Source organism: Schistocerca cancellata, chromosome 5 (assembly GCF_023864275.1).
Source record: "Schistocerca cancellata isolate TAMUIC-IGC-003103 chromosome 5, iqSchCanc2.1, whole genome shotgun sequence".
NCBI classification, from domain to species: Eukaryota; Metazoa; Arthropoda; class Insecta; order Orthoptera; family Acrididae; genus Schistocerca; species Schistocerca cancellata.
This window is the reverse complement of record NC_064630.1, coordinates 518,430,248-518,574,426: the sequence shown is the minus strand read 5'-3', so window position 1 is coordinate 518,574,426 and position 144,179 is coordinate 518,430,248.

The following is a 144,179-nucleotide window of genomic DNA, read 5'->3' as shown; positions in this document are numbered from 1 at the left end:
CTGTCTATAATTTTCTAGTAACACGGTGAACGAGGGTAATTTTGTTCAAATTGCAATCTAATTGCAAGCTTAATGTAATCGTTATCCGAAAGTGTTATAAGTCTATTTATGATGATGCTTTAAGCAAACATGATTATCCTCTGTTGATATCACAATTAATGAAAGGCTCAAAGCATACGTACAGTTCATACTTAATTCGAATGACGATAGTCAGTGATAGTCCACTATACACACAGCAAAAAATGTTTTGTATCACCTCGGTTCCGAGACTTCCGCAACCTGTACAGAAAATTGGAATAGAGATCAACATAAACATCATTTCCGCCCTTTTTATTGCTCATGAAAACCACACATTGCATGCTTTACCACCGTACAGCGAAAGCTTCAGAGGTGTTGGTCCAGATTACTGTACACACCGGTACCTCTAATATAGAGTACCACGTCCTCTTGCATTGATGCATGCCTGTATTCGTCGTGGCATAATATCCACAAATTCATCAAGGCACTGATGGTCCAGATTTTCCCATTCCTCAACGGCGATTCGTCGTAGATCCCTGTGTTGTTGGTGGGTCACGTCGTCCATAAACAGCCCTTTTCAATACATCCCAGGTATGTTCGATAGGGTTCATGTATGGAGAACATGCTGGCCACTCCAGTCGAGCAATGTCGTTATCCTGAAGATCAACATAAACATCATTTCCGCCCTTTTTATTGCTCATGAAAACCACACATTGCATGCTTTACCACCGTACAGCGAAAGCTTCAGAGGTGTTGGTCCAGATTACTGTACACACCGGTACCTCTAAGATCGAGTACCACGTCCTCTTGCATTGATGCATGCCTGTATTCGTCGTGGCATAATATCCACAAATTCATCAAGGCACTGATGGTCCAGATTTTCCCATTCCTCAACGGCGATTCGTCGTAGATCCCTGAGTTGTTGGTGGGTCACGTCGTCCATAAACAGCCCTTTTCAATACATCCCAGGTATGTTCGATAGGGTTCATGTATGGAGAACATGCTGGCCACTCCAGTCGAGCAATGTCGTTATCCTGAAGGAAGTCATTCACAAGATGTGCACGATGGGGGCGCGAATTGTTGTCCATGGAGACGAATGCCTCGTCAATATGATGCCGATATGGTTGCACTGTCGATCAGAGGATGGCAATTACTTATCGTACAGACGTTACGGCGCCTTCCATGACCACCAGCGGCGTACGTCGGCCCCACCTAATGCCAACCCAAAACATCAGGGAACCCCCACCTTGCTGCACTCGCTGGGCAGTGTGTCTAAGGCGTTCAGCCTCACTGGGTTGCCTCGAAACACGTCTCCGACGATTGTTTGGTTGAAGACATATGCGACACTCATCGGTGAAGAGAACGTGGTGCCAATCCTGAGCGGTCCATTCGGCATGTTCTTGGGCCCATCTGTACCGCGCTGCATGGTGTCGTGGTTGCAAAGATGGACCTCCCCATGGACGTCGAGAGTGAAGTTGCGCATCATGCACAGTTTGAGTCGTAACACGACGTCCTGTGGCTGCACGAAATTCATTATTCAACCTGGTGGCGTTGTGTCACGGTTTCTCCGAGCCATAATCCGTAGGCAGCGGTCATCCACTACAATAACAGCCCTTGGGCGGCCTGAGCGAGGCATGTAATCGATAGTTCCTGTCTCTCTGTATCTCTGCCATGTACTAACAACATCGCTTTGGTTCACTCCGAGACGCTTAGACACTTCCCTTGTTGAGAGCCCTTCCTGGCACAAAGTGACAATGCGGACGCGGTCGCACCGCGATATTGACCGTCTAGGCATGGTTGAACTACAGACATCACGAGCCGTGTACCTCCTTCCTGGTAGAATGACTGGAACTGATCGGCTGTCGGACACTCTCCGTCTAATAGGCGCTGCTCATGCATGGTTGTTTACATCTTTGGGCGGGTTTAGTGACATCTCTGAATAGGCAAAGGGCCGTGTCTGTGATACAATATCCACAGTCAACGTCTATCTTCAGGAGTTCTGGGAACTGGGGTGATGCAAAACCTTTTTTGATGTGTGTAGATTATGTCGAGCGTGTGTTTGGACACTGAAAAGTCTCAGTTAGAAATAGGGCATAGTCAGTTATCGAAAATTCTAGACAAAATTTTTCCAGCAGTGTTACACAATACTAAAACAAAGACTGAAATCAGCTTCCTTGAATATGCTGTCAATAGTACAATTTTTAGCATCATCAAATACTTTTTGAATTACTCGAATCAAGACGAAAAATTCGAACAATCTTTTCCTGTGAAGAAGCAGGCGCTTTGAAATAAGTGTAGAGGAATTTTACGTGTGCCAGATACGTTTTTTAGATGCAGTCTTCTTTCTTGTAGCGTAGTTTCGGATTTTTAACCTATATAGGAATGAAAGTTCCTTGCTTCTGATATTCCTTTAAGTGCTTCAAGGTTTTTGAGGCTATTTGTATCGATGGCAATACGTCAGCTATCGACTAAGTTTGAAAGTCAAATTGGATTGCAGAACGAAATACGTACTAGCAGAATATTTAATTTACAATCAGTGAACGAGTAGCATCAGTAAAGAAAGTAACTCATAGATTGATTCAAAGCCATTTTTCCATTGGCTGTTATATTTGATAAAAGATCTACAGAGGTTGGACAAAAACACGGAAACACCGCGAGAAATGCATGCTTGGACATAAATACAGATGCTAGCCAAGCCTGCAGGTTTAGGTGTTTTATTTGACGACAAACGACACGTGTGCAACGTCGTCCGCAAGTTGCTAGCGTCAGTCGTGGTCAGAACAGCGTTCTGCGTAGTTGTGAGTGCGCTATGTTGGAGCTAAGTGAACTCGATCGTGGGCGAATTGTTGATGTTCGTATTGTGGTTGCTTCCGTAACCACGAAAGCCGAAGTTGCTGGTATTTCAAAAGGCACCGTGTCGAAGATTTATACTGTCCGCAGGTGAACCTGAAAACATCACCCGCTAGGTCACAGCGGCGACAAAACTTTGTGTCGAGTGATCGCGACGGACAGTCATTGAAGAGGATTGTGATGAAAAGTAAGAGGACGACAGCTGCAAGAATCATTTCAAAACTGAATGTCTCACTCGCTAGCTCTGCTGTCGGCAGGAAAACAAGGCGAAAGGGGCTCCATAAGTTGGAAACTGTAGTACGAGCTGGAGTTCGAAAGCCCATAACAGGAAAAAGTGGCGCCGAAGCCATAAGACGTGGACTGTGGAGCAGTAGAATTAAATCGTTTGGATGTATGAGTGTTGTTTCACACTATTTTCAACTTCTGTCCACGTTTACGTCCCGAAAGTGAAAGTTGGGGGGGGGGGGGGGGGGAGGGGTTCGGTTGTAATTTCAACAGACGTACAGTGGTATCCGACGGGCCCCATGGGTCCGCGGCAAAGTCGCATTATTATGTGACCATTTTAGACGGTAGGTCCATCCTATAGTACAATATTTGTTTCCTAAAGTGATGCTGTGTTCCAAGACGACCCGACCCCTGTTCACGCAGCTCGCATCGTCCAGGACTGGTTTTATGAGCACGAGAACGAATTTTTGCATCTCCCGTGGCCACCACGATAACCAAATCTCTGTATTATTGATCTTTTTTGGTCTGTTTTGGAGATTGCGTGGTCGCTGTTCCCTTCCAGCGTAGTTACCTAAACTTTCCACTATTTTGCGAGAAAAATGGCATAATATTCCCTCGTAACCCATACAGGACCTGTATTTATCCATTCAGAGATGACTGGAAGCTGTTATGAATGCCAACGTGTTTCCTACACCGCATTAGACTTGGTAATGTGTTTGTGGTTGTTTCTAAAAGGTGCAGATCAAACCACCGTAAACAGGCACCCTAGCGAAGATGAGATCTAGTGACACAGAGAAGATTAGATTAGATTAGATTAGTACTTGTTCTATAGATCATGAATACGACACTTCGTAATCATGTGGAACGTGTCAGGTTAATAAACGGTGTCTATACAAGATATTACATTACACAAAATGTTACATGACACTCAATATTTTTAATTTTTTTCTTTTTTTTGTGGGGGTCGGGGAAATTACCCACTTAATATATCCAAAAATTCATCTAATGAGTAGAAGGAGTTGCCATTAAGAAATTCTTTTAATTTCCTTTTAAATGCTATATGGTACCCCTGGTCTTGCACGCTAAGCCTATTCACATGCAACACATAAGATCTAATGCATTTCCTCTGAACATAAATTGTGTGACCATCTTGCTGGCGTTGGAAGTTCCCGTTCACGGTTCTTTCCGTGACTGCGAATTCAAATTTGTATTTTTGAACTCCGCCTTTTGCAAAACAAATTGTATTTCTTTGTCTGTTTACCCAAACATGTTTCAGCATTTGTGTGTCATCTTCTGTGGGTCCCGGTTTGTTTCTGAAACTGCATTATTTCTGAAAAGTAGATTCTAAAGGTTGTCTTCTTTTTATGCCTTTTATCGTTTGGCAGCATGTCGCCCAACAAAGGTGTACAAATAGACGATAAAGGTCATAAAAACAAGGCAGCATGTAGAAGACAGCTTTTCACAAGTAATGTAGTTTCAGAAATAAATCGAGACCCACAGAAGGTCACGTATACGTGTTGAAACATATTTAGGTAAACAGTAGAAGAAATACGTTTTGTTTTGCGGAAGCCGGAGTTTAAAAACCCAAATATAAATTGTGTAGTTTTCTGTGGTTCTTATACCGTATACCAGAGGGATGTCACCTAGATTTTATTTTACTATTATAACCAAAGATCCTTACTTTACTTTACTTAACATGTGGCAAGGGCCTTATCGACCATACACCTGCTGTATGAGCCTCTTCCACTTCTGCCTGTCCAATGCGCTGTTTGTCCAGTTGCTGCTGCTGTTCATCCTCATTGTGTCCTCCCGAATGTTATCCCGCCATCTGATTCTGGGCCTCTCTCTTCTTCTCGTTCCGTCTATTGTTCTGCTGAATGCCATTCTAGGTAGTCTATTCTCTGTCATTCTTGCTATATGGCCTGGCCAATTCAACCTTCTCCTCTTGAGCACTTCGACGATGTTACGGTGTTTGTACAGCCCTCTTAATCATTCATTTCTTCTTATTCTCCATTCCATGTTATTTTCGTCGTATACAGGTCCAATAATTTTTCTTAGTACTTTTCTTTCAAATATTAACAGTTTTTCTTCATCTTTATTTCTAAATATTAATGTTTCACATCCATATAACATCACAGGTATAATGGTCGATTGATATAAGCTGATTTTAGAGTTACTGCTAAGTGATCTTTTTCTTAGAATTTTGATGAAACAAAAACGTGTCTTGTTTGCTGTTGATAAACGGGCATCTATTTCTATATCTGTTCTTTTGTTATTACTAAAAGTACTTCCTAGGTACTTGAAGTGGTCAACAGTCTTGAAATTGAATCCATCTACAGTCAGAGATGCATCTTTTCTGGTTTTCTTACTTATGGGCAGGTATTCTGTCTTTTCTTCATTAACATCTAATCCTGTTTTCTCAGTAATTTTGTAGTAATTTTGCATCATTCTGATTAATTCTCTTTTGGAACTACCTATTAGTGCTACATCATCTGCATAGGGAAGTCTTGTAATTTTCACATCCTCTAGCTGGATCCCTTGTGGACTGGTTTTAGAAAATTCTCTATCAGTCTTCTCTGGGACAAGGTTAAATAAAATAGGTGAAATGGCATCCCCTTGTCTCAGTCCAGTGTACACCTTAAAATCTTCAGTTTCTCCTACCGGTGTCTTTATGCGACATAAAGTTTCATCGATACACATTTTAACTAATCTGATTAATTTTGATGGTGTTTTAAATTCCTTCATTATATTTAGGAGTGTCTGTCGGTGTATGCTATCATAGGCCTTTTTAAAATCTACGAATAATATGTGGACATCTACAGTGAATTCCTACGCCTTCTCAGTTACTTGTCTTAGGGTGAATAAATGATTCAATGTGGATCTGTTTCTGCGGAAACCGCATTGGTAGTCCCCAATCAGTTCTTCTGTTATTGGTATCAGCTTGTTTAATAGGCAGCTTGATAAGATTTTATAGGTGACATCCAGTAAGGCAATTCCTCTGTAGTTATCACAAACTAGTGGATCATTCTTCTTAAATATGGGGCATACAATTGCCGTTTTCCAATCTGCAGGAATGGTTTCCATCTCCCAAATTGTTTCTATTAACGCGTGTATTTCTAATTCTAGTTGTGGGCCTCCATTCTTTAAGAACTCAGCGTATATCTTGTCCTCGCCACAAGCCTTGTTATTCTTTGATTTCTTTATTGCTTGCTGTATTTCATTTACTGATGGGGTAGTAACTGTATCAGCTGTATTAGTTGTATCAGGTTCTTCCAATTTAAAGTAAGAGTGTGGGTCATTGCAGTTGAGAAATTGTGAAAAGTATGTCTTCCACCTGTTTTGTATGTCACTTTTGTTGGTCAATATTTTCCCATACTGTTCCCTTTTATTGAATTTACCAAAGGATTTTTTTATATTTTGATACATCTGCCTTGTTCTGTGATGTTGGAAATCATCCTCTGCTTCTCTGATCATATTGTTATTGTATTCCCTTTTCTTTTAAGTCTATTTCTTTATAGAATTGCCAAATAGAATTTAATGTACTTAAAACCAATTCGTATACAACATACGTCTGGTCTGAATGATGAAATAACATACACTAGTCTTTGAAAGTTAGTACAAATTAATAAATACGAATTAAATGAAGAAAATAAAACTTGGCCGAATTTTATTATACTTAGTAATTTTATTATACTTAGTAATACAGAATAAATGATACACGAAAACATGTTTTAAAACCTAGAATTTATTTCGAGCTTAAAACAAGTTTGTAACGCATAAAATGGAAGTACCAGTTTGGTTTGTTATAGATAAGGTCAATAAAAATGTAATATTAGGAATATTATAGAGTATAAAGCGTTTTATAATCATCCCTCCTTGTTGTCTGGCCGTCGGTAAGGTTGGAATCCCACCGCTGTCCAGGGAGTCATGAGGGCTCAATTCGAAGCGAGACTTGTCACTGGAGACAGTTCTACTCCATTCAATGGGATTCCAGGCCGAAGAAATGTCTGGAGACGCTCCGGACAGCTGCGGGATACCAGGCTGCTGTCGCCCACCATACGGCCCTACAACAAAGAGTGACGGTCTGGGACTCCATTTCATTTCAAAGCAGGACCCCTTTGGTTGTCAGCCGCAGCACCCTTACAGCACAGCGGTACGTCAACGATATTTTGCGACCCCTTGCCCTTCATGGAAAGCAATCCTGGGCTTACAGCCGGCCGCGGTGGCCGAGCTGTTCTAGGCGCTTCAGTCCGGAACCGCGCGACTGCTACGGTCGCAGGTTCGAATCCTGCCTCGTGCATGGATGTGGGTAATGTCCTTAGGTTCATTAGGTTTAACTAGTTCTAAGTTCTCGGGGACTGATGACCTCGGATATTAAGTCCTATAGTGCTGCCGCGCGGGATTAGCCGAGAGGTCTCTTGCGCTGCAGTCATAGACTGTGCGGCTGGTCCCGGCGGAGATTCGAGTCCTCCCTCGGGCATTGGTGTGTGTGTTTGTCCTTAGGATAATTTAGGTTAAGTAGTGTGTAAGCTTAGGGACTGAAGACCTTAGCAGTGAAGTCCCACAAGATTTCACACAAATTTGAACATTTTTTTCCCCTGTAGTGCTCACAGCTTACATTTCAGCAAGAGATGTCCACCCACACACGACGAGAGTTTCTGCAGCTTGTCCTCGTGCTAACCAAAACCTACCTTGGCCACCAAGGTCGCTCGATCTACTTCGGACACAGGTTCTCTAAATTTATACAGAATGTTGTTTCGCGAGAACTATGTCGTGTTTTTTTATATTTTTTTAATTTTTTTTTCAAGGAATCCAATAGAACTGGCATCAGACAGCCTATGAATTTGTCCCGAGAACTTTCGCGAGGCATGTCGTATAATACTAAGGCTGGAAGAGACAAGAACAACAAGCTAAGGATTGTAGCCTGTCAGTACAGCTTTGAATGGCAGTAAAGAGAGTTTCTCTTATGGCTCATTTTCAGTGAAAGGGCTGATCAGGTACAACATTAACGCACGAATCAACGCTTCTGACGACCGCATTTGGGCGTAGTATGGCTGTCTGATATCAAGCACACAGGAGATCAATTAAAAAGAAATGCGAAGCAGTAGTGAGGTGGCATATGAAACCGCCACGAAAAGGAGAGACTTATACTTAGCTGAGTCACTTTGCGACGCTATTCAGATAAACAGATTTCTAAAATCGACCTTGATTAGTTTTACTTTCTCTCAAATCATATGCGCTGTTTAATAGCTCCCGAGTTGTGTAGGCCCTCCGTTCGTTTGTAGGCATGACTGGAAACGCGGTCAAGGCACGGTCCGCTGTGCGAGTTGGGAATGTGAACAGAGCGTTTCTTTTTTGCTGTGCGACAAAAGAAGGCCACTCTGTGGCCGCGAGAAACGCCCCACGGCGGCAGCGGCAGCCGCGGCGGTAGAGGCGTGAGTCAGCGCCTGGAGGCGCACTGGCTGGACGAAATGGTTCAAATGGCTCTGAGCCTTACGGGACTCAACTTCTGAGGTCATTAGTCCCCTAGAACTTAGAACTAGTTAAACCTAACTAACCTAAGGACATCACATACATCCATGCCCGAGGCAGGATTCCAACCTGCGACCGTAGCGGTCACGCGGTTCCAGACTGAAGCACCTCGAACCGCACGGCCACACAGGCCGGCGCATAAATGCTACATAAGATACAACTGTCGTGGTTGCACTTACTCTGTCTTAACCACAAACATTTATTTTGAAGCAGTTCTCCTTATGGCTTCCAGCCACTCGCTATTTTCAGAGAACAAAGTACCTCGTCACATTTTCTTATACGATTATAAGACTAAGTTCCCGATTCATCACATCCCGTACGTGCTCAGATGGCGACAGATCTAGTGATCTTTGTGGCTAGGACAGCTGGAAACCGCGAAGAGCCACCTGCATCTTAGCAGCCGTATGTGGAAGTGCATTGTGCGGTTGAAAAAGCACATCACCTTCCTACATCTACATCTACATACATACTCCGCAATCCACCAGACGGTGCGTGGCGGAGGGTACCTGGTACCACAACTAGCATCTTCTCTCCCTGTTCCACTCCCAAACAGAACGAGGGAAAAATGACTGCCTATATGACTCTGTACGAGCCCTAATCTCTCTTATCTTATCTTTGTGGTCTTTCCGCGAAATGTAAGTTGGCGGCAGTAAAATTATACTGCAGTCAGCCTCAAATGCTGGTTCTCTAAATTTCCCCAGTAGCGATTCACGAAAAGAACGCCTCCTTTCCTCTAGAGACTCCCACCCAAGTTCCTGAAGCATTTCCGTAACACTCGCGTGATGATCAAATCTACCAGTAACAAATCTAGTAGCCCGCCTCTGCATTGCTTCTATGTCCTCACGCAATCCGACCTGATAGGGATCCCAAACGCTCGAGCAGTACTCAAGAGTAGGTCGTATTAGTGTTTTATAAGCGGCCTCCTTTACAGATGAACCACATCTTCCCAAAATTCTACCAATGAACCGAAGACGACTATCCGCCTTCCCCACAACTGCCATTACATTCTTGTCCCACTTCACATCGCTCTGCAATCTTACGCCCAAATATTTAATCGACGTGACTGTGTCAAGCGCTACACTACTAATGGAGTATTCAAACATTACGGAATTCTTTTTCCTATTCATCTGCATTAATTTACATTTTTCTATATTTAGAGTTAGCTGCCATTCTTTACACCAATTACAAATCCTGTCCAAGTCATCTTGTATCCTATCGAAGCAATGGCAGTAGCACGGGGAAAACAACCCATGCAATGTATCGGGCGCGGGTTACTTTAACCTGCAGAAACACCAAATGTGACCACGAGTCGTAACTGGGGCCCCATCCATCGTGATGCCTCTGATGGTATCTGCGTGTCGTGGGTGAATACACTCTAAAATAGGCAGCTCACCAGGTCTACACCAACGGTGAAGTCACTGATGACAGTGCCACTAAAGCAGAGTTATTAAACACGGTTTCCCAAAACGTCTTCACCAAAGAAGACGAAGTAAATATTCCTGAATTCCAATCAAGAACAACTGCCAAGATGAGAAACACAGAAGTAGATATCCTCGGTGTAACAAAGCAGCTTAATAAAGGCAAGGCCTCCGGTCAAGATTGTACACCAGTCAGATTCCTATCAGAGTATGCTGATGAAATAGCTCCATAATTAGTAATTATATACAATCACTCGCTCAGAGAAAGATCCGTACCTAAAGACTGAAAAAATGCTCAAGTCACACCAATACCAAAAAAGGGATGTAGGAGTAATCCGCTGAATTACAGGCCTATATCACTAACGTCGATTTGCAGTAGGGTTTTGGAACATATACTGTATTCGAACATTATGAAGTACCTCGAAGAAAACGATTTATTGACGTATAGTTAGCACGGATTCAGAAAATATCGTTCATGTGAAACACAACTAGCTCTTTGTACTCATGAAGTAATGAGTGCTATCGACAGGGGATGTCAAACTGATTCCGTATTTTTAGATTTCCAGAAGGCTTTCGACTCCGTTCCTCACTAGCGTCTTCTAACCAAACTGCGTGACTGCGGAGTATCGCCTCAGTTGTGCGAATGGATTCGTGATTTCCTGTCAGAAAGGTCACAGTTCGTAGTAATAGACAGAAAGTCATCGAGTAAAACAGAAGTAATATCCGGCGTTCCCCAAGGAAGTGTTACAGGTTCAAATGGCTCTGAGCACTATGAGACTCAACTGCTGAGGTCATTAGTCCCCTAGAACTTAGAACTAGTTAAACCTAACTAACCTAAGGACACCACACACATCCATGCCCGAGGCAGGATTCGAACCTGCGACCGTAGCGGTCTCGCGGTTCCAGACTGCAGCGCCAGAACCGCGCGGCCACTTCGGCCGGCTGAAGTGTTACAGGCCCTCTATTGTTCCGGATTTATATTAACGACATAGGAGACAATCAGAGTAGCCGTCTTAGATTGTTTGCAGATGATGCTGTCATCTACTGTCTTGTAAAGTCATCAGATGATCAAAACGACTTGCAAACTGATTTAGATAAGACATCTGTATAGTGCGAAAAGTGGCAAGTGACCCTGGATAAAGAAAAGTGTGAAGTTATTCACATGAGTACTAAAGGAAATCCGCTAAATTTCGATTACGCGATAAGTCACACAAATTGAAGGCTATAAATTCAGCTAAATACCTTGGGATTACAATTACAAAGAACTTAAATTGGAACGGTCACATAGATAATGTTGTGGGTAGAGCAAACCAAAGACTGCGATTTATTGGCAGAACACTTAGAACGTGCAACAGGTCTACTAAAGGGATTGCTTACACCACGCTTGTCCGCCCTATTCTGGAGTATTGCTGTGTGGTGTGGGATCCATATCAGGTGGGACTGACAGATGATATGGAAAAAGTTGAAAGAAGGGCAGCTCGTTTTGTATTATCGCGAAATAGGGGAGACAGTGTCACAGACATGATACGTGAATTGGACTGGCAATCATTAAAACAAAGGCGTTTTCACTAACACTCCAACCTCTCAGTGTGGATATTTATACACTGGTGCCACCGAACACAAACCTTCAGAGTGTTTTATTTTTTCGGCAGTATAATAAAGGGGATGTGAGGGGGACCTAATGAAGAACCCGTCAAAAAAAATAGTAATAATCTGCTTAAGAGTATTAGCAGCATAAATATTGCTTAAGTGATTTGTATGGCTTTGTGCTTTATGATGAGAACTAGTGGCTCGAAGAGCGTCTCTAATGAATTAATGCCATAATATTAATAATCGTAACATTACGATAGTTTGCGGTATGTACACACACTATGTGATCAAAAGTATTCGGATAACTGACTGAAAAATGACTTACAAGTTCGTGGCGCTCTCCCTCGGTAATGCTGAATTAAATATGGTGTTGGCCCACCCTTAGCCTTGATGACAGCTTCCAGTCTCGCAGGCATACGTTAAATGAGGTGCTGGAAGGTTTCTTGGGGAATGGTAGCTCATTCTTCACGGAGTGCTGCACGGAGGAGAGGTATCGATGTTGGTCGGTGAGGCCTGGCACGAAGTCGGCGTTCCAAAACATCCCAAAGGTGTTTTGTAGGATTGAGGTCAGGACTCTGTGCAGGCCAATACGGGGATGTTAATGTCGTGTAACCATACCGCCACAGGCTGTGCGTTATGAACAGATGCTAGATCGTGTTGAAAGATGCAACCGCCAGCCCCGAATGCTCTTCAACAGTGGGAAGCAACAAGGTGTGATAGTGCCACGCGAAACAACAAGGGATGCAAGCCTCCTCCGTGAAAAACACGACCACTCCATAATATCACCGCCTCCGAATTTTACTGTTGGCGCTACACACACTGGCAGATGACGTTCACCGGGCATTCGCCATACCCACACCTTGTCATCGGATCGCCACATTGTGTACCGTGATTCGTCACTCCACACAACGTTTTTCCATTGTTCAATCGTCCAATGTTTACGCTCCTTACTCCAAGCGAGGCGTCGTTTGGCATTTACCGGTGTGATGTGTGACATACTTGCAGCCGCCCGACCATGAAATCCAAGTTTTCTAACATCCCGCCTAACTGTCATAGTACGTGCAGTAGATCCTGATGCAGTCTGGAATTCCTGTGTGATGGTCTGGATAGATGTCTGCCTATTACACATCACGAACCTCTTCAGCTGTCAGTGGTCTCTGTCAGTCAACTTACGAGGTCGGCCTGTACACTTTTGTGGTGTACGTGTCCCTTCAAGTTTCCACTTCACTATCACATCGGAAACAATGGACCTAGGGATGTTCGGGAGTGTGCAAATTTTGCATACAGATGTATGACACAAGTGACATCCAATCGCCTGACCACGTTCAAAGCGCCCCATTCTCCTCCCTCACAATGTCTAATGACTACTGAGGTCGCTGATATAGAGTACTTGGCATATCACAATGCACCTAATACGAAAAAGTATGTTTCTAGTGGTGTCCGGACACTTTTGGTAACGTAATATGTATCCTTTGGGACGACACAGCCTGATCTATTTTGATTTATTTTTGCCATGCATAATACGTTTTTAACATTTATATCACAGAGGGACTACGATGATACTCGTATTTCCGAAAACTAGGGCAGGTATTATTCTGTCTTTCAGCATGATAACTGTCTCCGTAAGGCCCTTGTACGCTGGTTTATTTCAGCACCGTTCTACTGTTACATAATAATCGAACACATTGATTTCCTCTGTGAAAGTGAAACTGAAACAATTTCGCTTCTGCGTCTATATCTGTACTTAGAAAAGCACTGCGAAGTGCGTGGGAGAAGGCGCTGCCCATTGTACCGAACGGGGTGGCGGAGTGGTTAGCACACTGGACTCGCATTCGGGAGGACGACTGTTGAAACCCTCGTCCGGTCATCCCGATTAAGGTTTTCCGTGATTTCCCAGAATCGCTAAGGTAAATGCCGAGATGGTTCCTATGAAAGGGCACGACCGCTTTCCTTCTCCATCCTTCCCTAATCCTAACTTATGCTCCGTCTCTAATGACCTCGTTGTCGACGAGGCGTTAAACATTAATCTCCTGCACTGCCCATTGTACCACTTACTAGGGATCCTTTCGGTTGCATTCGGATATGGAACGTGCGTGCGCTACAATTAGTCTAATCTTGCTTTCACGATCCCTGGGCGAGCGTTGCTTGCGGGGCTGTGGAACGTTCCTAAGTGCCTCATGTAATACCAGTTCTCGAAACTTCTGAGGCGAGCTTTTGTGGGATTGTTGGCATCTGTCTTCAAGTAACGGCCAGTTTCCGTTTTTCAGTACTCCGTTGACACTCTCCCATTAGTCAAACAAACCTGTGCCATTCATGCTGGTCTTCTATGTACACAGTCAGTATCTCCTGACAGTCCTATATGGTAAGGGCCCCACACACTTACCCAGTGTTGCTCTAGGATGGCTTTGTAAGCAATCTCCTTTGTAGAATGATTGCATTGTCTCAGTTTCCTACTAATGAACCGAAAGTCTGCTACCAGCTTTTATCTACGACTGACTCTATGTGATCATTCCATTTCATATCGACACAAATTTTTACACCATCAATTGGTAACGGCCTCGAATCGAGCCTGATAGCACAATGATAAAATGTTTAGTCTATGAAGCCATATCGAATTCATGCTGCTATTCGCATCTGGATCATATATCCTGTTCCTATTGAATCTACTTGCATGAAACGGCGAACTATGGCAGCAAAACAAAATAAAAATTAAGGCTTAACTTCCCGTCTGTAACGAAGTCCTTAGGGACGGAGCTTAAGCTCTGACCGGAAAAACACTGGTAAAAAGCCAATAGAACACTTTTCAAAGAAACCATATCGGCATTGACACAAATCAGTTTATGCATAACAAGTGACATATGCATCTCGATGGTTGGACAGAGTTGGACCATGTTCCACCTGATTGCAAAGCGCAGTGCCTTATTTGTAACACCACTTGACTCTCCGTATAAGACGAGATAGAACTTCTTGAAACTCGCACAGTCATAGCACCCATATGACATATAACTTACTATTTGAAGAAAGGTACTCCTAGCAGTCCTACGTGTGTGTGGAGTGTGTGTGTGTGTGTGTGTGTGTGTGTGTGTGTGGAAGGGGGTGGTCAGAAGTAGGTGACTTTTATTAGTAGTCGATAAACATCCAGCTGTTGCCTATAACCCAGAGTCTTTTAACAGTACCGATGACAAGAATGTCTAAGTTTAGCCGAATATATTTATAATACCTTGTGATGATTTTTAAACGCAAATCGATTTCTGTCGATCGTTCTATGAGGAAGTTACCTCCAACCTCCAAGAAATCATATTTCAGTTACTTTATATTATGCTAAATCAGTCATACTCCATACAAACACCCACATTTATATTGGAACAAGAATCAAAGCCAGTTGCCGGCCGTGGTGGCCGAGCGGTTCTAGGCGCTTCAGTCCCGAACCACGAGACCGCTACGGTCGCAGGTTCGAATCCTGTCTCGGGCATGGATGTGTGTGAAGTCCTTAGGTTAGTTAGGTTTAAGTAGTTCTAAGTTCTAGGGGACTGATGACCTTAGATGTTAAGTCCCATAGTGCTCAGAGCCATTTGAACCATTTGAACCAAAGCCAGTTGCATAAGAAAGTTACATCTTTCTTTCATTTGAAGCCTACCTCAAACCTCTCTCTTCTCGTTAATAGAACACGATATCGGAGATAACGACTAGGAACTTATGCACCAAAATCACAGAGAGCATTGATTTTGATAAGGATTTTATCCACAATTAATTAATCCGCCACAATTAACTGAAGAATAGTTATTACGTTTTTTAAAATAAATTTTGTTTAGAATCATACGCAACTACAGTTTCGTGTCCAGTTCGGCCGTATGGAGCAGTAAGTGAGTGACAATAATAAAAAATAACCGTTTATAATCACCACAAAGTTGCGCACTGAGCAAGGAACAGACAATAAACAGTACAAACGAACGTCATATTTCGTTCTTTTACTTCGAAACCAATACAAAAAAAGTAAAAATTAAAAAAAAATACTGGGTCGTTACCGTGATAAGGATGTTTAGGCAGACTGGTAAAAAAATTTAGGTATTTCTACTAGTAAAGAAAGAAATCTTCTGGGGAAGGGAAAGACGTTAGCATTAATGAAACTTTGAGCTAGGGTGATATGAGGCAAACACACTCGCATGAGAAGGAATGATGATTTTCGTGAAGCCTGTCCGTTTGTCTTCATAGGACTCTCATCGTGGCCTTGCCCGCTGTATAGCTTCTTTATGTAAGGAACCGGTCTATGCACAGCTTCCTAATATAGCGTCGCGTTTTGGGAGTCTTATTGTCTCAAACCAGAACGCGTGGCTGCGGAGGAATCCGTTGCGAAAGCGATCTGTTATTCAGGACGCCGGTTAGTTGTCATGTCGAGCAACTACTTCTTAATTGTAGGATACTCTCGAAAATCTACATGTCACGATTATTCCTCTGCCAACTTTCCAACATTTTACGTAGCAAGCCAATGTTCGAGCACAGTATTTTCCAGATCTCGAACACATTTTACGTTGCTAAAACCCCATCATGCGGTCAGGAGTGCCAAGTAGCGCATCAAACTTCCGTGCTACTCGTATTTCCTTTTCAAAACATTTTCTTATGACTTCATGACAATATCTTTGATTTCTAAAGCACGTTCGTTCGAAGAGTCTATTTACTCACAGTAATAAGGCTTAACTTGCATGCTGAAAGATCTCAAGAGTTGTGAATGCATGAAGTTTTACAGTTAGTAGATAACTGTAAAACGTAACAGCTATAGAAATGTAGCTGTGCCCGCCAAAGCTAATAACAAATTTAGTAATTACTTAGTGCAGACAGTAAATACAGGGTGTTTCAAAAATGACCGGTATATTTGAAACGGCAATAAAAACTAAACGAGCAGCGATAAAAATACACCGTTTGTTGCAATATGTTTGGGACAACAGTACATTTTCAGGCGGACAAACTTTCGAAATTACAGTAGTTACAATTTTCAACAACAGATGGCGCTGCGGTCTGGGAAACTCTATAGTACGATATTTTCCACATATCCACCATGCGTAGCAATAATATGGCGTAGTCTCTGAATGAAATTACCCGAAACCTTTGACAACGTGTCTGGCGGAATGGCTTCACATGCAGATGAGATGTACTGCTTCAGCTGTTCAATTGTTTCTGGATTCTGGCGGTACACCTGGTCTTTCAAGTGTCCCCACAGAAAGAAGTCACAGGGGTTCATGTCTGGCGAATAGGAAGGCCAATCCACGCCGCCTCCTGTATGTTTCGGATAGCCCAAGGCAATCACACGATCATCGAAATATTCATTCAGGAAATTAAAGACGTCGGCCGTGCGATGTGGCCGGCACCATCTTGGATAAACTACGAGGTGTTCGCAGTGTCGTCTAAGGCAGTTTGTACCGCCACAAATTCACGAAGAATGTCCAGATAGCGTGATGCAGTAATCGTTTCGGATCTGAAAAATGGGCCAATGATTCCTTTGGAAGAAATGGCGGCCCAGACCAGTACTTTTTGAGGATGCAGGGACGATGGGACTGCAACATGGGGCTTTTCGGTTCCCCATATGCGCCAGTTCTGTTTATTGACGAAGCCGTCCAGGTAAAAATAAGCTTCGTCAGTAAACCAAATGCTGCCCACATGCATATCGCCGTCATGAATCCTGTGCACTATATCGTTAGCGAATGTCTCTCGTGCAGCAATGGTAGCGGCGCTGAGGGGTTGCCGCGTTTGAATTTTGTATGGATAGAGGTGTAAACTCTGGCGCATGAGACGATACGTGGACGTTGGCGTCATTTGGACCGCAGCTGCAACACGGCGAACGGAAACCCGAGGCCGCTGTTGGATCACCTGCTGCACTAGCTGCGCGTTGCCCTCTGTGGTTGCCGTATGCGGTCGCCCTACCTTTCCAGCACGTTCATCCGTCACGTTCCCAGTCCATTGAAATTTTTCAAACAGATCCTTTATTGTATCGCTTTTCGGTCCTTTGGTTACATTAAACCTCCGTTGAAAACTTCGTCTCGTTGCAAGAACACTGTGTTCTAGGCGGTGGAATTCCAACACCAGAAAAATCCTCTGTTCTAAGGAATAAACCATGTTGTCCACAGCACACTTGCACGTTGTGAACAGCACACGCTTACAGCAGAAAGACGACGTACAGAATGGCGCACCCACAGACTGCGTTGTCTTCTATATCTTTCACATCACTTGCAGCGCCATCTGTTGTTGAAAATTGTAACTACTGTAATTTCGAAATTTTGTCCGCCTGAAAATGTACTGTTGTCCCAAGCATATTGCAACAAACGGTGTATTTCTATCGCTGCTCGTTTAGTTTTTATTGCCGTTTCAAATATACCGGTCATTTTTGAAACACCATGTACATTACTAATTGCAAAGGTAGTACTGTTATGTACGAGGTTATTCGGAAACTAAAGTCAGTGAAAATCCTATGAATATTTGCACAGAAGTGTCGGGCAGTGTCTCTAGCCTGCCTGTCGATCGCGTCACGTCTCTCCTTTCAGTTCTGAGCACGTAAAGTTGGCTAGAACAATAGTGTCGCCCACCAAGTATGGATGCCCGCTGTGATGTTGCGTTGATTTCATGCAATCCCACTTAATGCACCTGTCATGTATTTCCTTTTTTATGACGATTCTCGGTCTCCCACCGCAGGGACTATGAGAACGCTGCTGTAGCATTTCCGATGAGAAGCGTGACCACACACTGTACAGTCTGGACATGGCTCCCTCTGATGTTTATCCCTGCTGCTCGCATGATACAAGGACGTAGCCAGGTTTTTGTCACAGGGGGAGGGGTGTTCGATTTGTTAAAGAGGACTTTAAAAGGGCTCATGTTTTTATTTATTCTGAAAACACGTTTATTTATTTTTTTAATTTTATATACATAATTTGCTTTTGGTAGGCCTTCATAAAAATAGGATTTAGCCCATAAAATTAAGCAACTAAAGCTTTTCTTTAGAAGTACAACAGTACTGTCAATAGTACGTAAAAATACACTAATGCGCAATTTAACATTCTTCATTTGGCAATATGATAGCTTAATTGCCAAACGAATTGTAATTCGAATGTAATGTACTATGTCTTTGCTATCAAATCACAGCTCAATATGTTCCACATAAGGTTCACTATCACCACTCCGAATCCAGGAAGCGGCGTGCTAACTGTTGCGGCTATCCACGCGGGGGGCGGGGGCAAAACTTCAGTCATTTTAAACAGATCGTTACCATTCGTGCCATATCATAACAAGAGGCAACCTCAGGATTTTCTCATGGATGTTTGCGTATTTAAATCTCATGGGAAGTATATTCATGTATACGGCATACTTTGACTTAATATAACATATTTTATATTTTAGTCCTGCATATTAACCACCTTTTCCCGAATTTAGTGTATAATATTACACTATTGTGCGTAATAGTGCTTTTTTCAGTTATGCTTAATGAAGTATGGAATTTCCATAAAAAACGATAAACCATTTTCTTCGACAATGACCTCTGAGTTTTCAGCAAGCAGAGACATAATCTCGTTCCTTACGAATGCTGTATTTTGGCAAACAACTGAGAAGCAGTCCTGCTCTCAGTCCTTCAGCCTAAAAGGTTATTTTAGACTCTCTTCTTATATCAAGCTCTATACTAGTTGAGGAAATCAACAGGATTCAACAAACGTGATTTTTTTCAGACACCGTGATTTTTACCGACAGGGTTGCTGGAACAAATGATCTGATATTGTTGTGTTCGACAGAGAAGCTAGAACAATTTCTGGTGGCGATTTTGGAAAGGATCTGGAATTATTCAACCTTACACTTCTTCATGTAGGTATTCATCTGTCACTTCTTGCAACGGAGAAGAATCATTTCTGCAGATAAACACTTTAGCCTAAATGAGGAGAATTCGGATTATTATTTACAAGTGTAAAACTGTCCCAATCGGAACACACAAAAGGCAAATATGCTTTTGTTTAAAAGAGCCTGACTGAAAAGTGGTCTACCAGCTGCCCTCATTCTACCTTCCACAGCACCTTTAAAAATTTTCACAAAAATTTTGGCATGCAAACAACTTGCGCTCATTTGAACGTGCAGCTCACCTCTCACACCCACAAGCTCCCCTAACCCTAACTTTAACTCGCTCACATCCACTAGTCCATTGCTGTAAGTCGCTCGTACCCATCCACTCCCAATTGCCCATTTTTACTCACTCATTCAGCCCAACTCATTGTCAATATCTCTTTTTGTCTCACTGTCTCCCATCTCACAGGCACAGTCTCCCTCGTTCTGCCTTATTACTCTTGTTCCCTCTCATTGTTCCTCTTGTTCTCTCTTACCTCAACTCTCTCATTTATTCCTTCTGTTGTCTCTCCTCACTGTCATCATGTCTCTCTTCCTCACTGTCACTGTCATAGACTCTGTTTCTCATCATCACTGTCTCCCACCCAATTCAACTTTCTGGGTCTCTCTATTCCTCTCCCACTGGCACTGCCTCCTTCGAGCCCGTCGTAGCACTGTCCTGTCAGTGTGAACTATGTTCCATTGCTACTGTGTCCCTCTCTTTCTCCCACACTACCATCGTCTCCTTCGCTCTTCTACACTACAACCACTGTCTACTATCGTCCAGTAATTATCGCTTTTCCGTCTCTCTGTTGTCACTGCCCCTGTCTCCTTCCCTCTCAGCGAAAAAAGACGCGAATTTGTTCGCATAAAACTTTGTGGGGAAAATTTTGAAGGTGCTTAGGAAGGTAGAATGAGGAGTCTGGTAACCCAACGTTACAGTCAGTATCTTTGAAACATGAGCATATTCGCCTTTCCGCTGGCTCCCTTTTTTCCCTGCTTCAGCAGGGCATGTCACTCATAGGAAAAGAACTGTTTGGATCAGTAAAATTTTGATAGTTTACTTATGTGACATTGAAACGCACAATTCATTTTACACCTCATATCGGATTTTACGTGCACAAAAATTTTTGTTGTGCTGAAGTACTACAATACGGTGCTCCCAGCACCGTTCTAATGATAACAGAGACACTTTACAGCGTATTTCTCTGTGATACGCTACTTCATAAAACACGATTTCGCCTCACACGTTTACAAGTACGGTATCTTTGTATCTCAAAAACGGATAAAGATATCAATAAAATTTTCAAAGTTGTTTGAAACCGGCATCTTAGAAATGTGTAGTAAAAATTACACTCATTTTCTGTGCATAACGTCTTTTATCTGTGGCTCTGTTTTGGTATCGAAAAAAAATGTTTTTGAGGCGTTACTAAAAAAATGGTTCAAATGGCTCTGAGCACTCTGGGACTTAACTGCTGAGGTCATCAGTCCCCTAGAACTTAGAACTACTTAAACATAACTAACCTAAGGACATCACACACATCCATGCCCGAGGGAGGGTTCGAACCTGCGACCGTAGGACCGTTTCACGTTAACGGTTAAAGATTTATGAAAACAGGAAGATGGCAATTCTAGAAAAATACCTGTACAATATAATCTTAAAATTGAGAAATTTGCTGCAGTTATTTATTATTTAGATGTCACCTTACACCGGATTTTACGTGCATATTTTACATAAACAGGAAAGGAAATTTTGAACCTCTGTATCTCGAAAACGGATAAAGATATCAACAAAATGTTAAAGATTCTTGGAGATCGGAATCTTAGAAATATATCATAATAATTTCAGCCATTTTCCGTGAGTAGCTGTCTTCGAATCCGCGATTCGGTTTCGGTGCGAAAAAATGGTAAAAAGCTGATTTCTAAGGAACCTACATCTGCATCATCTGCAAATCACACTAAAGTGCCTAGCAGAGGGTTCATCGAACCATCTTCAAAGTGTTTCTCTATTATTTCACTCTCGAACTGTGCGCAGAGAAAACGAACACCTATATCTTCCCGTGCGAGCTCTGGTTTCTCTTATTTTATTATGATGATCGTTTCTCCCTACGGTGGTCGACGTCAACAAATATTTTCGCAATCGGAGGAGAAATTTGGTGAGAAGATCCCGCCGCAACGAGAAACGCCTTTGTTTATTGGTGTCCACCCCAAATCCTGTATCATGTCCGTGACACTCTCTTCCCTTGCTTCTCGATAATATGCATGTATGTTACCTCTTGTAATAAGTAAATATCTGCGTCAGCATATTATAAAAAATCTTTCAAGTTCTTTAGCTGGATTGGTGATTATTGCTATTTTATAGAGGCTTAAAATTTTTTCATGTCTTCATTTACAAAACGAATTTAATATTCGTATTGATAGAAGCTGCCAAAAATTTCACCTCTTATTAGCATCGACTTTTGGGAGGCAGTGTCTATTCTGTTCCTTTCGCCTTGTTGTAACGTCGTTACTGTTACATTTCAGTCATTTCTACTTTTTCATCTGTTCCGTCGATTTCGTCATCCCACTCTCTTGACAGACTCAGCTTGGAAATTTCCGCTGTGTCGTCACTATTACCAGCTCATTCCTGTGTTTCAAGTGAAGCTGCGAATCGTTTTATCGAGAGATTCTCTATAGGCTTTCCTCGAGAAAATCGCACTTTTCACGAGCTAGTTAATATTTAGTGAATTCCTTTCTGTTTCGAATTTCCCGTTGTTGATTTAAATCCCATTCGATTTCTCATGCAGAAGTTCCGCTATCTGCTCTACACAATGGCTGACTGACTTTCACTTTTTTGTTTCTCTTGGAGAAGTGCTGTCTGTCATGTTTTTAAACCTATTGTTGTGGTGTTCAATCCGTGTGCGTGGTTCTGTTCGTCGTCCGATATAACTTCGTCAAGGTTTTTGCCTTTACATCTTTTTCAAGAGACGTGGTGGCTTCTGTGGCATTTTTTCTATCCTTTTGTGCGTTGGAAGAACACAGTTCATGATCACTCCCAATAGCTGTGACGCAGAGACTGGTGGAACAAGCAGGAGGATCCTGTGGTGATGACGGTGGAATTCACAAAGTGAATGGCTGGCCAGAAGCAAACCCAGAGTGTAACGAAAGCCATCATTAGCGTGCCCAGGGATTCTAAGGAGGGATCCAAAGAGAAAAACGTTAACAGAGGCAACGTCAAAGTTGTAAAACTACCGCAGGCTACCGGAGATAATCATAAATGTGTGAAGACCGCGGTAGTTATATTAGTAGCTTTGGTCAGTTAAGTCTGTAACCGCGTTACCAGTACACTGGGTCTGTTGCATACCTGTCAGGCATTCCCTCATTTCGATCGCTTTGTTTGCGTTATGATCAGTGTCTTACTAGATTCCACTAGAAGTGAGAACCGTCTAGTAACTGAATGAGGGCGACGTAACACATGGAAAATTTTTGTTCTACATGGTTATCTTCCAATCAGTTACTTAGAATTAATTGTATTTATACAAAAGTTGAAACTGCCAATATTTGATTTGGGTTTTATTCGAAAAATATTGACTTGTAACGTGAAATAGACGGATTTTGTCGTGAAAATAAAAAGGAGTATAGATTCATCTTATAGCACCAGAAAGCGAAATTTCCTCAAAAAAGAAAAAAAAATACCATATCGTCATACGTCAGTTCAATACTTTGTCAGGCTTATACGTATAAAACATGTTTCTGTTATTCATGAAAAATTATCACATGTATCAATAATTACAGGAAACGCTTGCATTTGATCATGTTGAACGTTCTGTTGAGTAGAAAATATCAGCAATAATTATATAGATCTTTTATGCTTGTGCATGTAAAATGTATTTGTATCAAAACTAATTGCTTGCATAAAAGCGCGGAAGTTACGCGATTAATTTTTATTGTTTATAAAATGCAATTCTATTTTGTAATTAATTATAAAATACACAAAGGAGTAACACTGAACGAAGGCATGCGACTGTAATTATGTACAAAACGAACAATAAAACAAAGAGAAATGTTCGGCTCCCACTTTTTCTCTCACATATCCATTTACGTTTCTTTCCCTACAGATGCTACCAATACTACCGGTAACCTTGCCGTTTTCTGCGTCATTTACGCACTGTACCAAAACTGCCGAACTGTAGTTTTGGTTTAACGCAACTCTAGGCAAAGTGAATTACTCTTCTGTCAATGGTGGGTATCGGAGGCTTCAGAGAATAGTGTGAACTGCTGGACAATATTGTGGACGCTGTCGCATCAGTGAACAGACCCACTAGACGTGTCCGTGACAGCGCCCTCTGCAGGAGCAAGCTGCTGTCGTGGTATGAAGCCCGAGTATCTTTCACCTTTATTCCATATCGACGCTCGGACTGTGCGGGGAATCACAATCGAAAACTAAATCTCCTCCCCCCTACCCCCTTTAATCAGCACGCAGGGCCAGAAATGGTCCAGCCTCTACCGACTTCATCGAAGAAGGGAAGACAGTGGTGCCGGAATCCCTACCAAAAGCTCCCACTACATTTCCTAGTGGAGATCGACCAGGTCCGATATCGGGGTCGTATGTAGAACTGTCAGCCAGACGGTGGTTTCTGGGGGTACTGCTTCGTCCTGCCTGCAGGGGAATGGGTACTGGTCGTGGTCCAGCTGGTTACACCGTTCGGCCTCCATGGACACCTCAGTCCAGGTATACTTAACCTCAGTCAACTGGTTGGTCAGTAGGTTTCTGGCGTTGGCGGGAAGCGGAAGTGGCTAAGGGAGTGAAAGTCGTTCCATCTCCGCCAGATCTCATCGTTAGTCATTATCGACCCTCTGTTGCGGTCTGAAACGAGGGCAGAAGTTGCCGTGACAGGCAGGTTGTTAGACATTGCGTGTTCTTGTCCAGTTCCCTGCGAGGAAGGAGGGGGGGGGGGAGAAGAGGTGGGGGGGGGGCGATGGTGGCGCTAGGCCTCGTTGCAGACATGGCTGATTTCGGTATCTATGGGCACTCGGATGGCTGCAACCTCAAACACTCGATGCCCCCTATTGCTAGCCACGAAGCCTTGGACCCACACGGGAGGCCATCTGAAAGTGCGGACCCACATGTGGTGTAGCGGGATTTGTAGGTAAATGAATGGGGAGAGTGCTTTCAAATTGATTTATAATATAATTTATTCATTAGTTGCACTCAAGAACATAACTTAACAAAATCTTACTATCAAAGTATTCGTATACCGTGGAATAAAGGTCGGGGTTCCTAATATGCAACCAGGCCTTAAATTAGAATTAATGACTCCTGATACGGAATCTGTCATTGAAAGGTTAAAGAATCTGACTTCAAAATAAATCAGACTCTTAAAAACGCTAACTGACTATAAAGTTAAATGGGCATCTCTGATTGACTGTGAAATCAATGGGAAGCAACTAACTGAATCTGATGAAAATGCATCGAACAACCTGTAATTTAAATCAAGCCATTGGCAAGTTTAAGTCTGAATCTAGAATCTGGGTGGACTTAAGCGAATCAGAATTTTTGTTATTTTTATAAACTTCTCCTTCGTATGCTTTAGTTTATTGTGGTTAACCACCAGTTTTTCATGGTGCGGAAATGTCCTCTCGACTCCCATTTCGCTGTCTTCAGCCAGTTCAAAATGTGTGTGAAATCTTATGGGACTTAACTGCTAAGGTCATCAGTCCCTAAGCTTACACACTACTTAACCTAAATTATCCTAAGGACAAACACACACAACCACGCCCGAGGGAGGACTCGACTCTCCGCCGGGACCAGCCGCACAGTCCATGACTGCAGCACCTAAGACCGCTCGGCTAATCTCGCGCGGCCTGCAGCCAGTGGTGAGGTTCGTTGCGAGTTCTCACACTACCTTCCTCACTACATCAGTACTCTCTGTTACAACTATTTTCCGTCTCCGTCTATCTCTATCGCTCTCTCCTCAGTTTGTAGGTGTTAATAACACTGCGCGTTATGCTATGTTTACAGTATTGCAAACTTCATTATACAGCAGACACTATCCTGCAAAGTACCGTTTCCGTTGCTACTTCGTGCGTTGTAATTGTGAATTCGCCGAGCGTGAGCACTGACCGGCGTCTAATCCAAAACACAATGCTTCGTCTCTGTCAAACTCTGAATATAGGTCGCATTTCAAATGGGGAAGTGCATCCGCATTTGAATACTGTGTAGTGAGCCTATAATGGATCTCGAAATCATAGGAACTAAGGAACAATGCCCGCTAGTTGAAGCTGCTGCGCTATCGTATCGGGAAGTTTTGAGTGGAGACCGAACAGCGAATAAGGGGCTTGTGATTCGCGAGCAGGTGAAACTTGGTACCATATGCACGAAAATTCTTGCCGCCGTATGAGTAATTTCGTCGCGTCGCATTTAATGTTTTAGAGACAAACCCAATGGGCTATTCTGTGCTGTCAGTATATTGGTGGGACTGTTCTGCGCAATGTGAGGCATCGGTAGCTAGCGTTGAACCTACGTGCGCTTGATCCTAGTTTTACTTAATAGATGTGCTTGGCTCATAAGAACTACGCTTATGGAGCCAAGACAGCAGATCATGGCGTTCAAGCGACTCAAGCAACATTTGTCGATTTTGCAGTTGCAGTTGCAGTTGCTGATCTCACGCAGCTCCGGTAATTAGCAAGTGATGTCAATATTTAACACAATATGAGATACCCTGGTTGGCTCAAATGGTTCAAATGGCTCTGAGCACAATGGGACTTAACTTCTGAGGTCATCAGTCCCCTAGAACTTAGAACTACTTAAACCTAACTAACCTAAGGACATCACACACATCCATGCTCGAGGCAGGATTCGATTCTGCGACCGTAGCGGTCGCTCGGCTCCAGACTGTAGCGCCTAGAACCGCACGGCCACTACGGCTGGCGAGATACCCTGGATGAGTTGCTCAAGTTATTTCTAAAATATTACAGGAGCACTTGCAGTCCAAAATATTAATTTGTTATAATGACACATTCCGAATGGTGTATTAACCACTAAAAATTGTTTTGTCTTATCATCTGCAGATAACTGAAAATACATATCAGTGAGCTATGCTTTAGAAAAATAATATCCTCCAGCCAACTACACAAACAATTCCTATGACCTAGGAAATGGATGCAGATCTGAGTTACCTTGAGCTGATAGACTTAAAATCGCCACGTATTCTAACTGCTTCACTTGGCTTCCTTACCGTTACCTTGGGCATTTCCTACTAGCTAGACGACACCGGGGCCATACTTTGTAACCTACCTAGTTTCGCTTTAACTTGATCGCGCATGGCAAAAGCACTGGTGTGCTCTGCAGAACATAGACACTACTGATTGATTTAAAGATACGTAGGGTTGAAACTAGATTTACTTCGTACTGATTTACTTCGCACCGCAACTGTGGTGAGCCAATACGCCAGTATGTGTCAACAATGATCGAAGACAGCATCGCGTCTGCGTCCAACTGGACTTCTACCGTGGTTCCATTAATTTCAAATTGCGGTATGAGCTTCTGCAACTCATCTGCATCTGCTATTGGCACTGGCAAGATAGAATGCAGGACGTTGTCTGTTGCTTTTATTGTCGCCTGCCAGTCAAGGCAAAAACTCGTTAGATAACCTTGTTTGCAACAAGCAAAACAAGCGTGGTCGTGAAAAAGGCAGTGACGTCTTTGATGTGTTAGGGAGTAATCTAGACACGATTTGATTGCACCAACTTTACTGGCACTCTTAGACAAGGACTTGGAGGAAACTAGTGTGTGAGCTTCCAATCCACTCTCTTTTGGACACACCGATGGTGCTTCCGCTTGTGCGCTCCTACCAATGATGAGCACTAAAATGCTGCGCTAACTACTTAATGCCCGCTCGCCGGGCTATCGGGCGATCGAATGCTCTATAAATCCGATGATAACTTTGATTAATTATCATCAGCTGACTGTAGAACGCAACGACGACTACTACTGTGAAGAAACTCAACACCACTAGCATCGTCAGTCGCTCGTGAACTCTGGCAATTTTTAGAAAATCACCCAGGCCTCTCAACATTCTAAACTCTTGCACTAAAGACTCAATCAGGAGCGAGAAACATAATAACGTCACCGATTAATGATTCTGCATACAATGCGCCACTATGTTTACATGCAAAAGCTTTGTAAATGAGCAGCCCAAACTACGTATGATCGCTTACATTGCTTAGCTCATTAATTAAATTTGATTCTAGTTTCGACTACGTGGGTTTGGTGACCATAATAGCCAGTCAGTAAACCATAAATATCAGAAAAATTCAAACTACAGGGGTCCTTGTAAGTGCGCAGTTTTTGCAACCACTTTGTACAGTTTATTACTAGAAGACAGTAAGAATACACACGGTCAGTTATTTGACTTGCCTTGTAGTGAAGAACAAAACGACACAAATAGACCTCCCAATTTTCGTCTGCCTCGTCGTAGGAAGCTATTGGTTGAGTGGAAGGCGATGATACTGCAGCGACAAAAAGTTGTTAGTTTTGCAGAAGTTGTAAGAGCAGTTTCTGCTGTTGGTTTTGGGAAACAGAAACTGTACACAGGGTGATTCAGCTGTGGGTTTTATGCAGCGCGCAACGCTTTCAGATACCACGTGGAAGATTTTCATATTCCCTCGCTTGATACGAGCAAACTATTCGTCCCACAGAAAAAAATGAACATGATATTTTTACAGAAAATATAATGTAGCTAAGTTTTGTACTTGGATACGCTTCCGCTAGAGAGTGAAGTTTTCGAATTATTCAAGAAGAACTTACGAAAGTGATCTTTAAAAGCGTTTTTCTTCAGTAACTCGAAGACCTCAGCCTCCATCTAAAATGTATCCCAATACAAAATTTAACTACATCGAATTTTCTGCAAAAAGGTGCTGTTAATTTTTTTCTATAGTACTAATAGTTAGCACATAGCGAGTGAGAGAATACGAAAATGCCATGCGTGGTTTTTGATGGCATTGTTGTCTATTTAGTCGTTGGTGTATCTTAGCTGCCTCAGCCCGCAAGTAGACTCTTACAAGTCAAATTAATCTGTTTGAGTTTTGAAATGTGTAAGTCTGTTTATCTTATTTCATAGGGTAAGAGGATTCCTGTTCGTAACAAGTTACAGACACAATTTTGAATAAACACCCATCATTGTCCGAAACTAAAGTTTTCTAGTCTGTTAAAACAGATTGCCGTCTCTAACCAGGTGCTTAGCTTTCTCAAGTAATGCTCTTACTTATTGAAATATTAGATCACATATCACGGTGCAGCTCGTAGTACCTATCTATAAGAATTCTCCTTAAATACTTGGTAAAGACAAAATTTGTTTTGAGCCTCGTCCCAGCGAAACAGTTTTAATCCGTCGGAGTGTTTCATCACAGCTGTACTCCGCAGTTGTTAGTTTTGCAGTAGTTGTAACAGCAGTTTCTGCTGTTGGCTTTGGAATACAGCATCTGTACACAGGGTGATTCAGCTGTCCCTATTTGTTCACTTTTTCTGTAGGACTAATAGTTTGCGCGTAGCGAGCGAGAGTATATGAAAATCTTCCACGTGGTGTTTGAAAGCGTTGCGCGTTGCATCAAACCCATTTCAACTTTGCAATATAATTTAGGACGAGAAACTCTAAAAAGGAAAAAATGACATGCTTTTTATTAGAATTGTAGAGGCAATATTAGATTGCTTTGATGAATGAGTCTATGTTGGACATCGAAGTTTCTATACGTGGAATACAAAACGTTCGCTCAGCATGTGTGTTGGGCGGGACTCGACGTTAAACACCAATCTCTCAAGACCGAGTGAAGTGGGGCAGTGGCAAGACAATGGGATCGCAGGCGTCCAGATTTAGGCTTCCCATGTTTCCATAAATCGAGTAAGCCAAATACTAATATGGTTCCTTTGGAAAGGCCACGGCCGATTTCCTTCCCAGTGCTACCGCAGCCCGCACTTGTTATCCGTCCCTGATGCCGTCGCCAACCGAACGTTAAATCACGAATCTTTACCTCTTTTCGCCTGGCATGGGCAAAGGTTTCCAACTCTTTGGTTGTCTCTTCAGAGTGCCTTTTATCCCATGGATACTAATGGTGTAAGAAGAAAGACTGTCGAAAGTTTGGAACGGAAGGAGAGAGGTAATGATAAACTGAAATGGTGTGTTGTTTCCTGATTATTCAATCCAGCTGATGCTTCGTCTTTTCAACTTTTCGATATAATTTAGGACGAGAATCCCTAAAGAGGAAAAAAGGAAGGCTTTTTTTATTAGAATTGTACAGGTAATATTATATTACTTTAATGAGTGAATCTGTAATGGACATCGGAGTTGCTACATGTGGAATACAAGATGTTTCCGGTTACTGATGTATCCTACGCAAATAGATACATTTTAAGAGGTTCAGCATTCATCTGTACTGCCGCGTCGCCCGCATCTCGTGGTCGTGCGGTAGCGTTCTCGCTTCCCACGCCCGGGTTCCCGGGTTCGATTCCCGGTGGGGTCAGGGATTTTCTCTGCCTCGTGATGGCTGGGTGTTGTGTGCTGTCCTTAGGTTAGTTAGGTTTAAGTAGTTCTAAGTTCTAGGGGACTTATGACCACAGAAGTTGAGTCCCATAGTGCTCAGAGCCATTTGAGCCATTTTGTACTGCCGCGTCGCGTCGGCAGTCGAGGTCGCTGTATCGCGTTATTTTCGGTTCTGTCCATATCTTAGATAGCAGGTTCATATCCTGGTAGCGGAAAGGACCTTGTTTGCTAGTATTTCGGGCAAAGGATGGGGAGGTGGTGGGGTAAAGTTCCTAACTACCAGACGTCGTGCAGGGACGGAGACTAGCAGATGCCACAGGAGGCTGTTGAGCTATGGTGGCCCCGTGGTGCTATCCCTGAGGGGTGGGCTGTAAGTCTGCACCTGTTTTCGCCCTGTCCCTTCTCTCACATCGCTGTCACTAACTGAAGTGCAACACTGCTTCGCCCTGCACGCAATAAACATAGTAAGTTACACTCAACAGATATACTGACGACACGACACACACTTTTGGAGAACGAAAGATGCCGTTGTTCGCAAAATAAGAAAACCTTTAAAATTAAGATCAACCTACTCCTCAGAATCTTTCAGTCAACAATGCCATATGAGTTTCATTATCATAGACTACCTTAAAAGATGCATTTTCTTCTGGTGCTGAGCGTTGTAATGAATGGGTTTACTCAAATGGAAGAAAATTAGAGTACTCCTAGACTGATTGAGATGCGGGGTGGTTGGAACAATGGTAGACTGGAACGGTGGTGAACTTTCCACGCAGAAAAAGGAATGCTCTGAGACCAGTGTGACAGGTTACGTAGTGATCGCTACAAGGGGGCTCTCCATATCTAAATAGTCTGCCAGCCTGTATACTGAAAAGTATTTAACGATAAAATAAAATCTTTTCTGGATTTTAATTGTGTCTCTCATTGCATGCTCTAGCCAAATACCTGTAGATTGATTTACGGCAGTGTGAAAAACTGCCATCTAGTATCTATTCGAGCTACTGGCCCATTTTAGATAGTATAATTTACATAACTGACTCTGTATTTAGCGGGGTTCGAACAGCAGGAAAAATGAGCAGCGCTCTCATGGTGAGATGATCGCTTCGACCTGAAGCCGTTGTAAGCTACATTTACCGAAAAACCAAATGGACTGTTTCTAGATGTTGGTAAGATTAACCTTACTTGTTGGACATATTACAGAATGGATGGCAAAAATCATTAATTTCTGGAGTAAAGTTCTAGAACGATGACGCAGTTTGTCTTGTTCAGCGCTTTATTTCCAACACGACAGGAAAGTTATTATAGTTCGAATAAAATAACGCTGTGCCTCACAGATTTCAGTGTGGATGAGATGTAGGTGGCACTTGTATGCCCTAACCAAGGCTATCACGACCGCGATGCAGTATACTTATCGCTGACGCCAATACGACTGCCGCAGAAAAGCTGCTCGACACGTTCCATCTTCTAGACCTGGTGCTAGGAATCCCTAATTCACGAGGTGCACGTCGACGAGATACAGAAATGTGTCTGACACTTTGTTCATGGAAGATTGAACATACTACCGGTCTGTTTAAACTTCATGTACGACATAACTAAACTCCTTCTCGTGATAACAGAGATGACAGGGAGCCATTTTCACAACGACTACGATTGTAATGCTCTCTATCTGCAAACAAACTTGAACATTTATTCTTTTATTCTACCATTTGTCACCGATCTGTAAAATAAATATCGAATGGTGATTACGGCTTTGGTGACTTTTCCACTGCTTTGTAATGGAAATATGATTACGTTACTTCAACAATGTTCTACCTCGGGTGGTGCATGTCCCCACGGCACACACTGGGTTTATTTCATAGATGTGAGTGCGTTGCTCAGTATTCCAGTTGCTATAAATCTTTACTGTTTTCGCGTAGTCTAGTGAATCCTCGATATGAGGAACAGGTGATAGCGTGAACTCCGAGAACAGTCCGATAATGCAAATCCTTACTTTCAGTCTTCTTCTGATTTTAGTTTTTCATAGTGGTCCTACGGGGTAGTTATAATTAAACTTGCGATTCTTGAGCTAGTGTAGACGGAAAACTGTTTAACCGTATGAGCACAAATCTTTATAGGAATGGTGTTCAGACTGTTTACCGTTCGGTACACTGAAACACACGGACACAGTCGACATGGGTCTGGACAGGGTGGGCATGGCTTATTATCACTGAGAGAGAAAGAGTGATTCCATGGAATAAATCTGCGATCTGCATTGATACGTTACGTAGACCATCCCACTCATCTAGGGATAATTTCGCTTCAATGTCACTATAACGCGGATTTTCGAATGCAACCCCTGGATGAAACTCATGGCGTTGATGCATTTACAAGCGCCCTTATTTAAATTGTAACTGACTGTAAATAGCATTAATTGTGATGACAGGGTTATCCTTTGAAACTTCTCATCCGACTGGATGGGTGATTTATCGATAGCCGTTAATATGTATTTTATCGAAAAATTATTTCTTTATTGTTATTATTATTAATGTAGAATAATTCTAGTTCTCATCACTGAAGCTTATCTCCATCTGGTACTCAACGTACGTACGTCTGCGGTAGCAATGTGGAGTATACAGACACGCACGTATTTGTATCGTAGGTGTGTTTGAATATACGTCATCCGTGGGTGTATTTACACATGTCATAGAAATTTTTATTAAAATACATCGCAGGACTGGGGGCAAACATGACTGGGGTCTAAGACAAATATTTTCTTTACTGTATGGGCACCAAATTTTATAAAAAGAATGTTCAGAATGTTTGCCGTTCCTCTGTTGAGAATGTATGATCTTCTAGCAGTGCTATGAAATTAACATGCGCCGGTAACCGCATCACACCACGTTTGCGTATGTAAGGGTTATTGTAGTACTCTGTGTTTCGTATTGTAAATTTTGGTGACCGCATATTAGTTCTTCGCCGGTGTGAAGGAAATTTAATAGGAAATAAAAATTATTAGAGTAACAAATTGAATACAGCATACTCTCTAAGAAAAAAAAGAAAGAAAAGAAATCGACGCACCACTAAGGAATTATCCGAATGGGACGGAAATTTGTATATCTGATGCACATGGCCGGCCGCGGTGGCCGTGCGGTTCTGGCGCTGCAGTCCGGAACCGCGGGACTGCTACGGTCGCAGGTTCGAATCCTGCCTCGGGCATGGGTGTGTGTGATGTCCTTAGGTTAGTTAGGTTTAAGTAGTTCTAAGTTCTAGGGGACTTATGACCTAAGATGTTGAGTCCCATAGGGCTCAGAGCCATTTGAACCATTTTTGATGCACATGAAAGGACAAACAAACGATTACAACTTCAGAAAAATCGGAGATTTATTTAAGAGAAAGAGCTTCACAGATTGAGCAATTCAGTAACGCGTTGGTTCACTTCTGATCCTTGTGCAAGCTGTTGTTCGGCTTAGCATTAATTGACAATTGTTGGATATCCTGAGGAATATCGTGTCAAATTCTATCCAGTTGGAGCGTTAGATCGTCGAAATCCTAAGGTGCTTGGAGGGGCCTTGGCCATAATGCTCCAGGCGTTATTAATTGTTGATCTTGCTCGCCAAGACAGGGTTTGGCAAGCACGAAGACAAGCAATAGAAACTCTTACTCCGCAAGGGCGGCCATTATTTTGCTGAAATGTGAGCCTACGATAGCTTGTCATGACGGGCAACAAAACATGGCGTTGAATATCATCGCCGCACCGCTGGGCCGTAAGGATACTGAAAATGACAACCAAAGAGTGCTGTTATGAAAAGAAATGGCACCTCAGATCATCTCTCCTGGCTGTCGGGGCGTATGGTGGGCGACAGTCAGACTGCTATCCAATCGCTGTCCAGGGAGTGTCCAGACACGTCTTCGGCCTGGCATCTCAGTGACAGGAGTAACACTGTCTTCACTGATGAGTTCCGCTTCGAACTGAGCCCGGATCACTAGCGAAGACATGTCTGGAGACACCCAATGGACAGATTTTGGCACGACGTCTCTCAGGAGGAGATCCAATAACTTTTATCAATCAACGCCAAACCGAATAACTGCTTACAAAAGGGCCAGAGATGGACGAACGCATTATTGACTTTCTCAATTTGTGAAACTTTTTCTGTTGAATAAATCATCTAGTTTTTCACAAATTTCACTCATTTGTTCATCTGTACGTGCACATCACATCTACCGATTACCGCCCCATTCGGATAATTCCTTCGTGATGACCTTTTTTTATGTTTGAGTGTAATTGCATAATTATTCTGTAATGAGCGACTTTGTTCTTGAACAAGCTCCGAAATTTCACCGATGCTGTTGGGGCTTCACCTCTATATCGTATGTATGGTTCAAATGGCTCTGAGCACTATGCGACTTAACTTCTGAGGTCATCAGTCGCCTAGAACTTAGAACTAATTAAACCTAACTATCCTAAGGACATCACACACATCCATGCCCGAGGCAGGATTCGAACCTGCGACCGTAGCGGTCGCTCGGTTCCAGACTGTAGCGCCCAGAACCGCACGGGCACTCCGGCCGGCGTATGTATGGGAACTGGAGTGTTTGACCTTAATGCTGTTTCCAGATCTTCAAGTTTTGAAACTGTTCCCTGAAACATTTTCTTTGTCGAGATTATCGAGAACTTTACAGGGAGCGAGCTGACTGTGGAATGGATCTGTTTCCATTCAGATTGTCGGTATCTGTCCACAGTTACACGAGGCTCGTAAACCACCACATACATCAATCAATGAGTAAAACATCTCATTTATTTACGCTATCTACAGGATAAATAATTAAACACGTATATTTTGATCACTTGATTCTCTTCTCCAGCCATGTCCGTGATCCAAACACTTGTTAGCCGTTACAACATGCAATCAATTCTACATTGTTCAAAAGAATTAGGGGAAAACTTGTATCAGATTGCGGTAATCAATTTTGACACAGTTGGAATCTGTGGTCTTCTTGCATGGCTTAAGGTGTTCGCTTTCAATGTATGCAACAATTAAAATCCTTAGCCACCTATAGGCTGTGACACACATTATTGTATCAGGTGGCCCCTCAGAAGAAAGTGAGTACAGGTGTCTCTGTGTTTTCTAGTCAGGTACGCAGATGGAAGTTGTCACTTGTGAACATTGTATTCAACCAAGAAGATGCAATGCGACATCTGTATGCAGTGAAAGTTGCAAGAGCGGTCTGTTTGATCCTTTCCGTTTGTTGCGCGTGTTGGACAAGGTCGCCGAAGAAATACAACCCCACGTGAAGGCCGATATCCGAACTTCTTTGCGTTGCAGTGCCGTAACGCTAGCCCCAGAGCACTGCAAGACGATCTCAGAAAAGCCGCTGGATCCTCTATTTCCGATCAGACTGCAATGAACAGATCACGAGAGACGACCGTACGACTCAGACGTGCTGTTTGAGTACCCCGCTTGATACGACAACATCTTACAATTCCCCTTCAGTTCTGCCGTTCCAATGTCAGCTGGTAACTTCGTCACAGGCGAAACTTGTTAGTCAAAGACGAATCCAGAAATCCTCTGACGCAAAATGATGTCCGTGATGGCCTGTGGAGACCGGTGGTAATGGTACCTGCCAAATGTTGTCCAATAAAGCGACAGATTTCCAAGGTTCCGTGCTGTTGTGGGGCGTTTTCGGTGTTGACAGTCATACAGATCTTGTCGTTGTCCGTGGTCGCCTTACCGCCAGGCGGTACATCGAACACATTCTGTTGAAAAATGTGGTGACGATAAATTCTTTCTAATGCCAGGACCCATGTGGCGGGCGTCAGCAGTGATGTCTTGCGAAGCCTGTACAATGAAGAAATGGAATGTCCAGCAGTGATACCCGACCTGTACCTCAGGGCGCATATGTGGGACGTGCTTGACGGACGTGCTCGTAGTCTTCCTGTTCCATCAAAGACTCTCCAAGTACTTCATAGGCTTTCATCGAAGAATGGGAATGGATACTACAGTGTGACCTCTGTAGACCCATACAGAGCATGTCATGTAGGTGTCAGGCAGTGATAAACGCTAACTGAGGGCATGCACGGTATTGAAGCTGTCACAGTACACTGAAAAATATCCACGATGATGGGATGAATGATTTTTTCCCCTTTTTGTTAGACACCTGCCGGACATTTCAATCCTTTTTAAGCAAACGATCGAGGATGTAATGTGGTTTGTTGTGTACTTAATATGTGAAAGATAAAGGTGTAATTCGGTGACTTATCCAGTTCCTTATTATTGCTCAATGGAGTGTGACAGATGTCGAAAGTCAGGCTCCCCTAATCGTTTTGAGCAATGTAGTAGCGTCATATCAGGTCATTCTGTTCTCTCTGCGAGTGTTCGGAGATATAGGGCGGAGTTCGGTGTGCAGAGATTTAAAAAGATGCGGCGAAGATTAAATTTGTGCGTAGTGAGTCAAAGCGAAGGTGGCAATCTCTGATGATATTCTCGGCGCCACCCATAGGAAGGTGGCGAGTCCTGGACAAGCAAGGCTTGCTGCAGCGCGTTGGCGGCCCTGCTAATTGAATCTTCTTCCACGAAGTTGTGAGCGGCGGACGGCCGTGTGCAGTCGACTAAGACAACGTCATTGCCGCAGCCACCTCTTAGAATTTTACTGCAAAGGATTACAGCAGAACAGTGATCAGCAGTATCAAAGTGAGGTTGTTGACGAAACGCTATTTCAACAATACAGTATCACAGAGAATTGATCCTCGTCCACAGAGAATTGATCCTCGTCCAGCGGTTAGCAGTTCCTTCACTGACAGTGCTGCAGTTATAACGTGTAGAGGGATAGTGTGCAGTGGAAAGGCCTAGACGCTAGGGCATATGTGTGATGGCGGCAAGAATGAGGTTCTGCGACAGTCAGCAATTAGAATGAGGAGAACGGGATTATAATACGGGGTGGTTATAATTTAAATGCAGCTACTCACGAAGGTCCAGTGTGGGCAGTAATTATCGCGTGGCAGCGAAAGTTGGTAGACATGCTAATGCGGAATCAATTTACGTCACAAAAAATAATTTCCAATTTTGGCCACAAGGTGCAAATCTGGTGTTGCGCAGAATCTCGTCGACGTCTCCGGTGTTCACGTTGAACAAATTGTGAAAGCGGTGGTTAATAATAAAATCAACATAATGCCTTTGTCACTTCTTTGCCCTTTTCTTCTTATGTCTCGTTCCTAATCCGTTACATATGGTAACATTTCTATACGTCTTTTTGCATTCGCAGCTCTAGATTTGCGCCTGGTGGCCAAAATTAGAACTAACGTTTTCCAGCGTAAATTGGTTCCGCATTAACGCATTAGAATATCTACCAAGTTTCGCTGCCATACGATAGTAGCAGCCCTCACTGGACCTCTGTGAGTAACTGCACTTTAATTATGACCACTCGGTAGAATAGAATTGTAGATTGATGTTTGATAGGAGTAGCAGTGTAAGGTTTCGTACCATACACTCTAAAAACAAGCTCGGAACACTGTGAAGGTGGCAGAGCTGTGTGAGGATGTACGTAAGCAATGCCCTAACAGAAGAGCTGCACAAGTTTGGTCCGAAGCTGTGGAGCTGCCGGGAACAGACTACCGACCAAGAGGCAGTTACTAGTAAAGTACTCACAAAGATCCAAATTGTAGCCAAGGGTTGAAACCATGTGGTCGTAAGAATCCAAGAACAAATTCCGAAGTCTAAACAAAGGAGAGCCATGTCACTGACAGTTATCTGAATGTCGCTTACTGACGTCTTCACACACACACACACACACACACACACACACACACACACACATAAATATTGCAGTGAGTGTCGGAGTGCCAGGGTAGCTTTCTTAACCCTTTGGGTACAAATGGTTTCTGCCAGAAACCAAAGTTTATTAATTTGTTTTTAAGTTCGAGTACATTTCGCATGAAACCGGCGATTCTAAAGCAATATGGGGGCATGTAATGGTGCAGTGAGGTACTTCTACCAAAGTAATGCACTGAAGCAGCCACAGTGTTCAAAACAACAGTCGGCGCGGAGATTGTACTGCGTGATTGTGTCTTTTTTTTACTGGCATCATAATGAGGAGATCATTAACAATGAAAGTAAGTACATCTAAAGTTATTGCAATTTAAGTTTCACTTTGTACTACTGTTATTATTACGAGTGGTTTCGGAATAAAACCACTGGAGCAGTATGTACTTTTGATATAAACATATTAAATTTTAGGCCCATTTTCGTTTGTTATTTAGGATCGTAATTTGTTTTAGACATTATGAGTTCATAAAAGTTTCGAGATATGGGACTGTGTCTAGCGAAATGCGAAATTGATTTCAAATATATATCAATAAATAATGGTATGCCCCTGTAGTTCCAAAGTGAAACCAGAACTTAAAAACACTTATTGTTTACTTTTACCAAATTCTTCTTGTATTCGTTGTTTACTATGATCATATACATTAAGTTTGTGAAAAATGTTTAAATTATACTCCACAGTAAAACCATCTCCTTAAAATAATTTATTGTTTGCCAATTGCTTATTGTATTTGGAGCTTACTATGATGATGAAGGTCAATTTTGTGAAAAATTTTAAAATTAAATTATCTGTTATATTATTGGAACTCAAAGGGTTAATGAACCTGGCGTATCACCGGTCTCGCCTGCTGCTCTCGTTTCAAGCGCCTGGCGGGGGAGCGTCTTAGAAATATTCGACTAGAGACTAGTAGCGCCTCTGACATCTCCGAGTCCAGCACACCGTCGCAGAATAATGAATAGGGGTAAGCTTATTTTTCGTCCAGGCATGCAAGTTTGGAAAGAAAATGAACACTTTGAAACACGCTGGCGGCGTGCGCGCTGTCTTGTTTCATAGTTTGATATACTGCGCGCAAGCACGCCCAGCGAGAGTGGCTTGTTTCGCTGTATTGCGTGCCTAGCAAGTCCGACCGGCCAAGGTGCTGTCTCTGAGCCACTTAGCATGACCTACTGTATATCTCGGTCGCTTCAGGAACTTCGACCTGCGCTAACCAATGAAAGCGCATATCGCCAAAATTCTGTTGTGCCGGCTTGCTCTGAAAGAGAAAGCTTATTTACTTCTGGTTCTTGGCCCGGTACTGATGTGATGGAGACTTTCTGGCGCACAGTGGTGGCTGTTTCGAGATTCTAGCATGCTACTTGATGCAACTGGGTGTACTGCTGCCTTCCGTTGGCTCTATCTTTGCTTTTCATTCACGTTCCACGTACTTCAAGTATGTTTTCAAGCCATGTTGATTTAAAATAGTGTTTGATTTGCAACAGGATTTCACTGTTCGCTTGTTCGGATTCATGTACACACGGGGATGCCAGTATATATTAAAAAAATGGCTCTGAGCACTATGGGGCTTAACATCTATGGTCATCGGCCCCTAGAACTTAGAACTACTTAAACCTAACTAACCTAAGGACAGCACACAACACCCAGCCATCACGAGGCAGAGAAAATCCCTGACCCCGCCGGGAATCGAACCCAGGTACCCCGGGCGTGGAAGCGAGAACGCTACCGCACGACCACGAGCTGCGGACTGATGCCACCTGTGAGAATAATGTGATATTTCTCTCTCTTAAAAAGCAATGGAAACAGTTTGTGGTTTTCATTATGGATCTTTCCAACTGATTATGTAATCTACTAGTTTGTGCATCACTGTATTGGTGATTTTTAATTGTCCATGTGTGACTACCGTTCCGGATAGTTATTCTGAAACATGATAGCAATCATTTCTCACATTTTTAATATGCATACTTACTGCATTAGAAGAGAGGATTTAGAGGATTCCCATCTAACTCTGCCACCTCATATATTTCCGAAACAAAAAAAAAAAAAGATGAGAAAAATGCAATTCGCCAGGTATGCAACTACGTCAGAGGCTCACACATTGGGCAGGAACGCACATTCCACAAATTTAAACAAACATCGCTTTCAACACAAAGTTACCTTTTTTAAATTTCACGTGGTTTCTAGGGAAATGAAAACTAAAGGCGCAATTAGTGAGGGTTGACTTGGTTTCAGTGGACTTGGTTTCACTGCTCTAAACCTCGTACCTTCTGAAATACGCAGGCTTTAAAGTATGGGAACGGCGCCGCAATTCCTGCCGTAATGCGCAGAGCAAGGACTGCCTACGGTAGGCTTCAGGACAAAATTGGTGAAATGTGTGTGAATTCCTAAGGGACGAAACTGCTGAGGTCATCGGTATCTAGAGTTACACACTACTTAAACTAACTTACGCTAAGAGCGACATACACACACACCGATGCCCGAGTGAGTACTCGAACCTCCGGCGGGAGGGGTCGCACAATCCGTGACATGGCGCTTTGAACCACGCGGCCACTACGCGTGGCACCTCAGGACAGCGCAGGCAAATCGCATTACGGCATTGCAGCATTTTTGTGGTAATTTCCGATGGGACCACGGCATTACAGCATCGCGGCAGAATCTATGGCACCGTTTCCATTATTTAAAGTGTAAATATTGCAGAAGGTATAAGATTTAGAGCAGTGAAACCAAGTCTACCATCACTAAATCGGCCTCTAGTTTTTATTTCAGTAGAAAAAACACAAATGTGCCATTTAAAAAACGGCAACTTTTTTTTATAAGTGCTGTTTGTTTACATGTAGCAATTGTACATTCCTGTCTATAGCGTGAGCCTCTGACATAGGTGCATCCATGGCGAATTGTATTTTTCACATTTTGTTTCATTTCGGAAATATATGGAGTATCAAGTTGATATTAAGTAGACTCGTGGCACCTAGCCTCATTTTCCCGTGTGATTTATTTTGAAAGGAAAGCATGGATTCATTTTTCAGAGCATGCGACAGCTTTCTTTATTCGTGTTTTTCAGCGTCAGGTAAGAAAACTATAACGCAGGCTGACCGTTGTGGCAGAGCGGTTCTAGGCGCTTCAGTCTGGAACCACGCGACCGCTACGCTAGCAGGTTCGAATCCTGCCTCGGGCATGGATGTGTGTGATGTCCTTAGGTTAGTTAGGTTTTAAGTAGTTCTAAGTTCTAGGGGACTGATGACCTCAGTCCCATAGTGCTCAGAGCCATTTTGAACCATAACGCAGCTTCTGAGATGCAGCTTGGAGCGGTGGTGTCCTATCACACTTCCCATGAAGCACTGCTGACGATACGCTTCTCTCTGATGAACACTCGCCGTCGAGGACAACGTACTTAGTTCTGTTGCTTGTTTCCTCATCGAGCCACTGGCAAATCTGAGAATATTCGTTAACAGTCTGCAATGGGACACCGTGTCAAATGCTTTTCGGAAGTCTAGAAATATGAAATCTGGCTGTTGCCCTTCATCCACAGCTCGCAGTATAATTCCTCTCAGTCATGGAAGTACTGGGATAGTTTCTTCCGAAATACCACGATCGATTCCTTGTGCCGTCGTTTTCCATCAGAGCTACTGCCCCGTCGACTACAGCGTAGGCCCGAACCATGCGATCCACCTATGTTATACTTAAGGAAACCTCGCGTTACCATGGAAGACCTCTACGCCTGCCATAAAAACAGGGCAAACTTAAAAATGAATTCTTTCAACTAAACATATTGAAATGATGTGGCGATAACTGACTGCATTATTTTATGAATACCGTGACGGAACACTACCAAAATGATTCTCCGGTGCTTGCACGCTCGTGACCTATGCTAACAAAAACTTCTACCTGACGAGATCTTATTTTCATTACAGAAAACAGCCATTCCTACAAATGAAGAATGATGGGAATACATGATGGCTGTTGTTCTTGCATAGCGTTACTGGGGCTTTTCAGGTGGAGGTCGTGCCACAGTGTGCCCGGAGGAAGTGACATGCAGCTTTTTGCCATCTTCCAGATTTTGTGAAAGGACGAATCATTGCCATAAGAGACATGGGAGCGTGATACCGGCAGACGGCGCAGACAGTTGGCTGCAGTGTAACGACTACAGAACGATTTGTGATTTGATGGACTCGGGAGGCAACAGTAACAATGCATTCTGGTGGCCATTCTACTTGTCACAGAGAACTGCGACTCTAATCAGTTACATACCGGCCGATGGTGTGTATGTGTACGAAGTTACATTCACTTCCGAACATGTCTTTTGAGTGTTTCTTTTTTTTTTTGTCAGGCAGCGTATGTTACTCTTCAAATTTTGTAGTTTAGAGTATATCAATTAATAATTAGTTTTGTTTATGATTTACAACCAACGAAGTCGGCAAATTTGTGGGAAGGATTGATAATAATACAAATATGTCACTCTAATCTTCATTTGGGAGAAATTTGGTGACTATAGATGAGACCATTGTGGAGCTACATGTACCTTAAATACCGAAAATACACATTCCACGAAAGGAGAAAATGAAATTACTGTTTCACATCACATAGCTCTTTCAGTAAGTTACCGCTGCAGATTCATGTTGGCTAGCTCCTCTGCGCACTTTCAAGTCTCTTCCTTACTCGGGACTCCTTGGTAGTGGCTTCAGCAGACTTTCTACTTCGATCATTTCCTGTCAGTACACGACGGTCAAGGCTATTATCGTGTTACTTCTTTCTTAAATCATCCCTTATTTCAATAGTGCTAATTAAAGCATGATTGGAATATATTATGTCATCCATCACACCCATTTTCAGAACTTTCTAAAGTTGCACGATTGTTTTCGACACATGAAATCAAAGTTTGAGATCAGAATTAAAAAAAAAAATACATTTCTGATTACGAGAGTATGTGCAGAGGCAATTGTCGAACTGGTTAGCAGTTCAATATTGCACCATTAAATGAAGACAAAATTGTCAGCTGTTCCAGCGAAATAATTCAACACGTGACCAAAAGTTTTAGGGCATCCATCTTATTTGAGGAAACTATCATTCCTCTTCTTCCTAGTCCTGAGTTTGTTCTTGAGATATATTGCTTACCTCGATAGTTGTTTTCGCTTGTAATGTGTTCGTATTTACTGCAAATACCTAATGCAGGATCCTGTCGCTATTTTAGGCAAAAAATTTAGGTTTTCAGCAAAAAAAAGTTTATAAACCCTGGTTTGTCAATTATACATGGATATACATCAGTTTTTTCTTAACAATGTGCGTTATTTAGTTTATTTTTGGTGAAAGAAAAAGAAATTGAGAACAATTTCTTCTGCTTTACCCTTTTGAGTACTGAAATGACCTCGTTTCACGGTATGTACTTTTCCTCTTTGACTTGGTATCACCAGCATAAACTTATGGTTTTGTCTTCCGATCTATTTTCCAATGAAGAAACGAATATTTGTAATAGGGCCGAAGGTGTTCCGTAGAGAACCGTAAGGTGCTATAGGTAGACGTGAAACATTTTTCAGCGACGACTTATAAAACACACCACTGTCACTCGACGCGATACTCGCCTACGCCCTCCAAACAATGATCAGAAATGCAGCAAAACGAGCCAGACGATCACAGCGCATAACTACACTACTTTTACAGTGAATGATATATTAAGTTAAAATCAGTTACCTTTTGGTCTGGCAATAGAAACTACATAAAACAAGTCTTTAATCCTCGATGCAATTACTGGCTAAGCTTGAGCAATTATAGGAACTGCTGGCAACATAAAAGTGTCAAGTGTTAAACCCATTTTGAAGTGAACCATAACATAGGATCGCATTAATTGCTTTTATTTGCCGAGTCTTATGTTGTAATGAGCCTTTTACCATTTGGCGTTACGCCAACTGTCATACGAAAGTACTGCGTCAAGGTTCTGGATAATTCCAACTTCACTTGCTTAATGGTAATAACAGAAACTGCTTCGCGTGACACGTATTCTGTTCTGCGTGAATCTGTTCGTGGCCTAATTAATTTTGAAAGAAATTTAGTGGACTCTGAAGTAGGGTGTACGCACTCTTCATGAAGTAATAGAATAGGAAAAGATAGTTTTCAGTTATCTGTGGATATAATTTTAGTTAAAAGAAAGGAAAGAAACCCAACTCCCTCACTCCTCAGATTGGAATTTTTGCTTTGAATCTTCGGTCTTTCTTATCCTTTCACACAAATATTCTATGAGATTTAGTATTTATTACGTACTACAAAACAGCAATTTGGCATAATAGCGGCTGATTGCTTTCTTAATTATTCGACAAAGAAACAGACACTTATTTAAAATAAATTAAGAAAATATGGGAGTGACTGTTATCGTGTTTACTTTTAAATGACGCTAATCACTCAAACCATTGAAATAATACTTTAGTCCCATTTTATTGTCCAGGCGATAAACAACAAAGTAAAAGTCTGTAGGTTTGTGCATTCAATAACCAATCTCAATACTGGTTCCACCATACGGTTATTTTGCGATTGTTTCAACTATCAGACGTATGAAGCGCACCAAATGCTAATCAACGTAATTCCCTTAAGGAAAAAAGATTAATGATTCGGTGTGGTTCGTCAGATATAAATCATCACATTTGATGAGATACACTAGTTGATGATGTACTAGACAAGGAAAGGTATAGGTAATAATGCAATTTTTTAAATTATCACAATGCTCAGCTTTGTTACGAGCAGACTGCTCATGGTGTACGGCAAGGCACCTTCTAACAAAGACAAGAGTTGTCAGTTATTGAGTGACGTTGTATTATTACTATTGTTATATACTATCATATTTTCGATGACACAATACAGGATCCCTGCGTTGCACGCTTTGTATGCTGTCTAACAACCCCATTTGGCGGTAAAAATAGTAAAAGTAGATCGTCTTTGTGTCTTCCCAATTCCTCACCGTGCAATGTATCTCCCTCTGGAACATTCAGTATCGAAAAAAGAGAGGAAAAAATCGTGGGTAATGACTTATTAGCTTAAATAAACCGTAAATTAGGAGTACCATCATTACACAATGTAATAAAGATACTGACACGTTGTTCTCCTTAATGTATTTGACAGTACCGAGAAGAAAATGGACGTGATAATTGTGCTCTGAGTTGAAATGAATAAAATCGACTCATTCTAGTTAAATCGCTAGGCAATATCTGCCCGCACTATCTCTCTTTCGCAGACGGTTTCATTACACGCTGGTATAGACAATCTGACGTGCAGGTGCGAGTCAGTCGAACTGAATTCGTATACGTGTAAGGCCATAGTCTGACTGTGTCTGGTGTATCTGTGTGACGGAAAAAGATCACGATGACTGATTCTGCAATGCAGAATAGTGTTTCCAACGTTATGGATAATTATGAAACGTGAAAGACAGGGACAGGGTCAAGAGTGGTCCAGCTACATAACTCACTGCTCTCTAACATGAACTTCCTAGCTTCAATTTAATCTCATACTCTCACTCCGAGAGATACTGTGAAGTTTTTTTAAATTTACCGTAAGCTAGAAACCGTATATACACTATAAAAATAGAAAAAATTACGTTTATTCGAAGTCAGAGGCGAAGTTAATGTGTATTCCTCACTACAACGTCAAACAAGAATTTTGGTAATTTGCAAGAATGTTTGCCTACCGGAGCCGCGGGCACCAAGCGATAGATATCGAATGTGCGATTCTAGTCGATCACACGAGTGTGGTGGCGGGCGTTATGAGCATGTTTCTAGTGATCACTACAACAACGTCGAAAGAACAGCGTTACTAAAAGAGTTGTAATTACAAAGGAAACGACTAACCTCACTGATCGTCGACGTTGTCGTCATGAGAAAGTCCGTTTGATGTGTATGCTACGGGTAGTATTCCCTATTTGCTGTAACCTGTGTAGACTCTGCCAGTTTCAAGCAAACATATGGGTAGAGTGTCACATTTCCGAGAAAAATTCAAACAATTTTCAGCATTGCATAACCATGGAATTAGATTCTTCCACGTGAGGCAATCGGCCGAAGAAACGTCTACAATACCAGACATACCACTCACTACGGCCATAAATCGTTTGGGATTTCCTAGCATCTCACAAATAAATTTATCATAACGCCCGCCATCACAGTCGCTTGATCGATTTAGAATCGCACGTTCGAAAGGTATCGTTTGGAGCCCTCGGCTTCGATAGGCAAGCATTCTTAGAAATTACCAGAATTTTTAATTGCAACCGTTATTCCACAAAAATGTCCTCATATGCGTTGTTTCGGTTACTTATACCACCGAATCGGCGCAACGTCACCACATTAACAGAGCTACTGATTAGATTTGCGCTCTACCAAAACTACGTACACTACATAAATGACGTAGTAAATGATAGGATTATCGGTAGTATTGGTAACATTGGTAGGAACTGGGAGCCAACGACTTCTCTTTGTTTTTTGTGTTAGTTGTTTGTTCTGCACAAAATGAGAACCGCGCATCATTCAGTCTAGGTCCATTGTGTGTTTTACATCCATACAGAACATAATTTCCATTTTATAAATAATAAAAATTAGTTGAGTAGTTTTAAGGAACTAACGCAATTACGTTCGATGCAACAACTGTTTACATGTACAAATGTTCAAAATTTACAGGGTGTTGGGGAATTTCCGTTACAAATTTCTTGTACTTTTAGAGGGAGACGAGTAGATAATATTTTGAACTGTAACCGTTACCCGAAAACGTACAGTTTCCATGCTACAATCATTTGAAAACATGTTGGCAACCCGACCACTTTTACATGTAACTTTTACGCGTGACTCAGTACATCACTTGTTTTACAATTCTCACTCATTAATAGCCAAGGAGATTGATCGTGTACTCGTTGACGCACTCTCTTCAACGTGATGCAGCGGCGTTTCATTGAAGCACCACAGTCATGCCTGCTGACGGTCAAGGTACCTTTTCTCGAAGCCGTTGCATAAAAGTGGCGAAAAGGGTACGGGATCAAGTCGGACGTTGTTGAGAACGATCTTGATAAAGGCGACGAGCAGGTCTTGCATTACCGTGGGCTTAGCCATTCAGAAGGATCATGTCGGTGTATTCTGCAAACGTGTACTCAAGTCATGTTGCTCTAACACTCTCACACACGTGAATGAGACTCGAACCGCGTGAGAGAGATAGGATAGAAAGATACGATAGACGTCAAATGACATCAACTGATTGGACATAACCACCACTCGCCATGACTACCCTGTTCATACCTATCTAGCAAACATGTTTCCAAACGGATGTAGCACGGGAACGGTACCTTTCCGGACATGGGTTCCAATTCAAGACATTACGCTCTCACTCCCCTCTAAAAGTCCTATAAGTTTGTGACGGTAATTTCTGATCACCCTGTATATAATCATTGTTGTTATTTTATACTCAATATGAGATTCGTCGCCGGCCGCGGTGGTCTAGCGGTTCTGGCGCTGCAGTCCGGAACCGCAGGACTGCTACGGTCGCAGGTTCGAATCCTGCCTCGGGCATGGGTGTGTGTGATGTCCTTAGGTTAGTTAGGTTTAAGTAGTTCTAAGTTCTAGGGGACTTATGACCTAAGATGTTGAGTCCCATAGTGCTCAGAGCCATTTGAACCATATTGACATTCGTCATCAGGATCAAAGTTACAACTGATAAATTCGAAAGTCGTTTACGAATAACAGAAATATGCTTTATATGAGCTCGCAAAATTTTGAAACAACTTTTGTTATGTTTTTGTATTCTGTTTTTTTAATCGTTTTTCTTGAGGAAATTACATTTTCGAGCGTTATATGATAAACTTTTATTTGTTTTATTTTTTACTGCAACATCCCTCTGTTTCAACTAACAAATTAAGAATAATACTTGAACTAAATATTGACAGTTTGAATTTTGCTATTACTACTGTTGATTTTTAATTGGCAGACAGGAGGATAACTATGTTGAACATAGATGTTCTGTAGGTTGCGCAGTCCTTTACACATCCTCACACAGTTTCTAGACAGTTTGTTGCTTCTGGCTTCTAGGGCATCTAGCAAGACAATGATGCATACGTAAAAAAATATCGATATGAAGTAAGGCCGGATTGATACGTACTTAACGTACAGGTAATGCGAGTACGCTCTTAAGTGACCAAATCTACTGGGAAAAGTACCTAAATCTACGCTTACTCATGATAGTCAACAGTAGCTTATGGTAGTTTTACAACTCTGTTACTGATCGCTTTGGAACGCTTAGATGCAGAACAACTGGTGCCAGGTGGTCATGTGATCCTTCACAGCTGACCTAAGTGGTGTAAAGAGTCAGCACAGAAATATGAGTCGAGGTAGAGACGTGACAGAATGGCAGAAAGGAGCTACCATGTTTGGACGTGCCTACGACCTCCCGTTAATGAAGTGCCCTATTCGTTATTGTATCAACGTGGACTGCCCAACATCTCTACAAAGGATGCTGCACAGCTCGCAGCCATGTAAGAACAATGGTGGTAAAAGATCCCGTTAGGGACCGGACACGAATGTGACTCCTTGTCTATGACAATGGGTTTCGAACCCGACAGAAGTTGCTGCTGACAGGGAATGCCGGTCCATCTCAATCATTTTCTAAGCGAGCATTGCGAAAGGAACTGTACGCAATGGATATTTGTGGAGTCTGGTGCCTAGCAGGAGGTCATAGTCCATAGAGGCACATATAGCTGCACATCTTCAATGGGCCAAGCAACACAGCTAACTGAAGGCATGTAATGTGGTCCGACGAGTCGCGATTTTGCCTCTTTTCAAATGATACAAGGCGCAGAATGCACCGATGGCCAAGCAGTGGTTTAACGTGCAGTTTGTGGAAGGCGTAGTTCTAGCCTGAGATGGTTTTGTGATGATTTGGGGTTGTTTCTCGAACCATGGCTTGGGCCTCCTCATACAGGATACCATGAACATATACTAGGTATGATGTTTATTGCCGGCCATTGTGGCCAAGCGGTTCTAGGCGCTTCAGTCTGGAACCGCGAGACCGCTACGGTCGCAGGTTCGAATCCTGCCTCGGGCATGGATGTGTGTGATGTCCTTAGGTTAATTAGGTTCAAGTAGTTCTAAGTTCTAGGGGACTGACGACCTCAGATGTTAAGTCCCATGGTGCTCAGAGCCATTTTTTTAATGTTTATTTCAGCATTCTCACTCTGATCAGATGTTTCTTCTACATATTCAAGATGAATAGACTGCTCACACTCCTCCGTTTTTCGAGATGACATGAGCCGTGTCCACAGGGCTGCAAGCATACTTTCCTGGTTTGACGAACTCTCAGATTACCTATCACACCTAGATTGGGCCACTAAATCACCTGATGTTAATCTCATAGAAAATGTCTGGCGCTATATGGAACGACTGGTGAAACGCAGCGATCACCATCCTCGGATTCTGATGGGGCTCTAATATTCAGTGAGTGGCGTCAAATGGATACGACATACGTGAAGAAACTTGTGGACCTTCTACCTCGCCGAATTGAGGCTGTTAACAGCGCTAGAGGCGATGTTTTATAGTATCGCCGTGGTGTCTGCTGGGGGGCGTTTTTCCATATGCCTACTAATCTCGTACAATCTTCTCATTTGAAAGTATAAAGCTGTTGCCTCAAGCTCTCGGTATATTTTGGGCAATTTGAAGTTAATCACTTAACTCGTCCCTGAGGAATGTCTAAAACACACGTTACCCGAAAATACTCGGAGAAACTGTTATCGAGGGTGAGGCCTGGTCCAGCACGGTAGATGTGGAGCACTAGATACACGTATGAACGGACCAGTGTAACCAGAGTGTCGGCCAGCCGGGTGCGTTCACCGGCGACATGCGTCGGCGCCGGCGGTATTCCGCGGACACCGGATCGCCGACCGGCGTGGGAGATGTGGAGACGGCCGCCTCAGGTGTGCTCGTCTGGGCAGCGCGTTACGTAAAGAACCGGCCGATGGCGGCGGCGGCGGCGGCGGCGAGGGCCGTGCCCGCTGGTCGCTGGTCGCTGGTCGGCACGCAGGGTGGCAAACCTCGCGGCCCGCGCAGCCACCGGCTGCAGCTTATATAAGCCGGCCGCGGCCCTCTTTACGTAACGACGCATTCCCACCGAAAACGTGAGCGACACGTGAGCAGAGATCGCGGCCGCTGCACCCGCCGCTGCTACACGGATACGCCTGCCGTGCCGTGGGAGCACGCAGCCGCCGCGCCACGCTAGCGCAAGCGCTCTAGGGACGAGCGAGAATGCCCACATCTCTTGCCATAATGAAGGAAGGTCACAGTTTAGCGACTTGTCGTTGTCAAGGTCATTGACATCCCAGATACACGAAGAGTCCCTCTAGGAACACCTCAAACAATATGAACCTGTGTATTTGCACTGTCTGGTCAGAAATACACGGACGCCCCTGTATAATGCGGAATGGACCACAAGATGTTACAACAGGGGGACCCGCCGGTGTAAAAAGAGGCGAAGACTATTGTGTTCTCAGCAGAGAAGCAGTAACTGCGGAATGGGTTAGTCAGGAAAGCTTAGTGGTTTCGAACATGGATCCCTCAAGGGTCGTGGGGCGTCAGCTGAGTAACAAGTCAATCAAGGATATTTCAATCCTTATAAAGCTTTCAAGTCGACTGTTGGTGTTATTACTGTGAAGTGGAAACGTGAAGAAACAACGACAGCTAAACCAAGATCAGGCAGTCCTTGTGTACATACAGGGGAGGGTGCTTGTAGAAAACGAACATCAGCGAAATGAATCGCTGATGAGTTCCAAAGTGTTACCAGCAGCTCAGGTAGCATGACTCAGGTAGAATGGTCAAGCAGCTCCTGAAGAGCCACACAGTTCTGCAGTCAGTAATAATAATGAGCGTATGGCATTGGTGGCTGGGCCCCTCGCGGGGCGGTTCGGCCGCCGCTCCACAAGTTCTTTAACGCCACTACGGTGACTTGCGAGTGAATGAGGATGAAATGATGATGAAAGACACACAACACCCAGTCATCTCGAGGCAGAGAAAATCCCTGACCCCGCCGGGAATCGAAGCTGGGACCCCGTGCGCGGGAAGCGAGAACGCTACCGCAAAACCACGAGCAGCGCACTCTGCAGTCACTGCTAAGCTGTCTCTAGTCAGTGTTAAACGCACTTGAGTTGATGTGGAGAGCAACGCCAATGGGTACCGAATGACTGGAAATGGATGATTAATCACGTTACATCCTGTGGCAATCCGATGGAAGGGTTTGGATTTGGCGAGTTCTTGGTTTAAGTTACCTGCCATCACGCGTAGTGCTACCAGTGAGGTATGGAGGACGTGTGGGGGTGTGTTTTTCGCTGGTAGGGTGTGGTCCTCCTATTGAACATAAGAAAACGCTAAATGCCAAAGTATACAAACACATTTTATAGCATAGTGAACTACGTAAAATTGAGTAAAAGTTGAACAGTTCAGAGATGATAATTGTATTGGCATGACAATGTACTCTATCATAAAACAGCGTCTTCGATGCAATGGTTTTTGGACAATAACTTTCCTGAAATGGTCTGGGCTGCCCATAGTCCCGACCTGAACCCAATGGAACATCTTCCGGATGAGTTAGAACGTCGATTTCGGATCAGTCGCAGAGTCCAACATTACCACCTTCTCTGGTTTCGGTTCACGAGGAAGAAAGGGCTGCCATTCCCTTCCAGACATTCAGACACTCATAAAAAGTGTACCCGGCAGAGTTCAAGTCGTCATAAAGGCAAGAGTGGACACATCTCGTATTGATGTCCACCAACAGGTGTCCAGATACTTTTCATCAGCTAGTGCAGACTTCAGCACCAGAGTCTGTCTTTTCTAGGTATGGTGCCCAGTCATACGCCAAGTAAGTCACTCAATAAAACTGATGTTACAGCCTTGCCCCACTGGTGTACAATGTTGTCTCAGTTTCATTACATTTAATTTGACGACTGCCAATTCACGGCATAGATAACTGCACATGCCCCTTCCTTCCACTACAGGAAACGTATCCGACTAAATTTCCTACTCGTTCCAGCTCATTATATCAACCGTCTTTAAAACTGTGACGTAATTTCATGCTCAGCAAAGGAGACATGACGCAATATACTAGACCCTGGATATCAAAGGACTCAAAAGAAGGCCATTGTAACCGTGGCCATAGTCTTTTCTTTTAAGAGAATACGTCTGCCACTCTGGAGCGGAATATGTGCTCCTGCTCCTTTCTTTCTTGCGGGCAGTCTTATTATGGACTGTGCTATCTAGAGACGACTCACTACATGTCATCACAGTCTCACATCTGCTAGTACATCTCTACCTGGAAGAAGCGCTAGTTCAACAAACTATAAAGGAGAGATTCTCAAGAGGTACTAGTGTAATTATAACAGTGGGGACGAGTTCTGAATCTTTTGTGGGTAGCTGATACGGACGCTACCGTTTGATGGCTAGGGTCAGAGTCTGAGTCCTAGTCCGTCTCGCAGTTTTAATTGGCAAGGAAGAATATTTCTTAACCATTTTGTCCCCTGGTGCACTCAGATGGTATCTCAGACAAACCCACACAAAACACAGTTCATAATTATTGGAAGTATAATCCGATACTTCAATCTGCCTAATCCTCCTCTTCTCTCTACTTCAAATAATTAGGACATTAAATTACTTTGCACTAACCGTTAGCTGCAAACTAAGACGTAAATGCCGCCCCCGACCCATCCAACAGGAAGTCTACTACAGTCAAAAAACTACTAACTCTGCTAACACTAGGATTGCATTGCCGCAGCAAACTCGGTACGTTTGCGTACTTGATCTGACACGTTTTTCTCTGCTCACAGGCCCAAAATACTGACAATCTCGTCAAAACTGTCCAATACCATGCACTCTATCTTGCTTACTGCAACAGCATATCTTCCGCATGTATTAATTACCAGCTTTCAAATTGCCCTCTCTCGTCTCCCTGTTGAACACCTATAGGTATCTTACACTTACCACAAGGATTTATATTACTAAACAGCCAACCTTGTCCATTGTTCACGGTTGATGGTTAATAGTGAGAAGTCCGAGCCGCATATTGCCTATTTAACGGTTTCCAGAAGCAATAAAAATTTGATTTTCAATATTTCATATAATTATTGATCGAATATAAAAATTTAAATTAGTGACATAATCTGCTCATTAAGAGATATAATCTTATGTCAAAGGTTAAACCTGTAAGACAAGTATTACAGTTAGAAACTGTGTGTTTGTTTTGAGGCAGGGTAATTGACGGGGTGCAGATACCCAGACTGTACACTGAAGTGACAAAGTCATGGGACAGCGATACGCACTATACAAATTGCAGTAGAATCGTGTACACAAGGAATAAAAGCACTCCGTCTTCAGGCCACAAGTGGCCCATCGGGACCACCCCACCGCCGTGTCATCCTCAGCTGAGGATGCAAAGAGGAGGGACGCGTGGTCAGCACACCGCTCTCGCGGTCGCCATGACGGTTTTCTTTGACCGGAGCCGCTACTATTCGCTCGAGTAGCTCCTCAAGTGGCATCACGAGGCTGAGTGCACCCCGAAAAATGGCAACAGCGCATGGCGGCCCGGATGGTCACCCCTCCAAGTGCCGGCCAAGCCCAACAGCGCTTAACTTCCGTGATCTCACGGGAACCTGTGTATCCGCTGCGGCAAGGACTTTGCCCCACACAAGGAATAAAACGGCAGTGCATTGGCGGAGCTGTCGTTTGCGCTCAGGTGATTCATGTACTCGTAGAAAGGTTTCTGATGTAATTATGACCTCACTATCGGAATTAAGACTTTGAACGCAGAATGGTAGTTGGAGCTAGACACATAGGACATTTAATTTCGGAAATCGTCAGGGAATTCAAAATTCCGCGATCCACGGTGTCAAGAGCGTGCCGAGAATACCAAATTTCAGGCATTATCTCATCACGGTCAACACAGTGGCCGTCAGCCTTCACTTAACGATCGAGAGCAGTGGCGTTTGTATAGAGTCTAGCAACACTGCATGAAATAACCGCAGAAACCAATGTGGGACGTACGACGAACGTATCCATTAGGAGAGTGCTGCGAAATTTGAGTTAATGGACTATGGGAGCAGTCTGTCGACACAAGTGCCTTTGCTAACAGCACGAGATCGCTTGCAGCGTCTCTCCTGGTAGAATGACCACATAACTTGGGCCCCAGACGACTGGCAAACCGTGGTCTAGTCAGATGAGTCCAGATTTCAGTTGGTAATAGCTGATGGTAGGTTTTACGTGTGACGCAGATCCTACGAAACCATCGACCCAAGTTTTCGACAAGGCACTGTGTAAGCTGGTAGTAGCTTCATAATGGCGTGGTCTGTGTTTACATGGAATGTATTGGGTCCTCTGGTCCATCTGAACCGATCATTGACCATTTGCAACCATTAATGGACATCATGTTCCCAAACAAAGATAGAATTTCTATGGATGGGAATGAGGCATGTCACCGGGCCGCATCTGTTCGCGATTGGTTTGAAGAACATTCTGGACATTTAGAGCGAATGAACTGGTCACCCAGATCACCTGACATGAATCCCATCGAGCATTTATGAGACATAATCAAGAGGTCAGTTGATGCACAAAATCCTGCACCGGCAACACTTCCGCTTTTACGGACAGCTATAGGGGCAGCGTGGGTCAGTATTTCTGCAGGGGACTTCCAACGACTTGTTGAGTCCATGCCACGTCGTGTTGCTGTACTAAGTCGAGCAAAAGGAGATCCGACAGGATATTAGGAGGTATTGCATGAATTTTGTCACCTCAGTGCATTCATACATTATACGAGAATGAGAGCACTTACTGACTCGTAACAAACTTTACTTATAATTTCAAATCTTTACGAAATACACTCCTGGAAATTGAAATAAGAACACCGTGAATTCATTGTCCCAGGAAGGGGAAACTTTATTGACACATTCCTGGGGTCAGATACATCACATGATCACACTGACAGAATCACAGGAACATAGACACAGGCAACAGAGCATGCACAATGTCGGCACTAGTACAGTGTATATCCACCTTTCGCAGCAATGCAGGCTGCTATTCTCCCATGGAGACGATCGTAGAGATGCTGGATGTAGTCCTGTGGAACGGCTTGCCATGCCATTTCCACCTGGCGCCTCAGTTGGACCAGCGTTCGTGCTGGACGTGCAGACCGCGTGAGATGACGCTTCATCCAGTCCCAAACATGCTCAACGGGGGACAGATCCGGAGATCTTGCTGGCCAGGGTAGTTGACTTACACCTTCTAGAGCACGTTGGGTGGCACGGGATAAATGCGGACGTGCATTGTCCTGTTGGAACAGCAAGTTCCCTTGCCGGTCTAGGAATGGTAGAACGATGGGTTCGATGACGGTTTGGATGTACCGTGCACTATTCAGTGTCCCCTCGACGATCACCAGTGGTGTACGGCCAGTGTAGGAGATCGCTCCCCACACCATGATGCCGGGTGTTGGCCCTGTGTGCCTCGGTCGTATGCAGTCCTGATTATGGCGCTCACCTGCACGGCGCCAAACACGCATACGACCATCATTGGCACCAAGGCAGAAGCGACTCTCATCGCTGAAGACGACACGTTTCCATTCGTCCCTCCATTCACGCCTGTCGCGACACCACTGGAGGCGGGCTGCACGATGTTGGGGCGTGAGCGGAAGACGGCCTAACGGTGTGCGCGACCGTAGCCCAGCTTCATGGAGACGGTTGCGAATGGTCCTCGCCGATACCCCAGGAGCAACAGTGTCCCTAATTTGCTGGGAAGTGGCGGTGCGGTCCCCTACGGCACTGCGTAGGATCCTACGGTCTTGGCGTGCATCCGTGCGTCGCTGCGGTCTGGTCCCAGGTCGACGGGCACGTGCACCTTCCGCCGACCACTGGCGACAACATCGATGTACTGTGGAGACCTCACGCCCCACGTGTTGAGCAATTCGGCGGTACGTCCACCCGGCCTCCCGCATGCCCACTATACGCCCTCGCTCAAAGTCCGTCAACTGCACATACGGTTCACGTCCACGCTGTCGCGGCATGCTACCAGTGTTAGAGACTGCGATGGAGCTCCGTATGCCACGGCAAACTGGCTGACACTGACGGCGGCGGTGCACAAATGCTGCGCAGCTAGCGCCATTCGACGGCCAACACCGCGGTTCCTGGTGTGTCCGCTGTGCCGTGCGTGTGATCATTGCTTGTACAGCCCTCTCGCAGTGTCCGGAGCAAGTATGGTGGGTCTGACACACCGGTGTCAATGTGTTATTTTTTCCATTTCCAGGAGTGTATTTTTCTGGATGCATCCTCCACGAAATTATGAAAGAATAAACGTTAATCGTTTACTACATTCTTGCTGTTCATGCAGCAAAACTGCCTCATCAGGCTTCAAGTTTTAATTTATTACTTCTTTTCTTCTAACTCCGTTCGCAATCCATTTTGCAGAGATTTTTCGCATATAGCACTGAATGTACCTGCAAAATTATATCATTGTACGACACATAGTCCAGGAGACATGACGTCATAAACACTGAGATGTGTATGAAACTAACTTTTGCTTAAAACGGAGCGCAAATTACCCAGAGTATAAAAAATGTTCAAATGTGTGTGAAATCTTATGGGACTTAACTGCTAAGGTCATCAGTCCCCTAAGCTTACACACTACTTGGAAATTATCCTAAGGACAAACACACACACCCATGCCCGAGGGAGGACTCGAACCTCCGCCGAGATCAGCCGCACAGTCCATGACTGCAGCGCCTAAGACCGCTCGGCTAATCCCGCGCGGCACCCGGAGTATACCCATCCAGAATTTGATAATGAGAACACTTCCTGACTTTCAACAAACTCTACACTTAATTTCAAATTTTTTCTAAACTTTATCCCGTTTACATGCTTAACGTCACATTGACTCATGTATAAGGTAATCAGAAGTTTCAAGCTGTCTTATACATGATAATTCGATTGTTTACAGAATCGAGGTTTACTGGTTAAACAGTAACCGCCCTACCTACATACCAGTAATCTGTCTTACCTACACCACCACACCGCTCCAACTTTACAGCTACACGTTCTTTGTCCCCCTGCACCTGACTATGAAATTAGCCCAGCGGTTTTCCCAGTTTTTCCAGATTTAATGGAACACCCTTTTCCTCTTCACATCACGTTCCCCTCGTGTACACTCCACTATTTTCCTTGCTTTCCCAAATTGCTCACCTGGTATCGTCTACTCGCCCACTGTATCCCTGTCCTCTTAAAACTCCGCACTACCTGTACAACTTAACCAAATTCACACTATGTCGCACCACACCCTGCTCAGTTTCCAATCACGTTCATACACGCTCTCTATCAGGTATCAAGAAAAGCAAGTAATTAATAATAATTGGAAAACTTAGCGATACACCACACCAGACAAATTTTGAGGAAACAAGGTTTTACTAGAAACTGTTTCTTTCAAAAATTTAAAACTTCAATACGTCTTTCACATATTCCAGATAACTATAAAACACTAGAAGTTTAAAATTAACAATCTTTTCCAAATTTTTCAACCCAAACATGATTTTTAAGAGAATGAATCGTGGTTGGGAATGGATGTTTTTCACAGTCAGTCAATAAAACGTTTGAGAAGTTTGAAATATACAAGTCCACATAAAATATTAAAGTTCATTCAACATATTCATTGGAATCTGCATCATATGTTGATGTTAAGCTAACATAAAAGGGGTGCTAAACTGTTGGAATGAAACATCACGTGGAGTTTCCACTGGAGCAACGCCCCATCCTAAAGAGAAAAGACGGTAGCTCAGTCATCCACGAAGTAATACAAGTGGGTACCGCTGTAGAATCTCTTCGATGTTCAGATCTTCTCCAGGACACATTGAATAATTCCATTTCTTTAGTTCGTCCAGGTAAGACATGACTATAAAATAATGATAGGTTTCTTTTTCATTTTTCACGACTGCTATTTGCATTTTGCTCTCTTCCTAATGCATTTACCTCTATTTTCTTTTTCCACGGTCGTCAACTTCACTCTCCCAAAAGTTGGAATCTCCTAACTTTCATTAATGTAATTGACGACGGACAATGCTGACGTTAGTTTTGTATTATAAAGCTCTAAAATAACACTGAGATGAAGAAACTGTAACATACAGAATAACTTTTAGACTCACAGATTTCAAAATAAGCAGCTTAACACAGGAGGGTTAAACTTGTTAACATTTTAAGTGAGCTGCTCAAACGTCACAAAAAAGTCATTTTTCTCTGTATGTGTAGCATGGTTTCAACTGACACTAGCCCCTTATTTGAGAAACAACGCAAATTAGCGATTAGGCTTAACGAATGTTAAGCAGTATTAGGTTTTTTAAATTTTAAAAAATCTAAAAGCGCCATCTGTGCTGTAGTGTTTGAAGGCACGTATTTAACGTAACTTTCTCAAGTTTTAAAATGCGTTGGCTGAAGAGCGGTGTAAACGTTGTTATTAAAAGTTCACATTTTTCCTGTGTGGGGCGAGAAGGGTGAAATAACAATAAAATGGAAAAAGCACAGACCTCATTACAATGAACTGGATATTGCTCCGCTTGAATGCACACCGCCAATTTAGATGCCTAGCGCATTACTCTGATCGCTCTTTCACTCGTATGTTCGTGTTATACAAGGTGAGCCACTAACTATTGCCACCAAGAATAACTCCGAAAGTATGATAGGAGCTGAAATGTTTGTGGGACAAAAGTTGAATGGGACAACGGGGGCATAAATATGACGTTGCTTTTTGTTTCTTGGTGGGGTCGCTTCAGAGATATGAAGGTAAAAATAATTTTTTTTAATAGAATGCTATAGTTTGGTACTTATTTTCTGATAGCGGCTATCGATACGAATCCAATGATGTGTAACAGTAAGGTCTTTGAAGGTCAACGAAGGTCAAAAAGGTGGCATGAACGGTGTCGAAGTGATGACCATTGGTATCAACGCAGAGCTGCTAAAGTCTTATCATGGACTTAGTGGTATTCCTTATCACTTCGGCACTTATCGAAGCCGTTGCTCTGACAATTCTCTCTCGTATATCGTGCAAATAGTAAATATTCGCCGAATACGGCGCAACCATCTAACGTGCCTCTGACATGTAAACACCATTCGACGGTTTCGAAAAAAATGTTCAAATGTGTGTGAAATCTTATATGACTTAACTGCTAAGATCATCAGTCCCTAAGCTTACACACTACTTAACCTAAATTAACCTATGGACAAACACACACACCCATGCCCGAAGGAGGACTCGAACCTCCGCCGGGACCAGCCGCACAGGCCATGACTGCAGCGCCTGAGACCGCTTGGCTATTCCCGCGCGGCTCGACGGTTTCGCAATACAACACTAATAGGAACGGCAATAGTAGTATCGTCGAATCAAGCGAATGTGAATGATGTATTCCTTCGAAGAACAAGGTGATAGGTTTCTTATTTACGGAGAATGCCAACGAAAATCAGTGAGAGCTAGAGACTTATACGCTGAAAGATATGCTCAACGTACTCACCTTACACGTCGTACATTTAAATATGTGTATGATAAATAGAGAACAACTGGATCTTCAACACATCGGAAACATATCCGGCAAAGGAAAGTTACTAACGAGGAAACGGAAATTGGTACTCTTGCTCCTGTGGTTCGAGATCCTTGTGTTAGTTCGCGTCAAATCTGAAGGAAATCTGGTATGAACCAGAGTAATGTTCGTGTTCTGCATCGCCGTAAATATCGTCCTTACCACTCCAGTCTTCACCAAGAACTAACTGGTACGGATTTTATGCGTCGCACTGAATTCTGCCGATGGGCTCAACTTCAGATTCAGAGGGATGACACATTTATTAATCTGATTTTATTTACTGACGAGGCAACATTCACGAACCATGGAAATGTTAATTTTCATAACATGCATTATTGGGCAACTGAAAATCCACGTTGTCTGCGGCAAGTTGCACACCAAAAACCGTGGTCGGTGAATGTATGGTGCGGGTTTCTGGAGGACAGAATTGTAGGCCCCTATTTCATCGAAGGAAATCTTAATGGTAGGAAGTACACTACATTCCTGCAAGAAACATTAGGTGTGCTATTGGAAGAATTACCTTCAGGAACAAGGAACAGAATGTGGTATCAACACGATGTGTGTCCAGCACATTTTTCGCTGATGGCTAGAAATGAGTTGCAGAGACAATTCCCAAATCGTTGGACTGGACGAGGAGGAGATGTGTTGTGGCTGGTTCGTTCGCCGGACTTGACTCCTCTGGATTTTTTCTTGTGGGGATTCGTAAAAGACATTGTTTATAAAGAGGTTCCAACTACGCCTGAAGATATCCGGGGGATAATTGTCAGAGCATGTGCTCTGATAAGTGCCGATGTGATAAGGAATACCACTCAATCCATGATAAGAAGATTACAGTACTGCATTGATACCAATGGTCACCACTTCGAACACTTTCTGTAAATGGATGTTCATGCCACCTTTGTGACCTTCGTTGACCTTAAAAAAACTTACTGTTACACATCATTGGATTCGTCTCGATAGCCGCTGTCAGAAAATAAGTACCAAACTAAAGCATCCCACTTAAAAAACAAAGTTGACCTTCATATCTCTGAAGCGACCCCGCCAACGTAATATTTATGCCCCCGTTGTCCCATGCAACTTTTGTTTCGCAAACTTTTCAGCTCCTATCATACTTTCAGAGTTATTCTTGGTGGCAATAGTTAGTGTCTCACCCTGTATTTCGTATTAATCGATGCACGAACGAGCGAACCACAGCTGGACTGTGGAGTAAGCAGATAAAATTGACCATTGGGTACATAGATCGGTCTAAGACAATGTCTGCCTAATGGTCAGTTTACACGCCATGTATGTGTATTACCTAGGTGTGTTTCAGCCGATCGTTTCCTTGTTCGTTAGTTGTGTGAAGAGATTAAGAGGTTAATCAGTATATTATCTGGACCAACAAGAGTGACGGTATCAGCCCTGGCCTCGGATGAAGTTGACCCCATTTGAAGTCGTTAGCAGGACACGCGGAAAATATAAACCACAATGCAGGAGGGTCAGTTGACTTTCCTGAAGATGTCTCAACCATTGTTAAAGCTCGTCGTGAGAACAGTGCATCAAAAAGATGCAGCTAAGAACTTAACATGTGCATAATGTCGTTCTGCTGCAGTCTCACATTTTTGTTATTCGCTTGAGAGTAAGAGGTTAGCCTATCGAAATTAACGGATTAAACAACTTAAGTCATACCGTTGAAGCTGGGTCTATTTATCAGTTTACCAACTCAAACGAGTTTACACATCTACCCACATGCCTTCATCGTATGACGCACCGTGGACAAGTTTAGGATTTAGCCCAGGACTTTGCTCCACAATCTGGTAGACAGAAACCATACTCCACAACCCACCCTCCTCTTGCTGGCCAGCCCAATTAGAGCTGACGAACATTACCTTCGGCTGGATGACAAAATTAGAACTTCTGCATTTTGCTTGAAAGTGAGACTTTTTGAGCGGTTTTAATTTTTTTTCAATTTTTTTAGCTTCCATCCGAACGCGAAGTTTACTTCTTAGCTTTACTAAGAGCTCGCGTCTTTCAGTGCTAAAAAGTTTTTTGTGAATTTCAATTTAGAGATAAGCTTTTTCATCATCGTAATCTCTTGTCCTTTTCTTTCATGATGCGTTTTAGTACTCTACCATTCCTTATCCTTTTACATGGGATGAAACACGTAACACATTTTAATTTTCATTTTACTGTACGTCATCTCTAATTTTGGTATCTGGAGTTCTAGCGTCACAGTTTTATAGGAGTCCTCAGAAGTCCTTGAGTGCTGATAAACGTTACGGCACGTGCGTTACGTAAGTAGTTGGGTGCGGTTTCTGTCGTGTTATTCGTATAGTGTGAGCTGTTAGATTAGCAGGGGAGTTAACGACAACAGAGGAAGATGGCATTGTTACGCGACTTCCTCTTAGACTTTAGGTTTAAAAACTTTTTCTGGGTGAAACTATATAATCTATTTACTCCTCGGTCTTCTAGCAAGGTAACAATGGCGTTAGGACGATGATACATTCATTTTCTCTAAAGAGAGTCATATTGCCATAACGTGAACAGGTTTCGGTATACGGATTCTTGTGCAACGTACATCATTTCTTGTGTGGCTTGAAGCCTTAATCTATAATCGCTGTAGTGTAGCGACATGAAATACAGCGGAACAACTGGACTTAAACTGCTTTCCTCTTTATTTACGTGTACATGCGATCGTTTAAGTTCAGATCACTGCGTATACGTTACAGGTTATATGCAACTAAAACCCTATGTTGTTCTATCTGTTATTGGAAACGCTTAAGGCATACGTTCACTCTTTTCTTATTTAGTAAATGTTAACTTGAGTGGGTCGTTTACTCTATGATTGTGTGGTTTTCAACAGATTAATTAGAACGGAGGTATTAAGTACTCTTTTGGTATGCTTCAAGTTGGAGTAATATCATAGGGGATTTGCACATCTGACAGTGATGATATTGTTTATGGCATGATCTGTTTATTCGATTGCTACCAGACGATAGCAGATGTTGTCACATGTACCAGTTACGAGAACAGGGTCATTAACAAGAATTATCACTTCGCAGTGAAAGCATTTTTATTGAGCACACACGAAAGGTCACACGGAGCTGAACTGCCTACCTCAGCAAAAAGTGCTCCTCTCTATACATATATGTAATATTCTAACAAATCATGCGGGCTTTCCAAAAAGTAATGCTTTTTAAGTAAAACAATGTTATTAACATTCTACATCTTTATACTTCACATCTCAACATAGTCCCCTTGGCCACGAACACATTTCACCCAACAAGAGACCATTTTGTTGGTAACGTCACTGTAGAAGGCTTGACTTTGTTGACGGAGCCATAATCTCACCAATGCTTGCAGCGCTTATGCTCTATGAAAGGGAGGTCCTCGAAGGGGTTCTTTAAGTTTTGGAGACAGGTTAAAATCGAATCGGGCCACGTAGGGACTGTATGGAGGACTATCGAAGACAGTGAACCCAAGTGTCAGATTGTTACAGATGTTACAACGCTCGTGTGTGGCCTGGAATTGTCGTTTTGAAGGAGAGGATGGTCCATTTATGGAAGAACTCTTCGAATTCTAAACTCTGTCACAGCACGCTGCTTCTCACGCACCAACACAGTTACGTTACACACAGCCCTGTTATACGCTGCAATTCGGAACCCTCTAGCAACAGAGGACTGCAAATATGTGGGCATGAAGTTCAAAGTTGCAAAACGTCGGTAACGTTTGTTTTATGTAAAAATCTTTAAGAGTTTCCTCATAAAAACTCGGAGGCATTGCTTTTTAGCACGCCTTCATATATACATAAATAAGTTCTAGAATCTCCCAAAAATCACAAACGTCAAACCATGAAGGTGGGAATTGAACCGATGACCCGCCAGTCGTCTGCCGACTGTGATCGCTACGCCTTGGTGGACGACTCACAGCGTGTGCCATTGCATCCCGTCCTAGTAAAACAGCATGGATTACAGTAGCTCGATGCTCGAATTGTGGTCGTGTTCCCACGTCCAATTGATCACTTTCCGTCAAGTCTAGACATTGCCCTCGTTGTTGAAGGAGAAAGAATTACATTCATCTGCTGTCACGCATTGCCAGTTTGAGGCTGCTTTCCTCACGAGCACACATTATTCTAGATTCTGTTTATTGTCATGCTCGTCAGAAGTGCCACTATATTACTCCAAACATTTATTCAGTCGAAACACAGAGGCATATATTGTATAACTACACAGAAGAAATTTCCCTCAAGACCCTGCAGCCATGTCACTGAGTCCAACTGATCGACTGTGTAGCCAGTCAATCGACTGCCAGTCAGGTGCTCCTTTAACGCCCAAAGAGGCTGAAATCACTGGGTGTCAGGTCGTCGCTGTAGGGAGTGTAGTTCCACTGGAACGACCGCTGTAGTTCCTATGTGCTGTTTGTCAAATGCGGTAGAGTGCTATAATTGAAAGACAATCTTATTGAAAGCAGCGTGAGTTGTTTCCTGCAAATTACGTTCAGCAGCCACCTCACTGTGTCTTCGTAATTAGCTGCATGCACTATCGAACTAAACTGATATACGCCTCTGATGTAGCAAAGTATCGCAGCCACGACTTTCATCGTGATAGCAGTATTTTTTTTTTTAGCTTCAGAGTTAGGAGAGGAAGACGTATTCCCCCATACCACGGCTTCTTTCTTCGCCTCTAGTGTCACATGTTGCGGCCATTTTCCAGTCAAGCTAATACCACGGGACAGGGGGAACTCCTCCGTGAGGGGACGTGGGTTTATGTCGACGGCACAAGCAGAAGATAAAAAGACTAAGACCTAAAATAATGATTAGTTGAAATTACTGAATAATATCATCAACCTGCTCTGTGTTACCACAAATTACGTGTTAATGATCCCACATGTTCTGGGGATGCATTACACGCGAGTTGCTTCCACCTCCCTTAGTGGAACGCATAAATTACTGTTAATTTTGACCAACCTGCAGTTTTCTAATGATGTCTTTGCGCAGACATCAGAAAATTAGTCATACATCCGTTGTCTTGAGGCTATAATGAACTGTTAGCGAGGACCTGATGTAACTTAAATAACTGGCTTGTTCGATATTTAGAGAATCTTCTCGTATTTATTTAAGCAGAACGCGAGAATCTGCAAGTTACAAACTTTATCCACCGTCTTTTGAGCAAGTCACATGTTATTAATACGAGGGTTGGGACTTTAATAGTGGCAACTATTTATTTACTGCTCGTACAGAATAGATACGTGTTTCAAAGGTTTACTGACCTTCAGAGTAGTCACCAGCATTGTGTATAACCCGTTGCCAGAGATGTGGAAGTCGTAGGATACTCTTAGCAGTGCCAGTTGTGTTGACAGAACGGCACGGTCTATTGCCCGACGAATTTGTAGCAGTTCTGAAGCGAATGCCTTGAAGTTTTTCCTTCAGTTTAGAAATCGAGTTGAACTTACGAGGGCTTAAGTCAGGGGAGTGCAGTAGGTGGTGTAGTACTTAGCAGTCCCATCAGTCAAACAAATCAGTAACAGTTTGCACTATACGTGCTTGAGCATTGTCCAGCAAAATGACGGTCAGGTCCTGCAGAAAGTGCCATCACCTCTGTCTCTGAGCTGGTCGTAGGTTGTGTTCCAAAAACGAACAGCATAGAGGCAGAAGTGATGACACTTTCTGCAGGACCTGACCGTCATTTTGCAGGACAATGCTCAAGCACGTACAGTGCAAGCTGTTACTGATTTGTTTGACTGATGTGGCGGCTAAGTGCTATACCACCTACTGCACTCTCCTTACTTAAGCCCTCGTAAGTTCAAATCGATTTTGAAGCTGAAGGAAACACTTCACGGCATTCGCTTCAGAACTGCTACAAATTCGTCGGGCAATAGACCGTGCCGCTCCGACTGTCAAAACAACTGGCACTGCTAAGAGTATCCTACGACTTCCACATTGCTGGCAACGTGTTATACACAATGCTGGTGACTACTTTGAAGGTCAGTAAACCTTTGAGACACGTATCTATTTTGCACGAGCAGTAAATGAATAGTTGCCACTATTAAAGTTCCAACCCTCGTATATTTACAAACTTTATCTCGTGACACCAGTAACCGATAACATGTTGCGGGTTCTTAAAATGCTCTAGTTGATCAATCCTGCCCAAAATTAATATTTGACCGACCGCGCCAAACAACACATCTGTGCACCAAGAATGCCCCTTCCGAAATAATTAATTTCTGAATTTGCATAAAACTGAACCACAATTGTCCACTTCAGACACACATCTGTCTCCCATGACTACCCTTCCGTTGCGATTAGTACTTTATTGAATTTACGTAAAAACTGTAACGTAGTTGTCCACGTCAGACAACATGTCTGTACCTCGTGACTATCCCTTCCGATCTGATTAGACAACATCGCTATTTCGCTCGGGATCCCAGCCCAGGCGGAGCTCTAAAGACACCCGGAGATCTTCGCCTGCCTTTTCGTTCAGCTTTTCTTTTCAGTTTAACGTGTAATTCTGACTTCCGAAATAATAAGACGATATATTGCTATTTAGAGATACCTATTCCAGAACGTTAAGCAAGTTTAATGCAGTGTTATTAAAACAGTAATAAAAGAAAGTTACCATTTTGACGCGCAGCCTCAAGCGTATCAGCCAATTAGATTGATAGATTATAATTCTGGCGGTCTTTCCCATGAGAAGGTGCCATCTGCTACAGAGGACGCAGAATTCACATGACCTCCCTGCCTGTGATTGGCCAATGCCACAATCAGAGCTTCGCTCCAGTCTCAGTGAATCTTCGGACTGATCAACCTTAATATGGAAGAAAATGCATTGTGAAATGGTACCGTTTTTCCTCTTTCACGTTTCTTTTGCAAAATTCAGACATCAAGCCACGATAGTTTGTTTCTCCTGTGATATACTCAAAGCCTGTGGTGGATAAATGGATGATGTTTAGTTATTTATTTATTCTTTTTCGCATCCTACCTCAACGTCTTTTAGATTTGTTTCTTGTGTTGGACATTTTTCAAGTGTTTGGGGTGAGTGTGGTCATCTGTGTGCCTATTCCGTGAGTCTGTCGTCTGCTACACATTGGGGCCGATGTCAGAGATTCTGCCAGTGTTATTCCAAGTTGTTACCAACTTATGACCACTACACTTGAATGTAGAAGTCAAAGATATGAACGCAACTGCAGATGCAGTGTACCATGTTTGGCCACCCTTAGGCAGTCCAGCTACGCCTTCTACAAAGACTGGAAGGAGAGTGGGTCTTCGAGGGTGCCATGTTACGCACTGGGCGCTGACTGTGAAGGAGTGAAGCTGAGATTTGTATGTGCTTCGCCGATCTCGAGAATGTTGGTATTGTATGTGAAGTTTGTAAAATAAGTTAGTTACTAATCCGTTTCCTTCACAGAAAATGCCTGGGGAAAGCAAAAGCGGAGATTTGTTTTGTTATTTCACATTAGGATTTTCAGCTAGGAAAGATTTTGTTAGCTGGGTCTTTGTGCCAATGACAGAGGTGAAAAAATGCGCGTGCGAAGAAATAAGTTTGGATTATTTATTGCTTGTGGTAGAATGAATCCTAGTTTTAATCTGTGTGAGAAATATTTTGCTCGGCCAAGCACGATTTCATGGAGAGTAATGGATTACTTTGGCTCCAGTAACCTTCTGGTCGGGGTCTGGACAGACAAGGTGAAGGCTGCTTGCTTGCTCCGTATTAGTTCAAGTTAGGATGCATGGTATGAAATTGAAATAATTGCACATTGGGCGAACGATCACGATATTGTAGTAACCGAGTCATTGCCTCTGGCGGACCAAGTGGCCATCATCCGTAAGGTCAGTGGAAACGAAGCGTACTTACACCGCCTTCAACGAAGTTCTCTTCGTGTGAAGTTCTAAGTTTTACAGCTTGCGAGTGACTTCTTTGTAACTCCCAGGAATGGAGATGTGGTGAGTAAATGCCACTGCCGTCACAGCTTGTAGACGGGCATGGCACGAGGCAATGTGAAGAGCCCTTCCTGGGGCAAGCAGGCAGTGCGAAGATCATTCAGCCAGGGTGGCAACAGGGTGAGTGAGATAGAACAGAATTGGCCTGCTGGTCGGCGCACTATAGAATGTGCGAATACGCCATCCTTGATTGTGCCAGTTTTAGGATTAATAGCGTGTGAAAGAATTTGTCTAATTAGGCGAAAGAATTTTTGCGGCGGGACCCATGGGTTGTAAACCCAAAGCTACACAGGGTATTTCCGCAAGAGCATGCAAAAATGTAGCAGGACATAGGGACTGCGCCACTGAACAATTTGAGGCAGGGAACCTGGGGTCGGGGAAGCCAGATTAAGGAGATATGGAAGTAAACTTATCGATCGCTTGGCTAACATTACTGTTTTTCAGCTTATTTACGAGGCGTGTTTTTTGAGTAAGTACCGTTTTGAAATTAAAAAAAGACGTGCTAAGATATGTCAATAATTTTATTTTTACATGAATGCCTGTACCTTAATCTACTTTTCTACATAATTTCCGTCAATATTGAGGCACTTGTCATAACGTTGTACCAGTTTTTGAAAACCCTCCTCATAGAAATCTGACGCCTGACTTGTTAACCACTGCATCACCACTCTTTCGACTTCGTCATTTTCTTGAAGACGCTGACCGCCCAGGTGTTTCATCAAGTGCAGGAACAGATGGTAGTCACTGGGCGCAAGATCGGGGCTGTACGGAGGATGATCTAGAGTTTCCCATCGAAAAGATGTGATGAGATCTTTGGCCTGATTCGCCACATGTGGAGCAAAACGATGCCCTTGCTCAACTTCCATGGACTGTTGATTTGATTCTGGTGTGACGTAGGCCACCCATGTTCCATCGCCCGTAACAATTTGGCTTAAGAAATCATCATCGTAGTTGTGGTACCGCTCAAGGAAAGTCAATGCAATGTCTAAACGTTTGATTTTGTGCACATCCGTCAACATTTTCGGTACCCAACATGCGCACAATTTTCGGTAATTCAAGTGTTCGGTCACAATGCCATACAAAACACTACGAGAAACATTAGGAAAGTCATCCCGCAAGGAGGAAATCGTAAAGCATCTGTTTTCTCTCACCTTATTGTCCACTTCCTGCACCAAACTTTCATTAACGAACGAAGGACGCCCACTCCGTTGTTCATCATGCACATTTGTGCGGCCATCTTTAAATGCTCTCACTCACTTTCTTACCATTCCATCACTCATAATGTTTTCTCCGTAGACTGCACAGATCTCACGATGAATATCGATCGCTTTTAGACCTTTAGCACTAAAAAATCTTATAACAGCCCGTACTTCGCAGTCGGTGGGAGTCACGTGAATCGGAGGCATCTTAAACACTCAGTACACAACATAAACAAGGAAGAATCAGACTATAATGGCGTCAGTGCGTAGATTAAGGTACAAGCTTTCATGCAAAAAGTAAATTATTTAGATATCTTAGCACGTCTTTTTTTAATTTCAAAACGATACTTACTTAAAAAACACGCCTCGTAAAACTAACATGCGTAGTAGTTTACACGTACTGTGCTGTTTGTTTACATGTCCATTCTTTATTTCCTACAAGGAAACAACGAGGACGAGCCTGATTACTAGGAAGTCATGATGCAGGTTTTGTTTACTTTAAATGTCCATAAGGTGGCTCTGTTGTACCGTATTTTCCCGACAGAACATGCTATGATTCAACGGCAGACCCATTCATTACTCAATGCTGTTCTGTGACGTACAGGACAGTACAATGGAGCAGTACCGGTACACTTCCGCAGAACTCACTTACATGCACCTTGTGTATGGGAAACTACGTTGCAATGTTCCTACTGCTGAAAGGCTGCAAAAAAAAAAAAAAAAAAATGGTTCAAATGGCTCTGAGCACTATGGGACTTAACTTCTGAAGTCATCAGTCCCCTAGAACATAGAACTACTTAAACCTAACTAACCTAAGGCCATCACACACATCCATGCCCGAGGCAGGATTCGAACCTGCAACCGTAGCGGTCGCGCGGTTCCGGACTGTAGCGCCTAGAACCGCTCGGCCACCGCTGCCGGCGAAAGGCTGCACAGGGAACGATTTCTTAACAGGCATCATCCGTCAGGACGAGTGTTTATTTTCCTCGGTCGACATATGCAGCAGACTGGTTCATTGGAAGAACAGACGAGGGACCTGGTAACATGAGGACCACTCGCACATCCGGTTTTGAAGAGGAGGTGCTAGAACGTGTCGCAACAGACCCCACAACAAGTACTCGTCGTATTGCCGGTGAAATGGACGCTGCACACGCTAGCGTGCGGCGAGTACTCCACAAACAAAAATTACGCCCATATCACCCACAACGAGACCATTAAAGCTTGTGACTGACCTTGCACCAAGGGTCGCATTGTGTCAGTGATTGCTCCAACAACGGATTATCGACCATATTTCCTCCAAATCGTGCTGTTTACTGACGAGACCTCATTTGATTGTACTGGTAGTTCGAACAGCAGGAATAGCCATGTGTTGCATGCGGAAAACCCTCACGCTGTAGTACAGTCTCACCATCAAGTGTGTTTTGCTGCCAGTATCTGGGCCGGCACTGTAGGCGACAATCTCAATGGGTCAATGGCCGTCTGTGTGGTCACTTGTACTTGAGGTTCGTGCAAAGAGATCTACCTGCCATTGGCTATTCGTGAGATGATGTGGATACAACATGACGGTACACTGCCTCACTTCAATGTGGATGTCCGCAAACATCTCAGTGCCTTATTTCCTAGTCGCTGGATTGGAAAGTGAGGTCCTCTTCCGTGGCCTGTGAGGTCACCTGACCTGAATCTCCTTGATTATTTCCTATGGGCACATCTAAAGTGACTCCTGTATGAGATCCTAATGGATACTGAGGCGGAATTAGCTGCCAGAATTGTACCTCCCTGTGATGTGGTTTGAAACACACCAGGGAAACGAAGCATACTTACACCGCCTTCAACGAAGTTCTCTTCGTGTGAAGTTATAAGTTTTACAGCTTGCGAGTCAAGGTGCGTCAGAAACTTTTTCGCCGATGTCATGCTTGCGCTGACGTTGATAGCCGTCAGTCTGTAAGATACAGCACAAATGGTCCGTTCATTGTGTCTGTGATGGAATTTTCAGTTAACTATAACTAACGTAAATAAAAAAGAACACGGTACTGTGATTTTATTCCTATTATCTCCCTAAGGTGGCTTCTCCGACCCCAGGTTTCTATCTCAAATTGTTCAGTAGAGCATCCTCTACGTCCTGTTGAATTTTTGCACACTCAAACGGAAATACCCTGTATATGCAGTGGGACTTACTGAGTTTTATTAACATTTTTGAGTTAGAAGAAATTTCAATGCATGATTCAGTACGAGTTTGTGAGAATATGTGTGAGAGTGTAGGACGGAGTGAACAATCCCAGTAACCTAAGAATGAGAGCACGTCCTAATCAATATTTTCTTGTGCAGTAACCTTATATTAGACCGCTTGGTTTGTATTTGAAGGAGTTCAGTCAGTAACAACTGATGATGAAATTGTTAAATTAACTTGTAGCGATAATTCCACGACTTATCCAAGATTAGATTATTATTCCGACACATTGTTTTCATGAAAAGTGTAGACAGTTTCTAAGCTAAATAAATCTCCATGTTGTTCAGAACGAAGTGAGATTTGCGCCCTTGTTATCTGCCCCGTGGTCACAACAGATCCTTTCCCGCCATTTTGTCCGACCATTACAACATTGCTTACAGTCCCAGAATTCAGTTGGCAACACGAAGATTATGTGGTCGACCTGTAGGTCATATTTATTGAGTGACTCACTGATTGTTACCATCATTGCTTCATTTGTTTTCCTTGTTAGCTTTTTCCGTTGCACAGCTAAATTTATGCCCGCCATAACTAAATGGAACTGTATAATCAGATGGACTAGTGTTTTTCCGCATAAAAGTGAATATTTTGATGGGAGCACATTACTGAGCGGGCCTCAGTAGCAATCACTGTCCACGGTTCCTATCTAGGGGGATATGCTCCTACATACACTGAGTGGGAGACTATATTCTCTGATAGGAAATGATATCAGCTAATGAACTGACCATTCACCAATATAAAACCAACAAATCACAAACGAGTAACGATATCTTTCCACGGGATCAAGAGAGTTTGTCCTCTCTCCAATGATGTACCGCAACACCATTAAGCGTGACCCATATGATTCTGTCAGCATTCAAGACTATTTGTTAATATTGAGAACATTACTCTCATTGTATGTAATTCAGCACCACAGGCGGACCTAAGCACATCAAATTTATGTACACCTGAATTGTTAAGTTACATATTGTGAATAACCTTACCCGCCTGTATAGTCGTGCGTGTTAATGTGCTGCCTTCTGGACGGGGCGGTGCGTGGGCCCCGGATCGAATCTGTCCAGCAGACGATCGGTGTGCCGGCCATCCTGGATGTGGTTTTCAGGCGGACTCCCACATCCCACTACCTGAATACTACGTCTGTAACTAAGTCCCGTCTCAATTATACGATTCTCAAATATTTCGCGGCCTGTCGCTCACTTTCACATGAATAGCACTACATACAGGGAGTTGGGGTACACATATTCCATCCTGGGGTAGGGGAAATGACGCCATCTCCTGTGCCGATGTGGAACAAAGGCACAAGAAAAAATAGAAGTTTGGAAACAAACTTATTAATGTGTTCCCTTTTTGTATGAGGGACGCTCAGTAAGTAATACAACACTTGTTCAAACAAATTTCGGGCTTACAGCCGGTCGTCGTTCAATACCTCGTACGATATTTCAACTGGGCACCTGCCAGTCATCTTCAGGTGAGCCGTCGCAGACTGGCGAAAACGTCCTCCGTTCCGCAGTATATAGCGCGCTGTAACTATTCTGCGCATGCGTCGAAACTGATAGATGGACCACACTGCCCGCCGGCAGCGCCCTCGCTGGTGGAATAGCGGAACTCAGTCGCCTTCTGCGTTGCTGTTTGCCACGGCCGTCGACGCACTCTATCGTCTTCGATTTGAGCAAATCGTGGAGATGATGGGATTCCATGCACTGTCCAGATGGTAGCCGCTGTCACGGTTCAACATTTTCCGCCAGGCGTTTTTCTACGGATTCTTTAATAATGGATTCCCAGAAAGGTGCTGCTGTGGACCAAATTATTGTTTTCTCATACTGCATTGAATGTCCAGTGGAAATACAATGTTCAGCAATAGCGAACTTGCTTGGCTGCAAAAGGTGGGTGTAATGTTGATATTCAGTGCAGCATTCTTTCACGGTGCGTGTGGTTTGACCTATATAAGCCATACCACATTGGCATGGTATCTTGTAAATTTCGGCCTTTCGTAGTAACAGAGTGTCCTTTACCGATCCCACAAGGTCCGCAATCTTCGATGGTGGGCGGAAAACCACTTTTACCTGAAATTTTGGGAGGATTCTTGCTATTTTAAGCAAAGTGTTGCCAACGAAAGGAAGAAAAGCTTAAGATTGTTCCGGCATGTTCTCCCCCTTATCCACTTCCTAATTCTTAGTTTTAACCGTTAGTGCCCTGTTAAGCTGCCTGATAGAATACCCATTTGCTCTGAATACTGTCTTTAGATGGGCGAGTTCTTGAGGTAAGCTATCTAGATCTGACACAGTATGAGCTCTATGAACAAGTGTTTGAAGCACACTCATGGCTTGCGACGGTTGATGGCAACTCGATGCTTGCAGGTACAAATCATTATGAGTCGGCTTCCGCTACACTGAATGCCCTAGAGAACGATCATTCTTCCTTCGAGCTAGGACATCCAAGAAAGGCAAACAACCATCTTTCTCTATTTCCATGGTGAACCGAATGTTGCTATGAATGGAGTTCAGGTAATGTAGAAACTCCATGAATTTGTCTTTTCCATGAGGCCACACTCTCATTCGATGTGATTGACGGATCACAATCGAACACCTCGCTGCACTAGCAGACATCTCTATTGGTAGTGCTCACACACTCGTCCATAAGTTGGGGTACTCAAAGGCGTGTGCCCGCTGCATTCCTCGCCATCAAACACAAGACCATAAAGAGCAAGAGCAGTACGTGGATGATGGGGAGGTTATTGATGCAGCAAGACGTTGGCTTCGACGTCGACCAGTAGAGTGCTATCATGCGGGCATACAGGCCGTATCGATAAGGCCATGTAAGGCCGTCGCATTGAATTGAGATTATTTTGAAAAATACGATTTTGTAGCTAAAAGAATGGGGAATAATATGATATAGGAATCCTGAAAAAAAAACCAACCTGTTTTCAGAAAAAAAGTCTTACATTAATTATTGAACGCCCCTCATAGATGTTCTTATTGGCCACTTCATATACGACACACCAGAGACAAGTAGCTACCAGGACTTTGGGATTTAGTGAACAAGACGGCTTGACGACTTTTAATTGAAGCCAATGTGTTACATTTGTTTCCATGGAAACCTGAAGTGTGATGTTTTTGTGGACCAATTATTTTGTTTCGCTTCGGTGAAGATTATCGGTGGAAATTGCTAGGAGGCATCTGGACGCTGCGTATGAACTGTTAGCGGCATGCTTTTTCCATTCCGGTGGTCGGATCGCGGAAAGCTTGTGAAGTGAGATTCCTACAGGGCATTTATCAATGATGCAAGAGAAGTGACCATTTTAACCTGTTTTGCAGGTTTAAAAAGGCTGACAACTTTTATTTAGACTGATTCTGTAAGTCAGAGGTATGGAGGATTAAACCGGGAGCGCTTACAAAAGTTTTCGAGAAAATGTGAAGAGTAATACGTCGGGTATTGTCTCGCGCGCCGCAGAGAGCAAAGACTTCATGCATTCTGGCCGCTTCCACGAGTGGGACTTCACGCGACACCGCAGAATCTCCGAGGACGGATGAAAGAGGGTTTTAAAGTGTGCAACGTAACTTTGGTGGACGAGATCTCGGTCGCAAGCTTCCTCATTTAAATTCATCTTTGTTTCTATTGAATTTATTCTAATTTTTTAAGTGTATAGCTCCATTAGTAAGGCTGAGAAATATTGTCTCCATTAATGTTAAAATTACATATGTACACATATCCTGTAAACTGATTTATCCACATCATTTCGACAAAAGAATCGTTTAGATGTTCTATGGATTATTTAACTAACTAGTCTGCATAGATCATACTGCAGCAACGATCGGTTCTGGATGGTCTGTACTCTTTAGCTCTCAGTCAACAAGTACAAGAGTATGTCATTTGTTACATCGCATACTCTGTCAGGGAGAAAGCAACTGACACCTATGAAACACTACATTATCGTTTGCACGCAAATAACAACATAATTTTGTCAGCATTTTGTCAGATAGATATACCGACCGCTCCTCAGTGGCCTCCACTGTGTTCATGCCCCCACAAAATCCAGAGTTCGGTCAGAGTCGCCTATTGTGTTTGATGCCGTCACCCTCAGGGAGGCTGCTTTTCTTATTACCTCTGTTCCGACCACTCCTGACTCACAACGAATGAAATCTGTGAGTGCTGTGGGGCCGCCGATTTAGAGAGCTACTTCTCACTATTTCGTAAATGTTTGTCTTTTTCGACGTATCGCGGTTGCGCTCGTCAGCTCACGACTGCTACTTCCGTATTGGGTGGCCTCGTGATAAAAGAGATTGAAAAGCGGTACTATGCACCTCATAATAACCCTGGGTTTATCCCCATTGTCTGTACAGGTGTTTGGCACCACTCCAGGCGTTAGCACGAGTGAAAGCGCTGTCCTAGCTGTGTGGCTTGAAAACGGACGCCCACTCCCTGCCCTGACTATGCCTAAACCATCAAATTCCTCTTCTAGAAAAGGCGTCATCTGATGTTGTATTCACAGTCACGGTGGAGTAGATCAGGTGTGTTGATAGAGCAAGGAAGGATGTGAGTAGCACAACTCTTCTTAAATGCACTCTATTTAAATAAAAAATATAAATAGAAAAGCCGATTTGGAAAGAAATCGGTAGACTTCATGTACAGACAAGCATATGCTTACAATTTCAGAAAAATTGGACGATACGTTCAAGAGAAAGAGCGTGACAAATTGAGCAAGTCCATAACGCGTTGGTCTGCCTCTGGCCCTTATTGCAAGTAGTTATTTGGTTTGGCACTGATTGACAGAGTTGTTAGAAGTCCTACTGAGGGATATTGTGCCAAATTCTATCCAACTGGTGCGTTATATCGTCCAAATCCGGAGCTGGTTTGACGGTCCTGCCCATAATGCTCCAAACGCTCTCAATTGTGGGGAAATCCGTGAACCTTACTGGCCAAGATAAGGTTTGGCAAGCACGACGACAATCAGTAGAAACTCTCGCCGGTGCGGGCTGGCATTATCTTGCTGAGTTGTAAGCCCAGAATGGCTTGCCATGAAGGGCAACAAAACGGAGCTTAGAGTATCGCCGACTTACCGTTGTAATGTAAGGGTGACGCGAATGACAACCAAAAGGGTTCTGCTATGAAAAGAAAAGGCACCCCAGACCATCACTCATGGTTGTCGGGCTGAATGGTAGGCGACAGTCTGGTTGGTATCCCACCGCTGTCCGGAGCGCCTCCTGACAAGTCATCGCTGCTCATTGGGGCTCTGTTCCAAGCTGGACTCATCACTGAAGGCAAGTCTACTTCAACCAATGAGATTCCAGGACGAATACGTGTCTGGAGACGCCCGGACTGTGGTGGGATACCTAGCTTATCGTCGCCCGCCGAACTGCCCGACAATCAGGAGTGAAGGTCTGGAGTGCCGTTTCTTTTCATAGCAGGACCCCTTTGATCGTCTTCCGCGGCACCCTTACTGTGTAGTGGTACGTCGACGATATTGTACGCCTCGTTTTGTTGCCCGTCATGGGAAGCCATCCCGAGTTTACTTTCCAGTAAGATAACGCCCGCCCTCACACAGCTAGAGTTTCTCCTCCTTGTCTTTGTGATTGCCAAACACTACCTTGGCCAATAAGGTCGCTGGATCTATCCCCAACTAAGAACTTTTGCAACATTATGGGCACGGCCCTCCAACCAGCTCGAAATTTTGACGATCTACCAAGCCAATTGGACAGAATTTAGTAGGATGTCTCTCGAGAGGAAAACGAACATATTTATCAATCAATGCCAAGCCTAGCAGCTACTTGCATAAGGGCCTGAGATCGACCAACACGTTATTGACTCGTTTAATTTGTGAAGCTCTTTCTCTTGAGCAATTCATCCAATTTTTCTGAAACTGTGATCATTTATTTGTCTGTATGTACATCTACCGATTCGGTGCTATTCGGATAATTACTTCCTCTTAAAGTGTAACAGTCGATTACAGACTGAATAAAGTACGTATATTTTGATAAACTCCCGCAAATATATTAACAGGGAAGCTCACACGATTGAACGAAGGCTAAAGACACTGACCTAGGCAGAACCAGATCTTCTGTACAGTAACGTTTCTACCGGAGCAGTAATAACGCTCCGTCAGTTGAGTAAAGCCACACACTTCAGTAGTCAGAGGCAATAAAATGAAAAAAAAAAAAAAAAAAAGAATACGGAACATGCAACTGAGGGCGGCGAGAGAGATACTGACGGCAGATAGCAGTAGGAAGTTTCAGATTACCTTTGCGGTAGATCTGATCGTAGCAACTAGTGAGCAACTAAGATCATTGGCCGTTTCTCCAACTAACCGGGGATCTATTATCGATCCTTCTGGTGCATGTAGCTCTTCGTTCTACAGCCACAACATGGCGCCTAATCGGTAGGACCATGTGGTCTGGAGAATAACAGCACCAGCCACGGAAACATTTCTTGGCGGCAAAGAAATAGATCCCCTATGAAGCAGAACTCTTTCTTGAGGAGATTATTTGAAACATGAGGTTTCGAAGCAAAATGGGCGCCTGAGCAGAGGGCACTGTTTTTCATAGGTAATGTAACTGTGATTATTTGCACGGTTTTGGGTAGGCTGCATGGCTATGTTAGCTTTCCGGGCACTGACTCCTTCTGACGGCCGGCATCTCTTCTCTGACGCCTCCTGCTGTATTCCCGCGAGAAGGGCCGTTCAAACTTAGTTCAATGGGCTCCTTTACAACGGAAAACGCCATCTTGGCTGAAGTTACAAACTTCTGAACTGCAGTTACAACCAACAAAAATTATGGACAATACTTCTATATTTGTGCATCGTTACTGCTTATTCGGTACCTCTCGCTCCCTCGCGCAACACACATAAAATCACGAATTATGCTATACTGAAAATTAATTGATATCACTGCTAGCTCCAGAGGCTGGTTTATCTTTAATTAAGCAATTTATTAAGTGGCGCCAACAGTTTGCCATCCCTGGAAAGTGAGGCATCACAGCCATGTCAGCCATTGCTCAGCGATGTTAAGAATCTTGTACTGAACGAGAAAGTATCTGTAATGATAGTAAACTAATACTTCGTCCTTCAAGTTTAATGTTACTAGTCAGTCACCTCTTTGGATTCAGTCTTGATTAAAACGAGTGGAACGAAAGAGATATGAAGAAATCGGAAGCCTTGGGTAAGGAAGCGAGTGAACTGCTGTTGGTATTGCGAATCGATTATTTGATATCGGACCTGAATAATAAAGGATCGTGCCTTTTCCACGTAGATGGCAATTATCCCGTCATTCGATTAGAGGCCGAGAATTCCTCTCTGCAGCGGAGTGCGCCCTGAATTGAAGCTGCTCGGATTGTCCAAGAGGTATACCATCAACAGCAGAGACCTCTCCTCCATGGGCTGTCGCTTGCATCTGATAAGTGTCCGGCTGGACATGTGTACAACACGAAAGCTTGAGGTTGCAATCCAGGAGCCACAGATATGTCTATACCTACGAACTTCGGAGAGGCACTGAAACAGCCGGCACTCCTTGACACGGGAGGAATTTTGGAAACTTTCTCGAGATCTGTGCTTGTATCATTGCCCCTTATTCGTTGTGTTTTCGGTTAACATAGATGTTGTTGGTACATATTTCTTACACGTAGCAGAAAATATACTTCTGTATCAGGTATCTGTATGAAGACGACAAAAACGGCGAACTGTCAGTATTACTGTCGTACATGGTGTCTGTTTCTGAATTCTGTAGCTAATGTAAAACTGTTTATTTGTGTTACATTTGCACTTTGTCAACAGCGACATGCGTATTCTATTTCTTGTTTCGTAATCATATGAATTCTTACAGCGCTCAGAAAAACAGTAAGACCAATTCACTAAGGAAATATGCGAAGCAAACCAACTATATGACGGTTAGTTGTTCGCATCATCTGTATCTACATACGAGGGTGAGTCAAATGAAAACCTTAAATTTGTAATAACAATTCGAAATTTCGTGCCGTTATCCTGTCAGTTGGTAAGCGTGCTACAAATAGCATGTAGAATGGCCTGTAGGTGGCAGCATAGTGTAGATGCACACATGCCGTCGGAGTATCAGTATAAAGATGGCCGCCCGCCTTGCGACTTGCACCAGGGAAGAACATCGTTCTGTTATTCGGTTTTTGCGTAGTGAAGGTGTAAAACCTATTGAAATTCATCGACGAATGAAGGTTCAGCACGGTGATGCATGTTTGTCACAGCAGAAAATCTACGAATGGAGTAGGAAGTTCGCAAATGGTGTGACTTCAGTGGAAGATGCTCCTCGTCCAGGTCAGGAACAACGAGTTGTGACTCCACAGAACATTGCAGCAGTTGAAGCCATAGTCAAGCAAAACCGTCGAGTGACACTGAACGACGCTGCAGCATGTTTACAGACTGATCATGGGTCAGCACACCAAATTGTGCATGATGTGCTCCAGTTTGACAAAGTGTCTGCAGGATGGGTGCCACGGCAGCTGACTCCTGAAATGAGAGAACGACGTGTTGATGCTTGTGAAGAACTTCTTTGTCGGTTTGAACCAGGAGGTAATGGCTTCCTTGCAATAATCGTTACTGAGGACGAAACCTGGGTACACTTCCACCAACCGGAAACGAAGAGAGCGAGCAAGGAATGGCGCCACTCCTCATCACCACAACCAAAGAATTTTCGAACAGAACCATTAGCAGGGAAGGTTACGCTGACTCTCTTTTAGGACGAAAAAGGCGTCATTTTTTAGCATTACATGCCTAGAGGGACCACTGTCACCAGTACATCATACACAGATCTAAAAAGTTATCTGCGGCCTGCAATAAAATCAAAGCGACGTGGATTGCTGTCAGCAGGTGTCCTTTTGCAACATGACGATGCAAGACCCTACACTGCCCGTACAACAATTGCAACAATCACAGACCTGCATTTTGAGTGTCTTCCTCATCCACCATACCCGCCAGACCTTGCCCCAAGTGATTTCCATATGTTTGGACCACTCAAAGACGCAATGGGAGGAAAGAAGTTCCGTTCTGATGAAGAGGTACGCCACGCGGTGCATAAGTGGTTGCGTGGACTACCAAAGCAATTTTTTTCTAAAGGAATTTACGCAGTTTGTAAGCGCTGGAGGACTTGCATTGAGCGTGGGGGAGATTATATTGAAAAGTGATACAGCTTTGTACCACTTCTACACAATAAATAATATTTAAAAAATATTTAAGGTTTTCATTTGACTTACCATCGTATATACTCAGCAAGCCACCGTATGGTGCATAGCAGAGCGTACACTGTGTCACTACTAGTCACTTCCTTTTCTGTTTCACTCGCAAATGGAGCGAGGAAAAATCGACTGTCTGTATGTCTCCGTCCGAGCCCTAATTTGTTGTCCTAGATAATTTTGTATGAGTCCTTAAAGAAATGGCGCGCTGGTTAGGTACTGAACTCCAGGACTGTGTATCAGAACGACAGAAACGACAAGCTGCCAGTATATTCGCATTACCCTCTCACAAAATTATCTATATTGCCCTGATTGTGAAAATGGCTGTAGAGTTATTTGATTAGGGCCAACCGGGGAAGACACTCACTTTCACAGTTTATTGGCGCCCAGGTCGTGTCAAATGAAAACCGCTCCAAGCCGTACTTAACCTTAGTACTGACCACAGAACTGGAGCTCTGCAGCACCTGTAGCTGGTAGTTATACATTGCGCACGCCACCTACAGCACAAACCCTCACTGCGCATTCAGTGGCATCGTGATTCTGCTACTGAGGCAGCCAACTGCATTGATGTCGCTGCTTCAGTCACTTTTTAACGAAAAATAGACATGAACGGAAACGCAGAAACTTTCTATAACCAGGCGAGTATTTGTGCTCTGTCGCATTAGTTTCTACAACATAAAATATCTCATTAGTTTCTGGTCATTCGAATGTTGAAACATGTATCCTTAAAGGCAAGATTTCTATAGATACTGACTTGTATACGCTTATGCCATCTGATTTCTGCAAAGACAAACTCACTTCATAATTTCGTGAACAATAATATTGGTTCAAATGGCTCTGAGCACTATGGGACTTAGCATCTGAGGTCATCAGTCCCCTAGAACTTAGAACTACTTAAACCTAACTAACCTAAGGACATCACACACATCCATGCCCGAGGCAGGATTCGAACCTGCGACCGTAGCGGTCGCGCGGTTCCAGACTGAAGCGTCTAGAGCCGCTTGGCCACTCCGGCCGGCAACAATAATATTCTTTGAATACGAGAAATGTACTATCACGAACACTTGGAAAATATTTCCTCCGAAATTCGTTCACAAATGATAATATAAAGCATGTATCAGCATTTTTCATTTAAATAAAGAGATAACAAAAGAGAGCAAAGATAGTACTGAGCCTTTTCCATATTATCACTCACTAAGAGGAAAAAAAAATTCTAATTTTTGTCTTAAAAGCAAATTAATCACACACGCAATGTGAGAGGTGTGTGTGTGTGTGTGTGTGTGTGAGAGAGAGAGAGAGAGAGAGAGAGAGAGAGAGACAGAGACAGAGAGAGAGAGAGAGAGAGAGAGAGGAAAAAAGGGGGGAGGAGTGGATGAGGAATAAGTGTACATTTTATGATACAAGAAATTTGTGTGGAGAATGTAAATTGAGACTAGTGTTGCTAGAAACACATGGTATTTCCTGGTCAGTATTTCAATCTAGTGACCGATTTTAGAATCCTATGAAGAAATTCGCACTATAAAACGCCACAACAAGTTGGTGGCATTTTCTACTGTTTTTTGTTGCTGTGAGAGAGGAGGTCCTGTTTCGTGCAGTATACATAAACATTTTGAGTTCTACACATTTAAGTGCTGTATAAAATATTAAAGATATATGGAAGATATTGTTAACCCTTCAGTTACAGAAATTTATAGTGAGTAGAATTCTCAATACTATTTTTAAAACTGCTTATATAGTGTGTGGACAGTTAAGCCCTAATTCAACGTTCGCTCACACTTTTGTACCTTGAAACATAAGATCTACCACTATGGAACACATGATGTTCGCAAATGAGCTAAATTTCTTTGAGGCCTTAACAGTTTTATGAGTCATGAAAATGGAAAATTGTCTTAGTTTTCGACAGAATCTATTTAAAAATGTATTTAACTTGTAACTGGTCCTTGATAATGTTTCTACTTAATTTTATTTCATTTATTGATTATTGATGTGTACATCTACATCTGCACTATATTCTGCAAGCCAGCTTCAGCGTGTGACGAACAGTGCTTTGTGTACCACTATCATTTCCCACTTTTCGTGTTCCGCTCGCGAACATTTCACAAGAAGAACGATTGCTGATATGTCTCCGCGTGGGTTCGAATCTCTCCAATTTTACCTTCATTGTCTTTTCGCGAGATATGCGTAGAAGGAAGCAATAAATACATTGGTTGACTCTTCTAGGAAAGCACACCCCTGAACTTTACCAGTAAACCAGACGTATAATGGAGAATGCCTCTCTTGCAGCATCTGTCACTAAAGTTGTTTGAGCATCTCGTGCCGGCCGGAGTGACCGAGCGGTTCTAGGCGCTGTAGTCTGGGACCGCGCGGTAGCTACGGTCGCAGGTTCGAATCCTGCCTCGGGCATGGATGTGTGTGATGTCGTTAGGTTAGTTAGGTTTAAGTAGTTCTAAGTTCTAGGGGACTGATGACTTCAGAAGTTAAGTCCCATAGTGCTCAGAGCCATTTGAACCATTTTTTGAGCATCTCGTGCTTACTAAACTAACCTGTAACGAAACGCGCTTTGCTTCTTTAGGCCTTTTCTATTTCCTTTATCAATTACATCTGGTACGGATGCCATACTGTTGAGAAATATTCAAGTATAGGTCTAACGAAGGTTTGGCGTGCCTTCTTTGTTCAATGACTATATTTCCTTAGGATTCTTCCAGTGAATCTCAGTCTGACATCTGCTTTACCCGCGACTGTTTTTATGTCGTCGTTCAACTTTAAATTGCTCCATACGCATACTCCTAGATATTTTATGGAATTACACTTGACAACACAATTAAAGGATCACATTTTCGAAACCCCGTAACTGTCTCCCATTGCGACACATAAATTTGAAATTTAGCTCAAATGTGCCTACAAAATTATTCTGTAATGGTTCAAAAGCGGTCGCGCGGTTCCAGACTGAAGCGTCTAGAGCCGCTTGGCCACTCCGGCCGGCAACAATAATATTCTTTGAATACGAGAAATGTACTATCACGAACACTTGGAAAATATTTCCTCCGAAATTCGTTCACAAATGATAATATAAAGCATGTATCAGCATTTTTCATTTAAATAAAGAGATAACAAAAGAGAGCAAAGATAGTACTGAGCCTTTTCCATATTATCACTCACTAAGAGGAAAAAAAAAATTCTAATTTTTGTCTTAAAAGCAAATTAATCACACACGCAATGTGAGAGGTGTGTGTGTGTGTGTGTGTGTGAGAGAGAGAGAGAGAGAGAGAGACAGAGACAGAGAGAGAGAGAGAGAGAGAGAGGAAAAAAGGGGGGAGGAGTGGATGAGGAATAAGTGTACATTTTATGATACAAGAAATTTGTGTGGAGAATGTAAATTGAGACCGTGTTGCTAGAAACACATGGTATTTCCTGGTCAGTATTTCAATCTAGTGACCGATTTTAGAATCCTATGAAGAAATTCGCACTATAAAACGCCACAACAAGTTGGTGGCATTTTCTACTGTTTTTTGTTGCTGTGAGAGAGGAGGTCCTGTTTCGTGCAGTATACATAAACATTTTGAGTTCCACACATTTAAGTGCTGTATAAAATATTAAAGATATATGGAAGATATTGTTAACCCTTCAGTTACAGAAATTTATAGTGAGTAGAATTCTCAATACTATTTTTAAAACTGCTTATATAGTGTGTGGACAGTTAAGCCCTAATTCAACGTTCGCTCACACTTTTGTACCTTGAAACATAAGATCTACCACTATGGAACACATGATGTTCGCAAATGAGCTAAATTTCTTTGAGGCCTTAACAGTTTTATGAGTCATGAAAATGGAAAATTGTCTTAGTTTTCGACAGAATCTATTTAAAAATGTATTTAACTTGTAACTGGTCCTTGATAATGTTTCTACTTAATTTTATTTCATTTATTGATTATTGATGTGTACATCTACATCTGCACTATATTCTGCAAGCCAGCTTCAGCGTGTGACGAACAGTGCTTTGTGTACCACTATCATTTCCCACTTTTCGTGTTCCGCTCGCGAACATTTCACAAGAAGAACGATTGCTGATATGTCTCCGCGTGGGTTCGAATCTCTCCAATTTTACCTTCATTGTCTTTTCGCGAGATATGCGTAGAAGGAAGCAATAAATACATTGGTTGACTCTTCTAGGAAAGCACACCCCTGAACTTTACCAGTAAACCAGACGTATAATGGAGAATGCCTCTCTTGCAGCATCTGTCACTAAAGTTGTTTGAGCATCTCGTGCCGGCCGGAGTGACCGAGCGGTTCTAGGCGCTGTAGTCTGGGACCGCGCGGTAGCTACGGTCGCAGGTTCGAATCCTGCCTCGGGCATGGATGTGTGTGATGTCGTTAGGTTAGTTAGGTTTAAGTAGTTCTAAGTTCTAGGGGACTGATGACTTCAGAAGTTAAGTCCCATAGTGCTCAGAGCCATTTGAACCATTTTTTGAGCATCTCGTGCTTACTAAACTAACCTGTAACGAAACGCGCTTTGCTTCTTTAGGCCTTTTCTATTTCCTTTATCAATTACATCTGGTACGGATGCCATACTGTTGAGAAATATTCAAGTATAGGTCTAACGAAGGTTTGGCGTGCCTTCTTTGTTCAATGACTATATTTCCTTAGGATTCTTCCAGTGAATCTCAGTCTGACATCTGCTTTACCCGCGACTGTTTTTATGTCGTCGTTCAACTTTAAATTGCTCCATACGCATACTCCTAGATATTTTATGGAATTACACTTGACAACACAATTAAAGGATCACATTTTCGAAACCCCGTAACTGTCTCCCATTGCGACACATAAATTTGAAATTTAGCTCAAATGTGCCTACAAAATTATTCTGTAATGGTTCAAAAGCGGTCGCGCGGTTCCAGACTGAAGCGTCTAGAGCCGCTTGGCCACTCCGGCCGGCAACAATAATATTCTTTGAATACGAGAAATGTACTATCACGAACACTTGGAAAATATTTCCTCCGAAATTCGTTCACAAATGATAATATAAAGCATGTATCAGCATTTTTCATTTAAATAAAGAGATAACAAAAGAGAGCAAAGATAGTACTGAGCCTTTTCCATATTATCACTCACTAAGAGGAAAAAAAATTCTAATTTTTGTCTTAAAAGCAAATTAATCACACACGCAATGTGAGAGGTGTGTGTGTGTGTGTGAGAGAGAGAGAGAGAGAGAGAGAGAGAGAGACAGAGACAGAGAGAGAGAGAGAGAGAGAGAGAGGAAAAAAGGGGGGAGGAGTGGATGAGGAATAAGTGTACATTTTATGATACAAGAAATTTGTGTGGAGAATGTAAATTGAGACTAGTGTTGCTAGAAACACATGGTATTTCCTGGTCAGTATTTCAATCTAGTGACCGATTTTAGAATCCTATGAAGAAATTCGCACTATAAAACGCCACAACAAGTTGGTGGCATTTTCTACTGTTTTTTGTTGCTGTGAGAGAGGAGGTCCTGTTTCGTGCAGTATACATAAACATTTTGAGTTCTACACATTTAAGTGCTGTATAAAATATTAAAGATATATGGAAGATATTGTTAACCCTTCAGTTACAGAAATTTATAGTGAGTAGAATTCTCAATACTATTTTTAAAACTGCTTATATAGTGTGTGGACAGTTAAGCCCTAATTCAACGTTCGCTCACACTTTTGTACCTTGAAACATAAGATCTACCACTATGGAACACATGATGTTCGCAAATGAGCTAAATTTCTTTGAGGCCTTAACAGTTTTATGAGTCATGAAAATGGAAAATTGTCTTAGTTTTCGACAGAATCTATTTAAAAATGTATTTAACTTGTAACTGGTCCTTGATAATGTTTCTACTTAATTTTATTTCATTTATTGATTATTGATGTGTACATCTACATCTGCACTATATTCTGCAAGCCAGCTTCAGCGTGTGACGAACAGTGCTTTGTGTACCACTATCATTTCCCACTTTTCGTGTTCCGCTCGCGAACATTTCACAAGAAGAACGATTGCTGATATGTCTCCGCGTGGGTTCGAATCTCTCCAATTTTACCTTCATTGTCTTTTCGCGAGATATGCGTAGAAGGAAGCAATAAATACATTGGTTGACTCTTCTAGGAAAGCACACCCCTGAACTTTACCAGTAAACCAGACGTATAATGGAGAATGCCTCTCTTGCAGCATCTGTCACTAAAGTTGTTTGAGCATCTCGTGCCGGCCGGAGTGACCGAGCGGTTCTAGGCGCTGTAGTCTGGGACCGCGCGGTAGCTACGGTCGCAGGTTCGAATCCTGCCTCGGGCATGGATGTGTGTGATGTCGTTAGGTTAGTTAGGTTTAAGTAGTTCTAAGTTCTAGGGGACTGATGACTTCAGAAGTTAAGTCCCATAGTGCTCAGAGCCATTTGAACCATTTTTTGAGCATCTCGTGCTTACTAAACTAACCTGTAACGAAACGCGCTTTGCTTCTTTAGGCCTTTTCTATTTCCTTTATCAATTACATCTGGTACGGATGCCATACTGTTGAGAAATATTCAAGTATAGGTCTAACGAAGGTTTGGCGTGCCTTCTTTGTTCAATGACTATATTGCCTTAGGATTCTTCCAGTGAATCTCAGTCTGACATCTGCTTTACCCGCGACTGTTTTTATGTCGTCGTTCAACTTTAAATTGCTCCATACGCATACTCCTAGATATTTTATGGAATTACACTTGACAACACAATTAAAGGATCACATTTTCGAAACCCCGTAACTGTCTCCCATTGCGACACATAAATTTGAAATTTAGCTCAAATGTGCCTACAAAATTATTCTGTAATGGTTCAAAAGCATGACGCCCTGCGACGTCACACTCTCGCTTGGTGATGCCAGCAAAGTGTCGTCACATGCGAAAAGAAGTCTAGAGGTCAGAAGTTCATGTGAGGCGTTAGGTGAGTTAATGATGTCACATTGGCACCAAATTTCACCACAGTTCCGCCCAGTTCTTTTGATACCTCCGCGACGCCGATCAGAGTTTCAGAGCAAAAATTGTGGTCGCGCTATACTTCAGAGGAGTCAGATCACTCTCCATGGCGATGCAGCCCAGTATGTCTTTAAGAAGGATAGATCGTCCGGGGGGACGGGGTGTTAGCAGTGTTGTAATGTTGTTCATCGCACAGCGAACTGTCGTTTTCGACCTCGAAATGTGTGGTAATCAACACGCCAAGGGGAGAGGTGGTTTTCATTGGCGCCCCCCTTCGCGCCTTATTTCGCCTCTTGAGGCCTTTTCGTCTCGATTCTGAGCCGCGAGGCTGCTGAAATATTTTCCTCGGCCGCCCATAAGAAAAACCGCGTGAAGTAAAAAGCTAAGAGTCACGTTTCTGACCTGCATCGCTGAGGTGTCAAAAGAAGGGGTGATGTGTAGCTAAGAGGACGTGTGACGACTCTCCCATCGGTGTGAGACGTCCACATTGGCGTTGGGCGGCATTGTGGTGAAATTAGGTGCCAATGACATCTTTAGTCCATCTTACAGCTCACATGAACTTCTGAACTCTGGCTTCATTTTCGCATGTATCGATAAGTTTCTGTATCAAGCGTCGTCGAGCCCGAGTGTGACGTCTGAGGGCGCTATGCTTTTCCACCATAAAAGGGGACGGTTTTAAGTACCACTAAGTCAAATGCTTCGCAATGGTAACAGTTACGAGTTCGAAAAACTGATCCTTGTGTTGTACAGTGTAACTGCTTCCGGTGATTATTCTGCAGTCGTGTACTCATACAAAAATGGATCATTCTAGTATACGCATTTTCGCTACAATTGGCTAGCGTTAAAGCTTCTCTACATACAACAGCATCATTCGCGAAAAGCCTCATGGAACTTCCGACGTAGTGTATCAGGTCATTTACATATACGGTGAAAAATAATGGTCCCTTCTAGTGCGCCTGAAGTTACTTTTACGCCTAAAGACTTCTCTCCTTTGAGAATGACTGCTTTGTTCTGTTCGCTAGAAACTCTTCAATCCAGTCACACAATTGGTATAATATTCCGTACCCTCTTATTTTGTTCATTTTTGTATATTAAGAGTTATACACTGAACAGCACATTCGCATTTACGTCTTCAGTGTGGGACACTTGCATGGAGTTCACATTACAGTTCTTTTATGGAAGAATAGGTATTTCTCGTAGTAACAGTTACTTTTTTAGTCATGTACAGCCAGAAATCTTCTTCACTTTATCACTTTTTGAGAATATCTTGCCTATCGCATATTCCTTATTTATTTGACGGTATTTTTCTTCATATTCGGGTAAGGTTCTTCATCTAGAGGTAGAGGCCTCGTCGGTGTCATCATGTTAGGCGATGGCTTTTGGATACTTGCTATTTTTTTCTGATGGATAGCCATGTGTTGCTTGCAAACTGATGTCATTTAGTATCAGTGAGGCTGCAAATGGCTCTTCGTTGTTAATCTGCCGGATGAATGTAGTGTAGTCTTCAATTTGTTGGGAATTTTCTGTTGTCAGCGTAGTACCTCATTCCCCTTACACTAATGAGTAATAGTGAGTTATGGATAATCTTCCAGATTTTTCCTCTATACTTTTGTTCTATGATATTGCTACTTTTATTTCCATCAAGTTCTTGTACACTTCTTTCACTTTGGTTGTATGTTTTTCGGGCGTTCTCATTTTAATATAACTATATTCTATGAGAAATGTTGCAGGCTGTATAATTCATTCGGGATATGGGGACACTCTGCGGAGGAGTCAAGGGTAACTTCATTTAATATGGATGCCGCCATTTGACTAAGTGACTTCTTCCACTTTTTATACATTTTATAGAAGTACAGAACTTGCGCTTTATTGTACATATCAGTAGGTTTAAACCACCATTGTCTGTAGTTAATGTCAGCGTTTCATATTTCACTTTAAATATATTTCCGCAGCTGATGAAGCGACCGACACTGGATGAAATTCTTTTAGCCACATCTTTCGGTAGTCGCCGCACTTGTGCCACACAATCTGTTTCGGACGTTACGTAGATGTTCACCAAATTCGCCCTCTGCATTTTATCAAGAATACTTAGGTTTCTTTGACGTATACTGGCTCGTATATTGGTGAGTATTTTTCTGTAATTTATAACAAATGTGTGCCGTATATTACGCGTGAATTTTATCCTAAGACGTATCTATTAAAGAGATTTCTTTAATTTGCCCTTGGATGAGGGCCTCTAATCCACGACCAATATTTATTATCCCATATTTATTTCTGTTACGTTCTGCTTCTGATTTTTTCTGTTTCACTGGCGCCCGTTACCAAAAAGCCAACGTCATGGGCATACATCATGCATGCGATCCGCTGATCATTTATTGTAACCGTTGGAGGTTAAGATTTAGACTAAAACTGAGAAGCTCGACTGCAATGACAAAAAGAGCCACGGACATCAGGCATCCTTGCCTTACCGAACTACTTATTTAGTTTGGACTGCTCAGTTGACCATTTATGATAATTCTGGATGTGGCATTTTTGAGGAATTTCTTTCTGATGGCGATAAAACGTCGTCGAAAATTCATAGGTCGCATAGTCTGAAAGAGATAGGAATGGCCCACTCTATCGAATACTTTTTCGAAATAGAGCGATATCATGGCACATTTTGTTTTATAAGCTTCAGCGGTATGTTATCCACAGAGTCATGTAGTGTTCGCCCACGATCGACTGATGTGCTCCAGTTACGGTGTTCGTTACTGCTTTTAGTCTTTAATTTATAATACGTGCAAATATTTTGCAGTCACAGTTTAGGAATGTTAGAGGTGTTAAATTGCCTGTTGATTTGCCTGACGACTGTTTCAGAATTAAAATTATTGTTCCTTCCAGGAAGATATTTGGGATGTCTTTATCGGTTTTCATTAATTCATTACAGACGAACTTTAGCTTAGCTATTATTTGTCTTCTGAATGATGGAGGCCCAGCTGTAAGTAAGGCTCTTCATAGATGAGTCCTGCTTCGAACTGTCCCCCGTTGACCAGCAAAGCCCTGCCTGGAGAAGTTGCGGACTGCGGTGGGACACCAACCTGTCTGCCGCCCGCCGTACGGCGCGACATCCAAGAGTGATGGTCTGGGATGCCTTTTCTTTTCTTAGCAGGACACCTTTGATTGTCATCCGCGGCACCTATGCAACACAGCGATACGTCGACGATATCCTTCGCACCGTATTGTTGGTCTTCGTGGCAAGTCATCCTGGACTTACATATCAGTAGGATAATATCCGCTCGCACACCGCTAGAGTTTCTACTGCTTGTCTTCGTGCGTATCAAACCTTGCCTTGACCAACAAGGTACCCTGATCTCTCCACAATTGAGAACGTTTGGAGCATTGTGGGCAAGGATCTCCACCCAGTTCGGGTTTCTGACGATCTAACGCGCCAGTTGTACAGAATCTAGCGCGATCTCCGTTAGGAGGATCCAACAACTCTGTCAACTGCTTGCATAAGGGCCGCAGTTGGTCCAACACGTAACTGACTTGCTCAGTCTGTGAAACGTTTCCTCTTGTATAAATCACACATTTTTTGCTGGAATTTTAGTCATCTGCCTTTCTTCATTTGTACTTCATTCATTCGGATAATTCCTTCGTAGTGGGTGTTTTTTTTTTTTTTTTTAGAGTTTACGAGTACATACGAAACATGTGTGTCTGCATCATTGCTTGTGTACGTCAGTACTCCCTTATCCTTCATCATTTTTAAACCATCTACGTGTTTCGTTTTTTGTGGGGTGAGAAACATTTTTCAAATGCAATGATTTCTTAATGAAACGGTTGTGAATAATAGCCCGATACATAATGGAGTAATGGAGCTTTCCTCTCTTACATCAACGTCATTATCATCTATCGCATCTCTGAGCAGTTGTATCTCTCAAATTTCGCATTCCACAACAATCGGCATCAACATCAGAATCCATTATAACAATAGCATCAAATGCTTTAGACTTCAGTGCAAGGGAAAACATACTCTTGAGTCCTAAATTTTTCTTCTATTCAAGATATTTGCCGTCAAAATATGAGTAATTTCCCCATTTAGTTGACAGTATTTCCTAAATCTGTCCTGTAAGCTGTATTTTTCCAATAAGCACATATGTTCTCTCTTTCTCACATAGCCAGAAACTGCTAAAATCAGTCAAGGCGGCAGTAGAGTCTTTAAGAGCGACGTTTATTTCTCTGGGCAGCTTCATTCCATCAGTGAATCTTTCCGAGAACACAACCATAACAGAAAGTTTAAAAAAATTATGAGTATGTTGTGAATTGACAATTACAGGCTCCAGGAAAACGATCCTTAGCCTTTGACGTTTCAGTAACCTTTTAACATTAACAATAACCTATACTGGCTTATTACTTTCCCAGTTTTCAGTTCCTTTCCTGGAACTTAACTGATGCAAAGCAACAACTGTTACGCCTTAAAAAAAGACGCAAAGCTAGTTTTACACTTGACCGTCCGGTTGATTTTGGATATGAAGACTTAAATATCATAGAGTTACCATATTGCAACAGTTCATTTACTCATTTATTTGGTTACATGCAATTCCTTCAGAGCTTCGACAGAAGTGAGAGAAGACTTGAAGCTATACCTAAAGTAGGGAAAACACTCACTTTGCTCCTTTGGTTAATCCAGTAGCTATGGGTGTATTTTGAAAGGTTAATAGTATTCGCAGAATAATAAAATGGGCTCCCTGCAGAAGAATGCACAAATGGCTGTATTTTATCTTTATCTTAGGTAGGTCATAAAAGAATGGAATAGTCTTTTCTATTAATTGCGTTATTGTCAGCTAATAACCCCACCACATGATGTTCAACTGCTTTTAGTTTAATAATTCCGTTTATAATGATTGAATCCATGCTTTCCATCAGGAAAGCGTAGGGCAGGTTGCACAAGACAATTTGTGAATGTTAAAAGCACCACCTATAACATTTCCAAGTTTTAACTTGGGACTTCAAATGAATCTTATAGAGGACGACGGGTTTGTCCTTTACAGCTAAATCTCGAACCTTTCCTGTGTTGTAATTAAGGAAGTGGTCACTCTGCTTCTCAGTAATTGGGTTTGTTGGAAGCTTGTCACCGAGCCGTGCCTATCGAAAACTGCAAGAACTTTTCAAAAACGTATAAACAAGCGAACATGCAGAGTATATTAACGACCGTAAGATCATTGAATCATTCCCTAGCTAAACTATGTAGAACCATTGTATCTCAGAAATGAAACTTGTTCTTTCAAAAATTTAATTTTAGCTTATTTTCTGGATACCTTTTCTCTGAGTTTATCCAAAACGTCTTTAATGCAGGACAAACTCGTCTCAGGAGCCCCAGCTACATCATTAAACAGTACATACATTTTCTTCAGATCATACCTTCCTGTATGAATGATACTTACATTCATGGATAACTTCATATTTCCAGTATGATTTCACTCAACATCATTAACAAAGGCACTTAGCAATGAATTACCGTTCATAGTAACATAACACAACAACACTGGATAAGAGTCATCCATCAACAGCACAAACTCACACTGTTTGGTTTGCTTATCATGACGTAGCACAGGGCTTTTTACAGCTGCATAAGTTAGTTTTAAATTCTTCTAACCTACTGAATGCAGCTTTCGGTGCTGCACTCTGCAGGATACTTGCACTCGAGTGCGCTATTTTCTAAACGCTCTCAATTACTATCTGGATCTTGTCGAGAAGATGTCTTGTTTTAAGAAGGATACGTAGTATATTCTGGCAACTTTGATGGCGCAGCATATGGAAATAAATAACTGCGATATTAGTCTGGAAATTTCTTATACTGTTGTGGACATAAACTGCTACCGGGTCTCCATAAACAATGTAACAGAATTAGCGTATTTCAATTTCGATTTTTTTAAAACTGATTAAAGTTATTTTTTACTAAACACTGAATAAATGTGGACACACATATTTTGAAACGTTCACGGCCCAAAGGTACCTTAAGCAGTGTCCCAGTTCTTTGGTCGTACGTTTTGCAACTACTTAAAATGTTGTCAATATTGAATTGCAATGCATTCGTCTTAGATTTAAAGATTTGATGCAAACTGAATGGAGGGGAAGGTGGCTAAAGAGTAATGCACAGAGAGAGGTTACTTAATGCGTTTTTAGGATTTGTGGTTGGAGATTTTAGTTTCTTAGCATTACATTATTTAAAATGTAACGATTTATCAATCAAAATAAAATCAATCAAAATGAATTATCATAATTCCCTCTACAATTGCACGTGTAGTACTTGCGAGGCTTTTTAAATTAACATTAAATAATACTCTGATATGTGTATCACAACAGTAATGGAAGAGATTTCCACCACAAATGTAACGAACGAATCTACTACAAACACATACTTCATCTAGCATCAACCGTATACCTGCGATGTCACAGGTCTCTCAGGCCTACGAGTATAGAATTTGTTCCTAGGTTGTAGAAATATATACCATCAGCCGTTATTTTTTTAAGTCTATTTAGGCTACTTGTTTCAACGTCTCAGTAGCGCCTTCTTCAGGCGCCAATACATTGAACATCCTGAAGAAAATGCTGCTGAAGCATTGAAACTAGTAACATAAATATTTCAAAAATAATGATTGATGGTACTTATTTCTACAACAGTCAGACCGCTTGCTGTTCCTCACTGCACATCTTTAAGATGGATTTACGATTTGTCTTGCGAGCTAAAATTCCAAAGATGTTCAGGCTCTCATGCGGTTCCTCTTCGTCGAAATGTCTTGGCTCAAACTCGTCTACGGGTTGAGCCGCACGTGTCGCATTACACGCCCTAAATTAGACACTTGTGACCCTTTGTTTAAACTGTCTGGTTGATGGCAAGTTTGCGAAATTGTATGAAACATACAATTTTAATGTAAGATATAACAACAGTAATAATAATATCGGGAGCTAAATTAACGACCCATGAATGTTGTAGGCCACACAGTTTCGGTTTGGTTACAATAATGTTTATTCAGAAAGCAAATTAATTGCGAAAGTGGTCGCATTTAGAATTACTATCACACTCGAGCGCATATTCATTTGACACAGTTCGATCATTCACAATCTCATCGCGAAATACGAGTCCAATACTCCACCTCTTTATCTACGCTTGAAGTTACGAGTTCACACCAGGCGCGCGGCTGCTCACCGCTCAGACACTAAGTCCCGCGATACCACACAACGCGAAATTTTCTAAGTCGTTTTACTTCCTAGCTACCTAAAGACCGGCCGTCCGCTTTCGCGTCTCTATCCAAATTGTACCCTTAGCAGTCTAGACCAGAGCTGTCCACTTTGGTGTCTCCAGCCGAACTGCCCGCTTTCGCGTCTCCACCAGCACTGTGCTTCTGCCAGTCGCCGGCCGCGTTTCCCGTGCGCCCAACATCGTCGCTCAACTGACTAGTGCAGTTTCCTTTCCTGAAGCCGTCCATCTGATTGGCTACACCTTTTCTACATTATTTTACATTGTAACATATTTAAATAATCAAAGCTTGACTACTTTCACGTTCTAAATAAAGTAACAATAATATCTATTACATAACAAACGTTAAATGCTTTTACATAGAACCAAAACAATTTCCTCCTTAACTTTGAATGTCACGGCCAGTAGCCTTGCAACGATGTGCTTTCTGATAAATAAATAAAGAACAAAAGTAACTATTATGCACTAAACTTTACAACAAATATTTTATTACCTAATGATACAATAAGACGTCATGCTGTCATCGTACAGTGTGTTTTGTGTGGAGGAAATGATGATCTGATGCTTAACTGACAATACTGATAATTTAAATTCACTTTATCTTTCAAACAAATAAAGTTACAGAGTTGACCTTTACAACATTTGTCATTTTAACGGTGTGCTTCTTTATGAAATGTCGATCGTTCAGATCGACCAAAGCGTTCAGATTTTAGCATTCAGGTCTTTGTTTCAAAACTTGTTAATTTCACTTTAACAGTAAATACTAAACTGTTATAGATACGATCAAAATTAAAGTTTTATTGGTATCACCATGAAAATTTATGAAGGACGGTAGATTAAAATTGCTGTGGCTTCATTCCCTGAATTAAATACTTTTAATAAAAGTTTCCCTTTCTGGCCGATCTTAGGTCCGCCATATTTAACACTGCTACATCTCCCTGGCCAAAAACAGCTTGTCCCTGTGATGAAGGTTATCGTCTGTCTCACTCGCACAATACAGCACTTAGGCCTCATTCAGCACAATAGACGCCTGTGAATTAACTCACAGTTCCTAGATATTCTTGTCATGAGACGTGTTCTTTTTATTACACAAGTAACTTGTGGTAGGCTAGTTACAATATTTGTTATATTAAAAAGAAACTAAATATACTAGTAAGTACGATGGCTGCATAAAGAAAAGTACTTTTCAGATACGCCTGTGTCTGACACCAAAGCAGTGAGTGCTGAACTGACCTAAATAACGCTTCGCATGTACCTTTCCAGGCACGGTTCTATTACTGTTATTAAGAAAATTTAAGATTTGTTCCCTTTCTACAACAAGCAATAAATTATTGCCCACGATAAACTACGTTCTGCCACGTGGGTCTTACCTTATAATACACACCAAAACCAATCATTTCTTGGCTGTAAGCCAATGTAATTCATGACTCACGAAGTCTCTCTAAAAAATACTGAGTACTGACGAAGAAACTTAATAAATCTCAACCAGGCAGCCGTCAACGATTGATATACTATCTTCAAGACCACGTAGACGCCAAGTGCTGGCGCGTTGGAAACTTACTTCAGAAATGTTGCAGATTACTGTACTGTGGTCTTCAACGTCGATGGACGGTGCTACATCAACGACTGGATTTCTTCGACAACGCTTGAGCTGCCTTCGGCGAAATAAATTGTGACACTCAGTAGCTGAAGCCCCAGAATACGCATATCTATTAAATATAAATTTTTTCTGCCGAGCTTCTATACACAGAGGCCTGTGCCGAGTGCTGCGTCGCAATATCTTCTTCCCGAATGAACAAATGGTACCCTATTTATAGCCTCTGTTAAATGTTCACTAGCCATGATTGCGTTTGTTTAGAAGACACCTGCCGGCCGCGGTGGCCGAGCTGTTCTAGGCGCTTCAGTCCGGAACCGCGCGACTGCTACGGTCGCAGGTTCGAATCCTGCCTCGGGCATGGATGTTTGTGATGTCCTTAGGTTAGTTAGGTTTAAGTTGTTCTAAGTTCTAGGGGACTGATGGCCTCAGATGTTAAGTCCCATAGTGCTCAGAGCCATTTGAAGACACCTCTGGAATTTAATAAAGTTCGTCCAGGCTCCTTGTCCTGTTCTCTAACAGAACGCTCAAAAATATAAAAGTCGGCGCATTTGCGCATTATTTCACGTTTTCCCTTGTTCAGATAAATAAAACACTCTTGTAGTGAAGAGGCGTTCTGCAGAGAAACTATGCCGTAAAATCAGAACTCAACGGAAGTATCAATGCGTCAAAGTCCTAGAAGCTTCGAGGACAGGAACCCGTAGTCTATCTGATGCCTCCCTGTGGCATCAGCCGAATGACCTCGCCATGAAGGCCCCTCCAACGAGGTCATAAAGTCGGCCATATTGGTTGCCAATGATTTGGATCCTATGCACCTTTCTGTGCGTAAATCCAGCTCACAGTAAGCCATAACAGCAGCTAAGTACACTGAATTACCCTACAGCTTTTAATTGGTGTAGGTAATCAGATTGTGGTAGGATGAGACGGAGGCAGAATGGTCAGTGGACACGAACACACTGCCACGCTAACTACACATAAAAAATTGTCTATTTAGGCATTAAGTTGTTGGCGGGAAGTTATTTTACAGAAATTAGTTTTGAATTAAAATTATAAACCACCGTGTTTCTACCTTCGCTATTTATGATTTCGATGAATTGTCCATAACGATGTTCCCACTTGATTTTTAGTCTGTACGTAACTTCTCACTGCGTCATACTATAGCATTTTTTACGTTGCCTTTGATGTGGCTTTCTTTGACTGGAATTACTGACGCCGAATGGGAAACTAAATGATATGTGTGGTGTCGACCGTTAGGCGGACCAGCTGTTTCACAGAGGGCCGTCATGTTCTAGCACAGGCAAGAGCTACACGTAGCTGCGAACTGTTGTGTAACGCTTTAAAGGACCTGGGCACCTCGAAATGTCAGCAACATGTTTCCAGTGCGAACCAAATAAAATAAAAGTCAACAGCATGTTTAGTCTAGATCCAACGATAAAACAAGATTTTGTGAATATGTTTCTGAAATGAAAAAGGCGAAAAACTAATGCTAATATAGCGGCGCATGGGGACTATGTTATATAAAGACTAGAACAGAGCGTGTTGGAACCTGTTCTTGATCTTGGGACTCCTCCCCCCACCCCCCTCCCTCCCCACGTCTCGTCGTATACCCTCCCGTCTCTCTCACCATCTCACTCTTCTCTCTGGCTCTCCGAGCTTAGCAATAAATCTTGTGGCACATACATTTTAATTTGAATATGACGGCTTCTTCGAGAAGTTAGCAAATGATTCTTTCCTAAAAATCCTTGTTAATGCCGATATTGATTAGCAGTTTTGCAAGTTAATCGAAGGTTGAAAATCTGTGTCCATCCACAATACTGATCCGAATGGATCGACTGAGACAGTAGTCCTAGAAACGCCGTTTCGACGACTGTTGAAATATGCATTCATACTGGTAGTAGGAGGTAGCGTAACTTTCCTTTGATTTTTCCAGAGTTTGTTACTGAACGTTTTAGCACAACTGCAGAACTTTAAATACCCACGCTTGTACACTCGCCACCACTTTCTGGCTCTCTAGTTTTCTCGTTCAATTTTTGTGATTAAGATATAATTCGCTACTTTATTTTCTGAGAAGCCAGTTACTCCTTATTTTGGTAAACTCATCATTTCTACATGTTAGATAACGAGACATATCCTTGAAAGAAAAAATAAACTTCAAACACGCCTAAGAAGATTATCTTATCGATGTACTGTGTTTAGTGTTACAACTTTCGGAGTTTTGCATAAAGTTACGACGCGTAACAGGTCATTAGTTGCAAGTGTTGTTAGTGTGAACGAATACTTACCTGTCTAATAACTCATTGTCTCGTCTTTTATTGTGTGCGGGCATGTTTAACGGTTATGCAGTTTTTATTTTGTCTTTCGCCGTAACAGTAAGGTTGCCGTCTAGTCGCTTTACAGCTACGAGGTTGCCAACACAAAAGGTGTCCGAAGTATAAGTGGGAACAAAATGACTCTTAAGTAACATGGCTGAAACAGAGAACAGCTTATGTGGATAGTAGTTTTGCTGTAGTGAGAAAACTAACCAGCAGAGCAACTTTAAAAATATCTTAGATAAAACTGAGTTCACACATTTTTTCATTTATATTTCCATACTCAATAATTTGTCATCCTATCTTCAATGCTGTAACTACTATTTTTCTCATATTTCACAAGTTTTTGACCAAACTGCCAAGTAACTGTTTCAAGACGGTGTGACGTATGTAGATAATGTGTTCGAATGATTATAATACACAGAGTGATGCAGAATTCGTAACACGTAATTTTCCAGTCTGTTGAGATAAGTGTTCGGTGAAATAATTATCACTTATTCATACTTCTTTTTCCAGTTTAAGATTCCGAAATGTTCCTCCAGGACAGCTTACATTAGTTTCTGTGGTATGAAGTCACATTTTCTAACTCCCTTGCCTATCAGCAGAAGTAGATTAGTATACTCAGCGGCGAATGTTTGTCACTTGTAAACGATGTTAATTCTTAGGCAGAAATGTGACGAAGTGCCAAAACTGTACCTAATTAAAAATAATCGGTCGCCAACCTAACTAGACAATAAGTGGACCGTAGCAGATAAACAGTGCGTAGCTGCAGTTTGCCTCACATATAGTAAATGCAATGTACAGGTAAGATATTAAAAGAAGAACACGTGATTGGGGCTGCACAGTCTACATTATTTTCTGTTTTGTTAATCTAAATCAGACCGCGAACAGATGCGACAGTGCGCAGTTTGAAGGCTGCAGATCGTGTATTCAAAAATAATACTGATTCGTCACCTCGTAGTAATGCCCAGCTCACTTACATCTTCCAAATGTTAAATTATGTTTAATGTGGCATGTCAAGTAGCAATAAAAAACTGTTCCTGAAGCTAATGGAACGAGGAAAGCTTCACAGTGGAAAAACAAAGAATTGCAACATTGTTAATGTGTTTTTGAATATTACAGTGACCTGAAAAACTTTTCCTAACAAATTTAATATCGGATAAACTGTGTTTAGTATTTTAATGCTTATAATTATTGACGATAGTTAATTTGATGACAGAGAGATGTGTGTGGAAGGAGAAGTAAAAATGGAGCAAGGATTGGCTACAGTAATCAGGTTGAAATGGACGTATCTAACAGTAGGAAACTAACGCCAAAACCTGTAGTATAGAAACATGTTCAGAACTATATTATCGTCCACTGGTGAGGCATTGAAAATAAAAAAGGAAAAATCATTTGACAAATCGAATAAACAATCTCTTATTTAGTCGCTACGACAGACCATATGCACTAATACGATACTATTAATTAGAGGTCTGTGCGGATGGGGATAGCGGCGATAATAGCTAATTTGTCGATAAAAGGTTGCTCAGATGCGGATATCGCTAGTCACAGTTGCTTTGCGGACAAAATAATGTGCAGATGATAGTATCTACAATAACAGTTTCTTTGCAGATAAAAGATCAAGGCATGTGCAGATACGGATATGTGCAGTAATAGTTATTTTGTGGTTACAAGCATACTCGAATGTGGATGTCTGCGGATATCTTTGCGGTTAATAGTTGAAAGACAGTGTCAGTTTATTATAAGTTTTTAGTAAAATTGTGTTACTTGCGACTACTGAAAGCGATTGCATGAAAAGCGGCACCAAACAGCTGGTATAAGGATAAATGAAAACGTGCAATCTGCAGGCATTCTTGAAATGTTCACAACGTCCAGGTCCAGACGAAAACTGTTTCCGTCCGTATAAAAGGTGGGCAAAAATATGGAAACACCAAAAACGCAACATATTAACTCAGCTAGTACGATTCAGGGAAACCGTTGGCATTCTACACAGCTTCCAGCCATCTGAGAATGGATAAATACGGGCTCTGAACGATTTTCAGGCGAGTCTTCTACGATTTTTCCTGGAAAGTAATGGCAACTTCAGTCACGACTATGGAGGCGGATAGCGATGACGGGCCCTTCAAAGTAGGTCGCAAATGCTCAGTAATATTGAGATTTGGTGACTGTGGCGGCCAGGGTTGATGTGATAATTCATCCTCATGTTCACAAAACCAATCCTAGACGATGCGGACTACTACTACTAGTAGTAGTAGTAGCTTTCTTCATCCGTAGGTCTCTTTTTACAAAGATACAGGACATGTCAAAGTATTTACAAGTTTAGACCAATTTAAAATAAGCTAATTCATATACACACATATTTACAGACTTCTAATTAGACACAATCATTAGATTTACTGCTGGTATACAATACTTTTTTTGACAAATAACTTATTAAAATAATGTAATGCCACACTGTTCACTAATATCTCACTATCAGTCACTGCACACAGTATACACACATTGTTTCATAACACTTCACTAACTACACACACACACACACACACACACACACACACACACACAATGGTGATTTCTGGGCCATTTTCTGTGACGCAACTTCCCATTCGCTATCCCGGAAAACTGAGTCAACATCCCTCTATGAGTGAGATTCTGAGCTCAGAAAGAGGAAGAGATGTTAATATTGTGCTATGCATAGCTTGTGGGTAAACATTTCTAGAAAGGAAAAAAAAAACATAAACTGAAGGTGTTATGTGGAATGTTGGATGTTTTATAATCATTATTATCATTATTCATTTAAATAACATTTTTTATCAAACCCATACTCTGTTTTATCTAAGTAATCTTTCAATGTATAAAATGTACTGATAACAGGTACTTTTCAGCTGCCTTTTTAAATAAGTGTATTTTTGCAATTTCTTTCAGCTCTTTTGGTGACTTATTGTCTAGTTTATTCCTTGGTAGAAAATTCTGTTTTCAGTAAATGTAAGTTGAGTCTATCTCTTGTTGTATGGTCATGGACAGAGCTGTCTGTGCCGTAATTACCAATGTTATTTTTGATGTATATAACTGACTGGTAAATGTATTCACATGAAGCAGTTAAAATCTTCTGTGTTTTGAACAGATCTTTACAATGAGCTCGACTAGTATTTTTGGTTATTATTCTTATGGCTCTTTTCTGGAGTTTGAAAATTATGTTCATATTTTGTGCGTTTGTTCACGAAAAAAGAATGCCATAGCTTAGAACTAAGTGTACATATACATAATATGTAACTAAAAGACACTGCATGTTACAAACTGTGTGAACAGGAGCCCCTCCAGGCTTGGAACACAGCGCCTGAATTGGGGACAAATATTTTGCCATGAGATGGACGTGATCAGCTAAACTGGTTACATAATAGTTGATGTCAACGCAGCCTTGCGGAATAACTAGGGGGCTCATGGAATGTCGCGATATGGCTGTCAAAATCATCACCGAACCCGTGAAAAGTTTCACTGCTGGGACATAAACTCAGCCGAAAGTTGTAAACATTGCGAAACAAGACACATCTGACCAAGTGATTTTCTTCCATTGCTCCATAGCCTAGGTTTTATGGCTTCGTCACCACGTTTCCCTGTTACACGGGTATTTTAATCACTGAGCACGATCGTTCACCATTCGCTTCTGCCCGCGTTGTCGCTTAACGGATGATGGTTCAAATGGCTCTGAGCACTATGGGATTTAACTTCTAAAGGCATCAGACCCCTAGAACTTAGAACTACTTAAACCTAACTAAGCTAAGGACATCACACACATCCATGCCCGAGGCAGGATTCGAACCTGCGACCGTAGCGGTCGCGCGGTTCCACACTGTTGCGCCTAGAACCACTAGACCAGCGCTGCCGGCGGTCTATTTAGTGACTAAAGGAAAAATTGATAGAGATCGGTCTTTACTATCAGTCTGGGCTCCGGAGAAATAAAGCCACTCCGGCCGGCGCTTAACGGATGATGTTTTTCCGATTTCTCTTTATGCGGTATAAATCTTCGATAGGGTTTCTTTTGAAATACCAAACACTTCGGTTATCCTGGTTACGGAAGCATCCCCCACGTGTGCACCAACATTCTGTCCGCGTTCTGATTCACAGAGCTCCGATATAATGCACTCACAACTACACAGACACTGTTCTGATTGTCACTGGTAACGTATTGAGGATATTGCACACGTTCCGTTCGAGGTCGAATACAGTAGCGCAACCTCCAGAGTCTGCTAGCATCTGCATTTATATTGAAGTATGCATTTCTAGTGGTGTTTTAATTTTGTGTCCTGCCCCTGTAACTCCTGGCTACGATCGCTTTACCCGCATCCGTACAGAATATCGCTGAACTGGCTTGAATGTGCGCTGGCCTAGAGAGGCATACATACGTTCTCACCATTTGCAATGGCTAGTTACGGAGACATGTTCTTCTTCTTCTTAAATGCGCAACTTATTTGCGTCGTATCATCAGGCGCCTTACATCTGACTGATACCCGTTTCTTTAGTAGTAACAGAACTCATTCATGGAATTACCGAAAGCAGCGACAAAGTGATACGTAAGCTGTTATAAGATAAACTATTATTGAAAACTGCGCTTCACATACGACATAAATAATGTTCCATATAAAATCTGTTGTCTATCATGTTTCTGTTAACTATACTTAAAAGTACACAATTCAGCGCTTGTTACAGTGAAAAGTGTATAACGCTGACATGGAGTAGCACGTTCGTGTGATAACCGAATTATGTGACTAACACTATGCAGCATGCGGAAAATAGTGACACGGGTTCATTTGACTTCCAAATGTCGCAGAAATTTTCTGCAGAAAATCTCAGAGGATCTGCATCAGTAAATACGACATAACGTTACAATTTGTAGAACGTAACTGAGAGTATGACAAGCCATGTTGTGGTTATATTCGACCTCCTCGTTTTTATTCTATAAAACCTAAATTGCGAGGTCCGTCAGTACAATGTTAAAAAACAATTATGAAATTTCTTCTTAGCAGAAGTTCAAAGAAAGGCAGCACGTTTTGTATTATCGCGAAATATGGGAGAGGGTGTCACAGAAATGAAACAGGATTTGGGCTGGGCGTCATTAAAAGAAAGGCGTTTTTCGTTGCGACGGAATCTTCTCACGAAATTTCAATCACCAACTTTCTGCTCCGAATGCGAAAACATTTTGTTGACACCGACCTACATAGGGAGAAACGATCAGCAAGATAAAATAAGGGAAATCAGAGCATGTACGGAAAGATATAGGTGATCATTCTTTCCGCGCGCTGTACGAGATTGGAATAATAGAGAATTATGAAGGTGGTTCGATGAACCCTCTGCCAGGCACTTAAATGTGACTTGCAGAGTGTCCATGTAGATGTAGATGTAAATGTAGATGTAGAAGGTATTAACGTAAAAAAGGAATATCACTCTTTGATGTCAAAGAAATAAGTTTAAATTATGTATGACTAACATCAAAATACACTGATGAGCCACAACATTATGATCACTGCCCAACGCAAGATTGAATGTCATCTGGTGGCCGTGCGGGCACGTGTCGCGCAGAGGAACGTGTACAGGCTGTTCCACAATTCAGTTACGCTTCCTAGGGGTTGTAGAGGGGAAAGTAATGAAAGTTCCAAAAAAAAAAAAAAAACCCATTTCCAGAAATGTACCGTTTGGATACGAAATAAGCTTGAAGATCGAATCACTTTCAAACTCTCGCTTCACAGTACGGTACGTAATGGTACAGCTGCACAACGCATGCATCGAGAACTTTTACCGTATCATCTCAGTCCATCACATACCATTTTAGTCCTACTACAACTCATACGTTCACAACTAGGAGAGTTGACTGTGGGGCTCCGTGGACGCGCGCTGTAGTCTGTGGACCGTCTGTGTCAAAGCATGCGTCACAGGTACAACGAACAGCAGGGTCGTCACGTGGAAGGAAGATCAGGGTCTAACGTCCCCATCGACATCGTCGTCATTAAAGACGAGTGACAAACTCGGTTTGTTTCAGGGATGGGGAAGGAAATCGGCCGTCCCCTTTCAAAGGAATCATCCCAGCATTTGCCTGGAGCGATTTAGGGACATCACGGAAAATTTAAATTAGGATGGTCGGAAGCGGATTTGAACTGTCGTCCTCCCAAATGCGAGTATCAGTGTGTTAACCACTGGGCCACCTCAGTACGCGGAGCAGCTCCTGTAGAGCACGCAGGTCAACCTGGTGCATCGGTGGCATGTTTGCCCCAGTGCTCAAGGCGATTTTGTTGTTTGCTATACCGATTCTGAACTGTTTAAATGGCTTTGAGCACTATGGGACTTAACTTCTGAGGTCATCAGTCCCCTATAACGTAGAACTACTTAACCCTCACTAACCTAAGGATATCACACATATCCATGCCCGAGGCAGGATTCGAACCTGCGACAGTAGTGGCCACGCGGTTCCAGATCGTAGCGCCTAGGTCCGCTCGGCCACCCGGGCCGACAACTGTTAGGCCTTAGAACAGAAACTTTTTGATCTCCCCTTATACCTGGCGGTCAGAAGCAGTCTGAGAAGCTTCTAAGGGTGTTGAGGGGAGGTTGTGCTGAGAAACAACTGTTAAGAAAAGGAATTCGACACGCTGTGCCGTTTTCGAGTTATTTAGCATTGAAGTTGGCCGGTAAGATCGTCGCGCGCGCAAATTCAAGCAGTCTGTCAGAGACGGTGTCTCAAATTTGTTCTTCGTTTGGTTTCCTCAAATCGAACAAACGTAGCTTTTGTTCATCTAGCTTAATTTATTGCTTCTGAAAAAGGCTCACTTTAACTAGTAATGAGCTTTTGACTAAGTGGTAACTCACGGACCCACAGATGTGTGTGCATTACAGCATTTTAGCGCGTGCAAGCGCTTCAGTTTGCTCGTCCTGGTCCTGAATGGCTAACTTTAATGATAAATAAATCGGAAACGGGGTGGCGTATCGAGCTTTTTTTCACCCCAACCTACCTTGCAACGCCCTTACAAGCTTAACTTACTGTTTCTGACTACTACGAATATGGGGCATTCACCTGGGCTTCCATGGGACTTATGCTAGTTATCGAAGGCGCCATGACGGCTGTGAACTACAGTAGCATTGTTGCGGATGCTTGAGGTCTTTCCCAGTGGTGATGGCATCTTCCAACAGGATAACTCTCCACTTCACAAGGCTACAATCCTGTTACTGTGGTTTAAGGAGCGTGATACCGACGTTGATCTCTTGCCCGCCCAGTTCTCCATATCTGAGCGTGACGGGACACGTCTAGGACATTATTGGGGGGCAGTTCCGCGCCTACAAAGCACAAGTCCTTAATTTATCGGAATTGCGTGAACTTTTCCTAAGACATCTAGTGCCACATACTTCCGGAAGCCAACCAAAGATTTGTCAAATCCATGCCATGGAAAATCGCTGCTGTATTGCGTTCAACGCTTTTAAGTAGGAGGTCATACTGTTGTAGCTCGTCAGTCTATATGTTAATTCGCAGCAAAATTTCAAAGCCGAATGTGGACTACGAGTACAGCAGATAAAAATGCAAGTCAGTGACTTACTAGAAGAGCTTTACGAAGCTCTAATATCCGCAGGTAAAGGAGATGGTTGGGGACTTGCGGATTCAGAAGTATTTCTCTTATCTGCGCTGTGTAATCAATTCAGCGATAAAGAAAGGACAGAAGGCACATAGAGAATTTGCTATTGGCTGCAGAAAATGATCAGACAGTGACGTTGTTCCAGAGTTGAGATGGGCTGCCACGGGATCGACATATGCAGCGAAGGCCGCACCGGGGTGCCGGTGGTTTCTTCCACTCCGCCGAGTCGCCACCGCAGTCAATGGCGGCCTTGCACTGTCGCGGCCAGCCTGGGTCTCCGCGAGGTTTCGGCCGAGTAAACAGCCGCGGCTGCGGCTGTGGGTACCCCACCCCACCCTGTCACCGTCGTAACCAAAGCAGCCTCGGCGGCAACACGCCGTCCTTTACGGGCTACGCCAGCTTAGAGTCACTAGCCACGTGATCTGACAGGCGCTCATAATTAACATACTCTCACCAACACTACTGGACAAAAAAAGCTCTTTACTTTTCCATACATCAACGAAGGTTGCGCTGTGGTTAAGACATTGGACTCGCAGACCTTAAGAGGGTCACAGCCTACAGCTTTTCCCATTCTTCCTCAACTGAAATAGTACTCCATCTCTTATGACCGCGGTATCAACTCTGAATTTTCTCAGTACATTTTCTTTGTCTTTTCCATACTTCCCTACAGTCCGTAATTTAACTAGTAAACCAACCACTTTAAAAGCTTTTACTTCAAAAACCGACATAGCTCGCCGCCAAGAGCTGCTAATAAATACTATTTTTTGTTACAATCGGTATCAACCTCAGATTATCATCAGGTATCTAAAGCCATTTAAAACGGAATGAAATTTTCACTCGGCAGCGGAGTGTGCGCTGATATGAAACTTGCTCGCAAAGGTGCCGAGTTCGAGTCTCGGTCCGACACACAGCTTTAATCTGTCAGGAAGTTTCGAATGAGCTCGCACTCAACTGCGGATGAAAATTTCATTTTGTAAACATCTCCCAGGCTGTGGCTAAGCCATATCTCCGCAATATCCGTTCTTACAGGAGTGCTGGTCCTGCAAGATTCGCGGGAGAACTTCTACGAAGTTTGGAAGGAAGGAGTCTAGGTATTGACGGCGGTAGAGCTGTGGAAATGGGTCGTAAGTCTTGCCCGTGTGAGGCAAAGGTCCTGAATTCGACTCTCGGTCCGGCACACAATTTCAATTTGCCAGGAAGTTTAATCTAAAACATTATATATGGCTTAAGACTCCTCATGATCTGAATACTGAAACTCGTTGTAATGAAGGAATATTTACACTGCCTGAAAAATAAGGTGAATCATCTAGAAGACATGTTCGGACGTCAATGTAACTTCATCCACGTACAAACCATGTGTAAATGATTAGGAGTTGCAGTTCTCTGTGACAGGTACTGCGCCCACCAGAGTGATTAAATTTTGTTTGTGTTTAGTGTTATTACTAGGCCGGAGGTGTATACAAGGGGTATGAACGGCATCTGATGTTGAATGATCACTGTGAAAATATGATATCGTGTCATTGCATAAGACAGCGTTATCAGCACGCGACTAAGTTTGAAAGGATCCTCATTGCGAGTCTCCATTTGGCCGGCTGATCGAATTTTGTGATCTTCAGATATGACAGTGGCCCATGTTGGACTACACAGGAACATGAGAGCAGCTATAGTCACCTTCAAGATTTCGGTCGACCACATCTCACCACCACAAGTGAGAATCGCCGTACTGCATGCGTCACCCGAGGAAAAGTAATGGGCTCCCTACAACGGTCTGCGTCACCTCTTACCATTGGTCGGAGATTAGCAGTTGCTGGGCTTGGGAATTACCGTCCCATGCATAGGCTGCCGCTAATGCCAAAACACAACTGGCGCATTTGAAGTGGTGACGTGGCCGGGAGCTATGGACTGCTGATAAATAGCCTCGCACTGTGTTCAGCTATGAACTGTGGTTCTACACTATTCTGGACGACCATCATCGGCGATCATGGTAGCGACCTGGGGAAAGGTGCAACTCTTCCGATATTTTGGAGAGGCACAGCGGTGTTAGTCTTGGCTTCATGGTTGTGGAACCCTTAGGTACGACTTCAGGTACGGCTGGTAGCGACTGAGGGAACTGACGGCACAGCGGTACACCGCGGTCATCCAGCGTCCTCGTGTTCTCATGCGACCGTATTTGTTGTCATGCGTCCGTATAGTGATGCCATTTCTCAATACATGGCACGTATCTCTACGAACTGTCCGTGATGTTGACGCACTCCAGTTGCCAGCTAGATTCCTTGATCTGACTCGACAAAACATGTGTGGGACCATCTTGGGCATCAACTATACTGATTAGCAAGAACATTATGACCACCGACCTACTATCGATATAAGCCTGTCCAGGCGATAACAGCGTCACCTGGCGAGGAAAGAATGCTAGTCAGACACACGCACGGTGCATGTAATGTCAATTAAGGGGCTGCCCGTGTGTAGAATGGGGAAGGCGCGCGATCTGCCTGAGTTTGACCGAGGGTAGATTGTGGTGGCCCGGAGGCTCGGCGCGAGCATTTCAGAAACTGCACGACATGTCGGATGTTCGAGGGGTGCAACGGTGCGTGTCTTCACCACGTGGCGACAGCAAGGCGAAACCACGTCCAGACGTCGTGGGATTGGGCGGCACCACTCATTATAGATGTCGGACATCGTAGTCTGGGCAGGCCGGTAAAACAGGACAAACGGCGAATTGTGGTGAAACTAACTTCAGGCTTTAATACTGGGCAGAATACAAGTGTGTATGAACACACAGTGCACTGAACACTCCTAACGATGCGCCTCTGCAACCGACGACCTATGCATGTGCCAATGTTAACACCACGACATTGGCAACCTTGACTGATAAGAGCATCTGACCATTGGCAGTGGACGTTGGCGCAGTGGCAGAGCGTTGCATGGCCTGTTGAACACTGATAGCTTCTTCACTATGCTGTTGGGAGTGCGCGAATCCGTCGGCTACCAGGGGAACAGCTCCTTGACACCTGTACTGTGGGATGGAGGCAAGCTGGCGGCGGCTCCGTTGTGATCTGGGAACATTCACGTGGGCATCCATGGGTCCATTGGAGTTCGTGGAAGGCCCCATGACGGCCGAGGATTATCGCACGCTGATTGCAGACTACGTACACCCCTTCATGACGATCAAGTTTCCCGACGGCAGTGGCATTTTTCAAGATAATGCGCCATGTCACAATAACAAGAGTGTCATGGAGTATTTCGAACTGGCCTGAGTAACCCAGCGGTTCTAGGCCCTACAGTCTGGAACTGCGCGGCCGCTACGATGGCAGGGTTGGAATCCTGCCTCGGGCATGGATGTGTGTGATGTCCTTAGGTTAGTTAGGTTTAAGTAGTTCTAAGTTCTAGGGGACTGATGACCTCAGAAGTTAAGTCCCATAGTGCTCAGAGCCATTTGAACTATTTTTCAGTATTTCGACGAATATAGTGGTAATTGATATTCTGGCCCTCCAATTCGCCAGATCTGAACCAGATCGAACACATCTGTGATGTGATTGAACGTGGCGTCAGAGTTCATCGCCCTCGTCCCCGGAATTTACAGGAATTAGGTGGACACACTGACTATGACCCGGCTGATCAGTATCCAGAATATCAAGGACCAGTTAACAATAACTGTGGGCCATCCTACCACAGAAGAGGATGCAACTGCTTTATGACGTTCTTCCCAACAGAATCAGTGCAAGCATTAGGGGCAGAGGGGGGCGCAAAATCATAGTAATAAGTGCGCTCATACTATGTAAGTCTTTATAAATTTGACTCGCTATCGTAAACACTGAAATGACATCACACACCCTCTCGCCCGTGAATTTTCATTTCATTTCCTGCTCCTCTTCTGGATGATTCATTATTTTTTGTCAGACAGTGTATTAGCAGCTTTTGGCAGCACGCTAAGAACCTTTTTGAATGCTTACGAGCCCTGGTGCACATCCTTCACAAAACATATTGGGCTTTTACTTCTCTTAGTGATTCTTGTATCTGAGGTTCCCTTCAATTTACTTTCATAAAATTAATTGTCGCTACAATTCGAGAAAAAGAAAGAGCAACACAGAAATGATTTTGTGCGCTGCATCCGTATTGTTGTCCGATGAACAGCTTTCCCACGTAACGTTACGCACGGAAAGCTAACTCGTTACACAAGAGGATAAGCCAAAACAGAAGCGAATTCAAGCGACGCATTAATGATCATTACTGAGTTTGCTGTACTGTTTAGCATTGCTGTTTTCCTCATTAATGTTAAACACATCCCCTTGTGCTCTGCCTCTCTTACAGAATACGCAAAGAGTTAGAATACTAGACCATACAGATACAATGTAGATGACATGGTCAAAATGGCATGTTTGGGTACGCAATTTTAGCACAACTGCACAAAGTATGTACGAGTTACGCCTCTACATTCTGTATACAAGCAAAGATTAAGCAGTCGGTTTCTCACTAAAAAATCGCATTTGAATGTTGGTTGTTCATGAGAAAGCTTTTTTTATGCCACGTCAGAAAAGCGGAAACGTACCGGAATGCCACAGGTGTCCGGATCATGACGTGTCGAGACAAAAGTTTCCCGTTGACTGCTATCGAACCACTGACGGTTTAAGCGAGAGCGGGACCCGTAGCCAATGCTAAGAAAAGGCCCTTGGTTTGTTTTAGGCCTCAGCGTTTAGTATATAAAGGAAAACGGCACTTTACACACAAAATAAAAAAAAAGTCCATTTAATTTGGGCAAACTTTGAAATAAAACTACTCAAATCAATGTCCCTAACCAAACCACATCCTGTATTCACTAAGGGGAGGTCGTCCAGATGTTCTTGTCCCATGGTGTTCCTTAACTCATTTTTAATGCTTTTTAATGTTGAAAAAGAACGTCCTCCACTGCAGCTGGTGATTAACAAAGACAAGCAAATGCAAAGACTATTTCTATATTTGGGAAACACGATTACAATGAATTTTCCATTTGCTTTTTGCTGTTAATAGCAGCAGCTACATCCATTCTGAGCAGCACAGCAAACTGCACTAGTTCGTCACCTAAACTTTCTTCCAAATTGTCTGGGTAGGTCCTATCGATAATTGGAGTTCCCTTCCGCTGTTAACAACTTAAACTGCTGAAGTATTCCAAATGCACTAATCATTGGTGGTACGCTTCCATTTCGTTTAACTAGTGCAGACAGCATAATGAACACCTGAATTTCAAAATGTTTTCCAGGTGTCTGATTTGCTCCAGCTTCACTGACTGTACAGAACCGCTGATACGGTAGTACTTTACGTTCCACTTGGCGTTGTCTTGAAGTCTGCAGCTTGCAGTCTTCACAACCGGTCAGAATTTCGGCTTTTGCTTCAGTATATGAAAATGTGGACCGCATTGCCTGGACTCACCTGTAAAACTATTTGTAAAGGGCACATTCCTTGTTGAGATCTCCGTTAGACAACTGCAGCGAAGCGCTAGTCGCTTTCAAGCGTTCTAGGATTTCGTTCCTAACGATAGTCATTGTTTCTGTATTCGGAAGTTAATTAATTGTGACGATAAAATTTTATAATCAGATGAAACACCTATAATTGGTATCTACACTGATATATGTGTTGCACATAGAATCTACTTTGTTTTTTTAAACTTGGTAGCGTATATAAATGAAACAAGCAAGCTTACCGTATACTTCGGTGCTTTTCGTTTACCTGTCGGCAAATTTCGTAATCACTAGATAAAATTATATTCCACTCTCTTAATATCTTCTGCTGCTGTTAAACAGTAGTACTGAACTCTATTAGTCCACAGCGACCGGCAAAGAATTCTTCCATGTCGTCTTTGTGATGCTGTTGCATTTCTCTTGTATATTGCAGTAGTTTGGTGTTGTCTCGTCCAGAAAAATTACTTAGGAACTCAAAATTGCTATGTAATTCTTCTAACGATATTTTTTCTTTCCCCTAATTAAGATATCAGCCTGCCTGTAATAACCAGAAATGTATTGACCCGAAAATCTTACTTGTCTTAAAAAGTAGTATCAAGTTCGGCTGTTGCACCCGCTTTGAAGTTTTCTTGTCTTTTTAGTTTTTTGTGGCTGGTTGTACATATTTAACTTACTCCGGTCGATGCCAGCGTTTTCATACGTGTCGTGCGTAAAACGATTCTCTAGAACTTATTCAAGTAAAGGATCGCACAACATTATTACAGTCCTAATATCAGTATCAACACTTTGCAGCAATTTATTTGTAGCATTAAATATCACCGACAAAAAATCAGTCAGCATCGCAGTATCCTAACTCTGGAAACTGCTCAGCATTCCGGTCACCTCGCATCTTAGTAAATCCTTTTGAGTTACATCATCCTGAATAACTTCCAAAGCTGATATTATTTCTGCCCAGTTAATATTGCGAGTATTGTAGAATTCGTGACAGCATGACTAGTGTGTTTCTGAAGTCCGTTTAATTATTTATTTAATTATTTATTTATTTAATTTTGAGTGCAAAATATTCTACTGGCTCGCTCGCAGAGACGAAAGTGTAAATTTGTTGGAACAAACGTAAAAATGAAGCCGCTTGAGAACAACATTCTGCTGCGCACGATTCTATTAAGTTAAGGAAATGAGCTGCACACGAAAGAATTTGTTTAATTCTAGCTTGAAGGCCAGAGTAAGTACCAGCCATGTTTCTTCCTTAGGCAAATGACTCACCCCCTCATTAATGAATGTCCAAATCATGTTTAATTAATAAATTTATTACTGAATCAGCTAATTCTTCTGATTTGTGCCCTGAATTTGGGACAAAACAGATAAATCTTTCAACCGAAAATCCATCTTTTGATAAATACCTTGTAACAAAAGACAGCTGATCCACATGTGTAACATCGGCTTTGGTGTCTAATATGGTGGAAACATATTTTTTTTCTTCACTTCATATACTATATGCTTCACCATCCATTTAGCCATAATTGGTATCACACGGTTGAAAAGAACGAATCTATGTGTTTAGCTGGAGAAGGATCGAATTCTGCTATTGGCTTTAGTGCCATCTCGAAATTTCCTCAGTGTGTTGACTTAGACCCATAGTTGTGACTTCTGAAAGACAGTCCTTGTATGGAAAAGTTATTGACCACAACTACAACTCATTTTAGAACGCCCTCCTCTATTTCACTTCTGTCTCAAGCTGAAATGTTAGTTACCTGTTCTCCCTGTGATTTGTCCTCTAGCTTTTAAAGTTAGCACACATATTTCGTATGTTCAGCTGAATTTTCATGGGTAATTAATCGGAACTGACCATTTTTGCAATAATTAAATCCCTCATTAGGTTTGCATACAGTGATGTTCTATCAAATAATGAGTACGGGACACAAAATACGTTACCCTTGCTTTGAGATTATACTAAAAATATTCTTTGGTTGTTTCTCGCTACTCCTTCTGGTTCTGAAATACAGTCCTTTATTTAAGTAACTTGAAAAATCAATGTACTGTCTGCACGAATTGCTGAAATCGTCATCCATATTCTGTGGCACATGACCTTGTTAACGATATGATTGCGAAGGAATGCATTTATTATCCAATTCACAGGATCGTCAGAAACTATATCGCTATTATCATTCGCTTTATATGCGTCATATGTGTCCACTGAAATGATTATTTTCGCCCCACTATTATTCTTTCTAAACTCGGAAACGCTTGACTCAGATAAACAACACGTTGCAAAAAAATGGTTCAAATGGCTCTAAGCACTATGGGACTTAACATCTGCGGTCATCAGTCCCCTAGAACTTAGAACTACTTAAACCTAACTAACCTAAGGATATCACACACATCCATGCCCGAGGCAGGATTCGAACCTGTGACCGTAGCAGTCGCGCGGTTCCGGACTGAGCGCCTAGAACCGCTAGACCACCGCGGCCGGCCAAACAACACGTTGCACAAGTTTCGATACTGTTCACCACATTATCGTGCTCTGATTTTTCTAGACTCCAGCTCGAGTTGAAACTAGCTGGCTGTGTTTAATTTTTAAATAACACATCGATTTTTGTTCTCTTTCTCACAATTTCCTCTCTCTTTATTTCCTTATCTTTCGCGAGTTTCCGATACTGAATACCACTTAATCTTTTTCGACAGGCACTCATTTTAATTAATACTGAAATCACAATCGAAACACTAAACAATTGCACTCTTTACAGTATCAAATTAAACTGAACTAGAATGACTGCAGATATTTTCTTTGAATTTGAAGGGTCTCCCATCACAAAGTTTAATTGTGAGGTGCGAGATTTTCCTTCCTAACGCCCAACACATGTGGAGGCAAGACGCACAATAAAATGAATAATATTTACATTGTCACGACGAGACGTCGTTACTAAAATAAAACCTTGCTTTTCTCGTTACCTGACCATACTGTTGATGAAATTTGGTCCGATTGTTAACACTGTTATTCATATCCATTTCATTGAGAGTTAAGTTCGCATCCTGTTTTCAAGAGTTGCGAATAAAGTGTTTTTATTTAAGACAAAAAACAGTAACAGCTGAAGCCGCGTCCACGCTGGACGTGCCGCCCAGCACAACGCAGAGCAGCGCAGAGAGGCGCAGAGGAGTGCAGAACTGCACAGAATGGAGAAGTGTGTTCGTAGGCGAGCTACAATGTTCCAGTGTGTGCGCGGGCGCCTGTCAGTAAAAATGGAAACGGCAAACGCCCTCCAATCAGAGCTGAACACGAACTATTTCCTTTGATGTACCGACTGTACGCCGGCCTTGGTCGTTGTTCCGTAGGGCCAAGCTGTGCTGCGCCGAACCTCATTTTTTGGTTTTGCGCGCCGCGGCAGTTGTGGACGCGGCTTTATGTTCCGGTCGTTAAAATCTGCCGCCTTAGACCTAATCTGCATAGGAGTAAACACGCCCCTGCGCTGTGCACATTGTACACAATTCTTAACATACTAATCCACATCTTCATTTTTTTCCTTTCCACCAGTATTTCTCCACTACTCGTCCGTTCGTTGCTCTGCATCCTCCATGACTAGACAGCACATGATCATGCACTTGCTTTAGAACTTCTTCTTTCAATTTAGCCGGTACCACCATCCGCAGCCATAATCTTGTTATCTTGCATAAAAGATCGTCACACATGCTGTTCTGCGGTTGCGTCCTGCAGGTTTTGAAGTCACTGTCGGCATTCTGCGCCGCTTGTATTCAGCAAGGCCCTGAACCTGTAGCTGTACTACCACTAAATCCCTGCTTAATGCGTCTGCATTTCCATGTTACTTTACTGGCTTGTGAACTACTTCATAATCAAAGTCACTGAGTCTTAACGCCTATCTCGTTAGTTTTCTGGACGGGTCCTGCATTCCTAATAACCATTTTAGAACAGCATGATTGGTTACTTATTTAAACTTCATCTCATAAAAGTATCATCGAAAATACGTCACTCCATACATGAGGCTAAGCATTTCTCTCCCCACCGGGGAATAGTTTCTCTCGTCACTAGTAAGTTGCTTCAATATAAAAGCAATAGGATGTTCCTCATCGTTGATTTCTTGACTCAGAACACACCAGAGAGACTGAATGCATCAAAGGACAATATGGACTACCTGTGGAAATCCGGGACCACCAACACTTGAGTCGATGTGAAGACTCTCTTCAGCTCTTTGAGTAACCCCTGACATTTCTCCTTCCGCACAAATTTCACACCCTTTTTCAATAATTACGTGAGTGGTCACACTATATCAGCAAACACCTTAATCTAATACACTCCTGGAAATGGAAAAAAGAACACATTGACACCGGTGTGTCAGACCCACCATACTTGCTCCGGACACTGCGAGAGGGCTGTACAAACAATGATCACACGCACGGCACAGCGGACACACCAGGAACCGCGGTGTTGGCCGTCGAATGGCGCTAGCTGCGCAGCATTTGTGCACCGCCGCTGTCAGTGTCAGCCAGTTTGCCGTGGCATACGGAGCTCCATCGCAGTCTTTAACACTGGTAGCATGCCGCGACAGCGTTGACGTGAACCGTATGTGCAGTTGACGGACTTTGAGCGAGGGCGTATAGTGGGCATGCGGGAGGCCGGGTGGACGTACCGCCGAATTGCTCAACACGTGGGGCGTGAGGTCTCCACAGTACATCGATGTTGTCGCCAGTGGTCGGCGGAAGGTGCACGTGCCCGTCGACCTGGGACCGGACCGCAGCGACGCACGGATGCACGCCAAGACCGTAGGATCCTACGCAGTGCCGTAGGGGACCGCACCGCCACTTCCCAGCAAATTAGGGACACTGTTGCTCCTGGGGTATCGGCGAGGACCATTCGCAACCGTCTCCATGAAGCTGGGCTACGGTCCCGCACATCGTTAGGCCGTCTTCCGCTCACGCCCCAACATCGTGCAGCCCGCCTCCAGTGGTGTCGCGACAGGCGTGAATGGAGGGACGAATGGAGACGTGTCGTCTTCAGCGATGAGAGTCGCTTCTGCCTTGGTGCCAATGATGGTCGTATGCGTGTTTGGCGCCGTGCAGGTGAGCGCCACAATCAGGACTGCATACGACCGAGGCACACAGGGCCAACACCCGGCATCATGGTGTGGGGAGCGATCTCCTACACTGGCCGTACACCACTGGTGATCGTCGAGGGGACACTGAATAGTGCACGGTACATCCAAACCGTCATCGAACCCATCGTTCTACCATTCCTAGACCGGCAAGGGAACTTGCTGTTCCAACAGGACAATGCACGTCCGCATGTATCCCGTGCCACCCAACGTGCTCTAGAAGGTGTAAGTCAACTACCCTGGCCAGCAAGATCTCCGGATCTGTCCCCCATTGAGCATGTTTGGGACTGGATGAAGCGTCGTCTCACGCGGTCTGCACGTCCAGCACGAACGCTGGTCCAACTGAGGCGCCAGGTGGAAATGGCATGGCAAGCCGTTCCACAGGACTACATCCAGCATCTCTACGATCGTCTCCATGGGAGAATAGCAGCCTGCATTGCTGCGAAAGGTGGATATACACTGTACTAGTGCCGACATTGTGCATGCTCTGTTGCCTGTGTCTATGTGCCTGTGGTTCTGTCAGTGTGATCATGTGATGTATCTGACCCCAGGAATGTGTCAATAAAGTTTCCCCTTCCTGGGACAATGAATTCACGGTGTTCTTATTTCAATTTCCAGGAGTGTAGTTCGAGAGTCCCAAGAACGACTGTAGTTTCTTACTTATCTTCGACACTGGAAAGTCTCACACTGCCTGTACCAGTTTTTGATCTGTTCTTGGCCTTCGTTGCTAATCGCATGCCCTAAGGAATTTACTTCCTCCAAAACAGAATGACACTACTCTGTGCCCATCATCAGATGTGCAACCCGAAACCTTTTACATACTTATCTCAAACGTTGTCTATGTTCTTCAGTGTCCCTTGATAACACAGATACACCAGCCAGGTAACCTAGATACTGGTGGAGCTTCAACCCCTTCAGCACTCCGTCCGACAAAACTGAAAAATCACAGAAAAATATTTCAGGCCGAACGCCATCCTCTGATACCGGTAATGGCCCAGGACAACGAAAAAGCGGTCTTCATTTGGTCCTCCAGAACCACCTCCATCTGATGGTATTGCACTTCTTAAATGCATTGCAGAGAAATAGTGGTACTGTCCCAACTCGTCAATGGTCTCTGTGATGTTAGGTATAGGGCGGGTACCCCATACTATATTACAGACTTACTACTAACAGTGCGGTAATCACAATAAAATCTATACTTTTTCCGAACCATCCATTCATATTTTGGAACAACCACAATTCCTGCTCCCTGTGGACTATTACTCTCTTTTACTATCTCACCAGCGAACTGCTGATTAATTTGTTGCAATCACAGAGGTATTCTACATTGTTTGCAGTGCACCTATCCTTCATTCCATGTCGTAATTCTGTGTTGCGTAACAGGCGTCACGGGCACAGGCAATACATTATTCCCTTCCACTGATTCTATTATTCATAACACAACGAATGGTAAGTCTGGCTCAACAGTTACCCGAAGCGACTTCCCAGTGCCATTTGGGACACGATTATGTGTATCGAGCCTTAATGTATTTGTACACAGTTTAGTAGGATTGTGCAGTGTGATGGACGCATTTTGTGACAGATATACATTTGCGACGCCTTCCCCTAGCTGGAATGTCTTCCCACTAACTTCCACCACACGTTGCCGAAGGTCAGTTAAGACATGATGTTGATGAAAAAGTCTAACCCTAGTTTCTTGCTGTAGCCCTCTCTTACATCAGGAACTACTTCCATGCAATGCTTAAACCTGACTTCCTCCACCCAAAAATCTATTTCAACTGACCCCAGTGATCTTTCATCATTATATCTCCCACCCCATACAAGGTATAGCGCGGTGGGTTCCACCGCCTATGGCCCACTAGCTCCCTAGTGCTACCGATACATGTGCCCCAATGTCTAACAAAAACTTTTACTTCCTTCCTTTCACCACATGGACTATTGCGCATTCCGCCTCTACATACATACTTGTTGCATCTAATTTCCACGAGAATGCTTTTCGCCGGCCTTTGGGCTCACTCTTGTGTTTCACAGCCGCTTGCTCCCTCTCTGTCCACCCTCAACCACTACCATAATGCTGCTGATGACCCGTACCACCCCTATTCCACCGGAGCTGGCAGCAGTGCTATTGCAAGTGCCCTGACTCACCCACACATCTGCAGAGAATACACCACGCCTATCCCTCATACACCCATTAATCTCACAGCCGAATGGAGATCTCTAGACGCTTCTGGGCGCACCCTCCTCGACATATCCAGTGGCAAACCCCTTAGGGAGCATCGAGCGCCTCCTTCTCGCCTCCTGCAGCAAAACTTTATTCTCTTAATCACTCTGCGTCAGTTCATACGTCGTATATTCACTTTTCTTATTCTGTTTGCAAAATCTTCCATGCTCAACTGCTCCAGAAAGAATCTCGTACTATTCTAGTTCTTATAACTCTGTGGAAGCCCCTGTTTCAAGTGCTCAAAAGTCTCCACCTTATCCAACGCTTCCTCTTTGCCTCTCCCGTCAAACGTAACTTCGCTACTGTTACGGCCGGTTATCACGCCAAACCCCAATACTCGCCGACGTTGTCAGGTCCTGCACGAACGAAATGACTCATCAGATGAACTTCCAGAAAAGGGGCTGACTAGTTCAGCAGCAAATGGATCTGTTCCAAGATCGGTTCCCAGATCAACGCTAACTCTTCGTCCCCAACTGCAAGCTCATTAACTAATGCCTGAACTGCCTCCAGCCCAACGACACCCTGTGTCTCTGACTCTGTCATTGCAACACCTTTATCCTCCATTCATACGCAACATAAATACGCAATAATTACCAATTGACAAAATAAAGAAATTAAACCGTGCGCCTCATCACCAACCATCTAGATTCGCTACACTGCTTCATAACATGACCAAAACAATGGGACACGAAACAAGCTACAGATACAGTACAAGATGCAGAACGCCCAAACAGTTTAACACTGTGAAGATATCACAGACTCTAAATACTGCTCTTCATTGTTGCCACGAAATTCAGACACATCAGCCGGTTCTTACGGTCTGAACAAAGTAACCCTCAAGTTACGATTACATTCCCACTTAGATCCCATACCTGTCACACACATGAAAAGTAACGAACAGTTTCTCCACACACCCCAACATTTTGATACTGCAGATCGGTGTCCACAAATCGCTCTACGTGAACGATGAAGCGCCTGATGCGCACTGGAAGTGCAGCTACGATGCCTGAGACACAACACCGACGTCAGCTCAGACGTAGCTCCTCTTCGATGATTGACTGACCCCAAGCAGCCAAGGTAAGCGACAGGAGCCACACCCACTTTGTTATCGGAGGGTGGCTGCTGCATCCGGAGTGCTACCCTCTGCCTCTTGGCAAAAGTCCTTCTGCAGCTGGAGTAAGCCGGCAGGCCTGCTGCACTGTGGCACCGAGTCCGGTGGACAGATTTAGTATCGCAAGCAGACAACCCGGCCGGTACTCGAAACCGCGGCTGCAGCTGGCGGCTCCATGCCGTCTCCTCGTCTGGCGTAGCCCCTGCATCCTCGGTACTGCTGGACTGCAAATGAATTTTTTGCAAAATCTACGATTATTCATACCAGATAGCAGCAGGCTTGTGCTAATGCGCAGTGCCTGATCACGTAATCGCCAATACCACCGAAACTCCAATCAGGAAGACATTGCCTTGCCTGTCCCATGCATTATCACTGCAGTGACTACGCCTTGCGGAGGTATCCGCATCTCGCAATAATTTCACATGCTTGTGCCCAAATGACGACCTGCTGCTCTCCCCGGCCACCGGCGGGTAATGCAATGTTCCACCGCACCTTCCCACGCCTCTATCTGTCTGTTGCAAGTGGGAAGGCTCCCACACTAGCAGATGAAGAGTATACAGCATAGTTTTCAAATATTTTGGGTACAGCACTCCCTGAACTGAGCATAAATGACTATAGGTCCTTTCGCACATGACATCCGACTCGAAACGTGAGTTAAATAAATTTAAGTGTCGAAAAAAGGAATAAGAGTAGTTAGTTCTTTGTGAATTATCGACTTTCCTCATTATAATCAACATTTAATGTTAACAGATCTTATCTTGCAACGAAGTCAATGAAAAGATGAACTTGATTCTTCACTTCTTCAAATCTCTGCACAAGAATCATAACTGCCATTCGAATATTATTCTCCACATTCATTTGAGATCTATATTTATAGTTGATGAATACTAATGCTGTAAGATATACGTCACACAATTAGGTAACTATGCTTTCAGCATCTAGGACTTCTGAAACAAATGACACTGTGGTCGTTCTTCACTTCCAACAGTAGTGCACGTAAGACCGAACTACAGGAAATTGTCGTCATATTTCCTGCATTTTTATGTCTTTATAAACGCGAGACACGTTTGAAATACCAAATTTTGTACCTATATTAAAAAATTTTACATGCAGACAGGGAAACACAAATCACAGAAGACAATAATTACAAAACTAACCTACCAACTGATAGGCAACTAAAAAGAAAACACACGAGTCGCTTAATACGATTCGACTGCCATCTAACACCTTGCCATGGCAACAGTACTTATTTGTCGGCCCGGTCGATATTCACTGCTAGCGCACACGTCCTTCCTTTACTTAGAAGCCAAAAGAACCATTATTTTTAAGAAATCACCGAGATGCTGCTACTGCAAATCCGTGTCACCCCTGGGGGCTGCGACGTGCAATTTGAAAATCACTGGTGTAATGTGTTAAACGTAGAATTGAGTCCAGCGCTTGTCCAGAGGATGGTGATTACCGGTACGTCAGTTCGTAATAAATTATTTGGCACACAATTTAATGAGCAATATGTAAACCAAGCAACAAACCGTAGCGGGCTGGAATTGCTTAGGATAAGGATATGAAGTGTGTGTATTTTCTACCGTTGCATTATATTGTTAAAAAAAATAACTATAATTCGAAAATGGTGCTTGACAAGCAATCACCAGACATCAGTATAGACTGATGCGCCATATTCATTATTAGCGTTGCGATACAACCGTTTCCTATAGACTATTATGGTTCTTTAGCGTAATTTTGCATATATATATTTTGAATAGTAATCTTAACTATCAGCATAACATTTTAACAAGACTACTAGCATGTTAACAAGAAAATTAAAGTAAATAATCATTTATTTGCTCACATGGAGTGAGATGGATCCACTAGCACATGAAGTTGTGAGATAATGATTCAGAATCGCGAGGCAGGTTCGTTATTTCGTGTGCAGAATGTTGTACTGGAAGAATCGGGTTGAGTTTATGCGGCATGGTTAATATTAAACAGTTTTTGTGTACAAACATTTATGAGCTCGTATGAGAGATTAAATGGTTCAAATGGCTCTAAGCACTTTGGGACTTAACATCTGAGGTCATTAGTCACCTAGACGTAGAACTACTTAAACCTAACTAAGGACATGACACACATCGATGCCCAAGGCAGGATTCGAACCTGCGACCGCAGCAGCAGCGCGGTTGCGGACTGAAGCCCTTAGAACCGCTCGGTCACAGCGGTCGGCTATGAGAGATTAGTCCGACTTATATCTAACTGCGGCGTTCTTGAGCGATAGAGCACTTATCGATCCACGACACTACATTTAATGCTGTTCGTTTTAATGTACACAAACTGGTGTCAGTGAAAAGTGTTCTAAGTAAATCACTAACACCAAACCACCTTCTCCCATTTCAGTACGACTAGCCTACTGCACGTAGGAGAGTTGCCGCCAATTTTCCTGGTCCCGTGAGCTACTCACTACTCCTGAAAATGTTTGAACATTCTGCCCAATCAGGTTATAGGCCTGAGAAGAAAAATGCGGGCATTCTCATCTGCGCAGTATTCCTTTGAATGTGTTGCTTCCCGTCAGAACTTTTTTTAGTACTACACTGTGCATCACATTAATGTGACCACCAAATGCTGAGTAACCACCTATGCAGCGCTGTACGCTGCGAGACGTTCAGGAAGAGAGTCACTGACGTTCTGGAAGGTACCGGCAGGAGTGTACAGCCATGCTGACTCCAATGCCGCGGCCAACTGCGCCAGGTTCATAGGTTGAAGACCCGCGGTGCGAACAGCCCGATCGAGGTGGTCCCACACATACTCGACTGGGTTTAAATCCGCGCAGTCTGGCGGCCAGAAGTGTACGGTAAACTCATCCTAATGCTCCCCAAACCACTCACGTACACTGCGAACTATCTGAATGTTTCATTGTACTGAAGATAAATCTCATTGTGCCGACGAAAAACAAACAATGTGGGGGTGGACACGCTCCCCAAGGACATTGTGCCTTCCAGAATGACGAGATCACCCAGGGAATGCTACGAAAATATTTTCCAGACCGGGTGTTTGCATGGTGAACGGTGTTTTCTTTCAGACGTTTCACGCCATACGCGCCAACAGTCATTTGTCCGGTTTAGCATAAAACGTGATTCAGATGAGAAGGCCGTTTGTCGCCTCTCAGTGGATGTCCGCTTGCGGTATTGATGTGCGAATTCCAGCGTTTGTCGCCTATGAACAGCAGTTAGCATGGATGGATGAACTAGCACCTGCTGCGGAGGTTCATACGCAGCAATTTTCACTGAACAGTCTTCGACGAGACACTGTTCGTACTCTTTTGGTTCAACGGGGAGGTCAGTTACTGAACAGTTGCACGCCTATTCGGTCATACGCATCTCCGCAGCCGTCGTTCGCCCCTGTCATCTATGGCCCTTGGTGCACCACAGTTGTTGGGTTGGGTTGGGTTGTTTTGGGGGAAGAGACCAAACAGCGAGGTCATCGGTCTCATCGGATGAGGGAAGGATGGGGAAGGAAGTCGGCCGTGCCCTTTGAAAGGAACCATCCCAGCATTTGCCTGGAGTGATTTAAGGAAATCACGGAAAACCTAAATCAGGATGGCCGGACGCGGGATTGAACCGTCGTCCTCCCGAATGCGAGTCCAGTGTGCTACCACTGCGCTTCCTCGCTCGGTACCACAGTTGTCTCGGCGCCTGTTTTGGATAGCGCCATTGTCTTATGAACTTAACCGTTTCGAAAAAGCTTCCACCCTTTGGCCGAAGGCCCTGTTGGACGTCAGATAAATCGTTCCTTTTCCGCACTGCGACAACGACTGCATTGTTTTCCACGTTTTCCCTACAAGATTTATATACCCTCCACTGCTAGCCATTCCACAAGCCACTTGTGAATGGTTATTGCACATTGACGTCGAACATAGGTCGTGATCACATTAATGTAGTTGGACTGCATATTTCCGACAGGTGGTGAGGAAAACACCTTGTGTCACAAGCTCTTAAGCCAGGCTACTAAGCTCTGACTTCAGCCCAGTTTAGAGAACGACATGCGCGCCATCCCCAGGCTGCACAAAGCTCGAATCCACCGCATCCTGATTGCCAGCTCTTATGTGCCTAACAGTCAAAGAGGAGGACCCCGCAGCGTGACTGGGAATGGTACAATACATTTGAAAACTGCGCAAAACATATTCAGGATGACTACCATAAGTTTCAGGTGGTTCGTTTCTTACAAGACCGTTTTATTGTGCAATCTGAAGGTTGAGAGGGGAGAAAGGAAAGGAAAGGAAAGGAACTAACGACATCAGCTGCATCAGAACATTATGCGGAATCAGTGGTGACAGGCGAAAATCTGTGCCGGACCGGGACTCTAATCCTGCAGCTTCTGCGTTAACAACTGCGCTACCAGAAGACGGGGTTTATCGCAGTTGCGCGGACGATCTCGGTGCGCACGTCGGCCAACCCACATTGCTAACTAGCGCCACCTATCCACAGTCCCCGTCCATGTCCTCCATCCTTGCTAACTTTAGATTCCCGCTGAAGGTCGAACGTATATCTATGTGCATTCGCACTGAAGGTTGTGGACTCATTTCCCATAGAGACGAATCAATTTTATGAATGCGTGGTGTCCGTTTTCTTGGACAAGTAAGCATGAGGCCCCGGATTCGAGTCCCGGTTCGGCACATATTTTCGCTTTTGGCCCTGAATGCATATAAAGTCCCGATGCAGCTCATGTCATTAGTTCGTTTCCTTTCAATTTTTTTCTTCCCTTTCTTTCTCCTTCCTCCATATTCAATTTACATAAGAGGTATTACAGTTCCTGATTTTGCGTGGTGACCGTTCTTCCGGACATTTTCGAAAGAACGGACACCAGGCATTAATAAGACTGTTTCAGCTTTTGAGCGAAAAAAAAAAACCGTCGTTGGGATGACACTAAAACAGTGACTCGATAAGGTTCTGTTAATAGTTACAGTTCATGTTTCATAGACATGCGTTACACAACGGTATACTACTTCTTTAAACCTATCTGCAGATACCCCATAACCTGTTGAAAAGCTTAGTTTAACCGAGACAATCCGTGCATTAAATTGCATCCATCGATGATTCTTCCTAAAATAACCTAAAATGAGCAACGTAGTTACGAAAATGGCTCATAGATTAAAGATGGGTACCGACACAGGGCTCAAATATGGACACTTGCCTTTTTCCAGAGGATCCGCTTTCCGACTGAGTTGACCAAGCACAACCATGGCAGGGAAGGAGGGAGGTAGTGACAGGTGAGGATGGAAACTGTGAGGTGTTGCGTCGGTAAGAGCAGTTCCTTCGAAAAGAGCATTGCAGGTTCCGGTCACGGTCCAGTAGACAGTTTATTCTATCGGGTGATGTCACAACAACACCTTCTCATGGTGAGGTCCCTCCGAAACACGTTGGAGCTACGCCTACGTGTACAGTCGTACTCTGCAAGCAAAGTAAGAGGCCTAGATGTCATAACAATAAAACAATTCATGTCAGCTTCGAAAGCCACAAAACATCGAAAAGAAACGGGTTTAGATGGAATTAATATAGGGTGAATTACATGTGGTGGATTATCTCTACACATTAAATTGCTACATTTGTTTAATATGTGTTTGAATCACAAAGATTCACCATGAAATTGGAAGCAAGCAAAAGAAATATCGATATATCAGAAAGGGGAAAAAAATTATGTGAAAACTACAGAGGGGTAAGCTCACTTGACATAGGGTTTAAACTTAAAGCGAAAATTTTAAACACAAGGCTGAAAACAATTGCAGAATGTTTACTAGTGGAAGAACAGGTGAGATTTAGAAAGGAGCGATCAATGACAGATGCAGTTCTTGTCTTGCGACAACTTATTGAGAAGCAGAGAGAGTTTAACAAGTGACGCATATTGCTTTTATATATTTTGCTCTTCAGTTTGCGTTTTCTTTCTTCAGGGCTCCAAAACTGCGGAAATCGTATGGAAGAATGGGCGGTCCCACAGTTTGCCAAGCTTGTTTCGACTACGATGTAGAAGTTTCCCTGGGAAGCTCTTATGTATCCTCCATAACGTCCCGATCTCTACCTACGCGATTTCCATAGTTTTGGAGCCATCAAGGGCAACATTTATGGCCATAGATTTGCTTCTGACGAAGAAGTAGACGCCCGGGTACAACCATGGTTCCGTAGGCAACTGCAAACATTTTTCCATGAAGGCATTGACCGTCTTGTCTCACTGTGGGATAAATGTATTAACAGTCAGAGCGATTACCTTTGACTGATAAATGATTCATTTACTTTTTTCCGTCTCTTTCTTTTTCATTTGACTGAAGCTTATATATTCCTAGTCTTGGCGTGTCAGTGAACCATGGTTGCCGTTGGTGGAGATTTGAAAATGTTGCTTTCTGCTGTGACCCAATATCTTTACCGCTCTCTCACATACACCGATTTTCCTCTTTTCGCTCTAGTGAACTTAAAAAGTGCGAAATAAGTTCCGTATTCGTATTACGTGAGCAGAATGAAATGAAACCTGTTCTAAATAGGTGGCGTAAAAATGTGTTGACTTCGGGATTTATGGTGGTTTTCAAATATTAGCATATACGCGTAGATATTGCATTCGTACATAATTAGCTCCCACCACGCCACAAAGTTAATGCTTCCCTTTCAGTAGCTCAACTCTGTTATTTTCTTGTTTACATTCTGTACGGTTTCCGAAGTCCGACGAATGTACGAGGTGCATTCAAGTTCTAAGACCTCCGGTTTTTTTTTTCTAATTAACTACTCACCCGAAATCGATGAAACTGGCGTTACTTCTCGACGTAATCGCCCTGCAGACGTACACATTTTTCACATCGCTGACGCCATGATTCCATGGCAGCGGCGAAGGCTTCTTTAGGAGTCTGTTTTGACCACTGGAAAATCGCTGAGGCAATAGCAGCACGGCTGGTGAATGTGCGGCCACGGAGAGTGTCTTTCATTGTTGGAAAAAGCCAAAAGTCACTAGGAGCTAGGTCAGGTGAGTAGGGAGCATGAGGAATCACTTCAAAGTTGTTATCACGAAGAAACTGTTGCGTAACGTTAGCTCGATGTGCGGGTGCGTTGTCCTGGTGAAACAGCACACGCGCAGCCCTTCCCGGACGTTTTTGTTGCAGTGCAGGAAGGAACTTGTTCTTCAAAACATTTTCGTAGGATGCACCTGTTACCGTAGTGCCCTTTGGAACGCAATGAGTAAGGATTACGCCCTCGCTGTCCCAGAACATGAACACCATCATTTTTTCAGCACTGGCGGTTACCTGAAATTTTTTTGGTGGCGGTGAATCTGTGTGCTTCCATTGAGCTGACTGGCGCTTTGTTTCTGGATTGAAAAATGGCATCCACGTCTCATCCATTGTCACAACCAACGAAAAGAAAGTCCCATTCGTGCTGTCGTTGCACGTCAACATTGCTCGGCAACATGCCACACGGGCAGCCATGTGGTCGTCCGTCAGCATTCGTGGCACCCACCTGGATTACACTTTTCGTATTTTCAGGTCGTCATGCAAGATTGTGTGCACAGAACCCACAGAAAAGCCAACTCTGGAGGCGATCTGTTCAACAGTCATTCGGCGATCCCTCAAAACAATTCCCTCCACTTTCTCGATCATGTCGTCAGACTGGCTTGTGCGAGCCAGAGGTTGTTTCGGTTTGTTGTCACACGATGTTCTGCCTTCATTAAACTGTCGCACCCACGAACGCACGTTCGACACGTCCATAACTCCATCACCACATGTCTCCTTCAACTGTCGATGAACTCCAATTGGTTTCACACCACGCAAATTCAGAAAACTAATGATTGCACGCTGTTCAAGTAAGGAAAACGTCCCCATTTTAAGTATTTAAAACAGTTCTCATTCTCGCCGCTTGCGGTAAAATTCCATCTGCCGTATGGTGCTGCCATCTCTGGGACGTATTGACAATGAACGCGGCCTCATTTTAAAACAATGCGCATGTTTCTATCTCTTTCCAGTCCGGAGAAAAAAAATCGGAGGCCTTAGAACTTGAATGCACCTCGTATCTCTGTAGAATATTTGGGAACAAGAGGTGAAAAAAGCTTTTCTGTGAGGTAAATGTTTTGTGAAATAATCTGCTTAGGTGTAGACACAGTTTTTTGTTTTTTCTTCAAACACACACTTTTCAATGATGTTTCACTATCAGTGAGTTATTTCATACTTTCCTATAGAACAACAAATAAATTTTATACGAGAACACAAACATTTCTTTAATTGTGGTCGTTGTATACAAAAAGTTTTACCAAAAAATGTAGACGGCTTCTGTTGTTCTCGTCTCTGCGCCATGTCCAGTACAGCTGATATTTCAGTATAGAAGGTCGTCAGCAACTAATAAGAATTTCTTAAAAATAGTTTGCTTTATGATGAACGGAAATACGAGCAGGTGTCGAAAAGTAATGCCTCCGAATTTGTATGTGAAAATTCTTAAAGCGTTTTAAATAAAACAAATGCCTGTAAAATTCAACATGTTTATTTTTCATGTCTGCATATTTATTTCTCAACATAGTCATTTTGGCGACAAACTCATTTCTCTCAACGTGAGACCAGTTTGTTGATACCATCACTGTAGAACGTTTGACTTTTGTTGATGGAGGCACAACCTCACCTCCGCTAGCACCGCTTCATCACTATCAACGTGAAGTCCTCGAAGGTGTTCTTTAAGTTTTGAAAACAGATGAAAATCCGATGGCATCAAGTCAGGACTGCATGGGCAGAGAGTGACAACAGTGAACGCAAGCCGTCGAATGGTTGCAGGTGTAGCTGCGCTCGTGTGTAGTCTGGCATTGTCACGCTGCAAGAGGGAGTGCTCCATGTGTGGACAAACTCTTCAAATTGGAAACTCGATAACGGCACGCTGTTTCTCACGCACCGACATACACTCCTGGAAATTGAAATAAGAACACCGTGAATTCATTGTCCCAGGAAGGGGAAACTTTATTGACACATTCCTGTTGTCAGATACATCACATGATCACACTGACAGAACCACAGGCACATAGACACAGGCAACAGAGCATGCACAATGTCGGCACTAGTACAGTGTATATCCACCTTTCGCAGCAATGCAGGCTGCTATTCTGCCATGGAGACGATCGTAGAGATGCTGGATGTAGTCCTGTGGAACGGCTTGCCATGCCATTTCCACCTGGCGCCTCAGTTGGACCAGCGTTCGTGCTGGACGTGCAGACCGCGTGAGACGACGCTTCATCCAGTCCCAAACATGCTCAATGGGGGACAGATCCGGGGATCTTGCTGGCCAGGGTAGTTGACTTACACCTTCTAGAGCACGTTGGGTGGCACGGGATACATGCGGACGTGCATTGTCCTGTTGGAACAGCAAGTTCCCTTGCCGGTCTAGGAATGGTAGAACGATGGGTGCGATGACGGTTTGGATGTACCGTGCACTATTCAGTGTCCCCTCGACGATCACCAGTGGTGTACGGCCAGTGTAGGAGATCGCTCCCCACACCATGATGCCGGGTGTTGGCCCTGTGTGCCTCGGTCGTATGCAGTCCTGATTGTGGCGCTCACCTGCACGGCGCCAAACACGCAGACGACCATCATTGGCACCAAGGCAGAAGCGACTCTCATCGCTGAAGACGACACGTCTCCATTCGTCCCTCCATTCACGCCTGTCGCGACACCACTGGAGGCGGGCTGCACGATGTTGGGGCGTGAGCGGAAGACGGCCTAACGGTGTGCGGGACCGTAGCCCAGCTTCATGGAGACGGTTGCGAATGGTCCTCGCCGATACCCCAGGAGCAACAGTGTCCCTAATTTGCTGGGAAGTGGCGGTGCGGTCCCCTACGGCACTGCGTAGGATCCTACGGTCTTGGCGTGCATCCGTGCGTCGCTGCGGTCCGGTCCCAGGTCGACGGGCACGTGCACCTTCCGCCGACCACTGGCGACAACATCGATGTACTGTGGAGACCTCACGCCCCACGTGTTGAGCAATTCGGCGGTACGTCCACCCGGCCTCCCGCATGCCCACTATACGCCCTCGCTCAAAGTCCGTCAACTGCACATACGGTTCACGTCCACGTTGTCGCGGCATGCTACCAGTGTTAAAGACTGCGATGGAGCTCCGTATGCCACGGCAAACTGGCTGACACTGACGGCGGCGGTGCACAAATGCTGCGCAGCTAGCGCCATTCGACGGCCAACACCGCGGTTCCTGGTGTGTCCGCTGTGCCGTGCGTGTGATCATTGCTTGTACAGCCCTCTCGCAGTGTCCGGAGCAAGTATGGTGGGTCTGACACACCGGTGTCAATGTGTTCTTTTTTCCATTTCCAGGAGTGTAGTTACGTTACACACCGCCATGCTACGCGCTGCAATTCGGAGCTCTCTAGGTACAGTGGTCTAATGACATGAAGAATAAAGATGTAGAATGTTAATAGCGTTTGTTTTATTTAAAAAGTTTTAAAGGCTTTCATATAAAAAATTCGAGGGCGTTGCTGTTTAGCACACCCTTGTATATTGCATAAATGCTAAAAATGGCTCTGAGCACTATGGTACTTAACATCTGTGGTCACCAGTCCCCTAGAACTTGGAACTACTTAAACCTAACTAACCTAAGGACATCACACACATCAATGCCCGAGGCAGGATTAGAACCTGCGACCGTAGCGGTCACGCGGTTCCAGACTGAAGCACCTAGAACCGCACGGCCACACAGGTCGGCGCATAAATGCTACAAAAGATGCAACTGTCGTGGTTGCACTTACTCTGTCTTAACCACAAACATTTATTTTGAAGCAGTTCTCCTTATGGCTTCCAGCCACTCGCTATTTTCAGAGAACAAAGTACCTCGTCACATTTTCTTATACAATTATAAAAGCAAACTGTCTCGGATTTACCGACTAATTAGTCTGTTACCATTTTTGGTACTGTATTGTATTGTACTGTATGTTAACTGGGGGCCTAGAAACGACAGAGAGGCTCCGTCCCCGCCGCATCCACAGTGGTCCACAACCCCACGACGACTACCGCAGTCCACTTCACTCCTCTGCCCCCCCACGCCGAACCACTCTTTCTGGATTATTGTGCGGTTCGGCCCCCGGTGGACCCTCCCCTCCCCCCCCCCCCCCCAGGGAACGTCTCACATCATACGAGTGTAACCCCTATGTTTGCGTGGTAGAATAATGGTGGTGTACGCGTACGTGGAGAACTTGTTTGCCCAGCAATCGCCGACATATTGTAGCTGAGGCGGAATAAGGGGAACCAGGCCGCATTCGCCGAGGCAGATTGAAAACCGCCAAAAACCCATTCACAGACTCGCCGACTCACCGGACTTCGACACAAGTCCGCCGGGCGGATCCGTGCCGGGGACCAGGCGCTCCTTCCCAGTCCGGAAAGCCGTGCGGCTAACCGGGCGGGCACCATTTTTGGCAGTCGGACATTCCCCTTATGTGTTCTAAAAGCCTTTCTCCTTTCTTATTAGTGGCATTAAGATAACTCAGCAAAATCAAAACATTTTGTTGTGTGGTTGTTTGATTAACACTGAAGATTTTAACCGAGCCCTCATCTTTGCCTTTTGGATGAAGTGCTCGCTGCTAGCGCCAGCTGAGCCACTCAGCGTTTTGCAAAATCCAACCAAAAGCTTCAGTCTGAAGTAAGATATCCAGCGTATGTTGCTGGTAAATAACCTGGGAGAGAAATAACAGGGCGAAGAATGACAGTTCAGCCTAGGCGTGATTTCAAGAACCACCGACCATCCAGTTTCAGTCTGTCAGGTCGTTTCCTCACGCCATGCCCCACAGCAACATGAGAGGATACACCTCGGTACACACTAAACACCAACTTAACGCAACCGGACAGAAGGCTACGTCACATTCAAATCGAAGAGTGTTCACTCCATCTGCCACGTCTACACAAGCTCATTTCTATTAACCCAATGCTGAGTAGTGGCAGAACAGGAAAGAATCGCCAAAACATTTCAAAACAATGACATTAGTTTGATAGTGCAAATATAAACATACTAACATGTGAAACAGTATTTAAAAGGCAGCACATAGCACTTCCTTAGTTTATCCTCTGTGGCCGGTTTTCTTTATAAGGGCAAGTCAACTTTCTTTTCGGTAAAAAATGTCTTCCAATGGAACTGAAGTTTTTACTGTTAAAGTGTATTTTTATAAAAATTACGTAACCTATTTATATTCTTATTTATGCCCGGTATACACTTTTTTGTTCAGCTTTTACAAAAAATTACTCATTTTTTCGCTTGCATATATTTGGCGCACATTTCGCAAAGAACAAAAATGGTTCAAGTGGCTCTGAGCACTATGGGACTTAACTGCTGTGGTCATCAGTCACCTAGAACTTAGAAATACTTAAACCTAACTTACCTAAGGACATCACACACATCCATGCCCGAGGCAGGATTCGAACCTGCGACCGTAGCGGTCGCGCGGTTCCAGACTGTAGCGCCTGGAACCGCTCGGCCACTTCGTCCGGCGCAATGAACGCTAACAACAGAAATATTAAAGTCTTGATGCGACCTTGCTCCTTGTCACGAACATAGAGGAAACAATAAAATATAGACTAAAATGACATCAAACCATAACCAGTATCATGTTTGAGAACGGCGACAGCAAGTTAACTGCGGATGTTAGTAATCGACGATACTGTCCTCACACCAATGGCATCGTCGAAACTTTCTTTCATAAAAGCCTTGAATTTTACTCCCCGTTCCGCACCGTTGATGGACTGTGTGAGTACCGCCATTTGAGATGTATTGTGGAATGTTTGGAAGTTCCGTGACGTGTAGTATGAAATCGTTAAATTCCTTTTCCTGGTCTGATGAGGGCGACATATGTTGATAAACGAGGACAGCAGGTTATTAGTAGGGGAGGCAGGGCATGATGACCAACGGGGCAAGGTGACTACATAGCTTAAGGGGAGGCTTTGGTCGAGAGTGAAGTTTAGAATTTTTTGAAATATGAAAACTGTTTTGTATTAAAATGGGGATTTCACCACTGTATTAGACATACTTTCGTGTACGGAAAAAAGTTTTTATCTCGTAAAAAATTTAATATGGCGGCTCCAACCCTTTTCAAAGTTTTTGCCTCGTTGCGCGCTGTGGTTTGCTCAAAGCGTTGCACGGACTCGTGGCTATTTCTGAAACACATGCAAACAGAAAATTGTTAAATTAGAATGAATTTGGGAGCCATTACGATGGGTTTTGAAAAATACCTCAAGAAAAAAAATGGCAGCTGCTTAAAAAGTATTTAAATTTCTTTGCATGTTTTCCCATGTTGAAGTCTTAAAAAAATAGTGTAAAACAAGTAGCTCTTGCTAAGACACCCTAAATTTAATTATCTTTCAGATGAATTACTTAATCCGTCGAGCCTCTAGAGCACGTTCTTTCGAGAAAAACGCGTTTAAAGTTTGAAGTAAAACAAAAAAGTTGTTTCAAAACTTACATTTGATCTGCGAACCCCGGACCATAGAGGCACCCTTCCACTTCCTCAAACAGGTTCTGGTTCTTAATTTGCTAATTTCGATACTACATTTTTTTTCAGTTCGGACTCTTTTAACAAACTGAAGCATTCCTTGATTCGCGACAGTCACACGTTTCCTGTCACATAACTCAGCGAAGCTTTTGCTGTTCGTCCCTATGGCGAAGCCTGACGCGTTCATGGTCTTCACAATAGATGAATAACCTTCGTTGAATATACCTACAGCCATATATCCCGCTGCGTCAACAGTTTTTTCTCCACAGTGAAGATGTTTCCGTTCCAGTTTCAAAATACAGGGAATGAAGCTCTCGTCATTTTACGAATTGGCACCGATGCAGATTTTGAGCAAACCTTCATTCGTTCGCTGGTCGAATCTATTCTTGAACAAATTCAGCGAGCGCCTGCAGTTGCCCATACCGGGTGTTCCAGAAATAAGCACAGAATTTTTGTGAGATGATAGGGTGGATATAGGCAATCATTTTAAGAACGTGGGGTCTCTGACTCAGTGCGCTAGACAAGGGCAAAGCGCTTTCCCTTTGTCTGGAGGGAACATCACTGTACATTGTGATTACAGCAGGAAATACGCGAAGAGTGCGCCATTGACTTGATGGCATAACTGAAGCCGTGAACCACGGAACGCTGGGAATTGGGTAATGTTTCATTGGCTTGATCTCGGATGTCTTCTTCAGCAACAACAATTCGAGCTACGAGTTCTTTCATAGTGATTACAGGAGTTTGATACACAAGAGTCTTCACATCGCTCCAAAGATAAAAATCAAATGGTATGGGACGGAATCTTGCTGGGGATTTTAGGTATTTATGTATATTGTTCTTATTCCTGTTGAGCTATTGATTGAAAATAGGTACATATTTTTTGCAACAAATTTCATTAAGGAATAAATAAACTGGGAAGCAGGGCTAGAATACCCAGTTCCTTAGACAGGTTTCTAAAATATGTTTTTGAATTAACACCACAAATAAGTCTTATTAAATACTTTTGTACTCAAAAACTTTTGATCAGTTGACGTGATACCCCAAAATATGATCCTATATGACATAATATTTATATCTCCTACATCTGACATCACTCGTATTGTAAATACAGGCCGGCCGGGGTGACCGAGCGGTTCTAGGCGCTACAGTCTGGAACCGCGGGCATGGATGTGTGTGATGTCCTTAGGCTAGTCAGGTTTAAGTAGTTTTAAGTTCTAGGGGACTGATGACAGTAGAAGTTAAGTCCCATAGAGCCCAGAGCCATTTTTTTTTGTAAATACAGACTTGTTTAGACACGTCAGGAATTCTGTGGTATGTCCTTCCCAACCGAATTCATTATCGAGTTGTAATCCCAGAAATTTTACACTGTCGACCTCTTCTATCTGAATGTCTTCATATGTTGTACTCATACTGGAAGGAAATCTCTTACAGGTTCTGAACTGTATATAGTGGGTCTTTTCAAAGTGTAATGACAGCGAATTAGCTTCAAACCATTTACTAATGTGAGTGAAAGTCTGCCTGCTTAACTGGGTGGTAACGTGCTTGCCTCTCATGCAAGCGGACTCGGGTTCGATTCCCGGCTGCGTTGGAGATTTTCTCCGCTCGTGGACTGGGTGTTGTGTTGTCCTCATCATCATTCCATCCTCATCACCGGCGCGCAGGTCGGCTAATGTGGTGTCGAATGAAATAAGACTTGTACTTCGCTGCCGAACTTCTCCGATGCTATGCGCTCAATCCATTTTCCACTATCAGTGAAAATTTGATTAGCGTACATTTCTAAATCTGTACTTGACTTGCTATTTATTGCAATGTTTGTATCGTCTGAAAACGAAACAAATGCAGCATTTGGCAATGTAACAGACGAGAGGTCATTAATGTACCCAAGAAAATGCAACGTATCCAAGATGCAATCTTGAGGAACACCACCTGTAATTAATTCCCAGTCATATGAAGACTGATTGCTCACTCCACAGGCATTTCACGGTGACAGTGTTTCCAATTAGTTAGGTAAGCCTCGAACCATTTCGCAGCATTGCCGGTGACATCATAATATTCTAATTCACTTAAGAGAATGCTGTGATTCACACAGCCGAGGCCTTTTGACAGGTCACAGAAAATGGTAGTAGCCTCTGATCTGCTATCTGATGAATTAAGTACTTTCTCTCTGTATGTGTAAATAGCCTTATCTATATCGGAACCCTTAAGGAACCCAAGCTGTGCCGCATGGAGTGGCCGCGCGGTTACAGGCGCCATGTCACGGATTGCGCGGCCCCTCCCGCTGAGGTTAGAGCCCTCCATAGGGCTTGGGTGTGTTTGTTGTCCTTAGCGCAAGTCAGTTTAAGTATTGCATAAATCAAGAGACCGATGACCTCAGCAGTTTGGTCCCTTAGGAATTCACACATTTGAACATTTTGAACCCAAACTGTGGCTTTGACAATATATTATTTGCAGGCAGATGCTGCAGTCCAGCATGAGATGAGATCGACATTGACCTACGACCAGAAAACTGGACAGAGTGTTGCAAATGCCACAGCATGGTGGGATGAGGATTGCTCAGACTTTGAAGGAGCAAAATTTGAGTCTGATTTTTGTTAATCAAAAACGTTGATCTATAGTTACATTAATTTTCACCACAACTATCCTTCCATTAATTGTTATTCAGGAAGGAATACGTAACAACGTTTAAGTAATTAATGTACTGTCTTATGCTTTCTAAAAATGAAACGAATATTTCTGTCTTAATACGACAAGGATGGCGAGGAGTTATTACTGGTGATGAAGCTTGGGTTTCGTGTTGAAGACCAGACACAAGGCGCACTCATAGGTATGGCAATGTTCACGATCCCTAACAAAATCAAAAACAGCCAAACAAATAAGGTTACGGTCACAGTGATTTGGGATCAAAAGGGCGAACTACTCACCGAGCTGCTGCCTAGAGGAGAGATCATATCTGCGGTGGCTTACTGCCATACTCTTGACCGACTACGCTGCACCGTTCAGAACTGTCGGCGTGCGCTGTTGTCATGCGGCGTCCTGCTTGTTCACGATAACGCTACCCACATTCTGCTTCTGTGACAAGGATTTGCTTCGGCGGTTTAAGTGGGAAACTTTTCAACATCTGCCTTATACCCTGGACTTGGCTCCAGTGGATTACATCTTTTTCCCAGATGAAAATGTTTTTGGGGCGGGAAGCACTATGGAAAAACACAAAGAAGTGAGAGAGGACGTTAGTGACATCCAACAGCTTGGCGCAAATGAATATGCATAATATGTATAAGGTATAGGAAAGCTTGTAGAGAGATAGGAAAATGTTTAAATTTGAGCGTCGACCATGTATAAATACACTCCTGGAAATGGAAAAAAGAACACATTGACACCGGTGTGTCAGACCCACCATACTTGCTCCGGACACTGCGAGAGGGCTGTACAAGCAATGATCACACGCACGGCACAGCGGACACACCAGGAACCGCGGTGTTGGCCGTCGAATGGCGCTAGCTGCGCAGCATTTGTGCACCGCTGCCGTCAGTGTCAGCCAGTTTGCCGTGGCATACGGAGCTCCATCGCAGTCTTTAACACTGGTAGCATGCCGCGACAGCGTGGACGTGAACCGTATGTGCAGTTGACGGACTTTGAGCGAGGGCGTATAGTGGGCATGCGGGAGGCCGGGTGGACGTACCGCCGAATTGCTCAACACGTGGGGCGTGAGGTCTCCACAGTACATCGATGTTGTCGCCAGTGGTCGGCGGAAGGTGCACGTGCCCGTCGACCTGGGACCGGACCGCAGCGACGCACGGATGCACGCCAAGACCGTAGGATCCTACGCAGTGCCGTAGGGGACCGCACTGCCACTTCCCAGCAAATTAGGGACACTGTTGCTCCTGGGGTATCGGCGAGGACCATTCGCAACCGTCTCCATGAAGCTGGGCTACGGTCCCGCACACCGTTAGGCCGTCTTCCGTTCACGCCCCAACATCGTGCAGCCCGCCTCCAGTGGTGTCGCGACAGGCGTGAATGGAGGGACAAATGGAGACGTGTCGTCTTCAGCGATGAGAGTCGCTTCTGCCTTGGTGCCAATGATGGTCGTATGCGTGTTTGGCGCCGAGCAGGTGAGCGCCACAATCAGGACTGCATACGACCGAGGCACAGAGGGCCAACACCCGGCATCATGGTGTGGGGAGCGATCTCCTACACTGGCCGTTCACCACTGGTGATCGTCGAGGGGACACTGAATAGTGCACGGTACATCCAAACCGTCATCGAACCCATCGTTCTACCATTCCTAGACCGGCAAGGGAACTTGCTGTTCCAACAGGACAATGCACGTCCGCATGTATCCCGTGCCACCCAACGTGCTCTAGAAGGTGTAAGTCAACTACCCTGGCCAGCAAGATCTCCGGATCTGTCCCCCATTGAGCATGTTTGGGACTGGATGAAGCGTCGTCTCACGCGGTCTGCACGTCCAGCACGAACGCTGGTCCAACTGAGGCGCCAGGTGGAAATGGCATGGCAAGCCGTTCCACAGGACTACATCCAGCATCTCTACGATTTTCTCCATGGCAGAATAGCAGCCTGCATTGCTGCGAAAGGTGGATATACACTGTACTAGTGCCGACATTGTGCATGCTCTGTTGCCTGTGTCTATGTGCCTGTGGTTCTGTCAGTGTGATCATGTGATGTATCTGACCCCAGGAATGTGTCAATAAAGGTTCCCCTTCCTGGGACAATGAATTCACGGTGTTCTTATTTCAATTTCCAGGAGTGTAGCTCTCCTCAGAAATGCTATAAAATATGTTTTCTTTCACTATTTTGAGTAAAAATATCTGGAGAAACAAATATTCTTTTCTTTTAGAAAGGCCCTCGTGGTTAACAGTTCTGTATGTGGTAGTGAGTTTCAAATTATCAGTATAAAACTTAGCGCACTTTCTTAATGTAACTAGAGGTAGAGGTGTTGCGTTTTGACAGTATAGCTGTGCCAGTGGTTGGATACTGGAGAGCCACTTCACCGTTGCCCTGCTTCTGTGTCTGAGTATGGCAGAAGTGCAGGCTCGCTCGCCCTCACAAGGGCTGTAATTGGCCAACTTCCGGCGCCGTCTCCACTTCCGCTGTCATCCGCAGCGCGACTTTGCGAAGAGAGCAGCCTGCAGGCGCTCGTTTAGCGGCTCAGCTCTGCCGCCTCCGTCCTGTCGCCAAGCTCTCGGAGAACGTTCGTGACGCGGTTTGACCTTAGTGACTGCTCGTTATAGCTGCTGGACGATTAGTTGTTTCTTCATCGAGACAAAAACCAAAGTACGGGAAATAATTACGATCCGAGGTCAGAAGTATGGGCATGCCATCGTAGAAGAATGCTATTGTTCCAGCAAAGTTACTTATGACTTCTAACACCAGGGTATCCTCCGGTATCGCAACAAGATGTCGCGAGTCGTGGATGTGGGCTATTTTGTGAATCTCAGGTTCCCCCACCACGATCAAATAATTAGGACCGAGTGAAGTGGCTCAATCTTTAGCACAATGGACTCGCAATTGGGTGGATGACGGTTGAAATACGCTTCCGGCCATCCAGATTTAGGTTTTTCCTAATTTTCCTAAATCACTCAGAGCAAATGCCGGAGTGGTTTCGTTGAAAGGACACGGCCGGTTTCCTTCCCCATCGTTGATTCAGTGCGAGCTTGCGCTCCGTCTCTACTGACCTCGATGTCGACGGAACGCTGAACACTAACTTTCTTTCCTTTTTTTCCTTTCAAATGATTAGGCATCGTTTATGTGAGGAATTGCCACAGGAAACTGGACACTCTAGCCGCACTGAACGCATCGACTGTTGTCAGTCTCATACTGGAGGTAATGCGGAAAGATCACAGGCCAAGGACCGTCTGACGGATGTCACATTTAGGTCGTCATTATCGTCGAGTGCTGAAAAAACTCAGACAGAATCATTATTTGAAACTTAGAAGCTGCTTCGTTGTTTAGCAGAGACAGACATTAGATGTGGAGCATCTTTAGAGCGTTGAAACTTTCTTTTCTGGACTTCCTTTTTATTTTTTTCCCTTAGGACGAAATTGTAATGTAAAGTGGCATAACGTAGATTAACTCAATGTTTCAAAACTTTAAGCCAGATTACAGTTTGGGTTGCTCTTCAAGACAAACCTGTTAAAAGAAATAATAAGCAAGTTTTGTGTGACATTTCCAATGTGCAAATTTTATACAGTTTCTTCTTCTCTTGTCTTACAGGTAATCCGCAACAAAATCTCTGTGTAGAAGACAACAACCGGCACCGATTTTGGAGAACAACTGGTTTTGAAGATGCAACATCTCTTTCTCCATTCAAGCGTTCCCATTTTGCTACTCCATCGTATGTATCTAGCAAGGAGTTGAAAGGTAAAGCCACAGTTACTTAAAAAGTAATAGGAAAAGTATTTCGCGAAAGAAAGGAAATCGACAGCAAAGTATATGCAGGGAAGAATACGTTCGAAAGCCATTCCTATGTTACTTGCCTGCCAGTAAATAATATGAAAAAATCCCATACAAAAGTGCACTATCTCAGTTAAGTACATTGTAGTTAATGGGAACATATAAAATTACAGCATACATTTGGTGATTAGCAAACAGTGTTATATAATTTTGATTTTGTAATAAATATTGTTACGGTTTCTATACCTCCGCCCCCTACTCCGTTTCCAAGAAAGTAATCTGTCCGCAAGACGCAGCATATCCAGGACTACCTCTACAGATGTCCAATGCAGCTCTGCACGAAACATCAGAAAATGCAAATCAGTTCTGTTGTATCAGACTCTGACTCTTCATTCCTATCTTTCAAGGGGCTCAAAAGTTGCAAATTTATCATCACTGAGCCAGACGCACGATATGTCTCTGGCGGATTCTGCAACGTTATGAATTTCCGTTAGACTGCACCGCGTGTACACCGCATTAGCCGCAGTTTCCCTCTGATTAACTACTGCTTAAAAAGGTGGAAGATGTCCGCATTTGTCGCGTGTTGAAGCTAAAAAATTTAAATGAAGATCCGCGAAGTTTCTGTTGTGATTCTGGTCTATAAACAGATTTCTGATTCCTCTGTGGATTTTATGCTGTAAAAGTGTCGGTTTACAGCATAACGTAAGGTTAATGTACACGTATTACGGTAATGTGATTGTAGACCGTAAATGAAGTGAGCTGTCAGTTATAAAACCAGCTGTGGACTTGTCTTGGCGCGATTTCCTGAACTCACAGTGCGATTTTCTCCAAAGCTGCGCGATCTCCAATCTTTGCGATGGAGACATAAAGGGTGTACCTCTGTCTCCTTCTAATGTAATTCCTTAAGAGACACGACTTTTCTTTGGCAGAAAATTCCATCTGCTTACGCATTATCTGTTACAATTGACTGACGTTACATGCAAAGTGCCTTTGTAACATAAAAGATAAATAGAAACATATGAAAAGACGTATGCGAAGCTGTTAAACTTATGAGTTCTTTGCGGAACCAGTACAGTGAACTGTTTTGTCAATGGTGAACAACAGTGTTGTTTTCATAATTTTCTGTCTTACTTAGTGAAACTGTCCTTTGCTTGTTTTTCTAACTAATGTGAAAAGTAAGAATCGGCGTTACAAGCAAGAAATTGCAGACACGTGCCACAGAAATGCTCGCACAGAATAAATTGATATGAAATAAGCCGAGGTATACGTGGCAGCGATACAGAAGAAACTCCACTGAAATCATATTTGAGAAAATTGACTTTATACGGTGTTGCCTCCTCTGCCCAGATGCGACATGCGCACGTCCGGCGTTTCCAAGCGAATGCGCGAGAAGCTAAGGAATAGCTTACAGGTACATCTGCCTTACCAGCGCTGGTAAGGAGTTTTCTTATATGCTCCGGGACGATTGAGATTTTGCTACCACTGGGAGACGGAGGCTATTATAACGACTTTAATAAGATTTTTGGACCACATAGAGAACACATTATTCAACAACATTGTAAAACAAGGAGGATACAAAATAATCCACTGACAGAAAAAAGCAAGAAACTAAGTTTCTTGGACCTCACAATCACAAGAAACAACTACAAACATGAATTCTCCATCCGCAGAAAATCCACATCCACAAGCACTGTTATCCACAGCTCATCCAACCACACAACAGTGCATAAATATGCCAGTTTCACACACATGCTCTACAGGATAAACAGAACACCTCTTACACCAGAAAACTACACACAGGAACTAAATATAATCAAATAAATTGCTGTTGAAAACGATTACAAAACAGACATCATACACAAACTCAACAACAAGGTAAAATTAAATGTTTTTTGACTGGGGCTCCCGTCGGGTAGACCGTTCGCCTGGTGCAAGTCTTTCGATTTGACGCCACTTCGGCGACTTGCGCGTCGATGGGGATGAAATGATGATGATTAGGACAACACAACACCCAGTCCCTGAGCGGAGAAAATCTCGGACCCAGGCCCTTAGGATTGACATTCTGTCGCGCTGACCACTCAGCTACCGGGGGCAGACAACAAGGTAAAAATGAAACATAACAATAGCAGCCAGCCACTCAAGAGCACAACCAAAGGATATGAAAATCCAGAGGCAGTACACATAGACAACACAGCAGACCACACTACATCAGGAAAAAGAGACAGATGGTACACTCTAACATACAATAGCAAAATATCACATAGAATTGGAAACATCTTAAAAAAGCAAGGGATCCCAATAACATTAGAACAAACAACACAGTTCAGAGAAGGCTAAGACTAGTCAGAAAAACCTCAGACAAATTCAGCAACGCTGGAATATATCAACTCCTGTCAGGCCCAATACATAGGACAAAGAAGCTGAAACTGCCGAACGAGGTACACAGAGCACATGAGAGCTCTAAAGAGTGACAGCACACATTCAACTTTCGCAGAACATGTAATGGACAAAAACCACAATCCCACTAATATCGAAAACGATCTACAGATTCCGAAAAACAGCAGCAGTTTATACCGACAACTAACAGAAGAAAATTACTGCGTACAAAAGGCCATAATGGAAGGGAAAAAGGTAATAAACGAAAACACAACACTCTGCAACAACACACTCTTTGCCGCTCTGAGAGAAATGACCAAGGACACAGAACAGAAAGCACACACAGGCAAAAAGAACCACTTCTCCATCACACACAGATACATAAATAAGGAACAGAAGTCGTCGCAATTCCCGCTACAGTTTTTATAGACTTCTCGCAACAAGCGATACTCCCCTCGCGAGCAAGATGGCATAATGTTTCTTGATCATAAACAAAGTGCGAAAGTTTTGTTTACCTGTGTACAGAATCAGCTGCAAGCCGTCCATCGAACGTGAGTACACGGATAACTAACTAATAGCCCAGTACACACCAAAACTGGATTCCACAACACTACCACAACCCCAAGTGTATATTGCTGACATAATAACTTCGCCTTTTAGTATTTGTTTACTAACAGCCGCTCACACAGTTGCAGATGACATGATGAATGCTGAGATAAAAACGGCAACAGAAAACAGCACAGAAAATAAGCCGCAAGCAGTGAGAATAGTTCGTAAAAACATGCCGTAACTTACAATTAATAAGGTACTATGAAAGTATCCATAGAAAACTATATTTTAAGAAACAAACAGTAAAAATGTAATAATGTGCTACTGTGTTTATATAACTATGCTATTTTCTGCATGATTAAAAAAACCACTGATGATTGTGATATTTGTCGCCGAAACTAAGTGGGAAAATAAATAAGTAAAGAAATAACAAGGTGAAACTTCCTGGCAGATTAAAACTGTGTACCGGACCGAGGCTCGAACTCAGGACCTTTGCCTTTCGCGGGCAAGTGCTCTACCGGCTGAGCTACGCAAGAACGACTCACGCCCCGTCCTTACAGCTTTACAACTGCCACTACCTCGTCTCCTACCTTCCAAACTTTACAGAAGCTCTCCTGCGAACCTTGCAGAACTAGCACTCCTGAAAGAAAGGATATTGCGGAGACATGGCTTAGCCACAGCCTGGGGGATGTTTCCAGAATGAGATTTTCACTCTACAGCGGAATGTGCGCTGAAATGAAACTTCCTGGCAGATTAAAGCTGTGTGTCGGACCGAGACTCGAACTCGGGACCTTTGCCTTTCGCGGGCAAGTGCTCTGGTAGAGTCTCGGTTCGGATAGCGTTCAGATTTCGTCGAATGGTTCTGAACGGTCGCTTGTGGTTCCACACTGTACACCAGAGCAAAAACTGCGACCGCACTGCATACCAAATAGATACGGTCACGTTCAATTTGGTTGTTGGTCCACTGCATTTCAAAGGGGTACGATCATGTTCAGTGTGATTGTTGGCCTATGATATCTTTAGAGAGGGCTTCAAGAGTTCGTGGGGAGTCAACAGTGTCAAAGATTGTCAACAGCGTCGTCCTGTTGCTCATAGAACTGCAAACTATCGTTTTCGCCAGCAAAATGTATGGGAATCACGCCTCAAGGGTAGGGGCGGTTTCATGGACGTCCTTTATGCCATCCCTGAGGCTATTTCGTGTCGATTCTGAGCGCCGGTGTGTCTGAAATGTTTCCTCGGCCACACATATGAAACCCGCGTGACTTCAAGACTGAGCGCGGAGGCGTCAAAAGGAGGGGTTAAATGTAGGTAGGAGGGCGCGCACGATCTTACCGTCGTGTAATGCTCCACGTTAGCACCGGGAAGAATTCTACTGAAATTTGGTGCCAGTGTGACATCATCAGCACATCATTCAGCTCACATGAACTTCTGAGCTATGGCCTTTTTCCGCATGTGCGCATGTGCTGAAGTGACGTCGCAGGACGTCACGCCTCTGCGTAATTACGGAGGAAAGTTGTAGGCACCTTTGAGCCAAACTTCAAACTTGTACGTCACAATTGTAAACAATCACGTGGTTTCAAAAAATGGATTCTTTAATTCTTTGACGCAATGTAAATCTGGTCTGTATTTTGAAATATCCTTTAATTTGCAACGAAATAATCGGTCATAAGGCTTGTTTTATGTGGCCCACCACGATTTCCTCCCGTATGGTGAACTATCCCTCTCAGGGTAACAGTTAGACCTAAAAAACTGTGTTTTGTTCGATATACTCCAATCTCTGTCTTTCCCTAGAATTTTTTTCTCTCTACGGCCCCTCTGTTACCATGGAAGTTATTTATTGATGTCGAAACACATCTCCTATCATGTACCTTCTTAAACGTACATTT